The following is a 142,534-nucleotide window of genomic DNA, read 5'->3' on the forward strand; positions in this document are numbered from 1 at the left end:
CCTGGCACCATATGTGTTAATTTCATACCCGTATCCACTATTTTTGTGGATTCCTCCTGGATGCATGCCTACAAAATGGCCCACGGTCACTACATTTTGCTTTAGAGGTCAATGCACCTGAATGCAGCACAATGAGAAAATGCAGGCAGAGGACATCAAGTGATGTGATTATTTTTGTATGAATCTTCACATTGTTCTTTTGAAAAGTCCTACTCATTCTGCCACAAGTCCTGTTATTGTTGTTTTACATGTCTAAGCTGCTGTGTCAGTGACACAAGAGCAAAATGGCTGACTAAAATGACTAGAGTAGCTTCTTCAAGTAACTGTGTATTGTTTTAAGGACATTGTCAGAGCACATGATGTACGTTATTATGTTGTAGTTAGTTTTTTTTTAGTGGTATTGAATATTCAGTCCACGATTTTCCATGCATAATAATAAGCAAATTATTTTCAGAGACCATGATTCAGTGTTTCTTCATACATATGTGGCTTAACTGAAGGTCTTGCACAAGAAATCTTGAAGCATTATGTGACATGTTTCTGTCTAGTTTAGATGAACTGATTACAATTTTGTATCACTTCTCTCTTACTGATACTGAATTAGTTGAATAAGTACACATGTTTTTTCCCCCCTTTAAAGGTTTGAATGGATACATTTGATAACGTATTTTGGAAGGTATAAATTCCTAGAGGTTATTACTTTAATATACAGTAGCTCTTTCAGTGTTTTACCTGCTCTCCTTTTTCCAAGAAGCCATTTCAAAGTGTTTTTGTGTTTTACATGCAGCACGAAGTTATGGCAGAAGACGAGGTAAAACCTGTGAATGTGCTTTTTTTTTCAATGTGCTCTTTAGAAAGTAGTGACGTCCGTTTGTCTGCTTAGTTGTTCAGTGTCACCAGTTGTGCTCCCTTGACTAACGTCCAGGTTTAAGCCCCTTCGTCCGTGGCTTTCCAGTTTGCCCGCCAAGATCCAGTAGCGCTAACCCTTTGCCTCTACACACTTGATCAGATATAGCCATTGTGGCTGCTTTTTGTGTGTATCACTTGACATTAATTTATTTACGTCTAATCAAGTTCCCTGCTCATTAATACTGCATTGTTGCTGTTCAACCTCACTGGTGGTGAACCAATATGTGTAATCCAGATAGTTTCCTCCACTAGGGCATTCGTCTCTGTTTCCAATGGAGGATGAGCGCTCCTTTGGCGAGGATGAGTCCGGTGACCAGGGGCTCCCCGGCCTCGGGTCGGCCCACTGTTTCCCCCATCTCAATGGTGAACGCGTGGAGCGGTATTCACGCAAAGTGTTTGTTGGAGGGCTGCCCCCGGACATAGATGAAGGTACAGACGGGTTATAGACAAATGTAGACAAATGTGTGGGGTGTTTCCAGGGGGGATAATTCTAATGGAAGGGGAAACACTGCTGTATATGAAACTGTAGTTTTGATTTTAGAGCAAAAATGCTGTTACTGATGGATTTGGGTTCTGTATTTCAGATGAAATTACTGCCAGTTTCCGCCGATTTGGTCACCTGTTTGTTGACTGGCCTCACAAGGCAGAGAGCAAGTCCTATTTCCCACCGAAAGGTGAGTCAAACCTGTCGAGCGTAATTTCTCTGACAGCGCGTCGACTCCACTCTCCAGAGTTTTTGTTCACACTCATTGTTCTGTTATCCAACCTTTCCAGGATATGCATTCCTGCTGTTTCAAGACGAGAGCTCTGTTCAGGCCCTGATTGACGCCTGCATTCAAGAGGATGGCAAGCTGTACCTTTGTGTCTCCAGTCCCACCATCAAAGACAAGCCTGTGAGTGTGTGTGAGACTCCGTTTAGCCGATACAGGCTTGTAATATCTTGTTGTCCAAATGTGAAAATGAAGTTCAGCTCAATTAATTTTGTTTGGCCGAATGGCAGCTTTTCTGTAGTAATCCGGTGTAACCTGTAGGTTTAGTGCGATTGCTCTTTTTCAGTTGAAAACTTTACTGAAAAAAAAACAACAACAATGTAAAGAACGAGTCTAGGGCTCATTTGCAGTGTTTCACCATCATTCCAGAGGCTCTGTGTCTCCATCTCAGGCTTCTGTCTCCACTACCGCCCTGCATTAGCAGTCAAACCAAAGAAATGTGTTAATCCCTATTAAATGAGCAGCAAGCTGCTTTTATTTTGTTTTCACAATCCAATATATGACCCGCGAGGACATTTTTTTTTTTTCTTGGATTTTGTAGGTCCAGATCCGGCCCTGGAACCTCAACGACAGCGACTTTGTAATGGACGGCTCTCAGCCGTTGGACCCCAGGAAAACTATCTTTGTAGGAGGGGTCCCTCGTCCCCTGCGTGCAGGTAAGCGTGGCCGACGAGCCCTTAAATGCGTTCCGTTCTAAGGTGTTGTATTGATCCCATTAATAACATTGTACATCGCTCTTCCAGTGGAGCTCGCGATGATCATGGACCGTTTGTATGGCGGCGTGTGTTACGCGGGGATCGACACCGATCCTGAACTCAAGTATCCAAAGGGGGCGGGGCGAGTAGCCTTCTCTAATCAGCAGAGCTACATTGCAGCCATTAGTGCCCGATTTGTTCAACTGCAGCACGGGGAGATTGATAAACGGGTGAGTCCCTCGGATGTTTGCAGCGTCCTTTTTTTTATCTTGGATGAAAAGTGGCTGTTCATAAAATATTCATTTAAACCCAGCTGCCATGAATGCATGCAACTTTTTCCTCGGGCCACCATTTTAACGGTCTTGCTGTCGTCCATTTTGCGCCTCTATCGCTCTCTCGCTCAGGTGGAAGTGAAGCCATATGTCTTAGACGACCAGCTGTGCGACGAGTGCCAGGGCACCCGCTGTGGGGGCAAGTTTGCCCCGTTCTTCTGCGCCAACGTGACCTGTCTGCAGTACTACTGCGAGTACTGCTGGGCGGCCATTCACTCCCGGGCCGGACGCGAGTTCCACAAGCCGCTGGTGAAGGAGGGAGGGGACCGACCGCGACACATCTCCTTCCGCTGGAACTGAGGCGAGAGGGAGACGATGCAGGGTTGGGGAGGGATGTAAACAAACTGGGTGGTAAGGGAGGGGGTACGGGCTATGATATGGAAAATAAATGCACTTTTCTTTTAAGTAAAAAAAAAACAAACAAACAACTTAATTTATTTTTTTATTTTAATTGGGCCTTCTAAAAGAAGTAAATGCTGAGAAGAGAGTGAAATCCCATTTATGTTTTGACTTTAATTGTGCATGAGCATATGGATGCATTAGATTTGGATTTAGATGTTTTCTGACTTGACTGTCCTTTCTTTTCGTGTTAGCTGGCAAAGCTGCTTACATTTGTTGTCAAGAGTAACATAAAATTTAAGTGAGGTTCATCATACCTAAATCAGTATACTAATAATGGAATTTGAGTTTAAGAAGGGTGCAATTTCTTACTTTTTGCTTGCAGGATTAGTGAACAACTGTACCATTTACCAAAGGTTGAGTGCAAATGGTCGGGTTGAACAGAGGAGGGACACCGTTTCAGACGGTTGGACGATAAGAGTTTTTCTAGAAGCTCGGTGAATTGCATCTGGCCACGTCACAAAACGAGAGAACAAAAAATCTCCCCTCAGTCTGGCACATGTGTTTCGATTGATGGCATGAGTTTTTAGATTTTGGTTTAATGAGTAAACACTGTAACCAGAAAGGGCAAACCAAAGATTGGCCTAAAACACACACACACATCATCAAAAGCGGATGTTGATCTGAGGGTTTTCAGGATAATGTTGTGTCCTCTCGTCACTTCGGCAGAGGAAAGGCTGGACTTGTCTGGAGTCACGGTTTTTGGGTGTCAGCTAATAAACACACAGCCCTCAGGGCTCAGGTATTGGCAGTAGTATTTGCTCACTTTATATTGTCAGGGATATTAGCACTGGAAGCTAACATGCTAATGTAGTACAAACAAATGGGAATGCACAGTCCAGTCTCCCTGAGCTGTCCTCATGGTGTACCACTGCACGCTCTACCATGACTGGAGCTTCTATCACAAGTGTTGTGGTTGGATATGGTAGTAGCTAGAACTTGCTGTCACAGAGATAAAGATATTATTTTATACATGGCCTGCTGATTTTTGTACAGTGTTTTATAGCTGATTATTTTGTCATGAACATATATACATTTATTATGCACTACTTTTCTAAATATTTTTTTCAATAGTCATTTTAGGCACATTTTTCACAGATGGGAGAACTCCTTTTGCAATACCTCATTTTTTTCACTTGGTGAAAAATAATTTTGTACCTTTGTTACTAAGAGATCTGCATTTATGGTAAATTTAATTTAAAAAAAGAAAACTAATGATATTAATATAATTTTCAATTAGCTTTTATATATTTAAGTGCTGGTAAATCTGAAAATTGTCTGGTGTGATTCAGTAGAGTAAAAAACAAAAAAGGCTATCATGAGCCAGTCATATATGGATTCTCCTCTGTCCTAACAAACATAATTACAGGACCCTAAGGCATGACAAGACCTTTCTAAACGGATTTTGATAGTCTTGAAAGTATATTATAATATTTTGCTCCTAGGTGAAGTCAATAAGATCATCAATAGGGTAAATGTTTTGGCTTTGGTCAACCGTGAAATCTTCCCTTCTGTCACCGGAGTGGATATCAGCTGTTTGAATATTTAGATCCTCTTTCTAGGACTGGCTGTAAGTTCTACTTATTCTTGGCATGCATAATGTAATACAGAAATAACATGGCTAGTGTTAATGCAGGACCTAATGTAATGCACTAGATCTCCTTTTTCCTTTTTAACTTTGTTTTCCTTATCTCTTTGAGATCACCTCTCTTGTAGCCTCTCTTTACATGATGGAGTCTGCCTTCCGTACACAGACGTGATGTTTATGCAATCTACACAGTGAAAACACTTTGGATGAGTTTTGTAATGTAGAGGACACTCTGTAGGACTTGGGTGAGGAGACTTGATCACTTGACCCCCCTTTGTGATGTGGCATGCTTTGGGACATAACCTGAATGTGATTTAATGTTGCAAGTTAACTTTGAGCCATTATGTGCAATACTTATTCTTTCCAGAAACAAGTCTCCGCAGTGTAAGTCATTTAATTCATCTAAACCATGCAGTCATTTACATACATACACACATTTGTTTGCTGTTGTTCATGCTGATGTCTGCAAGGAAAAAAAATAATTTATACCCAAATTTATTTTTAAACATTAGTTTTTTGCTTATTTACTTATTTTGCTACTACCATGCTACTGTGATTGAAACATTGTATATACTAGTTCAATAATGTATTTAGCATTTGCAATATTTTCAATTCAAATGTATTACTATCATTTTGATCAGATTTTTGTTATATTTTTTTTGGGTGATGTGTTAAACTCGTTGATGTGTCTAGTTTTTCTAATTGCTGTATTGTTCTCCACATTTTGAGATGAAAAGAATATTGAGTATGTCTGTTAATATTACTTGATTGCAGAATTTCAATAGTTTTTAATTGTATGCTGGGAAGGTTATATTTATTAACTTTTTTTTTTACTTGATATCATTTTGATTTTTATTAAGTCATTTCACATTTATACGCAAGTTCTAACTTTTATATTTTCTTCCTGATTAATTTACGCTACAATACAGACGTCGGTTTTTATAGTTGGTTTGTAGTATTGAAGTAAAACAAAGATCCAATGTCATATATTCATTTGCTGCCAACTGTTTGTAACTGTACGCATACATTTGAAGTATTTGTAATGTGAGTTGTTGAACAAATAAACAGCTGTGAGGAAGAATGATCTGCCCAATGTTGAATCGCACAAATTAAGGGTTTGCCCTTTTTCATTTTCGGGGTATTTATTCCCCCCCCCCCCCCCCAACCCTGAATTGTTTTTCATAGCATTTGGGAATGATGCTTTTGTTGTGGGTGAGCATATTTTTTGTATATCTGGTAGGTTACGTTGAATCAGGTCAGAGGTATTTATAGGCAGCCTTAGGCTTATTCAGGCCTTGGTGGGTGCTTTTAGCGCCCTAAACCGCCTGCCTTTTTCCCCATCAAACCCGATAGTCTCAATTGGAGGCATTGACAACCAAATGTCATGCAATTCTAATACCAACATAATTCCACATAACAATGGCCGAATTACAACAGGGGGGTCTTAAAGAAAAACAGCCCAGTAAAAAATTTGAATATTGAGTACATGAAAATGAATAAAATACTCTGATGCTACAATTATGAGGGAGTTGCTATACTCTTTGCTGAACTATTTTCTTTATAGTTACCTTTACAAATTTAACATACTCTACTTCCTGAATACATATAGCCGACACAACCGTATACAACTGTTCACACATTGACCATCTACTGTATATTAATGATACTTGCTAGATAAGGCATCAGTAACTATAATGGCACCACACTTGGAAACAATCTTGAGTATCTGCACTTTTCCTTCCACTGATAATATCACCGACATTTTACTGAACACATTGAATACTTCCGCTTACGTCACTGCCTCGTGGTGAAGGCCGCTGTGTCAAAGTACCCGGATTACCGCCACCTGCTGACCGACAGCGGAACAACCACAGTTTCGGACTGCAGCAAAGAAAACCTCTAAAGGTTTGGTCAAATTGAGATTAAAAAAAATGTCGCAGGTTTGGTCTCTGGATGTTTCCGGGTTTGTCTCCAGTAAACGAAATGAAGCACAACCAGGCCAATCATTAGACCGAAACAACCGGACTAACGTTAAGTCCCGGTACCACAGTGACAAGCGCGGGAACAAGCGGGCTAACGTCGAAGGTGGAAAAAATCCGTTCATTTTAAAGGTCAAGTTACAAAAATTCAACGGCACTTTGTCCGAGAAGGTGGAAAAAACACCGAGCAGATGTTTGGGGTATCGCGCCGCAAATCAAACCGAGACAACTGTGAGCAGACAAGGTGAGGGACGCTAACGTTAATGACGATGCTAGCTCGAATTACATTAGCTAGCTTGGTCCAGCTAGCCTGCAGTCTCCCAGAAACCTCCTTAATGGTTTTGTCTCTGTCAGGTTCTGCCACTGATTCTGACTCCGTCGGAGTCTTGTTTTCCCTAAGACCCACCATTACGGCAAGCAATAAGGATAAGGTAGGACTTCTAAGTGCTCAATGCAACTACAAAACATATACGTTACATGACGGAACTACACAATGTTGGCGTGTACTGTTTTTCCTTTCAGCTTTATGACCAAAAATGTAAAATATGTGAATAATTCCTTAATTTTCATTGCCCCCACTTTTACAATTGAAATGAGCAGTTTCCCGTTGAGCTTTTTCTGTGGAGATTATGCGTGCATATATAAATATGTGTATAGATGACAAATATCTCTCACTGTGTATTTTCAACCCTACTGAACATTGCAGCCTCTTTTGAGGTTAACATAAATCATGTGTGTCACAATCACTATAAATTTAACATCTTCTGCCGCAAACTAAAGACACACCTCTTTAGACTACACCTTGACTAAAAACACTTAACCAATCGTGGAACTTAAATTGTACTTAATGGCTCTTATCTATAATAAGTTGTAAATCGGCTTATTTGATGAAATTTCAATTTCTTGTTTCTTGCTCTTCTGAGTTTGTATCGTTATGGATGAAATGCATTTATTGTAAGTCGCTTAGGATAAAAGTGTCAGCTAAATGAGATGTAATGTAAATAGCAGTTACCTCCAAAACTGTCGTCTTCACTGGCTTTGAGGCATAAGTGCTTCATCAGATGTTGAATTATTGCGTTTGGTTAAATAACACACTACTATGTAAATGCTTCAATTGAGATCTAAATACTAGGCAATGCAAGTCAAAGTAATGTGTGGTCTATTAAACCCACAGTCCTTTATCACATTGCAAATATGTATGTCACAGCGGGAATACCACAGCCATAAATAACATTAATGACGGTTTCCTAGGATTTTAGTACGCTGCCAAGGCTTTGGGGGGGGGACACTTGGATAGAAGTGAGTGATTGTTAAATGTTAACAGTACATCCATGCACTTTTCAGGCTAGATATTTTATTCCTCCCCCGTTCTTTTCCCTGGAATTTGTCTCCTGGCCCAGCAGGCCAAGCTTGCGGTTCTTCGGACCATCTCCAGGATGCTGGAGGAGAACCAGCTTATCAGACAGAGACTGGCTACTGTCAGCCAGGCCAACCGAGGCTGCAATGACTGAGGGAAATGGGCCACGAGCACTGCGGCTCACATACCATCTGTAACCAATAGATATCATCATTGTTTCGCCACATCAAAGTTACTAGTAGATTCATTTAGTTCTGCGAGCATGTTAGAAACCATTGTTACAACAAGGCACCAAATAGCGTCCCTCTTCATTTATACATTTTTGCTTGTGTGTGTTTCATATATTTTATATATATGTTTGCCAAATAACTCTTTTACACAGCATGTTCAATAGTGTTTTATTAAAAGAATCCATAGTCACATCAGTGTGCTAAAGTTTGTATCCAAGAGTTCAGTTTCATAAAAAAAAAAACATTTCACAATGTCTGCAAATTAAGACTTTTCAGTTCAAATATAGCATAGTCACTGAAGCATTTACTGCCTTTGTAATGTCTGATCAGAGTTTTACTGATCCGTGTAATGTAATGGGCCTGTTTCATTGTGTACGCAAAATAATACACAATGCAATACATTGTGTTTTATATAGTTAAATAGTTGTTCCCCCGTGATAACTGTGGATGGTTACCATTAAAATCACATGGAGGGGTGGCGCTAACCATCTGACCAGTGAACGGTAGGGCCGACGGGGGGGTGGCGCTGACTGTAAGGCAAAGTCATCCGGCGGGCCGTCCACACTCTGGCGGCTCTCCACACTGCCGCGAGTTTGACATATGTGGACTAGATGTTGATGATATTGATCGCCAACCCCGTGGCGCACCATGTTACATGGATTACCATCATGGTATTTTAGATAGCACTAAATATCCACCAGAGGGCACCATCTCCTCTAAACCTGAGTGTTTGTTTTCAGCTATTGGCCACACAACCTCTCATATACTGTTAATCTTTAAACTCACTTATTTTTACAAAGGAATATCACAATCTAACTTTAAACCAACATCAGCCAACTAATACATTTCTGTACCTGTTAATGGTGCATCTTCCTTACAGTAAAATATCTCATTTGTCACAAAAAAAAAGTATGTTTTCAATGTTGTTGCGTATTGATGAGTGAAATAATATTTGTCAACCGTTTTGGTTCAGAGTTTCCAAACATTGTCCAAACGCTGCTCCATACTCAGCCGCGGTTCCCTTACATTTTTTAAGAGAAAACAATGCAGAAAATTTCCCAAAACTGTTATCTGAGAAAATCTTTGATTAATCATTTGAATAAAGTTAACTAGCATTTGTCTCTTTGTTCACCAAAGGTATCAGCCATCACTGTGTCACCAGAAACCTCTTTTATATCAGAACGTGCATTACTGAATCACCTTGAGAGCAACATCTGGCTGTGATTATTTTAACAGGAATATAATTGCTCTTAAACCATGGACAATTTACTTGGAATTGTTCTGCAGTTTCTTAATGTTTTGATTGATTAGCCTCATTGCCTCAGTGTTTAGAGGGGAGTTTATTTCACCCCTTTCTGCCCTAAACCCAACATGACACATTCATCACTAAAATACACTAAAATTCAGACCTGCATTGTGACTTCAAGTAAAATATTTGCTTTAAAATAACTCACAAGTCGTCATTTTTGTATGTTGTAGCCCTTAAGTGTTTATACGCTTATCCTATAGATAACTGACAGCTTTACTAAATATTCCAGAGAAATGCAAATATATTATACTAGTTAAAGAAATCTTTAAGATGCTTTTGTTCCATTGGCTTTCAGACAGGCCGTTTGTTTTGAGAGCAGTCAAAGTCAAACATCAGCAGTAGGGGACCAAAAAGACTGATGCGACTGCCTTCAAAAAATAAACAGGAAGTCAAAGAAACAGGTTCTTCCTCTTAGACCCGATTGGTAGGCTACTTGCAGACGTTGGTCAGATTCGCTCGTGTCTGTAAGTGTGTCATTATGTTGAAATGTGCATCCATTCATCATCAGCGTCATCATTATCAAGTCAAGTACAGCAGGTAGTGAGGGGATCGTTTTCCTGCTTGGATCCCCTGGTCAGACGCCCCTCTTGCTCTGCAGATGGGGCTCGTGTTTGTGTGGAGTGGCTTTACAGGCAGGAAGTGAAGGCTCTTCCAAGGGTAAAGCAAGTGGAGGAAGTGGTTTACTCTTATGTGGTTTATGTGCTTCGTTTTCGGTCACAGTGTTGTAGCTTGTTCTTCCCTGCATTGCTGACAACGTTCATTCATTTACAGTGGCATCGCATGATGTAATAAAGCCCATTGTTGTTGTCCAATGTCTCATTGTCTTATTGTCCAATGCTAGGCACCACCCGCCATGTTAAATTCCTTGGTTGTCAAACAGACTTAAAGTCAGAAATGAATATGATTCTTTAAAATGCTGGTGCTGTAGTAAGGGCTACATATTTGTACATAGAGGAGAAGGAGTTCAGTGGTGTGTCTGTAACTTCCTCTTGGTGTAAAATAAGCAGTGCTTAACAGTAAAGGGTCATACTTTCTAATTGTGGTTTCATATTTCACTTTTCTGTCAGTTGTAATCTCAATCTTATTATTTGTCTTTGTAATCTTAATATATACCAACTGTCTGTTATCTGGAGATGTATCTTCATGAAGTCACTGCCTTTCCCTGTGAGGGACATTTTGAATGATTTGAACTTTGTGAATATGGAAACCTATTTGCCTGTGCACTTCATTTAAATGTTATATTCTACATATTGAATGTTAATATTACCTGCACTGTTTTTATTTGTCTAATTGTCTACCCAGCATTTCCAAAATATATAATATTAATTTGACAATAAATCGTTCTGATTCTGATATGCAAATGACGTACTGCCATACAGTATCCTTAATATCTGTAATTTGTTGCAGTGAGACGGAATCCACTGATTATTAGTTTAAAGATCCATCATCTAACCAAAAGGTGGTGATGGCGCTGACTGAGAAGAGGCCTGCAGAAGCACTAATGACAAAACACATGTGCCTACTCTCAGGAGATAATTACCCCCTCAGACAGAAGCTGCTTTGTCTTTGTCGGTTGCATTAAGATAAATTAAAGCCCTACTGTCTTTTCCATTGATTAAAAAAAAATGAACTAACTAAAATGATAAAGAATTATAGAAGAGAATATATAAGCATATTCAATTCTTTGTCCTCTGTTTAATTGCATCAGCTCCTTCCCCCGTCCTGATATTGTCACCCGTTGTGCCTTAATTCCTTTTTCATGAGCCGTGTTTTTCGACTGGCTTTAGATGAAAAAATTTTCCAGTCTTGATGGGCCTGTGATGGCTGAAGTGGTCGCTTTGACTCAGCTCTCAAAATGTGCATCTGGAAGCCTCCCATTTTAAAAATTCCTTGGAAGGTTATAAGAACATATTTCCCCTGTAAAATACAAATAATTATTTTGAATTCAGCACATGGCTCCACACTTATAATTGTCGACACCCTGTTACTGTATGGAATAGATCAAGGCTTTCTAAATAAGTATTTTCCCTCTTATTTAGCCTTTCAGATGTTGTGCAGTTGCAATAGAGTGCTCTTGACCCCTTTCCTTCTCCCGTGGAGTGTTTATCCGTGTTTACACTTGCCATCACTCACTCAATGAAAGCTCTTCTCATCTTGTTTCCTTCCATCATGTTGGAGGTTTTTTAGTCAAACTGAAAGCGGTTTGTTACAGCGGGCGATTGGCAATCACACGTTGGCCGACGTAATTGACCTTGCGCGTGTTTACAGCAGAGCGGGCTCATGCTGTGTCCGCACTTTGCCTCACGTGGAGAGCAACAATGCAGAGGAGGCGCTGCTCGGGAGTGGAGCCCCCGATGCGCTCTGTAATCCCGCTGATTACAGAGCGCATCGCAACCCACGCTGCGGGGGCCCATCACAGAGCCGTGGGCAGCACGCTCCTCTCCGGCCACCTCACAGGTGGCCTTTTTCGATGTGTGGGCAATCTGTATATAACACCGAGTCGCGTGGGTGACGAGGGTGACGGCGGCGAGGACAGAAACTCGGGGGCGGCCTATAGGAGACGGCGTGCGATAAGCACTTGCGTTTTGCACCGGCTGCTGTGCATGTCTCCTTTGCCTCGCTCACCCCTAGCTTCCTGTGCAGAGACGGTTACCTTTCGGTTACCTTTCGGGTTTGTTAAGGACCTGCTCTTACCACTACTCTGCTGTTCTTTATGGCTAAAACGAATTCCATTCAGACGGTTTAGGTAATCGGTTGTGGGTCAGCGGCAGCACTCTTAACGCATGCTATGTGCACGTGTGACCTACATTCCATTATGGAGGGTCAATTATTAATTCATATTTATTTAAATAACACAAATGAAATAAGACCTTGAGATTTTTGTCCACACTGGGTACGCTTCATTTGACTAATAACCTGTCTGCTCTTCATCACAATTTTACAAACCGTGCCCTTTCTGACTTTTTTTTTTTTTTTTTAAACGCTGCCTTGTCTCATCACATCACTGAGTGGTTAGCTGGTGCTGTTTGTCTCATGACGTTTCCTAATACTCCAGAGCCCCACAGGTATGAGCTTCAAACAGGCCCGAGACGCTGCTGTCTCCTCCAACGAAGCAGAGACTGAGACTAATCGCAGCGGGCGCCACACACCTCAGGAAGGTAGCAATTTTCCATCATTAACGTTAAATCCCGCTTTAAAGAACCGGATTCCACAGACCTAATTACAAGGTGTTAATAATAACAATGTAATGACAGTCATTTTAAAGCCTCACCTAAACCATAATCCATTTCCCAACTGACTCTCACATTTAAGTGTACGGTTTCCCTCCAGTGCTGCTTGAAATTTGAGAAGCACCCTGATTCGTATTGATTACCATTGTGATCACTCCCACAATCTGCGTGTCGGGTCCTGCAGCTTTGTCAGCTTTTGTTAGGTGGGAAATACAGCTCTTCAGATGTCACACTGATGGGTTTTCTGACCCTACGGAGACACAGTCGATGAAGCAGTTCTCCTGTAGTTCCAATGAGTCTTTGCAATAAAAGTAACCGGTAAATCGGTGTCAGTTCCGACTAAATCCCATGTGAGCAACCCTCAAAAGAATCATCGTCTCCTTTACATAATTACGTGCTAGATGAGGCGGGTGTGCAGCTGACCTTTGGGGGCGTGGCGCCACAGGGATCCCGTCCAAGAGCGCCCCGTCCAATCACAAGTCAGACAACTCAAATTCCCGAGGAACCTCCCAAAGTTTCTTTCCCCCCCCCCCCCCCCCCCCTTGGTCAACTTTGTACCAACTTACTCCGGAACCCGTGAGAGAAAAGTCATGCGTTTTCTGGATTGGAATTAGACATCGACCCCGGGGCTTTGGAAAAAGAAAAAGGAAGCATGTCCTCCCCCGGAGACCCGAGAGACGAGGTATCAACGGACGAGGACGCGCGCGCGGCGCAGGTGCGCTGCCTGCCCTTCAGCGTGGACGCGCTCATGTCGGACACCAAGCCGAGCGGCTTGAACGGAGAACAGGCGCGCGGGCCGGACGGCTCCTCTCATCGATTAGTATCTATTATGAAATCAGAGCCATCGGAACCCCGGATGTCCGGCCCCGTTAAGATGTCTGCACCACCGAGTAAGTGACCCGGGCTAATGTTGGGATTTATTGACACAGATTTATTGGTAAATAAATAAAGGGAAAACTCACTACTTATATGGTATTTAAAATAAAGACATTTCGAAATATTTTCTCGCACTTTTGTTTCTTTTACAGTTGCACATAACGATTTGATATATAGGGTTAAAAATATTGAGTCTAAAAAGAAATAATGGCAAATAGTCATCACAATTAAAAGGTAATGAGGTGAAGATAGCTGTCTTAAGTTGATAATATTAATAACTGAAAAGGTTCGCTTTTCACTCTTCTGTGAAAAACGAGTCAATTCATTACCAAAGTAAGAAGACAACTTACTGAAGAAACGTATAATCTTCTCTGCCCCCTTTCAATTACTTAGATTTTAGAACAATGAAGTAGTAAATCGAACTAATCTCAACCTCACGTCTCGCCCATGTCCTCCAGGGCAGCTCAGCCCGGCGGCCTGCTCCTTGAGGAAGCACAAGACAAACCGCAAACCTCGCACTCCCTTCAGCACCACGCAGCTGCTGGCCCTGGAGAGGAAGTTTCACCAGAAGCAGTACCTGTCCATCGCCGAGCGGGCCGAGTTCTCCTCCTCCCTGTTGCTGTCCGAGACCCAAGTCAAGATCTGGTTCCAAAACCGGCGGGCTAAAGCCAAGAGGCTCCAGGAGGCTGAGGTGGAGAAACTCAAAATAGCGGCCGGCGTTGGGCCCAAAGCCGTGTTCCAACCCGGCTTCCCGTCGCTGGGTTTCCCCCTCGGTCTCAACCTGCATGCCGGATCGGCGGCGCTGTACGGACTGGGCTGCTCATACGGCCGCAGCCCCATTCTGCCGGCTGTGCATCTGGCCATGTGGGCCTCGCAGGGCGGCCACGGCCTGTTCCAGCCTGTGCACAGGCACGCCGACGCGTTCAAAGCAGAAGGACACGGGTACGCCGTGAAGTCGTCCAGCGTATCAGAGACTTCGTTAAGGACCGTAGGCGGACCCCAAGTTTTATGATCTCAAAAGGTCGGTCTTAATTAATATCCCTTTCACAATGCAGAATCTTGAAGATCCCTTTTTGGCTATTTGTCTCTGCTGATTCAGCTTGGATGAGGAAAAATGAATAGAACATATCAGGCCACACGTATGACTGTTGTCCTGAATAGCAGATTGCATTTGTCCTAGCTTTTTATTTGCCTTTCTCTTGTTGTATTCCCATGATGATTCCAGCATTGAGAGTCATCAAAATGAATCACTTGTTACCCTTGATAATGCAGGAATATTTTACATCATCCTCATTTTAGGTTTATAAGAGAGTGACCTTTTGGCCTGGGGAAGCACAGGCTTCTTTCAAAGTCAAAGCATTCCCAATGACATATTTATTCACTTAAATTAATATATATATATGTATTCAGATGAATATCTACATCATCATGTTATGTGTTTAACATCACATTAAACCTTTTAGTTAACCTTCTGTTTGGTCCTGTTGTTGATCTCCACAATGCAGTCGCGCAGTGACACACAACCGTTTGTGTGTCTCAGCTCTCCAGTTGAGTCCTTCTGGTTGCGACCTCCTGTGCACGCCACATCCGGTACCATCGTCTGGTTGTCATTAGCTATGTTTCGTGCACAAATTCCCGGAGCCGTTAAAAAAACCACCACATAGATTTCTCCAAGCTCAACCAGATTCATTTTTTGGAAGACCTTTGGCATTAGTGCTCCCCTAACATCGGCTGTCACTTCCCATCTTAAAATCTTACATTTTCCACTGTTGACATTTTGACTAAATAACTTATTAAGCCATGCCAGTGTTAACTGTTATATGTCAGGATGTGTTAGCCTTGTGGATTTTTAACTTGTAATCATAAAAGCTTTAGTTCCGTCCAGGAGAGAAAAATAATGCATGCTTTTTTTTCTACTCTAGTTCCTGCCTTTTAGATTCTGTTACGTTTCACTAATTCATAAAAGTATTTGTCTTGTGCATCATGTACGCGGACTACACAGTGATGAGTCCATTCGATAGCACTGGATCATTTGGCCTTTTCAACAGAGCACGAATTTTTAAAGAAAAATGTATATGGCTGTTCAATCGGGGTTGATGGTAAAACTCCTCAGTGCAAAATCTGTTCTTCCTGCATACAGAGCCAACCAGTGATGCAGATGGATGCAAGGGATAACAGGGGATTTTGAGAAGAACTCGGGCTCACTTTCTCAGTGTAACACCCACTTGGGAATTCTACTGCTTGAATGCACTGCACCTCCCGTGAACATTCATTGGAAAATTCAAATAAATGGTGGTTAATTCACCCTATAAACCCTTGGTGATAAGTTATTGAGCCAAATCTGTGCAAAAGATTTGCACAATGTTTGGAGAAAAGCAACTTAAACCAGGTATCAGCTGAGTGTTGAAGCAGTTTTGGTTTCTATTAGAAACGTCAAGTGGAGTCTCTGTTCATTCTAATCAAGGAATCTTTTTAAAGTAAAGAAGTCTTACACATGGACAAAGACCCATTAGTGAAACCGCCGACCTACTCAGTTTACTAATCTGCCCTCTACATGTTGTTATTCTGTATGGTCGTCTGCACTTCATACATATGAATAAGTCAGGCTCCACTGTATCTATTGGGTGGGCGGATGTTCCACTGGGTGGCCCGAGTGGGGAGGTGTTGCACACTCAAATGAATACGTATCCAGCAAAACGTCCTCTAAAGACGTCAAATTACGTCTGCAAAACTGAATGTATTCTGCAAATAGCACACCTCACGTTGTCTCAATTGCAAACATGTGTTTTCACGTTGCTCTTGGACACTGCAGAGGTGGAGGTTTATTTGCTGTGAAGTGTAATTTTAAACTGCATACTTTAAATGCACTTTGTCTCTCTTTGTGAAGTGTGCAGCAACATTGTGGCGGCCTGTCCCTGCAGTCCCTGCTTGTTTAATTGTCCTTGTCCCAAAATTCTGACGCCGACGCTGTGTAAGATTATATGTGGAGGCTTTGTGATAAACAGCACGGGGCGTTATATGGTCGCTCCCTCTGTAAACCTGGGAAAAGCTTGTTACCATTAGCACATATTTCACAGTCCATTTGCTTCCCTCCATTTTGAAATTAGGGCCGACATTAAGCTGATAGTGGAGTCTTTAATGGATTTGATTGCCCAATAACCCCCAAGACTCGAGTTTCAGATGTTTCCAGTGTGAAGCCTGTGTGGAGGAAATGATCACGGCCCAAAGTGGAGCCTGAGAAAGGAAAAGAGCAGTTGAGTCGTATGTGTAAAAAATGATTACAAAAATATGGGAAATTAACGGAAATGAACACCAAATAGACACGTACATTTGAAAATATGAATTTAGAAGACATTTGAAGAAGATAACTTGATTATAAGCCACAAGAGGAATAGTCAATGGGGGTCATGCGATAATTTTTTCATCAGAGAGGGTCTGAAAACTTAAGGATAAGTTCAGATTTTTTAACACTATCTTAAAACAATACTGTACGAATTCTGGTAATAATTCCTTTGTGCTTGCAAGGACAGTTTAAGAGATACTAAAATGACTAAAATGAACCTCATTTTTGATAGAAAGACACTGGATTTTGCCCTTTGTTTCTTTCACTCTAATTGTTGTAGGGGGCGATCTCCTCTGGCCTGGTATCGGGGGACAGGATCACCGGCAGCAAACTGTCAGAAGAAACTTAAATCTTTCCTTAAAAGGTTATTTTTTTTCTATCTATGTTACCGTTAAGAAATATTTTTCTTTTCAGTACCATTGCTTCTAACCTGAAGATCTTGCAGTTTCGTCTCGGGTCCACTAGGTGTCGCCGCTTCCCATCTGTTGCACCGGTTCCAAAAAGGCTTCGCAGTCCTGACCACTTTCACGCTGACAGCAGACTTATTCTTGGCATTTAAAAAGGTATCTCAGAACATGTGAGTCAACAACATATCATCCTAGATACAGAGTAACGTGTTATCTAACCTGCAACTAAACACGGGCTCTTAGATAATGTCTGTTTAATTCATCACGCGGGCCCTTGTGAATAAAAGATGAAACCCGTATGCGTTGTTGTTCGCTGCGATGCACGAGTGTGTGGATCTCTGGGTGTCAGACGTGCAGGGACTGAAACATTTTGGTCCTTACGTGTGCATCATTGCAAAGCGGCACCGGGTGCTCTGATAAGATTGGGATCAGAATGTTATCTGACACAGAGAGCACAGTGAAATAATCCTCTTTTCATTGTGATGAAAGCAGAAATTCACAGTAACACGCGGCCGGTTAATGACGTCTATCACGCCGACTTCCTCGTTTAAACATGGCTGCACACAATTTATGACCGAAAAATGTCAGGGGCATTGTGTTAACGGAAAAGGAAGAGCAGATTTGGGGTTTTCTCACTGCCCCTTTTCCTGCCCCTCCTGTCCCAGCCTGTTAGGCAAAACTGAGATTTCACCGTCTCGCTGCACGCAGGAGCAAGACTCAGATACGGTACGCGCTTCATCGCACAAGGGTGGCAGCACTGTGAGATATAACAGATAAAAGAGGGATGAGCAAGATTGGGGGATTTTGCTGTCTCTTTTTTTCCCCCCACAAGAGTAAAGAATTGACATTTGTGTTGTTCGAAGTGCTGTAATTATAGGACACGCTTTCATCCAGTCTTCAAAGGTAGGGAGCAGGTGTGCTTCCCTGAACAATCCCCGCTCTATAAGCCTTTTTTTTTCTTCATGTGTCTGTGTGTGTGTGTGTGTTGATTCTCAGTTTCTATCTCTCTAAGCACATCCCCCCCCCCCCCTTGTCTCCCTATATTTCACGTGGCTTAACAACACCGTACAATAATAAAGTTTGCCCATTCAAAACCATGATATAATTATGCACCCAGTCGACCCTCATGACTTTGCTATTAAGTCAATTTGTGTGCTGCGTGGACAAAAATGTCAAGAGAGCGCATTGCACGCACCGAGGACACAACAGTGAGGTGACAGACTCCTCACTGGGAGAAGAACTCAAACACGCATGCTCAGACGAACCGACAGAGGCCGACCTCGTCCTCAGAGCAATCCCACCTCCAGCAGTTTCTGTCTTTTGTCTCCTTCTTTCAACTGCGTTTTCAGGAGAGGATTCCCTCAGTCGGGTCGGCCCCAACGACGTGACCCATTTAAACATAAAGACACACCTTAAAAGCTTTGCCTCTGAGCTTTCTTTGGGGTTATGTTTTTTTTTCTTCTATTTGACGATCTGGGTCACCGTCGGCAACCAGGGGGAAGAAGTCATCACAGAAATGAGAACAACATACTCCAGGCTATTGTTCTTTTTTTTTTTTCATTATTTGAAATACTCCACAACGCCCTCTCACCTTCTGTGTGTTTCTGTCTCTTTCTGTAACTCTCAACCCCTGTGGATTTTTTTTTTTAAAACATCCCATGGTGTTATTGTAGGGAAACGGCTCTCACCCCTCACAAAGCAGCAGCAGCAGCAGCAGCATCGTGCGAGCCTGTCTGTCCCTGTCCAGTCCCGCTGCACATGTGAAGGCCTGAGCTGAACGCGTCGGTCCCCAACTGAGACCAAAGAGCACCGTCAAGTCACAAAGTCACCGTGCATACGGCACATACTATCCTCTTCCTGCCACAGATTTAACAAATAGATCAATGCCATGTTCTAAAGGGGACTCCTTTCCCGAGAGGACACGCCAATGTCATTAGCGTCTCGCAGTGACATCCTTACATTTCCCCCATGGGACGTTTGCGTCCCCTGTTTGAGCCTTTTTTTTTTCCAGAGGGCTGCCATCTGTAGCCCCCCACCACTCGCAGGTCTGTGCGTCGGCTCGGTCTCTTGAGATCACATGACTCATCAATCTCTCCCCACCCCCCGTGGCGTCTATTGTACCGAAGGAGATGCAGACCTCCAACACTTTCTGGTAACTTTATGACACACTTGTAGATATTCACTAAGATAAACCGAAGCAAGGATTCAGGCCGAGGTACGCAGTGTGGATTAAATTCCACAAATACACTAAACACTGAAATCCGAGCCATGGCAAACAGAGAGAGGAAGTGTCAACTCTCAGCAGAGCTCCGTATTTTTGTGTCTGGTGGCCCCTTTTTGTTTCTGATCTGCATCTAATGGCTACAGTCGCATATTTCACCACCCGTGTCATCTAAGTTACTCATTGAAGATGCACATCTTTTCGGTGGTGGATTAAAGAAGAATAAGAAATGGCTTCATCTGTGATGTTGTCATTTTAGTTGAAGTTAACACACTTAAGAATTCAGCAGATGAAATTAGAAGATGTGGGGCATAATTTGACCACAGCAAAACAGAACGAGAGGACTTTGTGCCCTGTGCCATGTATACACCTACATGTAGATATGCCCTACGGCAAGACCAAATTCAACATATTGTCACATAATAAGTTATTGATAAATGGATGGAGGACTAAGCGGGGAGCAAACCTCCAGAGGGGACGATTGGAGATGATTTCCATTTCCAAAAAAAAACATCTAACAAGGTCAACATTTTTGGTCTTAAGTAACAGCTCTCAATAGCAATGAAATCAGGATGACTTAAAACCACATTGCTTGTTAGCTGACTTTTCATCCAGTGCTTCCAAAAGCACTGGTAAATTAGACGTTTCTCACTGTACGGGATATTAATTTAGCCACAGCACATGGTTGAATGTGTGGATGCTGTTTTAGATATGCTTAGCATCACAGCTGCTGCTTTCTGGTAAAAGCTTTGCAAATTTGGGAATGTGAATAGAAGTGTGTTTGGCACAGAGAGAACCACACATGCTGGATTGGAATTGTCAAGGGAATGACCACAATTCCACGACCTCTGTGGACGTCACGGGGACAAGGGAAGATGGTTAGGAGAAGAGAGGATTTGGGAAAATAAAACCGCGGCGTTTAGGGAATCCCACTTTCACTAAGCTACGCAGTCATGATGCAACAGGAGCTCATGGTCGTTATTTCTGGTGAACAGCTGAACGATACGTCACTATTTAAATATCGTGCCGCAAGGAGTTGTGGGTCGGATTAAGCTCCTTTTCTTTCGTAATGGGTGGTCCGGTGGTTCCTGCGCTATCCGAGCTAGGGAAGCATTGAAGCTCCTTTCCTTAGAATTAGATCATTCGAACAGCTGTTATCACGATTTTTAACTGTATTCTGGATTACTGCAGAAATTAAGCTTTGGCAATAGAATGATCATGATACTTGGACGTTCATGATAATTGTTATAAATGAAGAAAACACTTTAAGATAAAGTGCAAATAGAAACGTATGCCTTGCCTCCGTAAAGCCAAAGAGCGACTATGGAGAGCTGACCTTTAGTAGCCCCATTTAGCAACCTGTAAGCGCATAAAATACAGTTTTGGTGTAGAACAAAGCGTTAAAATCTCTCTAACCTCGACCCACATTTCAGGCATCCAGCCAAGAGAAGTTTAAAGAGCTCAAAGACCTGTGTTCAAGCCCCCAAGCATCCACCTCGCTGTGGTGTCCTTGACACCCACATTGAATCCCTTTGGCCTCGGGGAGGCTGTTCTGCAACCGATCTGGACCTTTGACTTCTGCGTGGATGAGCAGCAGGGAAAATGTATTTTTGGTCCTTTGGGGCTGGCATTGCATTGCTAGATGCACGGTAAGCCCTAAAGTGGCTTGCAGCAGGTTGCACTGGTTGCAGCAGCCGTTGGTCAGGTGCTGAATTGAGAACAGATGGATGTGTGAGTGATGGTGGTTCAACCGTTTTTAATCCAAATCTAATGAATTAACAGTATGTCAAGTAGAGGCCCAAAAAACAGCTGTCACACGTCCTTTTTTGTTCCAGTTTATGAAGGTGAAGGTGGGGGAAAGTGTTCACATGATTGTAGGAGGACCCTCAATTAAACAGTTCTGTGGCAGAAACAGAGTGAATGTATTTCGATATTCTCTGGCTGCAGCTAAATAAATGAACCAAAATGATTTCTCCCACAGTCTCCCAGCTGTGTCCCCTGTATGTGTGTGTGTGTGTGTGTGTGCGCGCGCACGTTTGCGTCCGCTCGTGCTTGTGTGTGGTCCCATCTGAACTCTCCAGAGGGTAAAACAGTCTCCTGCTGTGTTCCTGTTTGACAAGTCCCTTCCTAAAATAGAACAGATTGTGTCTGCCGTCTGCTTCTCTGCTTGAAAATTGAAGAAGAAAAAACAAAAACCGGACCGACGCAGAGTCTCGGCTGCAATGCCGAACGTTTGAGGTGTTTCTGTTACTGAATCATTTAAGTGACGCTGAATTGTTCCGACTCTGCTCTCTTTCTCCGTTATTATTACTTAGTGTATATCATTTATTTCGTGCATCGATCATAAATTCCGTTTGCATCGATCTGAGGAACAAACCAGTCATTGAGCCTTCAGGAGTGAGTCTTTTCTGATAATCGTATCACTTGACTTTTAAAACATTGAAGCAGCTCACCCTGGCGTGCATCATTTTTGTGACACGCGTCTCTGTTCTCACATCCTCGCCAGGGACCTTGAGCCTGTTCTCCTCTGAAGGAAGGCTTACAGTTTGCTCTTCATTGTGACCCAGTGGGTCAGCCCTCTGAAATGTACGAACGTTTAATTTCCAAATTCCCCACATATTAGACAAGGATGCAATCTGGGGATTTGTGTTGCTTCCCTTAACCCATTAAGTCCTATGAAGCATAGCGGGATTTTTTGCCACGCGGCAGTTTTCATGTGTGGAGTTTGTAAAACTGCCAAAAATACTTAATAAATCCACCCAGCAAGTTTCTGAGGGAGCTCTGTTTATTTCATTCATATATATTTTTTGTATATCAAATCCCAAACCAAATGCTAAACAATGACTGTGGAATCAATTTAAGACTCTAATGAGTCATGAAGCCGTAGACGTTTCCGAGCTAAAGAAAGCAGAATTCTAACATCATCTCTATTTCTCTACATATCCATTGTACGTGTCTCATAGTTGCTGGACATCATTGTAAGGTGTAATCTTCCAGCATGGCATCTGAGTAATGGTATTAATGGTAATTGTACAACGTTAAGCCCTAATAAACGGCTAAATACTGGACCTGGCCCTCATTCACACCGATTTTCACGTCTTTCTGAAACGTGTCTCCTTCAAGGAAAGATTGGACCGTAACTGCTCCAAAGCTCTCTGTGTCTTCCTGAACTCTCTGAAGTCTTTCTATGTCGCTGCCCTCCCCTCCCTCCCGCTCCTCCCGTCTCTCTGCTGGGGATGTTTGTGCAGCTTGTCATCGCGCCATCACTCGAGTGGGATCTCTGCCTCTGAGTGGTCTTCCGTACTACCCTCACGCTCTGTTAATCCCCTCTTCAGATGCACAGAGAAGAACCGGAAAAAAATGGGCCTGGCTAAAATGTTCTACTGGGAGTAGCCATCAGGGTTTTTTTCTGCTCCATCAAGACACATTCCAAACATTGATATACTTTCTCATTACAAAACATAATTGATATACCACCCGTCACACAACGCTTGAGCGGGAAAAATAGCCCGAATCTTGCCTTATGTTTGTATACTTTTACTGTTTATTTAATATGCAACACACATTTTGACTTTACAGTCACATGGCCACTTGGTAAACCACCTCATGTGGGCATTCCAAAGAGTAATACATGACTACCAGTGTCTTCGGCCCTCCAATCACGCCTTGTGTTTCCAAAGCAGCCTTCGGATGCAATTCTCCTTCAAGAATGAAGGTTATTTTAGAAGGTGTGGAAACCCACTATAACATCTAACAAGTGGGAGTGCTGCATTCTTACACCTGGTGTATGTCTGTGGCTCTAATCCTGTCACAGTCAGCACTTTTTACTACCACACCTGGGCCAAAAAGACCTTCACCTTGTGGATCTTAGGCACAGGCGCAGGAGACAATATCTCACTGTTTCCGTGCATATAGTTGTCAAAAAATCTCTGTTGTTCTGTCCTGTCCTGCTGCCGATGTTGTCCCCTCGAAGTGATTAGACACATCTGCTCCACGCCACTAGCTAGCTGATTAGCATTTGCATCGTCACGATTGTTACCCATGGGGCATCAGACCAGCAGGGGCCTTGGCCCGGGCATCATTGATAGCATGATCACCACTCAGAGCCGTCAGCGCCAGACAGAACCTCTCTCCGGCTAGTCTTTTCCGAGCGTGGATGGAGTGGACATCACCCCAGTTGAAAAAAGCTATTCATCAGCCAGCCACACCTGCACCTGGATTATTATTTAACGTATAATTGGACCGCCTTTCTCTGACATGGTTAAGTACGGATATAGTGCTTCGGGGATGTTGTCTACCCGAAAGACAGACCAATAAATACATTTTAAATAAAAAACAGATGAACAACGTAGTTGGATGAGGGATTTCATGACACACACCTTGTTCTTCTCATAAGGAAGCCTGTTGCAGCATTGTTTCTTGCTCTTACTCGCTCTCACTTCCTGGTTGACATTAAGGGAAAACTGTCAGAAGGTCGGGCTGGAGTAGGATGCAGGGAGGACTCAAACGCAGGGTTTCCAATGATAAAGTGCTCTTTATTGCCAAAACGAAGACAAGACGTGCTCCAACGATGAGTGACGTTAGACAATGACGCGACAAGGGACAACAGGCACACAGGGCTTAAATACACAAGGGAGGTGCAGGTGATTGGACACAGGTGGAAACACTCAGGCAATCACAGGACAAGGCAGGAAGTGAAGTTAACCCAAGACCACAAGGAACATGAAACTTCAAACTAAAACAGGAAGAGAGACCAAACCGTGACAGGAAAACCTTGATCAAGTAAGTGAAGCGACGCGATGGATGCAGATGCATTCATAAGGGTGATTTGACGCGATAAAAATGGTGTGTGTAACGTGATCTGTTCACAGTCAACACCCCGTTAACCCCTATTAGCGACCGCAGAGCTCTCCATCACGTCATGAAACCACCAAATACATTTTGACGAACTGTGTTCTACCGTTCGGTTTAATAGTTTCAGACACTTGCAGGGGAGGTTCATTTTTCCTTTAATCTACAAAGCATCTGTACATTCAAATTCATATATGTATTCACTTGTGGAAAAAGTGCTTAAGTCAGGGCTTCCTCGTTTGTTGTGCCCCCTCCGTCTGTCCTGTGTAATAAATCGTTCCCTCCGCTCTCTCTCTCTCTCTCTCTCACTGACGAGCCCTGTGTGATTCTCCCTCTCCCCTCGTTCCCTCGCTCCTTTCCCAGGGGTGGGGTCAAGGGCCCTGTCCTCTCCACTGGGAGCCGGTTGGAGTGACGAATGGCAACACAGCACTGCCATCGGGCCACAGCACAAACGGTAAACAGAGAGGGGGGGGGGGGGGGTGGAGGCGAAGACAGCCGGGGAGAAGGGGGGTGGGGGGGGGGGGGAGATAAGAAAGAGAAATGAAGAGTGGGAGGAAACCAGGAGGAGGAACGGACAGACAGACTGAACAGACAGGGGACAAACCGAGTATTTGCGGAGTGGATACAGCGTCGGCAACAACCTCACTCGTAAATGATGCTTATCCTGGTGTCATGTGAGGTATTAAAAATGCATTAAGCTCTGGCCGCAATTATGACAGCTATTGCCCGTGGTGAATAATGCATGTTTAATGTAGAGCAATACAGATTATTTCAAACTGTCTATTTGCATTTTAATTTCATGAGATCTCAACCCGAAGACCAGAGGGTGGCAAGGAATTAATCACCCACATTAAAAATCCACTTTCACGTGGCCCGGTGTTGATGTAAGCAGACGCCATGTGCCCACAGGGGATCCTGATCCACAGTGGGTATTGTGATATTTACCAAGCACCCTTTGAGTTTCCTGGTTCAGTAGCTGCTTGCTTACGTAAAGAGTCCGTCACTTTCTTTTGCCCTTTCCTTTCCTTTCTTTCTCTCTCCCTGTCTCAGTAAATCATTCCCACGGGGCCCGTCATTAGCATCATCTGAAGTTGTCACGTCTGGCGTCTCTCCTCCGATGTGCCGATCAGGGAAAAGGACGCCATCGCTTGGAGGCTCTCGCAGGCTCTAAGTGCGGCCAAATGAATGCCGAAGCACACAAAACTGTGTGGTTTTTTTGCAGAGTGCGGTCGACATTGCAGGGACTCTGGGCCGGCCGGGGCGCTGCATGGGGCAGGTGATGGTAGCGCTGAGCCACGCAAACAAACACGCACGAGCGCACACACACACGCACACAACCGCACACCCTGTCGCCACCTCAGCCATCACTCTGAATGATGTCAGTCCAATTAATTGCTGCTTCCTTCCCGTGGCATGCTCGAGGAGATTTTGCAGAGGCAAGGACAGTCCCAGAGAAAGTGAGCTTCAAAGGACAACTCTGTGCTTATTTGTGCGAGACGGAGACGGAGCAATCCCCACAGTGTTTTTGTAAGATTTCTAATGAGCAAAAAAAGTCAATTTGATTAAACAAATCGGTCCTCTGAATCTTTTGAGACTTGCCGTTTAATGAGAGTGCTTCAGTGTAATCACTTTGAAGTGTTTATGTGCCAAGCCGTAGAAATGAATCTGATTAAGAGTTTTATGGTTATTGAAGACAGGGGACGTCTGCTGAGATATTCATCAGGTTCTGTCAACTAAAAGTTAACTCTAAATCCACTTGGATTTTCATTTAACTGATCTGTTGCGAGGAGGCAGATCGCGATGGGAATATTTTAATGGACCTTGGAAATAATCCTGTATTGTTGCTGCTCTGCCCTCCTCCTGCCATTTCAACCCCCTCCATCTCACTCCCATTGAATCATTTAATTAGGGTGTCAAAGTTTACAATCACCTCTCCTCGCGTCAGCTGTGACACAAAATGCACAGTTGAAAGGTGTTTTGAATGTTAAAAACAACGTAAGTGCAACGAATGAATTGAACAAAGCCCAAATGGGAAATAACGAGGTGTTCCTGGCTATTCATGACGCCAAACTGGGTTACGAACGTCGGGGGGGGGGGGGGGTAATTTGTGATGTGAGACACAGCTGATTCTGGTGAGTTTTACCCTTTAGACTCTGGTGTTAGATGTGCTTCGGGGGGTTTGATCCGTGGAGGTCAAAGCTGTGCAGCTCGGCACACAAACACCACACGGTCTACTTCACAGACCTGGACATGTATTACGCTGTGCTTTGAGATGTTTCCACTGAAACAGACAATACACCAAGGTTTCCTCTGATGGTTTATTCTGCAACCGCTGTAACAAAACAACATGTCTTTGCTCGACAACTGCATGTTCTAAAATGATATTACTAACCGATGAAGCAAGTGAGCGCAAGAATAAATAGAGTTTACTGAATTAAAAACGGTTGGTGATCATTGCACCACCACATTGACCCGAATACTGGTGAATCCACTGGCCTGGCGCTGGTCTAAGCTGAACATATTTAACACTATAATTATTTAATCGTTTGCTTTATTTGAAATGAAAGCGAATGAAATGAAGAGCAGACTATTGGGAATATTTAAATACATATTTGTGGAAAAAATGAAAATGAAGTGGAGGTTTTGATGATGTTTTAGGGCAGCGCAGAAGGCCTTCGGGGCCTGGCGGGCTGTCCCACCAAATTCATTTCAGATATTAAAAATGAAGCTGGGAACAGTGCCAAAATGTATATTTCCACATTTAACAGGAAGTTTTTCTAACCGGTGTCACACCCCGTGTTTCTCTTTCTCCCTCTCTCTCTCTCTCTCCCTCTCTCTCTCTTTTAATTTTATTTTTTTACTGCCGTTGATGAAGCCACAAACCCCGCTGTCTGCCCACCACGACCCCCCCCCGCCCCCCTTGGGGTCCAGTTTGTGAACCACTAACTTATCCATTACTCAGGGTGGAAGCTTTCTTTTACATCGCTGAAATACGTGAATCCACTCCAAACCGGAGGCGTCGTCGACTGTAAGTAATACATTGAGAAAACATTTTACATGTGCTCATGTTAGATTAGCACATGTCTGTTAGTGCCTTCAACAATCTGGCCTACCGGTGGGCAGACTTGTAACTTCTGTTTCATGAGGAAATCAGTGTTGCCAGAAGTCAGTTTTACTTTAGGGAGAACCGTGTTATCACAGCGGATTGGAACGACAGACTAAACCACAAAAAAATTAAAAAAAACAGATCATCCTTTAATAATTTAACTCAACAAACTAATTCAAACAGATTCATGGTTATTCAGTCAATTACAATTCTTTATCAGCTCCTAAAATAAGCACAAAAGTCAAAGACACCACAAGACAAGCAAAACGTTAAAGCAAAATGAGACACTCATCGATAAAACGCTTTCAAGCAGTGAAACACATAACTTATGAGGTTTCTGTTGCGTCCATTTGGTTTAAAGTTATAATGGTTTGACGTTGTGATGAGATATCAATTGTGAACCACTATCAGCAATGACCCGCTATTCACCAAGCTGCATCTTTCACGTCTGTGTACATTCACCTCCGACAAAAATTCAGTTGGGTGTCCACTTTTCCGAATGTTTCTTTAAAATCACAACACGAATGGGCTACTTATGCTCATCGCTGAAAGAGGGTTTGATTTGTAAACATAACGTCATTTCTTTGTGCTGTCATGTAGGTTTCTGCAGAGTCCAGGCTGCGTGCTGCATTTGAACCGAATTTGGAAGAGCGTGTTTTGACACTGCTTTGTGTTGGGTCTCCGTTTGTGTGTGTGTGTGAGATGGTATTCAAGGGAGCGCTGTCTCACAGCATTAGGGTATGTGCTGCCCATTCATGTGATTATCTGTCCCGGGGGGGGGCGCGTCAGCACCGCCGCGCTCTCCCTGGCACAACAGTGCACACGTCTTAATCTCAATCCCTAAATCCCTTCTCCTCTTTTTCGGGAGCGTCTTCTTCTGCATGAAGACAGCGACCTCGTCCGCGGTGTGCACGGCCCCCGGGGGGACACACTTCGCCTGATGCAAACGGGGGGCCGGGGGGGGGGGGGGGGGGGGGGGTACGTGTTGGGTCACCGTATCCGTCAGTCCGCACGGAGGGACGGCGTCCTCGCGCGGAGTCGGTCGGACCGGCCTCCAACCGGAGCGCTGGGACTCGGCGTCGAAGGATGAGTCAGTGCTGCGAGAGAGTCATTAGTCACTTCTTGTTTAGACTCACTGTCTCCATGTTGTGGCCTCCCGGATACAGTCTGTGGCAGCCCAGCAGGACGGAGAAGGCCTTGCGGAAATCTGCATTGAAGGCGTAGATGATGGGGTTGAGGGAGGAGTTGGCCCAGCCGAACCACACGAACACGTCAAACGTGGTGGCGCTGACGCAGGGGAAGGCCTCCCCTCCGCTTGACTGCTCGCAGAAGGGCACCATGCAGTTCAGGATGAAGAAAGGGAGCCAGCAGCACACAAACACCCCCATGATCACCGACAGCGTCTTCAGCACCTTGGTCTCCCTCTTGAACGTCACTTTGAAAGAGCTCTCGGACTCTGCGATGCTGGAGCCGCCGCCCATGCTGTCGTGGCGGTTCTTGGCGCTTTCGGCCGCCCGCTCCAGGGCCGAGATCCGTCGGATTTGTCGGTGGGCGATGCGGTATATCTGGGTGTAGGTGGCCACCATGATGGCCACGGGGATGTAAAAGCTTATGAGAGAGGTGGAGATTGCGTACGTCCTGTTCAGGCTGGAGTCACAGTTCTCTGGGCTGCGGTAAGATGTGGCGTTGACAGCCGAAGAGCCCGAGGACCCGGTGGGAGACGGGGAAGTGTTTGCCTGGGCCTTGTGCCAGTTGAGCTGCACCGGGATGAAGGAAATTAGCACGGACAGCGTCCACGCCACACTGATCATCACATAGGCCACTTTAGGTGTCATCTTCCTCTCATAGCGAAAGGGGCTGGAGATGGCCCAGTAGCGGTCCAAGCTTATCACACAGAGGTTCAAAATGGACGCCGTGGAGCACATAATGTCAAAAGCCACCCAGGTGTCACAGAAGGAGCCGAACGGCCAGAACCCGGCGATTTCTGTCGCCGCCTTCCACGGCATCACCAAGATGGCAACCAGGAGGTCTGACACGGCCAGTGAGATCACAAAAAAGTTAGTCACTTTGGAGCGCAGGTGCCGAAACTTGGTGACGGCGGCACAAACCAGCGTGTTTCCCAGCAGGGTGGTGAGGATGAGCAGCGAGAGGAAACAGCCAGTCAGGACGCGGCTCGACGGGGCCTCGTCCAAAAACCCCGTGTCGGTGACAGTTGTAAGGTTTATGATATCCATCCCTGGACATGTGCGGGTAGGGCAGAGTTGATTTAAGTCATGCTGAAGACATTATATCCACATGGGCAGAATCTGTGGGGCTCGTTGTGCTTCAGCCTCGGAAACTATCTCCATGATTATGTCTTCTGAGGAATACTTGAGGTGCGAGGTGTTTGAGGGAAACCCTCTCTGGGCAGGACATCTCTTCCCCCCCCTCCCCCCCCTCCCCGGACTTTTTGAATTAGATTAGACATGGTTTGAGCTGCAGAGGAAGTGGTAACTCCATTCCTCAGTGTAATGACCTGAGTTCTTCTGTCTGCCCAGTTTGTTCCCAAATGCTGTAATGTTAGGCATCCTATGTCTGCCTAATGACGTCATCTGCGGTCCTGTGGATCAAAGGCATTAATTATCCAGCATAGGATACATCTGTACTGATTTAGACTATTGTGATTATCTAATGTAAATACAAGTTTGTTATATTGTAAAATGCAACACTTTATTTCTTCATTTCTTTATTACTTTATTTCTTTATTATTTCTTGCTAATGTAAGTTCTGATTGCAAGCACATGACTGGCATATGGCCGATTATGCGTCGCCACTGGGATCCTAATGTATCAATTTCAAAAGGGAAGAATAAGGATATTTTTTTCCCATGAGCGAATGTTGTTATTAAGTGATACTTTTCTACGGGAATACATACGAAAACACATATTTTCATCTCCGTCATTTTAGACTACTCACCTCTTCACACTGTCGCTGGACTTCATAATAAACGTCCCATCGCTTCGATAAGAACTTCGCAGCGTAAAGTCAATCCAAGCGGTACCCAATCCCCATGTCCGACAAAACAAACTAGAGAACAGCCCCAGTATGTCCTCGATGGGTTCCACATCGCTGACAATAGATAACACACTGACACCAGTCAAAATCAACCTCTCGCTGCGTCCTCGTGCCGCCTCCGCCGCGTCTGACCAAATCCCGGAGACTGTGCGCTCCGACTGGACCCGGCGCGCTGACGTTGTCCCATTCAGGAGAAAGTGCAAAAGTAGTGATGGGAGCTGGCGGTTGTGGCCCTTCGGCAACCAGATGCAGGCAAACTATACCCTCGATGTGCAGCACCCGAGAGCAGTCAACACATGTCTTGTCTTTTTGATATGCGCAGGGATTCCTCTCAATTTTCCCCGGTGAAATCTGCACAGTGGGTTATGGTTTGGAATTAAATCAAGATACGTCGTTATAAAACAGACTCGGGACTAAGGTCAAACACGCGTGGGCGGTGGGGTGCTGAGGCCACCTAATGGAGGAAGAGAATACTGTGCCTGTGTTTTAAACCGGAGGGACATAAACCCCTCATGTGAAGGATTTTAATTCTCTGCTGGTTTATAATCACTGAAAGGGGATTATTTATAAAAAAAACAGATTCATGATCGGATAAGAGATTGGATCAGAAACTCGTATTCTTCATCGACCCGCTTGCGTTTTCATCTGAAGACCAATGTCACCTTCAGCCGCAGTCATCATCATTCGTCTCTGCTCTGACCGATGAATCGTGCGCGGCTTGTAAAAATATACAAGCAATTTTCGTCAGCATGCCCACAGTTGTTTCCTGCAGTTCAGGCCGCTGGCTTGCACGCAGAGCATCATGGGACGCAGAAACAGCCGTGACATGCCAGCTGTCACCTTACGTTGATGTAAGTAGTTCTGACAGGAGGGGAAAGAAACAGCTATTTACCCTTTCCCTTCCCAAGCATCCACACTAGATTTTTCACCCTTTGCATATCTCTCTATGTTATGTTGCTGCTACCTTACCGAGAGGTGAGGACAAACCACGGGCGGGTCGGATATATTTCACTTGGCAAAGGGGAAGCCCGGCCACACAGCGTATGCAGTGTCGACTTCCAACAAACTTTCCTTCACAACAGCCTTTTATTCGCATCCTCCGCACATACACAACAACAGGGTGGAACATGGGGGGGGGGGGCGGGGGCTTCCTCTCTTCTAGAGGGCTGCAGAGTTGTATTGATATCTGACATTCCAATGCAATTATTTTTTTTCTCTTATTTATAGACAAAACAATGCAGAAAAGTTAACGACAATACATTAAAATATTTGAAACCTCTCAAACGACAGTAAGGAGTGCAGCGGTGGATTTCTGCTGAGTGAGCCTTTCAACACTACCGTGACCATGTGGGAAATCTATTTCATCGCCAAAAGTTAGATGAAGGCGATTAGTACCTGTCTTGCCCAATTCCATTGAGTGTGGAGCTTCTGTTGTCTTTGCTTTGGAGAGCACAACTCCAGCAGAAGGAAAGCATCTGGCCTCGCTCCGTCCAAAGCCCACACACCAACAACAAGCACAACAACAATCAGTACAAAAAACCCCAGCACAACAACAACAACAACAACAACAACAACAATTTGTATTTTTCAGTTGATATCAGCAATTCTTTTGAATAACCATGTTACTAGTTGGTAGGTGGATTTTGTCGCATTTGGAGAAAGAAAAGGCGTTCCCTCTGTTTGCAGTCTGGCTGCTGGCTGTAGCCTTGTATCAAACGTGTCACCATTGTGTGTTCAGTGTTTACATTCTTTTATGAAAAGGTGGCATGTCCTTCCCTTCTGCAAGACGTGTTTGCTCCAAAGACATCAGTAGAACAGTCTACAGTTCAAAGGTCAGAGGTGACGGGAAAAACTGAGCACCGTGGCGAGTCTGCTTCAGAGCGTCTTTCTCCACTTGCGTTGAGGGGTGCAGAAGGTTTAAACTTGCCTTTGTGTTCCTTGTGCTGCACATTGTTTGTAATTGGGTGTGTTCAAAACATTTGTTTTTAGTGATTGATGTCATCGTCTGATTGGTTCATATTTATAGATATTTATTATATATATTTATTTATAGATGTGAGAGCAGATAAAGGGAACCTCGACTGCTGATGCTTTTCACAAAGGCCGTCAATCATCACTTGCTTCACCGCAACTTGTTAAACTGCCAATACAGCTTTAGGATCTCCAGGGAAGTTATTTTAGTCATGACAAAACTCCTGAGTAATTCTTTAACCAACCACCCCGAAGACACACAAGAGCAATGAGTAAGACAAAACCACACTGTTAAAAAAATGTAATGGTAAAATATGTTATAACATAGTCTCGTGCAAGAAGAGTGATTGTTGTCTGTATTGAAGTAATGTGAGAAGAAAGGGGAGATTCAAAAGGTTTTTTTTGCAGCTGTGTAAAGGAAGAACTCTGTTACTCCCATCTCAACTTTGGTTCTTATCTCAACTTTGGTTCTTATCTCAACTTGGTTTGCAATATTTCACACCTGCCACTGAGGATGACCTTCACATGTGTGTTTGAGAACTCAGCATTTTCACTGCTCGGAGACGGCATCTCCACAGAGCATCGTAATACGTGCGTGTGTATTTGACCTCCTGCTTGCAAGCGATAAATGGACTTTTTGCAACTTTGATCATTCATCAAGACTCTGTTTTATTAGACGAACCTAGAAACAAATCATTCTCTTCAACCCTCCCTCCACTGTGAGAGTGCATATGTATCAGTCATGTGTATCCCTGCAGGGTTAAATAAGTCCATGTGTGTGTTTTTGTGTGCTGGCATCCAACATGTTAAGTTGCACTGCTCACCAGATGAGTGGATTTGACACAAAACACAGATATTCACTATTACCCGTGTAGCATTGGACCCTTTAAACATGTCAGTGAATGATTTACACAAAGCGTCAACACATTTTTGAAGTAGTTTATTCATTTTACTGAAATATTTCTACTGAAACAATGTTTTTCACATAGTGAATATTATTTTGTTCCATCCAATTGACTGATTACATCACGGGAATGTCTCAAGGAATCAGGGGTTTCCTTTCAATAAATACTGAAATAAATACAGAAATATGTTAAGATAAATATAATTAAATTAAATTAAATAGTTAAAAAAACTCAATTGGAAATCGTATACAAATATGTATCTAATTCATTTAAAATAGCTAATCAGAAATAACTGAAACAGCCCTGCATAAAACTATCAAAAAAGCCTTCATTTCTTCTTTAGGTTGTTTAGTCTCTGGAAGAAGTAGACATATGATTGAAAAGGCTTCAACCCGCTTCGACGACGCTTCGTTTTGCATCCAGCGTAATCCTGGAAGAGAACAGTTTAAGGATTATATTCTAACTACTGATGCTGCAGTGACACAAGTACACAAGAAGAACTCAGAGTCCGGCTTACCTGTTCATGTGTGACTACAAGCTTCAGATTTTCCTCAAGTTCTTTGAGAATGTGCTGGCTGTCTTTGTTTACCGTCACATTGACAAGAACCTCCTTCAGGTTGGTGACAAAGTGACTCACACAGGAAGACTGCATTGAAGAAGAAGGTACATCTTAGGTTATCGCTTCATGTGCCACCGTGAACGTGTGAGTTCAACATCACAAGAAAAGAGCCAACGTGACAAAAAAAAATGCAAAACTTACTAGATTTGCCGTTTTGCTCGGATTTGGCAAGATCATTGACGCTGGCTGTGAAGACAGAAAATGAATTGAATGAATCATAAAGCATTGAATATGTAGTGTGTCAAGTTATGGCACTCATTAAGGAACGTGAATCCACTGAGCTGCATGTGCGATAGTATCAATGCGTTATACTCACTACTGTGACTTTGGTAGAACGGGAGAGGTTGTTGAGCGCTTCTAGTCTCGTTATAATCTCCGAATAGAGGGCCGTGTTGGACGTGGAGCCGCCGCAGAGATGCAGCAGGACAACAAGGGCGAGCACACACTTCATCATAATGCAGTGTGGTTTCGTTCTGGTTGTCTTCTTAAACGGCTTCTTTGTTCTGTTCAAGCGTTAGTAGTGAAGTGATTACTATCAGCTTTCTTTCTTTTTATACACTCGGGTCAGAGAGGAAAAGGAAGTGTCATGCACTACACCATCCTGGAATTTTTTTTTTTTTTCTTATATTGTATGACAAGTTTCCTTATTTCTGAATTGAAGAATTTCCATTTTTAGATTTAGCATTTAGAAATGCAAACTATAAAATCTCGACTTAAGAAACCACTCCTTAAGTAGAAGAAAACGATTGTCACCTCCGTTACAACTGAGTGGCAAACATGTATGTATGTGGGCATGTGGTTCATCTGCATTATTGGTTGACATTTGAAACCTTTCACACCGCTTGCTTGTCGACGTTATGCAAAAGCTAGGTGTGCAAGTCCAAATAGTACCTCAGATTTGGTGTTATACAGAAATGAAATCTTTATATTGAAATACCATGAAAAGATTGAAACCTCTGGCTGCAGATGACGTGTGAGGATCTGAAATGACAGAATAGTTACATGCAGCTTACATGAAAACAAACTAAGATGTGTTCAAATGTGTGTGACAGTATCATGTTTTAAATTTTTTCTTTTCACACTGAAACAATCTGCATCATCATCTCGACAGTATCACTGTAGTTTCTGTGGTGCAGAAATGATGAGGTCAATCTATAAATATGAAGTGATAGGGTGCCCTTTTTTTTTGTTGGACTTCCCTTGTTCACAGATCCGGTTGCCATTAAGTGTTACGTCCCCTGTTCTGTGTGTTCTGTTTTGTGTGTGTGTTCATACAGGTGGTGCTGATCATCCATGATCTCCATTCACCTTGGCTTCACTCCCGCTCGTTACCCGGTTCAGCTGTTTCCTCTCATCTCCAATCCCATCATGCCCTTCTGTCAGTGTATGTACCCCTGTGTTGGCTTCACCCGGGGAGGGGGGGGGTGGGTGTGTCACTCTGGTTGTGTGTATGTGAGTGCTGGTGTATGGTGGGGTAGTAAATGGTTCTGGTGATTTGATGTACTGTCAATTGTTTTTTCTTTGTTCCTGTTATTCCAGGGGGGTGAGGAGTAGTTTAGCCCTGCTCCGGAGGTTACATACCTGCACGTGGGGTTACTCTCCTGTCCAACAACACTAGCTACACCTGGCTGGGCCACCTACGTTAAGTTTGGGTAGGGCGCCTTGCTAGTGTGCCAGTTAGTGATTTTCGTTGGGAGACGTAAGGGGGTGGGAGGCACTTTGTTTCTTTTCTTTGCTTTGGTACCGCCGGCCCTCCTCATTTCCCCTGTTCACAGGAGTTAAATAAAAGCCCGCTTCACCCCAACTTCAGGTGATGTCATTTCTTGCACCTACGACTCCAAACCCTTTTACTGGCCACAGGACGTCCTCTGGCAGTGGCGCGAATCCCACTCCCCTCCCGGAGAGACAGAACGTAACATCAAGTGACCTAATTAGTGACTAAAGGAACTTTTTTGGATTTCTCTCATATTTCCCATAATTGTAACAATAGAAAACTTAAGGATAACCTCCACACGGAAAGCAGTGAACTGATCCCAAGGGATTCATTCTCACGACTACAACTGAGAAAAATGTACTCTGTTCATGTCTGCGTTTCTTTGTGCTATCAAGGGCAAAATGTACCATGCTCTTAGAACCCTTCTGCTTTTTTTTTTTTCTTCCCACCCCCCCCCCCCCCATAATCGCCTTCAGACCTCAGTTTCTGTAGTGAAAGGAACTTTCATGAGATTCGCTCTCCCGCTCCATCCCCACGTACATTGGTTTCAGCCAGTTTGTCGATGGTGCTTTCTTTGTCATCTTATTGATATTCATTTAGGATTCAGTGGGAAAAGGAGGCTGTGGGGGGATATATATTTATATATATATCACAGCTGATATTTTTGTTGATGCTGGAACAACCAAATCCACACCAAAAGACCAACGTAATGGGAAGCCGACCTCCTGTTGCTCTCCCAACTGTGCACCCACAGAGGAATAACCTTCATAAAAGTGGAAACGCCTGTGTAATTTTCTGATTTGTGATGCTGTCTCTGCGGCTGCGGCTTCGTGACTCACGCCGTGTCTAACGTAGGAACGCTGTCGCTACGTTTTTTGCAGCTGCCATCGCGGAAGTTAGTTGTGATCCTCTTTATCTTTTACACCATCAGTGGACAGAGAATCCGATGAGTGTACAAGTGTCGATTTGAGGTGCATTGAGGGGAAGATCAGTTCAGTTCCGTGCACAAGAGGGGAATCTTAGAGGTCAAAAAGTGCCAAAAAAAAAAGGTGAGCAGATCTTGAGCTGTCAGAGGTCACACCTCCGACCGACACCAATTCTAACAAGTTTTTTGCTACTAAAATGTGTCCATGTGAATACATTCAGAGGGTAGCTAGTCGGAATGACACGTAGGCCCCTTGGGCACCGATATCTCAGAGATCTGCTGACCGCTGAGGGGACGAGCACCAACGCTCGCACCGTGCTTCCTGACTGCGTCGGGCACAAACGGATCAATGGTGTGTGCTACGTTGCGGGGGGACTTTTTACTCATGTGGGAAACAGCCAACAGAATGTTACCTTTTGCAGTGATGCATGAAGTGTTAGCTCCTGGAAAGATGAACGTGTGTCTGTAAAAAGCAACATAAGTGGGTGAACCTGAGACTGCTGACTGCGAGAGGGAAACATTCTGGTCAACTCATGGCAGATGGCGTGCTGATAAGAGTTGAATTGTGCATTTCCCTCGAGGCAACACTTAGCCTTTAGCTTTGCATATTCAATTCTCAACTCAAGTGAAGATCTTAACGATAGACGTATCAAGGGTAGGAACTCTGTAAGAGTGACTGGTAAGATATGAATCTAGTGAGATTTCACAGATTACATGTCTGCTGCTTCTAAGCCTCCAAAATGCCAGAGAGTACTTTTTGGACTTTTGCTTTAGTACTTTTTCTCGATAATGCTACCACAAGTTAATTTTTTAGGGATCAGAAAGGAGTGAAATTAGTTTATATTACATAAGTGCTAATATACAAAGAGGGGACCTTTTCGAGGGTTTAAGGAAGGAAGTCTCATGTTTGTTTCGTCACTAAGTGTCTTGAATGCGACTAAACCTGTACGCTGGAAGCTTCTGTGTTTATTTTTTCTGTTGTTTTAAATCACGAAAGTCAGGGTAGCATAAATCAAAGCTACTCGATGAGGGCTTCAAATTGAACTGGTCTGTAAAATGGGAAAAAGGAAAAAGACAAAAATAGAATATTGGTAGAAAATGGTTTTGATGAAACGCTCAGGTGACCAATTAAACAGTAATAATTGGCAATAACAACTAATGCAAGTCAGACATATGTTCGGTTTCCCTTGAATTTGTCACTAACATTGAAGTAGAACCGAGTCATTCAATTTAAACAAAAATAAACTGAAGTTATTTCATTTCAGATCTTGTGTAATAACACAACATTGAAAAATGCAGCTAAGAAAATATAATACATACAGTATGAGCATAAAATGTTATATAGTTCCCAAGTTATTAAATACTGGATAGTGCTGTTTAAAAAAATTAGAGTTTGACTGTAAAAGCTTTTTTAAACACTTGTTTAAATGAATCTGTGTGATAAACCAGTCACTTCTTTCATTTATCATTACCACCACCCCCCCTTTTTAAAAGCCAATCAGAAATATTCCCATCAATCAACTCAGCTGCACACAGACACTGAGCAGGGATCCATTCGCTCTGACCCCACAATTTTTTTTTTAACATCTTACAGCAGAAAACAGAATCTTATTTCCGCCCTATGGGCTCTGTTAAAATTGACATACTTTACAAACAAGGCAAATTTACTCCTTTGCTTTGCAATAATTGCATCCTTTTTTTCAGCCCTTTTCCTTAAGTGCTTTTAGTGTGACCGTCAATCCTCCAGCATCACAGAGCTGAAACTCCTCCTCCACTCCTTCTTCACATGGCTGCTGGCGAGCATCAGTGGGAACTAGGGCGGCTTTGTCCTCGTATTCTTCGACCACATCGGCTTCCTCAAAGTCATCTGAATATTCCACTTGCTCTGAGACATCGGAAGTCTCTGAAAACACTACAAGAGAGAAATGAGGGCTCAAAGCTTTGACTGTGGAACTCCTGGTTAAAAACCTAAAACAGCTTATTAACGGCCTATGTTTCTCAATAGTGAGCTGTAGAGTTTGGGTCACCAACTAGTTATGATTTGGTAAAAAAGTCACAATTACTTTCTAGGTAGAACAGTAGTCTTTTGTCAATCTTGACCTGAAATGACCTTTTGAGAAATTTGTCACTTTTTGACTAAATGATAAAACTGTGCAATGTTCCTTATGGATGGATGTCCTAGTCATCAATAACAATATAACAGGCCATATAATAAAATATTATATAATATTATATCTATTATAATCTGCCCTTTTTTCTCAGAATTTGTCATTTTGCTGAAAGTTCTTCTATAATGGTAGTTTAATGGAAGGGCCGTGCATTTCTACGTTACCGATCGGCTCAGCAGAGCTGCTCCTCGTTGGCGAGCCCAGGCTCTCACTGCGCTCCTCCAGAGAGGAAAGACTTTCCTCTGCATCAAAGTCCTCAGTACAGGAGTGGTTTTGTCTCGCAACGCACAAGCAATCATTTTCGTCCTTCGCATCCCCGGGTCCGGCCTCCGCGCCGCGCTCTTTTTCTCCCCGCTGGTGAGACGGGCCGAGAACATCTGGCTCCAGCGTGGTGTCCGGCTTTGTTTCTTTTCTATTTATGTCACAGCTTTTCGAATGAACACAGTCAGTAACTGCGTGTCTGATGGACTTGCGGTGGTCTTGCACGTAGGCGGTGTTTAGTACCCAGGCAGCAGTGGGCCTGTTTTCTGGGTCGAGGCTGAGCATTCTCCTTACCAAAGAGGATATGTTGTCTGAATAGCAGGTCGGAACAGGATCGTACTTCCCTTTGGTGATCTTGTAAAACAGACTCAGGAGGTTTGTGGCGGTAAACGGAGCTCCGAGAGCACAGATCTCGTACAGCAGACACCCGAGGGCCCAGATGTCCGACTTGGAGCTGTACGGGACATCCTGGCACAGCTCAGGACTGAGGTAGCTGGGTGTCCCGACACACGTGGAGGACATGTCCGCCGTGTCGGCCATCACTCTGGATATCCCAAAGTCCCCCAACTTCACCGTACCTTGCTTTGTTAGTAACACATTTGATGTTTTGATGTCCCTGTGTAGTATTTTAGCCCCGTGTATGTAATTCAAAGCCACAGCGACCTGTGCAAACCATCCCATCACAGTATCCTCGGGGAAAAACTCCAACGCTTTCCTCCCCTTCACTTTGTCATCTAAGGTCCCCCCATCGCAGTAGCTCATCACAATGTAAATGAATCCGTCGGTGTTGGCCAAGGCTTCGTGGCATTTCACTACGTTCGGGTGCTGTAACCCACTGAGGATCTCGGCCTCCTGGAGAATGGCGCGTTGTGTTTTCGCCGTCCTCGAGTCCTCAACTTTGATCCTTTTCACGGCGCGCAGGCTCCTGGCCTCGACGTGCCTCATCAGGAACACGTCCGCGGTTCCTCCCCGGCCCAAACACAACACCTGCTCGTACTTCTCCATGCGTCCGTCTCGGAACCGACGAGCGAACGGGGCTCGGGGTGACAAAAAAACGGCGTCGCGGTGGGGAAGCGCTTCAGCCGCTGTCAAAAAACATGTCCCCGAGCGTCTGTGTTCAGTCGCGTTACCATGGTAACTGCGCGCGCCGACGGTGGAGGGAATCAACAAGTTTAGTACTTCTTTGCGTATTTCTTATTGCAAAAACTATTTTATTTGTATTAACCTTCCTTGCTGTTCAGAGGGACTACATTAGATCAATAGTCTTTAATTTACAGGTACACTTGCAGCCCTTTTTTGTGCCTGTCAGGGCTTGATTCATTATTTATTAAGACGTTCCTGTTTAGTATTAACTCAATAAATGATACCGTTTTGATGACATGACGCAATTTTGAGGAGGTTTGTTAATAATAATAGTCCGCGATAGACCTTCGACTGACCTTGACAATACTGAATTAAAGATGATATACCGGCCCATTTTCCTGCTTTTTCCTAGTTGTAACACAATTACATTCAGGCACATTTAATGTAGACCTACTATTGTATTTACCTTTGTTGGCATGTCATTTGACACGGCACATTAAGTTAATTTCGCTAGATGGCGGTATAGATGACAAATACCTGTAGTCTACCAATACACGTTTAAGAAGAAGAAGAAACACGAACTCAGTGCGCATGTCATGAGCGCATGGTGTTGCGGTATTTTGCTACAATCCCTTCATTTCATTTAATGTTAATCTAAAATGCCACCAAAGGGAAAAGGTGGCAAGGGTGGTAAAGGTTAGTGGTCCATTGTAACTGCTCTGTTGTTACGTACGTGTTACGTTCGCTCAAAGGCATTTACATCAATCTAGCTCGGTAGCAAACAAACTTCCTTGTGACAATGTAACGTTAGCTAACTTGTCTCACTGGCTTTGATCTTGTGGTTTGTCATTGTTTTCACGGCTGCTGTGTTGTCACGTTGTGCGAGGAGCAGCTTCCGGAAGTGCAGACGCTGAGAAAAAAGAGAAAGCGCCAAAGGGAGGCACCGCTGTGAAGGTAACGTTGATGACGCCACCTTCTTCGTACCCACAAGTCATTTTTCGATAGAAAGGAAATTATTTTCAGAATGAGGTGTTTTAGTCTGGAACAAATATTGTTCTTGCGGGGGCAGCACCGATGAGAATGAACAAAAAAAACATGTACACGTAGTTGTGTTCTAAATAGACAATAACGTCATGACCTGTGGAATCATTTAATGTCAAGGAAGGGGGGGGAGGGGGGGGGGACGCTACGGTTTACGGCTTATTTATTTTTAGCGTGAGAAAATGGATGTGTGGCGCGGAAGGGCGTGACTAAAGACCGAAATGAGTGACACTTGAATAGGTATCTTTTTTTAAATAGATCTAATTATATCTTGCTTGTATCTGATTTTACTTTATCTTTTTTTTGTTTTGTTTTTTTGTCCTTATACCAATTCACCAAGTCTGAACTCCTCAATGTGTGACATTATGTGGCACTAAAGGGTTTCTGATTCTGATATGTCAGAGATGTAGTTAGTTCTGTGAAGAAAATCAAAAGATTGTGTTTGTATGTCTCAACTATTACTGAGGGGGAAAAAAGCATCATGGCTGCGAAGACGCAACTGTGTGTCACAAAGAAGAGTGAGCGCTAGGGCCAGCAAAGTATTTGGGGATTTGGGAGCATTGTCTATGTCATATGCTGTGTTCATGATCTAGTACTGTTTTAGTAGTTTCTTTCCAACCCCTGTTTTTTTTCTCGATTGACATCCATCTGTGCCGTCTGTATTTTCCTGCAGGTCCGGCACATCCTCTGTGAAAAACATGGAAAGTGCATGGAAGCAATGGAGAAGCTGAAGGCTGGAGTCCGCTTTAGTGAAGTCGCTTCACAGTACAGTGAGGACAAAGCCAGACAAGGAGTAAGAACTTTCACCCATAATTGTTTGTGCAGTTTTGTTCTTTTTTTTTTTTTTTTAACATGACATCTTTTTAATAGCTTGATTCAACAGCATTGACTGTAAATTTAAACCGAGAGGAGCGTATACATGCTAATATGATAAGCAGGTCTAAACGTTCATGGGTGATTGCTTTGCTCACTGTTTTCAAAATCCAGCTTTGCCTTTATTGTTCAGCTTCACTATTAAAGCAATAAGGTACGAGAGGCTGTACTTTATCGTCCAATAATGTAACCGTTTGAGGGTGTAATTAGGCCTGACGTGCAGCGGAGGGCTGGCAAACCTCGAAAAGTTACATTATTGAAAATAAATGACTGCCTAAAGTACCTTATTGCTTTTAGAACACAGTACTAGTGAAATTATAAATGGTAAGTAAATAGCGGCCTTTCAGCACAAAATAGTTGTAGCCACGTTTTGTATCACATTTCAACATTTCATCAGGAAAAATAGTCCCTGTACGTGCATGTAAACAGCATTGGGTCCCACACCATCTCATTCATTCATGTATGTCATGTATGATGTATGTCTACATCATGTTTGTTCTGATCATGATAGGGGGATCTGGGGTGGATGACGCGAGGATCGATGGTTGGACCTTTCCAAGAGGCAGCGTTTGCCCTCGCTGTCAGTACCATGGATAAACCAGTCTACACCGACCCTCCTGTCAAGACAAAGTTTGGCTACCACATCATTATGGTGGAAGGAAAAAAGTGACATAGGATGTCTCAATATTTTCAAATATAGACATACAAGTTACACTGTGCTATATTGTGAAAGTGTTCTTTTCCTGATCTTACTGTTTTGATACAAGTTTTGCTTTTTAATTTACAGAATATTGAAGAATAGAACAATTAAATGATCTTTGTGTGTCAGCTTTGTCTTTGTCAAATGTACACACCGTACTAACAATTCAACCTGAAGGAATCCTCTTTAAAGCAAAACCTTTACATTTTAATGATTCATTGGATATAATTTTCTGTCTGATAAGGAAATCTAACCACAAGCAACCAAATAAATGTATTTTTACTCAAGTAGTACAAATTGATTAGGGTTTGTGTCTTTGTGTGAGAGGAAGTGATAGATATAGATATGATAGGAGTGTAAGCTCCACTCTTAAAAACCTATGCTTACAAGTATTGCAGAAAGGCAGTGTGTGTCCTTTAAGCAATATGATGTTTTTGGACAAAACAGAATCCATGTGAACATGAATTACATTATTTTTTTTGTATATAACTTAATGCCATCGTTTAGTGCTAACTGGAAGAGTAGAACCATTTATTATTGAGATAAAAACGAAATTTTGTTGTACAATGACAATAAAAACCTCTTATTTTCTTCACCAAATAAAAAAAAAAAGTAACAACTAACTGAGCACGGCAGCTGTAAACTAATGATCATTTTCAATATCATTTACTCTGCTGTTTAAGTAAACAGCAAATCGAGGGCAAGGAGATTCTATCATCCTGCATGTTTGATGAACATTTCATTTTGCGCAAATATGTCCTTCCCCAAACTGCGTCAGTGTTGCGTTTATATCCCGGGTCACAGCTTCTGATCAACGACGATCCAAGCTAGCAATACAAAGACGTAGGTTTGTCATCAGTGTCGCGGGGCCGTGCTTTCAACAGCCCACTGACGTCATCCGGCGCGCTAGGTGGCAGTGGAGCGCGCGCGTTGCGAGAACGCAGCCGGCATCAGGAAAAGACAGTTGACGTTGCTACGCCTCGCTAGATGATTGGCGAGGTAAGATGGCGGCGCCAGAGGAGCCAGAATTATCTCAGGCGCAGACAGAAAAGCTCCTTCAATTTCAGGTAGACAGCCTAAATTCCACAATAACATTCGTCCATTTGATCCCCCATATGGTAATACACAAGTGTTGGTGCCGAGTCACCGTAAATAGGGGGAACCGTCCGTGTTTGGATGCTTTTTGCACAGTCAACTTACCCCACAGCCCACTAGTGTTAGCCGTCAACTTGAGCCACAGCTAACGCTAGCAAAGCTAGCTGGTATTAGCTAAGCTAGCTAACAAGTTATGCGACTTGAATGGCCACGGGTGTACCTAAACTCATTACTGTTCATTTTATTATGTTCAAAGACATACCAAATCCAACTTTGATATTAACGAACATCGCTCGTGCTGCTTTCTTAACTGTAATCTATAGGACGTTACGTCAACTTAGCTAACGGTGACGCTCCATGTCCACTGACGCTCCCAACTTAGTTAACGTAAAGACTGGCCGAGTACACATTAGCACAGCAGTAATGATCGAGCGGTTAATTTAGTTCGATCAACTGTTTTTAGCCATGCTAAATGCAACGTTTGGTTTCATAACGGTGCGAGTAATGCGATGGTCCCACGCATTCAAACTGTAAATGTAGCCTACTCCAACTATGACATGTTTGTTTATCTCTTAATGTTAATTTGTGTCTAATGTGTGTGCGTGTATACAAACACAAATGGTAACAGAAAGATTCACTCGAGGCTTTCAGACTGACTTTCGTTTAATGTCTAACAGGACCTAACTGGTTTGGAATCAATGGACCAATGTCGTCGAACATTAGAACAGCATAATTGGAACATAGAGGTAAGTCATATGCTGAAATACACTTGTTGTTTTGGGTGATACTAATGTATGCAATATCTATCTCAGTATATTGAGTAAACTAAATGTTCATGTTATCACAAAAATTTGTCTGCCATGCCAACGTTATGCTTGAGACAAATAATCGAGATGTGCTTTAGTTCAATAGATTCAACAACGTAATTGTATTGAATAATGCTACTTTGTATAACAGACCAGACAGTTGCATCCTTTGACAATTTAAAAAAAGGCAAAAGTCTTGATTGTTATTTTGTGCTACAGTGTTAAATGAACCTACACTGCACGTTCATTACCACAACTATACTGTGTCGACTTTTCATTCACTGTCCCTTGACCACAGACATGCCATTATGATACTCTTATGACATGAATATAACTGTCAACACCCTGCAACTCCAACAACTCATTTTTGGCATACATGTATATTGGGAAATATAGATTTGGTTGGCTTAGTGCTGATCATACGATAAATGAGTCAAAAATGCTGTCATCTATTCATTGTAACAGCAAAGTGTAACATAATCGCTCACTTCATCAACTGGTCTTGCGTCGCCATGCAGTCAGTCATTCAACGACATCCTTTTGCGTTTTCAGGGCCTTAGCTTAGCTGCAAAATTTTGCCAGGTTTGTCCACAGATACAACTGCGATTGTGACGGAGAGTGTTATCGTTGAGTGATGCAAACACTGTCACAGTTGTACAGAAGAAATTTACGAACACAACATCAAACTATTGATGTAAACAGTGTTGTTTCATATCTCTCATTAATTTGAAAATGTATCAATGCTCCGCCTAATAAAACCCTGCTCTATTGACGTCTCAATCATATGCAGACTTGTTGACTCTAATATGATGGACTGATCTGTTTCAGGCTGCAGTACAGGACCGACTTAATGAGCAGGAAGGAGTTCCCAGTGTGTTTAACCCTCCACCATCCAGACCATTACAGGTTAATACAGCAGACCATAGGGTATATAGTTACATCGTCTCAAGGCCACAGCCCAGGGTAAGTTTGCAGCTTCTTTTAAAGTTTGTGTTTTAAGATAAAATGTCTTCAAAGATGTTTATTGTTTTCACCACTAGAATATCATACTGGTTTTCTCTCCAAATATTCAATAAAACTATTGTCAATACTTGACACCTCAGGAATTTAGCTTGACAGTATGCTTCTTTAAACATCATAGGAATATTTATTTATTGTTTTATTTTTTTCAGTGATAATGTTATTGTTATATTTTTTGGGATTTCTGGAATTTTTTTGCCTATTTTCTAATGTCTAATTGACTGGGTTATTTCTTTCAGGGGTTAATAGGATGGAGTTACTACTTGATAATGCTACCTTTCAGATTTACATATTACACACTTCTGGACATTTTCAGGTATTTTAAGCACACAAAGACATTTGAGCTGCAGAATAGAGGAAGGTTACTGGTCACCATAATGTTGTCAATCTTTTCTCCAAGGTTTGCCCTGCGTTTCGTGAGGCCAGATCCTCGTGGCCGTGTGACAGACCCGGTCGGTGATGTTGTTTCCTTCATTCATAGTTTTGAGGAGAAGTATGGTCAGTCTCACCCTGTATTTTACCAGGGAACATACAGCCAGGTGAGTTCATTGAGGATATACCCAATTACAAACATTTGTTTTGCTCTGAATCATTGTAGTTGTCAAACAAGGTGACATTTTTGTGTTTCCTTTTTTCCATCCTATAACATCTAGGCACTGAATGATGCCAAACGGGAGCTCCGCTACTTATTAGTGTACCTTCATGGTGAGGATCATCAAGACACTGACCAGTTTTGCCGGTATGACAGTTACTTCCTTATCTACGGCGATTGAGTTTCAGCTAGGGCTGCACGGTATACCATCAGTATACCGGTATATGATTTCCAAACTGAATGAATTTCTCATGTAGGGTTTATACCGGTGTTACGCCGTAACAACTGACGTCGCTCTTTGGCAGGCAGCAGAATTTATTTTTACACCTCATCGCAACGGGGCCGGAGTTAGAACTTTATACCGACAATGAATAACCCACAACAAACACTCTTTAACAGGGTAAAACAACACAACACAACAGCTTGTGACACATAAACAATTTGTAACACTAATAATGTTACACTGCCGAACTGGATGAAATGGATTTTTGGTCATACCGTGCAGCCCGAGTGTCAGCCGTAATAACCTGTCGCACAGCGCCTCTCAGCGCTCGTTGTTGCCATTGTATTTCTGTGCATTTTGCTTCTGTTTGTTTTAACTCATGAGCATCCTGTGCTCTTTGCTACTTGCTTTAAAGAAACAAACGTTTGTCCGATCTTTATTCCTCCACGTGCACAAGAAAATGTTTTTCCTTATATAAATGGTAATTTTGTGCTTTTAATTTGTCCCTTTCCCAGCTCCACCTTATGTACAGAAGAGGTCGTAACTTTCCTCAACACACAAATGCTCTTTTGGGCATGCTCAACCAGCAAGCCTGAGGGCTACAGAGGTATTCCAATTGATTGTTTTTTGTGTCAGCTTTTCCCTCACACACACATGGGCACACTTCATGTATGCCTTCTGTATGAAGGAGATAGAACACAAACTAAAACTGGAACATTAGAATATCCTTGACCTAAGATGATTGTCCTTTTTATGTATTCATAGCATGCTAGCTACCACAATGACTAAATGGGATATGGTTTAAAGAGTTGACCATCTAATGAGATGAATCCTATGTATCGAAGCATTGAGATTTGATGTGTGTTTGAATATTTGGGTGTGTTTCAGTGTCCCAAGCATTGCGGGAGAATACCTATCCATTCCTGGCCATGATCATGCTGAAGGACCGCAAGATGACAGTGGTGGGCAGGCTTGAGGGTCTTATTCAGCCAGAGGACTTCATCAATCAGCTCACCTTCATCATGGACGCCAACCAAACACATCTGATGTCAGAGCGCATGGAACGGTACTTGAATTGAACATACTCTCAAAGTTCCCCCGAAATGAGACAACTCTTGGTTGTATGCCTCAGCCAACCAGTCAAGTTGATCATTTTTTATCGTATTACTGCGTGATGATGTCATCATTTCCATATTCATTCTTGAGTTCTGGACAAAAATCCTGTTCTATGTGGTCACAGTAATATTTCACCACAATGTAATTAGTTCAAATGGATGCTTGTGTCAAATTGAGAGGAATTGTGGCATTAAAGTAGTGGTGGGCGGTTTCATCACTGTCACCAGATCCCTAGATGAGTCAGCCCGTAAATCTTTTGTACAGTGCGGGTCTAACGGTGCCTTATCGGCACATCTTCAAACTCTTTCTTCCCAATGGGTTGAAAGGTAAAATGTCCAGGTTTTTTCAAAGATGCAAATGGTCCCATACCGTACCCTCTTACCCACTCATTCAGTAGGACTCAATGCTCCCATCTGCCTAACAAAGGAGACTAGAGCTTAAACAAAACATTTGTATGCAAAATGCTATTGCTGTGAGGTTGGAACAAAGTTTATTTCATGTCGTTTCTTCGATTTCGTTCTCTTCAATTTGTTTTTCTTGAGTCCAACCCAGGGGGATCCCCGCCAGTACTTCAGAAAGGTTTCAGTTTTAAAGGACGGAACATCTTTTGTTCCAGGGAGGAGAGGAGCCAGACCCAAGTGCTAAGGCAGCAGCAGGATGAGGCCTATTTGGCCTCCCTCCGCGCCGACCAGGAGAAGGACCGAAAGAAACGGGAAGAGGAGGAGCAGCTGAGGCAGGAGGAGGAGAAGGTCCGACAGACTGCTCTGGCTGAGGAGCGAAGACTACGAGTGAGTTTTACCATAAATACTTATCTAGACACCGTATGTAACATGAGTGATCCATTGGTAGAAATGCAACATAATATGAAGTATTTCTTCTTTAAGGTCTGAAAATAAGAATGAGGTTTTACTACATTTTCCTTGTTCTTTCTGATTTCTGTATTTTTTCCTAATTTTCTTTTTTTACAATCTATTTTTTTGTGTAACATATTCAAAACAGTTTTTGTAGCATAATAACGTAGATTATTTAAACAAGTCATAATTCAATCCACACTAGCTCCAAGCAGCTTATAATATATTATTTAGAATACAAAAGTCCAGATATAGTTTTACCAGAGGAACTTTTTAAGTATGCATATGTATTTCTATACATGTTCTCTATAGATTTAACAAAATATAAGGGTAAAATGTACACTCCCTTTGCAAAAGTGTGGTGAAAACAGGTCCATAGTTCTATAGAAAGCTAAGTGGTAGTTAAAACTTTTTAAAAAGGAAAGGCATGAAAATTACATTTTAATTGACCTAGACCAGGTGGGTTAATGGGCTTGAAATAACCCCATTAATTCATCAGGAAAAATGTGATGTTAGGATATATTATTGTATGGATGTGACATTTCGCACCGGCTCATTGCAATCTGCTACCTCACTGCTAGATGGTGTATGCATAAAGTTCTTAGTTTATTGTTTCATGTTGGCAATTTTCTTTTTGACTCAAGACACTTGAAGAGGAGAAGGAGAGGAAGTCAGAATGTCTTCCCCCAGAGCCACCTGCAGATGATCCTGAAAGTGTCAAAATAGTGTTTAAGCTGCCCAATGATACAAGAGTAGAGCGACGGTTCCTCTTTGGGCAGTCTCTGACGGTGAGTAACACTGTCAAGACCCCCCCCCCCCCCCCTCCCCCCCAGCACACCCGGTTGACCCATATTGATTATCTTATACCGTGGTCTTCAGGAGATTTGACAATGATAAGCAGAGCTTGCTCAAATGGCTCCTGCAGCCCTTTCTTTCCCCTTTATTCAAAGCTCCACTTGTGAACACATTTAATTTTTTCTTTCAGCATCTGTTATGGCTCTCACATGACGCACAATAAAATATTACATGATTAAAAACCATTTATTCTGTATACACCATGTGGTTATTTGCCAGTTCACTTGACTTTTTTTCTTCTTTCTTTCACAGGTGATATACGACTTCCTCTTCTCTTTGAAAGAAAGCCCGGAGAAGTTTCAGATCATTACAAACTTCCCTCGTCGAGTGTTGCCCTGCCTTCCGACTGAAGAGCAACCCAACCCTCCCACACTGAAAGAGGCGGGACTCAGTCGCTCTGAGGTCCTTTTTGTTCAGGACCTTACAGACGATTAATAGATGACATGCCTCCTGTAAAATGCAAATCAGTTTTCTCCAATGCCCAAACCCCAGTTTTTTTCTTATTAAATGGCCATTATGCACAAGTCATCATTGAGATAACATCCTAACCTGGAAAAATATATACCCCCCCCTCTACATCCACTCCTTGTTTGGTTGTGTCTACAGGGTTCCCAGTAGCCTGAAAAGTCTTGAATTTTATCAAAAAAGTCCTTCCTTGAACTAATCTTTGTATTTGTGGGCACAAAGACATTGTTTCCCCTGCACTAGCTATCAAGTAGTTCCTGTCATTTCTCACCAGTAACTTTTGCAGCATAAATCATCTACTGAAATTTACTGGAACATTAGCATAGCTTTATGCAAAACTAGACCCATATCCCAATGACTTACCGTTAAAGCGACTGCTGAGGGCAGGTTTTATTAAGACCCACTGACACTCTGAGGATGCAGCATGGAAAAGTATGGATTTCAATGATAGTGTGAATGCTATTTTCATGTCAATGACTCGATCCTTGAGCCATGTGTCCAAAATTGATTGAATCTTTTGCCCCCCCTTTGCATGTTTCCCCTCGAATGATTATCAAGCACAGTGCTGGTGTGGAGTGGTGAGCATTGCTACGATAGTGAATCTATGTGGCGTGGAAAACAAATGTCCTACTTTAAGGAGTAGGTTGTTGGATTTGGACTAAAAGTAAATATGGGAACCCTGTTTTAAATGAGCCATGACCTGTACATAAGTTAGATATTTAAAATCCCCAAATTGACCTTACATTTTTTTTATGTTTTTTGTCTCATGAAATGACCAAATGCAGGTTGTTTACTATGTGAAGCAGACTGCCTCAAGCTATTGAAGTAAAAAAAGAAAAAAAAAATACAATACTTAACGGGCCACAGTTTTCCATGTGGCTTCCTCTAATAAAGTACAAGTCTGCCCATAGTGTGCCTGTGGTTTCTCATAGATGCCTGTTTTGCCTGTAACATCTAAATGGGCTCATAAGATGTACTTTTCCAACTATAAATTAAAGAATTTAAAAAAAGTGAGTTTATTGAGAATGAAAAACACTTCTAGAGACTAAATCTCACATGTAATGAGTAATCACTTTAGAAAGTGTGTGTTTTAGACCATGTTTAATTGTATTTTATACACAAACGCTTTTATCTCTGCCACACAATATAGGAATATTGGAGAGCCCTAATATATACACATAAATGTACATACGTATGTACAAGGCCGTTGATGCTCCGGAAGGGAATGGAGTAACCCGGCGGTGCAAAAAAAAGAGGTATTGTAGCTATAATATGTAAAAGAATTAATTGGGAAAAAACATCTGTGTTTATACTTAGTCACATGTCACAAATTTCATTAAACTTGTAAAAAATAGTGAATAGTAACTTATACTCATGGCAAACTATACTGAATCAGATTTTCATATGCCATTATATTTGATTATATGTGGGGTTAACATTTGAATATCTTTCCCCATTTTTCACATGTGTGTCAAATGCGTTCGAAGAGACTCTTGTAATATTGGTATACATTATACATTTATTAGTGAACAACCCTTTCAAATCAGCCACAATTAAGAAGAAATGATTGCACTACTTGGCAAAGCATAACTAGCAACTTTCTTTTAAAAAAAGTACAAATCTTAAAAATTTCAAACAGTATACAGATGTATATATAATACACAAACTAGTTATGTTAAATGCTACAAACAATATGATTCCAATGGAATGAAAATTATAACATTAATAAGAACTATTTCCTGTATATAATATATATATTAGTTGCCCCCCCCCCCCCCCAACCCAATACAAACATGGAAAAAAATGAGGTAACTGTAAATGTGCAAGTACCAAAGCAAAACATCTGCCAAACACAGAACACATGCCCCTGGCTCTAATGGCGGGTGGGTAGTCGGGTGTTCAGGCGAGGACCCCTAGAGCCCAGGGAGTAAAAACAGTAAACCACTATCCCACCACAGCACAAGTCAATGGTAAACAAGAAACGGCATCTATGGAGCAATCCATCACAAATCCTAAATACATTTTAGCTGCTTATTGGAAAACATGTTTGCACCACACAAGCTGTGAGATTATTTAATAACTCTTAACAGAAGGACTACAAGACTCTATTCTCAGTTGTCAATAAAAGTTATTTCTTTACCTAGGCCTTAAGGGAAGGTTCTCTTTTAATTTGTCTGGGTAGCTGGATATTGTCAATTAAATGTTAATTTCAAAACAAGAGTGCTAATATCAACATCAATTAAGGTATCTATATGTGAACAATACATTTTAAGGTACACTGAGAGCAAGGGCCTGATAGGCAGGTACAGTACTACACTGAAATAAGAATGACAAGGCTTCTCTTTTTCTAAAATCCCTTAAACTATATTGATTTTCATTGACTGACAGGTTTAGGGTATTAGTATAACATGCTTTAAGAATACACGGGATTCATGACAAACTATTGCATTCACGCAAGTGAGTTTTCATACCTAAAAGCAGAACATCTAGCACCGGTTCACTATGGCTTTCGATTAACTACAGTAGTTTCAGAGCATGTCATTTTCAGTCGTTAGGGCAATAACAGTAACACAACATATGTAGGAACTCTGGAATCAAGACCATTTTCTACCCCTATATAAAAGGAAGTTAGCGCAATAAAATCTTGTAGTCATTCGGGTCTAATACAAATGTGTGCAGTACAATGCATGGCAGTTATCAGCTGAGCGTTAAGATCCAAACCTCCAGAACCCAAATGGAGCTAAAAATCAGTTGGGATCTGGTTGACAAGCATGCATGTTGTGCACCGTTAAATAGGTCTCCACCAGAATTTGAGATGTCCTTCACTATAACAAACTTGTTTAACTTTTTTTTATGACATGCAGAACACCTCTGAAGTAGATTTAGGAGTGAATTATGTAGGATAGTGCACACCGCGGCACGTTTACAAAACGGACCACAACCGCTGTGTCGAACATATGGTTTGGGTGAAAGAACAAAAGTACACACTTGTAATGAGTTGCGGTGTATATTGCCTCTTTTCAGTGAATATTAATAACATATTTACTGATCTTATTCTTGCATGCCTATCTTTAAATGATGTAATATCTACTATTTCTGACAAAACTGAATGTTATAATTGATTACATTAAATTATTTGTGGTCTGAGGAAAACAACCACTCTAAAATCGGATATACCCTTTCATGGCAACCTTTCCATTTTTAATTAAATGGACTGTCCTCCTTTATTTTTATATATTGAGAGGCCCTGAGTGATTTTTTTTTTTTTTAAACTTACAATATATGCCAGCAAAAAGATATATACACATAGGTTAATTCTCAAAGCTGTGGGTCTAACTCATTAAATGGCTTCTTTTTTTCTCTTGAAGGTGGCACACACACACACACACACACATCAAAGACTCACATTCAGGAAAGAAAAGTAAAGAAAAGGCAAGGTCCCTTTACACCTAAAAGCAAAAGGTTACGACTGCCTGTTAGTGCTTAGTGGGGCAGTTGAGAGATAGGAGTGGATTCAAAGCGAAAGTCTTTTTGTCTACGAAAATGCATCCTGTCTTTTTTTTTTCTCCTTTTTTTTTTGTTTTCTTTGAGCGAACACAAAACAGAAGTTGCAAACAGTGTTTCTACTACTGAACGCTTCCGCTCCGTGTCATTTGAACCCTGTCGTCGTCGCGTCGCGGAGAGACACCGGCGACCTCTACGAGGGTTCTCAACATTCTTCTGTCTTCTGACGGTTTCTAAAAGCATTCACACTGAAGCGACGCTGTACAGTTGCTCTTTTACAAACGCCATCGCCGTGGCCTCAGACAATGACCTGACCAAGTTTAGAAGAAATTAGAACGCATACATTACACAAACATGTTAGCGCTCCAACGCTTTCCTTCAATTCATTTTCTCTAGAAGATAAAACAAATAAATAAATTCTTTAAACAGCATACTTTTAAAAGAAGTGGAAATAACTATTAATAGGTTTGTGCTTGTCAAGGTCATACAATCTTGAACAGTAGGCTATATCTGTATATTGGATTTGGCTCACAAACAATGAAATAAAAATTCCAGTCTTCCTTAAAGGGGAAGAAGGTTCATTTAAAACTTGCCACTCACTGCACATATTGCTTCCTGCACAGACCTCCAGAGCTTTATGGCCTCAGCACAGCATTCAGACTAAAGTTCTCCTCCTTAAAAGCAGTTGGAACCACAAGCTAGTCTTCCTCTGTGGTGCTTTCTCAAAATCAGCAAACTGTTATTTTAGTATGCTTGTTTTGTCTCCTCTTTTTCCTAAATTTGACCATTTTGGTGGCAATGCTTGATTCAAATATTGCTTGTCTGAATTAACAGTTCATGCAAATCCAAGCATGCTGCCCTGTATCCAGTGGTTACACAATGCATTGGCTTTTTCAACAGGACACACACACACACAAACACACACACACACTTGCCAGGGGAACAATGCTGACGTGGAGGGTTGATGTAGCACTTGTGCAGTAATGCGGGATGACCTCAAAACGATGCAGTCCATTAATCCATGACTGCTTTTAAACAGATCGGTGCTCCAGAGAGGATCATTGAGGGTAGAAGAAACCACACAGTTGCATGTCCCATCACTTGCAGGCCATAAAGATCAGGCTTAACAGAATCTGCATTTAACCACAGAAAAATCACACTTTCACAATAGAATTTGCAAAACTATAAGGGGTAAAACTGTAGAAATGATCAATACATTATTGCAGAGTACATCATTAGCAAGTCACTTTGCCCAATATCTACACAAACATGCATCTATGATGGTCAGGCATTGCCTCCAAACTCAGATAGCCATGTTGGAGTATTCCTATTATTTTCTGCTAATTGCACAAGGTGTCCAGCCCATCATCATCATCATCATCCTCCGACTCACCGCTTCCAATGCAGGATTCCGCTTTTCATCACCTCCAAAACCAATTCCACTAAATTAAAATGAAACCCTGTAAACAAAAGCAGCAAATAATGCATTGTAGGGGACATCTTTGGAATCTGCAACGAGAGGGCAGAGAAGGAACTGGCCGGGCGATCCCAGAACTCTGGCTATAGGCTGCGATAGGCAGTGGGTTTCATGAGACTCGGACAACGAAGCACAGAAGAGGTACAACAGGCTCCAGAAGACCATCCTGGGTTGCTCATTGCTTTGGAAGGGGCAGGAGTGGTAGGTTGGTAAGCTAGATTTTACTGGTGGACGCAGGTTAGGTGGCAGGTGTCCCCAGTTTCGGGAGAGAGACTCTGGCGTGTGCGGCGGTCCTGTTCGGCGCTCAGAGACTCACTCCACCTCCCGGTTCACCTCCGAGGCATCAGCTCGGCAGATAGGACAAGTGCGATTGGTCTGGAAGCAAAGCAGAAACATCGAGCATAAGTATATCACAGCAAAACAGAATGGTCATACAAAACTATGAGAGGACTAGGAAATGGGTTCAATAGCGAAACTGGCATGAGCTTACCTTTAACCATTTATCCACACACTTTGCGTGGAACTCGTGGTTACACGGTAATACCCGGAGTAGCTGCCTACACTCAAAGTCACTAAAGCACACAACACACCTGAGGAAAAGAAAGGGTTGAGTTAACAGGAAATAAATGCATCTATAGTAAATGAATAGTAGCAGTAGTTTATGTAGTCAAAAGGTGAGGGAAAGGCTTACAGCGTTTGTTCAGATAGATGGTTCTCAGAGTTGAATCTGTAGGACGGAAGTTGTTCTATATCGGCTTTCGTGAGTCCACGTGGTTTAGCTTCACCCAGCCGCTCCGCCAGATTGAGTAATGCCTACACACACACACACACACACACACACACACACACACACACAGACAGACAGACAGACAGACAGACAGAGAGACAGTGTGTGCGTGAGACAGGGAAAGAGGGACAGGGACATGGGGGGGGGTTGCTAATGTTTTGAGCCGGCCCGTCTACTACCCCCCTCCCTGAAGTTGTAACCCTAGGGGGAAACACTGAAGCCATCTTTTAATGACTTTTCTGCCACTAAAACTAGACCAAAAAGTCAGGATTAAAAAAAAAAAAAGATAACGATGTCTAAAACGTGACTTAAACTAAGTAGGAATTTTGTCTAAATAAATGGAGGCCAGAATGAATGCTACACTAACCTCATAGTTCTCCATCTCCACATCATCCACATCCAGGTCTAGACTGATGGCTGGGCCCACTGATGTTGGAGGCATAGGAAGCATTGAGCTGAGCAAAGAGAGAAACACGATCACTGCAACTTTGCTGTGAAGCAGCTTATGTTCCACAAACGTCAGAAGTGAAGACATAAATGCCAGAATTTACATTATCAATATAAATAAAGCGCAGTAGAATCGTTGATTGCAGAGTACCCGAAAACTGCTATACTTGACAGGGTGATTGGTACTGCAGGTACTTACAGGAAGTAAGGAAGGAAGCCTGGGTAGTAAGATGGAGGAGGAGGAGGAGGAGGGGGGGGTAATGGTTGCTGCAGCCGGTATCTCTGTCCACTCACTCGCCGGGGCAGCATGTGGGGATATGGCTGAGGAGTGACACAGAGAGATTAAACATGTCAATTTCATTCTGACATTTGATAGCATGTTATCAGGATGGAACAAAATGGAGTTACGTAGATTTTTTATCAAAGAGTTTTCTTGAACTGCCAGAAACAAATACCGGATATTATTATTACAGTACACTGTCATACTTGAAGTATACTTTAGACAAGTTTCCTCATATGTTGGATCTATTGGATGCTGTACTTTGTATATTCTTATCCTGTGATTGGTCTGTCCATTTTGATCTTTAAGCAAGAAGTCGTAAACCTTTCACAGAGGGATTTATACCTGTCATAAAAAGAATGGCGTAAATAAAAACATAACCAATGGCTGCAATGCCATACAGCAATTTGTGAGATTAGTCAATAGACCTTTGGACATCTATATAAGTTTAGAAACTCTTGTCTCAGCAACCACTACTTTTTGACCAGGAGTTTCTGCAGGGTGGAGATTTAAATCAAAGACATTTTTTTTTTAAATGTCTGAGGCCGTCTTACCACGCCAAAGGGAAGCTCCTGATGCAGAGGCTCTTGAGGAAGATACTGTAGGGGCAGAGAAGGAGGCAGCGCTGGTGGGTGATGAGAGGGAGGGTAGGAAAAAGTACCCAATGGGTGCTGGTCCCCCCTTAGGTCAACTTCATTGTCTACCCTCTGTAGAGGCTGAGAGGAGAAAATGGTTGCGGAACACATATAAGTAAATCAACGAATCACTGAATACATTCAGCATCCACCGTGCTGTGTTTTCATTACTGAGCATGCTGTGGACCACTCACCATGCGTGGGTGCTGAGACTGTAAAGGGATGAATTGGCTCAACGGAGTAAGGTGCTGTGGCTGGTGGGGGGGTACGGATGGGGTAGGGTGCAATACAAAATGTTCGCTGGAGATCAGGGGTGGAAAGGCTTGATAAGACACTGGCATATGCTGCATGGTACATGCCTGTATGAGCTGCAAAGAGAAGGAAAAAACACAAGAGCAAAGAGACATTTGAAAAAGAAGTTTTTGATTATCTTGATTACACTGTGAAAAAGTATCTAGTAGAAGCATCTACCTAACCAAGCAAATGTTTTCCTAACACGAGCAGTAAGGCAATTATGATGAAAGCATGTTGTGAGTGTATAGTGAACAGAAGAAATGCATTTGATGAAACTGCAGCACTAACAGTATATTCTGTTGGTTTCTAATACTTGTGCTTACATCAAGACGAAAGCACAAATCCTGCACAGTGACCGCAGCATACATTTGTTAGTCATGAACAGTGACAGGATGTATGGCTGGTATGGTGTGCTACATGGATGCCACTGACAATGGGGCTCTTCCTTTTCAAACTCACAGGAGGAGGAAGGCAGCAGAGCAGAGAGAGCTGTCCGCTGAACATTACCGAGCATGCTGGGAGCTGCTGAGTGTTGCACCCCGGAAGGGGCTGCCCGGTGTGGATGGGAAAGCCGTGGGTCGTCACCGTTGTAACAGTGTAAGATATTGGAACGGATCCCTGGTGCATCTTTCAAGAAAAGAAATGTAGGGGGAGGGGATGGGGGGGGGGGGGTGACTCACAATCCGCCCAACACAAAAGTGTGTCTGCAAAAAAATGACTCATTGTATACAATTACACAACGTCTTGCATGTTTCATGGAAAGATTCCGGAGAAATGCAAAATGTTTAGTCAGGAAAAACAAATCACCTACCTGGTCGTGTAGATCCACCATGATGGGGCTCTGCTGGGGGAGGTGAGCCGCAGGGTGAAGCATGCGTGATGGTGTGCTGGTGCGACTGTAGTGTCTGGACTCATCTAAAGAAAGCTGTTGGTGGTGTTGTGAGAAAAGCAGATGATGGAAGTTCTCATCCTGGACCAGCGAAGTGTGCAGTAAAGGCCTGTCTCGTCTCCCCCACTGGCGTCTCACTGGTGGGCTGTAAATATTGACAGACAGGTCAATACATTGCATATTTAAAATCAAACATGTGGCGAATCTCTCATACTATTGGAGTAACAAAACACCAATGTAAACTAATTAATGTGCCTTGGGGTCCATTAGAAGGTAGAACTGTTTGACGAACAACGACCATCTGAGTCGTAGACAAAGTTGCTTCCTATGGCTGTCCTGGGTTTGAATGTGCGTGGGAATGTTTATTGTGAACTATTGTGTATTATTGCCCCGGATACCAGTGTGTAAATGTGTGCACCAACAGGTGGACGCTGCCTTGTGCGGTAAAATACTCAGTCAGTAAGACCTTTTGCAGTGCAGTTAATTTACAATTGATAAACACCATGTGGCAATGTTTTCTTTCGTCTGGAATACTAAATAACTTTTGAGAAATGTAACCAAGTCATGCTTTTGAATTTTGGGTTAATGTTGACATAGATTTTTAGTGCTTGAAAATCTCTTATTTCAAACAAATTTACGTTTTGCTGGGAAGAGGCTGCTAAACATGTCACCATACAGTATTCTGTAAACATAATTCCAAATCAAAATTATAAATATGAACAAGCGTTTTTTTTGTCCGTTGGTAGGCAACATGGGTCTCACAAAAGACTTCCATTCCAATGAAAATAAATGAAAAGCGTCATTAATAAGAAAAAGGGTCACAATGAAAGACATAGTTTGTACCTTCTCCTGAACTGCACCGGGGCGTTGCAGGGCTCTCCAAGAAACCTCCTTGGGTTGAAGGGGGCTGTTGGTGGCAGCCTATTTACTGCGATTTCCCATGGTCGCATTGGTGACGTCGTGCAGACGAATCACACTCTGGGAACGGAAATTGTACAGTGGAGGCACTCGTATGTTGCCTGATGGTCTTAACCCTGCAAAAACAAAAGACAAAATCACATGCCTACTTCTTATATTACAGATCTAATTATTATCTTTCAACTGGGAGTACAAAAACTCCAACTGTCGCTAATATCACTGTTTACAATAAGCATTTACGGGCTATCAAGTGAAAAGTGTAAAGTGTGATTTTTACTCCCTATATTAAAAAAATGTCTTTCACGCACCGCACAGCCATATGGCATTAAATGTGCAAATAAAGTAGTGGTTCACAAAGACAGGTCATTTTGATGAGGAACACTCAAGGCATTTGGAACCCATGTTGGTGACAACCTCTCTAATTTTTAGATTAGGTTTCATCTCAAACCATCTGACTATAAATAAGCCGTGCCGCAAATCCCCTAAAATAGGAATGTAAAAATTAGGTATGGCTGAAATTTTTTCTGAGGCACAGGTTTTTCTTAAGGGAATTGTTTGTTTCCCTGCTACGGTTCTTCTATGTTATTGGAAAATTAAAATAATATAATAATAAGACTTAATTTTCCTAAAATAAAAGTAACTTTCTCCAATGTCCAAAAAACACATTTGAATTGCTACTATATATAAACATAAGTTACTTAAAAACGTGATCACATTTTTTAAGAATCCATGCCAGTGTTTGTTATACTGTAGGAAAAATAAAGTGCCTACCAAAAGTAATCAAGATATGGGCCTCTGAACACAAACTAATGTAAAAGCGGGTTAGTTGTACACATTCCAACGCTATTTTCTTAATTGTATGGTATTACAAAAAGACAACTCGTATTGAGTTTCAACAAAATGCTAAAATAAAGTGAAACTACAGTTCAGGCAGAGTAATTAACGCGAAACGTTCGGGGGGGGCAGAAAAAACAGGGTTCGCAATGACCTGCCTGAACGCATCACGGAGAGCCACGTGCTCACGAGACAAAGCAACAACAAAAGGACAAGCGGGACCCCTCGCTTAACATGCAAAACAGAAGACCCCCCTGTGCCGTTCATTAATATTAGAACTCTTAGCCCAGCACACATAACTGCGAAACATACCAACAGTATAATTGTGGCAAGAGTCGGTTCTTTACTGTCCAGTATAATTGGACGTCCCATGCTGAAGGAGGGCTAACCTTAGCCACGCTGTGCTAAGGCTTTGTCCCAGCACCCGCCAGCTTGCAGGTAACTGCCGATGGCAAGCTAACTTAGCCCGAATGCTAATACCAGTTTGGGACGTGCGCTCTGTTATCACTCCTATCGCGTAGAATACCAGAGAGAGACCAGCGTCACGTGGACGGGCTCCATGACAGGCTATAAGAGTTGGTCAAAAACAAACCACAGCTTACTTTTCTTTGCTAGTGTGCTCGCTGGGTGAAGGGAGAGACGGTAGAGGTTTTCCGACTCCGAAATGGCGTGTCCCATCAAGTTATCCTCGCAACTAACCGGCCACCATGACCTGACATGAACAACAGTTAGCTGACTGTTCGAATCGGCTGTTGTCCCCCGGGGAGATTCGGACAATGTCGAACGGAGCAGCTATTAGCTTGCTAACGCCTGTCAGCTAACTAAACACACGCTTGCCGCTGCCGCATAGGGGATCCGTTTTATCCGGAAAACAAAAAACTGGTTCATCCATTAAACGCAGCGTCCACCTGAGCAGAAACCCGCTTTAAACACGGGGAAAGAAAACGTTTGCTACACAACCACAGTAAACATTCCTTGGCGCGTGTGTGCTCCTTGAATGTATTGTTGTGATGAAACCACGCCTCCTGCTGGGACCGACCAATCGGAGCGTTGCAAACACAGACAGCCGTCGTCCAGACGGTCTGAGCTGCGCTGTGTCAAAACAGGCGTCAGTACAAAAAGCTCTCTGAGAGCTTTCAGAGTTTCACATTCGCCACCTATAGCACAGGCACATTTATAGTGCAATGTGAAACACGCCTAACAGTCACCAGGGGTTGTAAATTGACCATCATTTTGAGCTGCTTCTACTGATACTGTGTATTTTATTCAATTATATTTTGTTATAGATTAGAATATGAAGCAGTACCTTAGAAATGGAAGCTTCTCCGCAATATACATTAAAATGCGTATATTTGCATTAGAAATAATGATCCAGTAATATTTGACAAACATAACGGGGCCCATGCTGCACAATAAGTACTTTTATTTGTAGGTACATTGTGTTGCAATTAGTTCTCTACATTTGCTTTGACTTGTGGTGAATTATTTTTATAGTGAGCTACAAAATAAAAGGAAAAGTTGTTGAGGTCGAACTCTTTCCAAATACGGAATTGTAATATTTAACCATTTGACCATTACTGACCTGAGAAGTTTTTGGGGATTTCTCAATTTAAGCATCTCTCTTGTGGAAACCTGTCTCACTTCAAAAACAAAAACAGAAGTGATCAATTTAGCAATTTCGTCCAAAAGTAAGACATTTTAACTAATTACCTTTAGACCACTGAAAACATATAGACTACATTAAGTGTTTCACTTGCAGAAGCACTGCCTTTGAAAACTAAAAATGTTGCTCCAAAAATTGACTGTGGCTCACTGATTTGACTGTCACTGGACAGTGTCCCAGCCATCTATGTAATATTGTGAGAAACACCTTTCAACTTTGAGCTACTGCACAACATCTCTAATATATATATATATATATATCTTTATTAGGCCACCGAATGGTGCTGCAAAATACTGTATGCGTTGCCTCAGTTAAGGATTACCAAGCTTCATGAGGCTGCATAAGCTACCTTTCAGGCCCATTTTCTCCAGTAAGAGTTAATTAATAATACATCTGTCTGTTTTGAACCATCCAGTGCAAAAACACATGAATGCATCACAAAGTATACACCTAACAAAGAGCTGTCTAAAGATGCCAACAGTTGTAAGCAAAACGGACAAAATGTAAACATTACAACATCGCACTCGGTAGCGGCAAAACAAGGAGGGGCTGAAGCTCCAGCAGGATGAGCGTCCATCTAACCAGCCCCCGTAAACACGCCCTGGAAATCTCACAAATGCAAACCGAGACAAGGCGATACCGGGAGGACCAATGTAGTTACCTGATTAACAAAGTGCAAACATCCAATCACTGATATTTTCCTTGTAATGTTGACATCTCGTTCGGCTAAGTGCGGCATCCCACGGTCAGCTGTTCCCGTATGGAACATTCCGTGGATTTCACCACCGCTGTAACAAAAAAAGGTGTTCAATATTAGACTCGTGCTGTCAATGCGTTTCGTCTGGATGTTGTGCGGGTTTGTGGTTTCGTGGTCTAAGATACTATTTCCTTAATCGACACTTTGGGGTTTTGGAAATGTTAATGGAGTCAGACGGTTGCTTGGAGTTTCTGCGATTGCCTGAGTTACACCCCCCATTTCTGCCTATTTCATGAGCGGAGAGCACGCGCAACGGTGCCATTTTTACCGTAACGGACAGAAACAAGTCGCACCCGTTTGTCTCCAAACATCACGGTGGCTTAAGGCGTTGCTTGTATTCCGGGAGCGAAACGGAAGAAAATAATGATGAACAAATGGAATCCGGATCCTTTACTTTGGTAAAAGTAGTATCACCACAATGTAAAATAATGTTAAAAGATGGGTTAAAACATTGGACGGACTCAGGCTGCTTGAGGTGCAAGAAGAATGTTGTACCAATTTATGTTGTACCAATGTTTATTTGTATAGGTGCCTACGCCTACTATAAAATCTCTCCCTGATAGTTAGGGAACACAGATTATAACTCCAATAATTTATAATGCCATAGATCTTAAAGGAGTGCACTAAACTATCATCTAAATATTTACATTTGTGTGATCAGTCATTTATCAAATTTTGGCATCAACACTAAAGAAACACTTATATAATACTAATATATATTAGTATATATACGTATATATATATATATATATATATATATATATATATAGAGAGAGAGAGAGAGAGTCAGTGTGCATCATTCCTAATCTATAATATTTTATGATCTTACATGGAACGACAACACCCTGACTGCTTCTCGGATCAAAGTAATATATATTTGAATGTTTCTGTTTACTTAAATTGCTTTGGTCAGATGAACATCTATAACCTAATTACTGGTACAGGAGTGGCAGGGTTGTGCTGTAAATCATAAACCAAAGTCTAATTACTTTACAATGTGAATTAGATATCCGCAATATATATCATCAATACTGAGGTTAATGTTGCTTCTACGTGAATGATATCACTCCCCAGTCATGCTGCATACGTCATTGTATAAAGGGACATATTCTTTAACTAAGTGTATGATTTTCACACCGAACTTCTGACTTAGGACACACTACAAAAAAATTGTAAATTTGAAAGTTTTTATCTATTCCAACAGTATTGGTACAAACATTTCCCCTTAAAATTTGAAACAAAACAACTTTGAAAATCCTCACCTGACATTACCTCCAGGAGTCCTTGGTCTTTTTGATCCTAATATCTTAATAAATAAAGCATTTCCATCAGCATAAGCTGCACTTTGTGTTTAGTGCCACCTTCCAGCATGCTATCAGAATAAGTCAACATGGTGAGCAAAATGATCTGAATCTGTGTGTAAGCATTAAAAGTGTCACTCTGAGCATGTCGGCAAAGAACTATGCTTTCTAAGCCTCACAGAGCGGCCAGCATTGCTAAGTTGTTAAAACATGTAGATCCGTTCTAAAAAAGTAATTCGCTCTTTTTGAGCAGTTAGTATGGCAGATCAATATTTTACAATCAGTATCTAGGAGAACAGAAGTGTGTTTTCAGGACTCCATTTTACCTCGGTGGAAAGAGGGGGGGGGGGGGTGCAGTGTTTTTATTGAGGCAAAAGTCTGATAGTGAATAAATCCAGTGTGTAAGGAGAAGAACAGCCTTTAATTAGGGGGGAGGGGGCTTACTGGGCCGAACTCATTAGGGAGGTACATGGATCTCTGCTTTCTGAAAAAAAAAACATTGGTCCACTGATTGGTTCTGATGATTCACGGTGAAGAAAGGCTCCCTTGTTTCCGTAATGGAAAGCAAAGAGATCGCTGCCGTTGCCATGACAACGGAATCACCCATTCAAAAGAGGATCAGGGTTTGGATGACCCAGTATGGCTTGCCGCCGTGCGCTGCTGGTGACAAGGCTGACCATCCCATGATGGTGAGAGAAGTTTCTTCTGTCCCTCATTACCAAACCCGGCTTCAACCACCATTACGTCGTCAGAGCAAACAGCAGGGCGGTATTTCTGTTTAACATATTTCCATTTCACTTCAGAGCAATGCTTCCGGACCTTTTTCAAGAAACGTACACGAGAAGGTTTACTGCTGTGTTATTGGCTGTGCATTTTGTGCTGGTGTTAATCATTCATATTTACAACCGCCAGGCCATATCCACAAGGAGGAACAAGAGCCAAAGGTCTCATCTTGACATAAAGGAGAACCTCCTCTGGATGTCGGCTGGTAAGTCGGATTGCTGTATTTCAAAATGAGTTCAAAATCTTGTTAGTATTAAAAAAGGGGTGTTTTTAGTCAGCATATCTGTGTCAAAGGTTCTGCTCTATTCAATCTGACATAGCAAACTGTGTTGTCCTGTACTCTATAACTCTATTGTAAATTTGTAGCATTTACTCGATACAAATATAAATCTAACATTTGTCAGAAGTATAGAGACATCTAAACGATCAGCTTATTTTCATATGTATTACTGTTTGTTTATTACCTTAACATCCAAACTTAACTAAATATGCGGATCAATTCCGTCTAGGTCTTGAAAGTAGAATTAGTGGGAGTTGTGGCAAACCGTTTAGGTAAAAGTTAAGGTGACTAAAGGCTAATGTAAGATTAACTACTTCTTGTTGTTCTCTCTTAAAGATGTGACAATGTGGTTGTTTTGGGGTTTTGGGTTTTGATCCCTGGCGCTAGTTATTTTATAATTAACGGTTGTGTCATCGGACACTGCTCAGTAATGTCACAACAGGTGGTAAAAACACATGCTATAATACTGCTAATCTGGGTGCGGCCATATACAATATGCTGTTAAACTTCAACCTGTAAGTGAGGCACGGAAGGAATTAGATGTCTGAATTTCTGTAAGAATAATCTTTGTTTGGCTTTAGAACAATTGATTGATCTACTTATTGTTGTTAAGGTTACTTTATTGTTGTTATCATGTTATATGTACAAAATAGAAAAAATAAATACACATATCAATCTGAGAAGAAAGAAAGAAGCCTTTAGATTTGAGCAGTTGAAAGCTCAATGTAGGTTTGACGGTATCAAGGCCAGTCAAGATATTTAATATAGATATTTAATAATATAATTATTGTTGAATGGATTCAAAAACTATTAACAAGTATCACGTATAAACACAGTAAATCCATTAAACTAAATAGTTTGTTCAATTGTTTAACTGAATAATTGTATTAGTTCTTCTTGTCAGATTGCGTATTCTTTGTTTTCAGACATGGAAGGGATCAAAGGAACTATTTTAGTGTTGTGCCTTATCGGCTTAAGTAAAGGTGAGTATTGAGGTAATTGTAATGCAATTTTGCCACTATGTCTTCACTATGTGACATTTAACTTATTCCATATGTTTCCCACAGCCAATAACAGTCCTACAATCGACAGTAATGTTTATTCTGTGTGTGAAGACACTCCAATAGGTAAAGTATGTTTGATGTATTACACGTCAACATCTACTGCACACATAGATTTATGTTGTACCAATGTTTTTTTGTATAGGTGCCTACAGGTTTACTATAAAAGCAACAGACCCTGAAGGTGACCCATTGACGTATTCACTCACTAAGCCCAATGACGAATACTTTGAAGTTGAAAGTAACACCGGGAGAGTGTCGGTCCTTAGGAGTCTTGATAGAGAGGTACGCTGTGCTGGATTTGTGTTTAACACATATTTAACACATTTGTTTTTAGTCATTCATCAATTTCTTCTTATTTTCTTTATTCTAGGTGTCTGATGTAATGGCACTTGGAGTTGCTGTCTCTGATACTTCCAATGTAGTAAGTTTCAGTTATATTTAACATGAATTCATATTGGTTTGTGCATTATATCCACAATACACAATGCAATCTCTTTCAGCAAACAGCAATATTAACTATAATATTATTAGAGGCAAATGACAACCGACCCATATTCCAGTCTTCTACATATGACATTGAGACCCCAGAAGTAAGTCAAATAATATTCTTAAATCATATTAAACCCATTAGTTTATTGACTTTTTTCTGTCTTTGCTTTCATCCTCCTCCATTTTATCAGAACACCGCTGTAGGTACGACTCTTTTTAGGGCATTGGCCACCGATGCAGACACTTCAAGCGGTGCTGTTATTCAATACAGCATTGATGAAGTAAGCTTCTTTTGTACATCATCATGAATAGATTAATATCATATCTCTTGGTTTGTTGTTGTTCTGTAAACTTTAGTGAACTTTAACTTTTGTGATACTTTCCAGGTTACTCCAAATGCTGGATCTAGTCTTTTTAACATTGTATCCACGACTGGTGAAGTCACATTAGTGGGGCCTCTGAATTATACCTCATTGAGCACCTTCTATCGGCTGAAGATTAACGCAACTGTAAGTACTATGCCATAGTAAAGCTATAGTTAGGAAATTAGATGTCTGGATGTGGTGTCAGATTTCTTATTTAACTGTGGAAAGAAAACGTTGTGATTCCTGAAGGATACAGTTTTTTTTGGTATATTTACCTCAACCATGACATGAAAAATATTAGGAATGAGAAGGGGCTCTGTTCTTTTGTGAATGGAATTTTTCATTCACAATAAGAATGTGTATTTAGAAAAGAAAATTGTTTTTTTAAATAATATTTGTCATCTATAATTAGAATTTGACAACCTTGTTTCTTCTGCAACAGGATGGTGGAGGCCAATGTTATTATAATCAAACCAATTACTTCTCAAGCATCGCGTTTTCCTTCATTACGGTTGTGGATGTCCCAGACCTTGACCCGCGGTTCCTTGGTACTCCCTACGTAGGGAGTGTTAAAGAGAATTCTCCTGCGGTAAGTTTTATTTCATTGGAAAATGTGTCCTTTCTGTTGATGTTGATTTTTAAAAAGAGGAAGAAAGAGATGAAGATGAATTACAGCCAATATGCCATACAGCGCGTTCCATTCAGCTACTGCACTTTTTCACATTTCTTTGTGATGTATCTGATGCTTTTAATTCGGATGTGGCCGCGTCTTGTTGTGTTAGCCGAGGATTCACAAAGCTGCTGCATATCGCATTGTGACATTATAGAAATCTACAGCCGGTAAGCCCGCTTTGGGTTGTGTGGAAATATGAAGATCCTTTTTTGTGACTTTGCCAGGACACGTCTGTTTTTCAAGTGACCGCCCTGGACCAGGACACAGGAATCAGTGATAAAATCATCTACAGCATTGAAGGTGAGCGCGATCGACTCAGCGACAACAGTTTCTTAATATGATCACGGGATTAAGCAATGTTTTGGTTTCCTCCACATTATTTGGCAGATTCCACAGCTGAGGGCCTGTTTAAAATCTCAGCAAATGATGGCGTCATATCTGTACTGTCACATATTGACAGAGAAGCGATAGGTGACACTGTTACCCTGGCTGTAAAGGTACAGTTGCTTTTTTGAGTAATAGATACATTTCCTTTTTTACTTTGTATCTGTCTTGTCTTGCATGTACATTTCCACAGCAACATCTAATTGATAGATGGGCTTGTGAGGGATAATTGATGGAACAAACTAAATTTTAGACACGCATGTAAAGGTACATGGGCACAGGAAATCAGAATAATAAGTAGGCGGGATCTTTATCGTTGAACAAAATGAATATTAACTCATCTTATGTCAGAACCAGGCTTCTCTCAATAACCGACCGTTCAAAGGAACATGTCTGCTGCAATCTGTCAAATATAACAGAAAATAAAATTAAAAAATACAATTTAACTCATGAGAACTACGTTTTATTAAGAAAATCAATTTTTGCAAATGTTGAGAATGTGACGTTTGTCCCTCTTCTTCTATTTTAGGCGACTGAGTCCAAACCGAACATCCACGGGGTCCAAGCCACCGCCACCACAACAGTACTGATCAACATCCAAGACGTCAATGACAACGGGCCGAAGTTTTACAAATGTGTGGATGAGCACAAGTGTGTGGAAGAGAGTCACTTCACAGGAGAGGTGGATGAGCACTGGTTGGGCTCCATTTTCATCAACATGACTGTCAAAGATCTGGATAAAGTGAGAGAAAAAAACACCAAAAAAACAGGAAAATGTTCAACTAAGAACTACATTGATGAGTGAATTAAGGAATATTCTTTAATGACTTTTCACAGTTTACTTCGACTTCTTTAACCCTGGAGGGAGAAGACAAAGCTGTGTTTTCTGTACAACCAACATCTACAACATCAGCCAGCATCGTTCAGCTTCAGGTCAAGGAGCCCCAAAAACTAGATTTTGAAGACAAACAGCAAATGGTTCTGCAAGTGAGAACTTTTTTCATCTTTTGGTTATTGTATTTGTGATTTTTTTAAAGCACTTCATCCATCTGAGCTGATTTCTATCCTTGTGTTATGGTGCAGATCATTGCTACAGATACAGACGAATCCACCTTCCAGTCGACGGCAACAGTTACTATTACTATCAAGGACACCAATGACAACAGCCCTGAGTTCCCACAGGAACTCTATAAGTTAAACATTGCTGAGAACTCTCCTGTTGGGACAGAATTGAAGACAATTACTGTAAGTCCCGTACAGTCTCTGATGGCATGTAGGAAACACATAGCACTTGATGAGCAAACCAATGTGTTTTCTTCTCCCCAGGCCGACGACCCTGACACAATGGATCAAGGCAATTTGACCTACAGACTTCTTCCAGACAGCATGTATGGCAAACCCGTTATTCTGCTAATCTAAACGCAGCCCGTGTGCACACGTTGCCGTCGAGCGAACTAACCAACAAGAGCTGCCTCTACCTGTGTTTCAGACTGCCGTATTTTGACGTGCAACCTCGCACGGGCAGAGTTTACGTGAAAAACTCAACTCTGCTGGACCGTGAGGTCAGATCTCTGTATTCAGCCACCCTGCAGGCTAGTGACACGGACAACAAGCCCGGCAGCACAGTGCTGGAGATCACTGTGACTGACATCAACGACAATGCCCCGATCTTCAACAGAGACAACTACCGGGAGTTTGTTAAAGAGGGTGAAACCCTTGAACTTAAGATTGAGGTAACTGTGAGACAATAACACAAGAGTCTTCATGGCCAACTCCTTTTGGTGCTATATTTAACCAGATTAATGTTTGTAATTCTCCATGTTGCAAAATAGCTATAAACTGCAATCCCAGAGATTCTGGTCCCCAAAATGTCCTATTTCCATTCAAGAGACCCCTCAAAAAAGCACTCAACCAAATTTAGCACTTTACACTTCCCACCAACTTCAAACCCATGTTGAATAATTCACCCAAAAGGAAATAAAAGAATAATATATATGCAGAACCAAATATGTTTTCCAAATATTCTTCCTTGTTAGAACCTGGGGCCTACATTACCCACAACGCAACTAAACGGTTTTGGTGGAAAACAAAATTGTGTTTGTTAGAAGCAGCTAATGTTTTTTTTATTTTTTTATTTCTAGACTATTTCTATTTCCAGACCTAGACCTTTTTTCTTACTTGAAAACACCTATCAAAAGAGTGACAGTAGATTTGTCAAATTGACGCAGATCCCTTTTATGCTATAACATATGAAATCTTTAAATATAGCTGTTTTAGCTTTAAACGTGGATGTCCAAACAGTCACATACAGGTGATCAAATGTCTTTGCAATGAAGTGTACTTTTGATATTTAAAAAATGTCGTTTTTTAAAACCATTTATTCTACTGTTACTCAATTGGACAGGCAACCGATGCAGATGACTCCGAGACCAAAAACAGCCAAATCGTGTATAGCATTGATCCAAGCCAATACAGTGTCAACTTCACCATCGACCCTGACACCGGCGTGTTGAGAAATACCGGTGAGCTTGATCGTGAGGCGGTGGACCCGAAAGTGAACGGTATGATTGAGCTCAACGTAACTGCTACGGACAAGGGCGTACCGTCCTTATCCACCACGGTGCCCGTTACCATCATCGTGGAGGTAAGTCTTCAACACTGTGTAGCACAGTATCAGGAATTTGTGGTTCCCGAAGCTGCCACGCCTGGCCGAGAAGATAACCGTCTTTTCTCTTGATGCGTCCCAGGATGCCAATGATAACACACCACAATTCAAAGCCACCACTTACAAATTCTCTGTCAAAGAAGGTGAAAAAGGTCAGTATTGAACTCAAAGGCATATTTCAGTTTTCAAAATGTCACGCCTGGTTTCTAATTGTATTTCCTTTCCAATCAGGTGCCTTTGTGGGTTCTGTTCAGGCTGAAGATTTGGACCAGACCGCAGAGTTTAACCGCATTTCTTTCAGCATTATAGAAGGGAGCTTCGGCAGCTTCATCATCCGCACCTTTGCAGAGCAGCGGGGTTACAGGGGAAACATCACTGTGGACCCAGACATTGAGCTGGACTACGAGAGCACTCGCAAGCAATTTCAACTGCAGGTGGAGGCGATGGATCTGGAACAGAAGAAAGCCACGGTGACGGTGAGGGTGGACGTGTTGGACGTGAACGACGAGAGGCCCGAGTTCAAGCCGACACCCCCCGTGACGGTGAAGGAGAACTTCACCATTAGCGGGCCCGTCGGGAGCTTCACAGGACAGGACAAAGACGGCAACCACTCGCTGGTTTACGAGTTGGAATCCATCGAATGCAGATGCAACGGAGTTCTGGAGCCCTGCAGCTGGTTTATCCTGGATCCAACGGGGGAAGTCAGAGTCAACCCGGAGCACACGGTGGATTATGAAGAATGTGACCAGGTGCTGATAGACGCCCAGGTGGTGGACGAGTACACAGAGAAGGGAGAGAACAACAGTGCAACAGCAGGTGAGCAGCGGGTCGCTGTACGGATAATAACGCAGCATCGACAACAATGTGAATACAGACCTGCACGCACACACGCCATGCCACCGAACTTCATTTTTTCTTTTGAAATATTTTAGGACAAATGGTGATCAACATTGAAGACATCAACGACAATGCTCCGGAATTCATTTTCTCCAAATCTGTATTTGGTGAGTATATATATATATTTGAGATTCTATGGCTGTAATTTTATTTAAGTTGAGTATCAATTTGTTTGGCTTTTGACCCCTTAAACTTATCTTTGAGCTTTGGTGCTCAACAAAAAGTCACTAGTCACAGTAATTAGACAAATTCATTTAAACCAATACACTTCATTTAGAAAAAAAACACCTAGATTATGGGTAATGGTTGTCATTTGATGTATTTTGTCAACACAATCAAATTTAAAAAAGATTTTCTTCCTTTTAATTTTAGTGGTGGTGTCAGAAAGTGCGAGCAAGGGGACATCGGTGGCAGCCGTCACCGTGAGTAATGAAAAACAAACTACTGACAGGATCTGTGCTTGTCAATGAGCTATATGTGAGATGACGTCTCGACTCTCTCTGGCTCGTATCTCTTGCTCTCAGGCTACGGACCGAGACTCTGGAATAAATAGGCAAATTGACTTTAAAGTAACCGAGGTCCAATTTCGAAACGACAACAATCAAACAAGCACCATGAGGATTCTGTTTGAGGCCGTCACCACACAGCAAAAGGACGTATATGTTGGCATTATTCAGTGAGTACAAAGTTGTGCATCAGCATCATGATAATATATCTTCATGTGCTCTAAATGTTTGTGCGTTCGCAAAAGCGTTTGTGCTTACCACTGCACTCATTTTAAAGTATTAAGGGACCTCTTTGACGGGCCTGTGAATATTTCTTTTAAAGGAAAAACTACAAACAAGTGCTAAATAAAAAGAAAAAGACTAAAATCTATACTATATAGACACTATACAAAAAGTAAACAACACAATGCAAAGACCTATAAAGAGAAAAATAGTGACAACAGAGATGTATGCGTCAACAAATACAAAAATTACCACAAAGAGACACAAAATAACTTCATGGTTGGCTACAAAGACACATACAATGAGAGAGCTGAGCTTAAATCTGTCTGTGCTGGGGGGCCCATTGGGGGGGCGCGATGTCTCATCATGTCCTATACTGATTTTGTCCACTTTCCACAGAACAAGCGAGAAGCTTGATACTTCACTGAAAGGGAAGTATTTGGTAAAAGTGAGTGCAACTGACACCGGCGACCTCTCCACCAGCACCATACTGGAGGTGAGTGACTCCCGCCACGCGGCTCGATTCTGAGTCGGGAAAACACCAGACTGACAGGAGGACTTCAGCTTGAGTCCTTACTTCACTTCTGTTCATTTTGCAGATTTTCGCAGTTGATGAATCATTTCGAGTGGAACTCGCATTCACAAAATCCCAAACTGTCGTTGAAGCAAACCTCAATGAAATCACCAGGTACCTGCCACACACTGCGTTTCAGTCAAAACTAGATTCTAATGTCATAGAGTTGAAGGATTTGACAATGATTTATTTGGTTGACACTCACATCTCTCATGCATTTTCTCTGATCTCTGAATTTCTAGAGCGCTCACTGCTGCAACGAAGGCTTCTGTTGAAATTGCTTCCATCCGTTCTGACACTGCGGAAGTATCCAGGCAAGCTCTGGTCATCTCTGAACCCAAGTAGTCCGAATGCATGTACAGTTGTCCACTGGGTGGTGCCAGTGTCCCTGTAAACAACTACCACAAGACAAATCATTTGCAGAAGATTACTGTTGATATTTGCAATGAAAGGATTTTGATTTTAAAACAGCTGAAATGGTTCATTCAGGATCATTATTTCTAGTGTATAAGTGAGTTGTGTTTTTCTCTCAGAGTTTCAGGTAACACTATCATAGTGGCATACTTTGTCTACGCCAACGGAACTGCTCTCAGCTTTAATGAAGTGGAAAAGATGATCTCTGAACCTCCACACTCGCTTGCACTTATAGAGCTTGGCCTTGCGGACATTGTGAGTATCAGTAGCTTCAGAGTAGAAGAAGGACTTCCACGTGTGAACTTAATTAAACAAATGCAATCGTAAACGACTTAACATCAAGCAAAACATATTGAGCCTCATCATTTCGAGTTTGAAGATATGAATAATATCTCCAATTGTAATAATTATTACGTTAATAAACTAAATAAATAAAAAAAATGTTTTTCTAAAATGTACAAAATAATAAAAATCCAAATTTCATGACAGAGGAGTTTATTGCAGGATAGATAGATGTCAACTAGTAGTCGTTGTTAGTTTTAGTTTCGTTTAGTTTGTTTAGGTGTGTGTATTTTTGCTCTTCTTACTTAAATTCAATATATAAATTAACATTTTCTTTTACCTATATGAATGAACTAGATGTGTCCAAACCTCATAGTTGCCCGGACTCAAGATTTCTTACTTGTGCTTCAGGGGAAGGCTCCTGTTATCGAACAAGTCACCGACCCGGTCAGGTACATCCTGCTCGGGATATTGGCCGGTCTCATCGTCGTGCTGGCCGTCCTCATCACTTCACTCATGTGCACTCGCAGAAAGTAAGAAAAGGGATTCGGAATACGTTTAGGAACAGGATTGGAAGGCGCTATTATCTGTTTACTCAGAAGCATTGATCAACTCCCTCCTTGCTCCTTACACTCCTCACTTTACCTTCCAGCTACAAGAGGAAGCTGAAGGCCGCTAAAGCCATGAACTCTGCAGCCACGGTGACCTCTGACAACCAGAAAAGTGGTCCCGTGGTGCCTGGTACCAACAAGTACACCACGGAGGGGTGAGGAGACAACGGCGTCAACAAGACGCATGAACGAATGCGCCACTTGAAGCGTGACACGGGTTTGTCTTCCTATGTGTGTCCTTTACAAATCAACAGGGCCAATCCTGTTCTCAACCGCATCATCGACGGGGCCATGATCTTGGACATGGACGAGGAGAGCTCCGATGTGGACAAAGTCAGGTAAGGAAAGGCTCTGCGCCATCTGTTGAGGTTGTGGCTCTCGGTGACACACACGGCCTCACACCCTCACACTCTGTAGCCACGCTGGTTGCCACACTGGAAAATGTTTCCATCAGAACATTTTGTCCCAGCGCGCTCATGGCGACATGTTGTGATGGAGGACTTACTTTCCAATGTCGGTGTATAACATTTGATCTGCATCAGAAATTTTAACACAGATTTAATGGGGGAGTTTTGTATATGGGCATGACTTTATCTATCTATGTTTTTTATTTACGCGCAACAGCCTCAACTCCCTTGATTCCAGCGGTTATATGACCAACACTGATAAAGATAAACCCATGGTGAGTTTGAATTTCAAAGTCCATCTTCATTTGTAATCATTATAATACTATATAACATCAACAACTGCCTGCTCCTCATTAGAACATTATCCAGGAGGAGGAGGAGGAGGAGGACAGCATTGAACCTCTGGGTGCAGCTCTCGCCCAGCGGGGCCAAAAGAAAAGCTCTGGTGATCACATTGGTTTCAGTAACCCTATCTTCAGCACCACAGACCTGTGATGGGTATAATCGCGTTGCTTCTCTGTAATCTGTTAAACAAATTGATGGTGTTGGACAAATACTTTTATTCTTCTTTTGTGACCAATTGGAAAGAGTTATTGATGTTACGCACAAGCTCGTGGCAACAAGGGATGAATTTGCTTTGTCAAAACATTTAAATCAAGGACTAACAATATGGAAAACAAAAATTCCGCCTGTTTCCAGACATTAGGCTAAAGTTTTCTGATAGATGTGACTTCACTTTTAATGCAACTACAAACAAACAACAAACCGTCTCTTTCGCAAATAAGCACATTTCCACAAACGTCGAGCTCTTCTTTCAAAAGTCACCTCACATAATTGTAGCTAGACAAAAAAAATAGGACAGAAGCAAAAGTAAAGCAAACAAGAGAGTTGTTTGTTGCACATGTAAATCACTTTATTTTTTCTTAGCATTTTAAGCAGCAGCTTAACGATTGTTGACTTGCTTTGAAATAAACTGTAATAATACATGTTAACTCACACTGTGTAACTTTAGTTGCTGCTGATGCTACCAGAAAGACATTCCAAAAAGAGTGAAATATAACTTAATGTAAACGAAATTTTTATGACGGCATGTCTGCCAAAAGACTTGTTTATATGTTGCTTTGAGTTAATTGCTTTGAGTTTGAGATTCTCATGCTGAAATAAAACCTCATGCAATGTGACATAAAATTCCTAAGAGCAGTGGGGAGAAATAATTATTGACTGTTTACTGACATCTAAATGAATGTAACGTAATCAGATTGAATGTAATGCAATCTAAATAAAATACATTTTGCAAAATTTAGATTTGATCCCACTTTTTATGAATTTAATTTATAAACACCAACATCACTGACACTGTAACAGCCTCTAAATTAAAGCAAATAAAAACTAATTCATCACATAATTGACAACAAAATCACTAATTATGGCATTACTATACACAGTCACTAATGACCAAAATACCCTCATATCACCTGTTGATTGTGCTTCTCGTGTCATTTGAACAATTTTATACTTTTCACAATACAGTTAAAATCTAAATTGTGCCGAATCCAAAAGCAGAATATAACACATACAAAAGCCTGCACTAATGGTAGGAGGTCCTCACACAAACACAGCAAAACAAGATTAAGCTCTAATTTAACTTCAGTACCCAAGCAACAGAATTACCCCCAGGTTGCAAAGACTGACCACAAGTTCATGAATTACAATCAAAAACTGTCACTATCATCTCTCACACTCAAAGCTGTGTTTAAAGCCTGTGAGCACCCAAGAGCAAGGATTGTCATGGCTTCATATGGCCTGAGGTGCATTTCAAAAAACAGCTAAAATGACTCAGTGGACAGTCGAGTGGTCTGATTGAAAAATGTGAAAAATGAAGCCAAGTAGTTGATGCCTCTCCTTCATTTCAAAAGCACGGAACTTCACGCTTCGCTTCTGTGCTCTTTCGTCTCGTGCGAGGAGCTGATCTGCTCCTCGCACGTTCACAACACTGTACTGCTGAAGGAAATCAGCAAATCACGGTCACCTACAGTATATCATGTGATATATATATATATATATCTTTGTATTATGGCACAGGGTTTTCTTCCCCTCCAAAAACGGGATACTTGCGTCACTCAGCACTGTGAGCTCTGGAGCAACAATGTGGCTGCTGCATGTTCTCCATCAGCTGACGGAAAGGATTTCTTCTGCGTCGGCTCACCTCTCCATCGCGATCCCCCCTTTTCCCTGGACGGCCCTTGGCCGAACCAGAACCAGAACCAGATCCAGATCCAGATCCAGACCCAGAACCGCCCTGAATGGACTCTGGAGAGAGGGGCACGGCTGAGGGGTTGAGTGGAGGAGGGGGAGGCATTGAGGGCTTCTGCTTCTTCACCTGCTTCTCCAGGTGTTTCTGGATGGCTGAGCCCAGCACAGCCACTTCCACCACCGCCCCGTACACCTCCCAAGTCATCCCCTTTTCATCCCACCTCACCTCCTGCACTGGCTCCTCCCCTTTCTCCGTACAGTTCATTGGCTCAGGCGAGTCCTCTTCAGCTGCTTCCTCCTCTTTCTCTTTAGTTACTTTCTCCTCGTCTTTGTTCTCCACCACCTGCTCCTTTCGGCCTTCATCCTCCTCCACTATCTTCTCCTCTGTTCTGGCATCCTTCCTGACCTCAGGAAAAGTGATGATGGTGGGCGTTCTCGGGGTCATTGGAGCTGTAGCAACAGACCGAAACTCCACTTGCGGACCCACCTGCGGCTCGGTATCTTTAGTCTTGATATCTACACCTGCGCATTTTCCCAAAGAGCTGGGGAAGTAGAAGGCTTGGTCGCCCTCGGGAGGGGTCATGGGGCTGGTAGCTGCAGACTGACAGTGCACCACTTCCAGGCTCACCTGCGTGCGGATGTTGTGGCAGCCGAAGGGGGCCGGAGATTCGGGGACATTCGGCTTGGGCACTTCTCCCAACTCAACTCTGTTTTCGTTCACTTTGGAATTCACGTCGGTTTTTGCTTCGGTGCCGGTGGAAACAGAAGATCCTTCCGTTTTGCTGCGTAGAGGGTTTGAGATTGAGAGCTCCGTTACATCTGGGGCAGCAGTTTCTGTGGAGATGTTCTCCTTTCCATCCCCTCTCTTTGCATCACCGTTGTTCTCCCTTTGTTCCTCAAATTCATCTATTTTGACCGTCTCTGTCTCAGGGGTATGACAATATGACTCAGCCTTGTCTTCCTCTTCCTCTTCATAGTTGCCATAGTGGGTTACCAGGATTGTAATGTCCTGATCCATGCTCCCCATCCTCTGTTGCTTACACTGCTGATTGCCATCCTCCAGAGTTATTTGTGAAACCGGTAGCCTCCCTGGAGATGCATTTGAGCCGAAGCACTCGCTGTGCTCCTTTGATGTGGTACATTTCAAAGTTCCAGTCATCTCTGACTTAGACTCTTCTTGACTTTTTGTCTTCTCTTGTTGGCCGCACTCCCGTTGCACATTGCTCTTTTTCACCTCACCCTGCTTCTGCACCCTCTCTCTCCCGGCAAGCTCTGGGAAAGCCGTGGTCGAGGGCGTCTTTGGCGTCATGGGAGATGTGGCCACAGAACAGAACTCCACCTGCCGACCCACCTGTAGCTCTGCGTCGTTGGTGTCGGCTCCCGCAGCTCCGGACTTCCCAAAAGAGCTGGGGAAGAAGAAGGAATGGCCCCCCTCAGGAGGCGTCATGGGGCTGGTGGCTGCAGAGCGACACTGGACCACCTCCAGGCTGACTTGTGTGCGCATGTGGTGTTGGCCGAAAGGAGCTGGGGAAAGTGGGTCTGAGGGCCCCGGGGTTTCTGGCACAGGCATCAATATATTCTCAATTTCTCCCCCAATTTTTCTGTCTTGACCTACGCTTTCATTCATTGTTGTTTCTCCGTCTCCGTCACTCAGGAACTCAATAGAGGCTGGCGCGCTGTCGTGTACTGCCGTTGTTTTATCATCTCCGGGCTGCCGGGTCTGTGGGACGGCTTTACCACAACACCCTCCTGAAAGTGCTTGATCTTTGGATTTCCCACCCTGCTCCCTCTCTTGGGCGTTATTGGCATTCATGTGACGTTTTGGCTGAGGAGCTGTTGACTCTTGATTCGTGTTTATCTGCGGTCCGTCAGGCTCAGCGGTGCCATGTGAGCCTTCTGGACGCTCTCCATCATCTGTCTTATCACATGGCTTGTTGTCCTCTCTTACACCTCTCATCTCATCCTTCAGGCTTCCCATTTTGCACCTGCACTAAAGTTGTCAAAGTACCTGCAGGACACAACAGAGCACTGAAACACGGCGCAAATTGTAACCAGTAACTATAAAAACAGGAGTGAAGCATCAAATATTCTGATATAGGATATCAGGAATGCAAATGCTGACATCATGCTATGATTTGATAGACATTATTCACATCCCCATGTTGTATTATAGGACACTGTAATATTGGGGATATTCACTATTAGTAAACACCTGATTGATTGCATTTGAAATGAAATCCTTTTATTTTTTTGCATCTTACTGTTAGATTGTATATCTGATTTTTCTCCACTAATAACGTAGCCACACAGTTCATATTCAGGTGCTGTTTGGATCCACACTGCAACAAAAGCTAAATCCAAAGCACTTGTCAAATTTAAACCACAAAAATAAACAGGATAATACAGATCACGGGTAACAGACATACCTCAGCAATCCAAGTCAGAATGAAGCCTCTCCATTACTCATTTGGGTCAAATGTTGCAAAACGTGTCCGTTGATCGAGAGCCACATCCGTCTGCAGACCTCCCCCGATGGTTGATAGTGATAGCAGTGGATACAGGTTTGTCTCTAGAAGAATCCGTGTTCGGCAATCCTCTCTCTTTAAGCTGTGGCTGTGTCTATTGAAAAGACTCACATTTCCCAGTTTCCCTGGAAACCACAATCGGGTTCTGGCAGCGAGTGGTAATGTAATGACAAAATCTCTTTTCTGCTCTCTAATCATCAGTAAATCATAGTAATTAGCCACAGGTTTTCATAACAACACAACGGCAAACCGTGTGTAGGGTGATGAACCTGGAAATTAGTCAACTCTCTATTTTGGAAGGCAAAAATAATAAAAGGAGATAAAGGAGCCAGGGCACTACAGATGATTGGTGTGAGGACTTCTAGAGGGAGGGTGAAGTATGTAAAAGAGAAAAGAAAAGCGTGCTCTTCTTAATTGTGGATTGTTACTTTAGGTAAGATGGCAATCTGTGTGACCAAAGGGTTCATTTGTTTGACCACTCTCATTGTTAAGATGCTTCATCGTAATAAAAAAAGGAGGCTGAAAAGATCAAAATGGCATTTCCTATAAACCAAAACCAATTCACCTTTGTGGAGGCAGTCGGGCTTAATAGAGGACCTGAGAGCAATTCAAACTCTGGTCGTTTTGCAGAGAATTCTCGGACATATTGGAAAATGTGAGTGTTGTGCTGCAGCAGTGAAAGCACATGAAAGACAGCGGGGGATATCAGCTGAAGGAGCTCGGGGGAAGAAGAGCTGCCCTCCCACACAAGCACTCTCTGTAAACCACAGCGTCTTTCCTTCTCATTCGACCCTTCAACCTCGCCACTTTCTTACATTCAGTTCTCCAGAGCATCAATCATTTTCTTTGCCTCGACTAACTGTTTCGAGCTGCGTACGTACACATTTTTCGCTTTTTATGACTCTCCTCTTTTTTTTTCCCCCCCGGAACACTATGTACTGACAGAAGTAGTCTCGACACCAACAAAGGTCTCCACCAATCGCTTGCCGCCACAGATTGCTGTTGCCTAGCGACCACGTAGTGTGATGCAGGGAGGTGTGCTGCTGAGCGCCAAGGTAGACGGCGCTGATCATATTCTCATCAGGAGCCATCAGCCTACCAAAGGCCATCTTTTCAGCATCGTGTTGGTAATAATAAACACGGGGATTTGTCAGTGAAACAAACAGATGCAGCACTAACAGTGTCATCTGCACTGAGTGCGGCAGGGCATCACACTTTAAAAACCTGACAAACATGCTGGTATCGTTTTTTATTTCCCGAAATAGTAACATTTAATGAAATCAATAATAAAGCAAGTAATATAAATGAGAAAAGGTGAGAGGAAAATAAGCGATAAATACAGTTAAAAAAAGATTTCTTTAGGAATGTTCACTGGTCTAAAATGGATGACGATACAAGTTGGTTCCGATGTTTCTGATGAAACTATTCATTATTTTAGGGATCATTTGCGCTCCAACTTCTGTCCAAACTCTTTGATGGTGTCCGTGGCTTTGTCCGCAGCATTTCCTATAGCGTCCTGAGTCTGTCTGCCAGCCTCTTGGGCAGCTTCAAAGATTCACACCGTAGCAGAGGAGAAAGATTCAGGAAGTTAAGCAACAAAACCTCAATGAATTTGAATTGATAAACTTCCGTTTTCCATCTTTCATTCAAACTTGTATTTATTTATTTATCAAAAGCTTGTATTACATCAATTGTCTTAATCATTCTGTTCCTGCAAGGTTGTGGAGAATGAGTTCATTTGTAATATCTATAGTACACAGTGTCTTGATATCAGGATTTGGCTTTCATCAAAAATTGAACATTTGATGTGACATTTTTAGTATCTTTAGTAATCTACGCACAGACAAAGCAGTGGGAATATTACCTATGTTTGCTGTTTCTTTGGAGGACTCTGCCACCTGCTGCACAGCTTCTTGAGCTGCCTGCACTGGAAAACACGACATGACGGGAACAAACTGTGACCGACCAGCTTTCACAATTTTAAACTTGTATCATCCAGGTTGTTAAATAAACCCAACTTTGACCATCTCAGTTGTTTAAAAAACTATACCTAACATTTGTAAATGGACTCTTTTACCTTATCAAGTTGTTATTTTCAATCAAGAAAGACAATAAAAGCGTGCGTCGTATCGTACCTGCAGTGTCCGTGACTCCCTTGGTGGCCGAGTGGCTCGAGCCTTTCAGGCTCTCAAAGGACTTCTTGAAAGAGGACATGGCGTCTGTCTTCGTCCCCGCAGCGTTCACACTTCAGTCTGACACGAAGGTCGCAGGGAGAGGCTGTTTATACCCTCTGTTTGAGGCAGACACCAGCGAGCACGCCCGTTCCAGGTGGATTAAGCCAAACAAAACCCGGCCAAAGAGGCCCGATCCGACTGGCATCCCGACTATGGCAGCAGACTCTCTCGGTGCCAGAAGCCCGCTCAGCAGAATTTACACATCCTGTAATCGAACCACCAGACAAGCGTGAGCAGAAAAGGGAAAGCGTGTGAGGGGGTTATTAAATAGATAGACCACCAAGCAAAATAAAAAAATTGGTTAAAAGAGGTTTAGAATTGAGAGTTGAATGTCAAAAGTGATTTTAAACATGATCAAACAACACTATCGGAGGGTTTCTGTTTTTTGTCTTTATTTACAGAGGAATGTATGTCTGGCTTAACACATGAACCTTTATATTGACAAGTCCTGCAATCGAAAGCACATATTAATATGACAACCATTATGATTTCAAGACATTGTATTGACTCGTTAAAATCTTCAGTACACACAAACACACGCACACAAATATGTATACTCTGTCAATTTCAGAGATTACAGATTTACTGGAATGATTTCACGAGCAAATATAAAGATACAATGTAAAAAACTCTTACTTCAAAAATGTTCAAAGGAAGGCAAAACAAAAAAGAAAGAACCCACAAACAGGCTTTGTCGACACTTAGGAGGATATTATTGTTTCCATATCTGCTTGCAACCGGACATATTTATTTTTTCAACTCCCAATGTCTCATTGGAAGATGACGAACATCTATTGCACATTTCTAAATACAGATACACACAAGTACAAAGTCACCGGCCCTGGCTCTGGTCTCATTTCATTGGGAGGGAGTCAAGGAAATGAGACAGAGAGGACCAATCCTATGTCTCAATAATTACCTACACCCAACACATTACATTAATAACATGACATTTACAATATATAATAATAAAAGATTTGTCTTAAAGGAAGAACATTTTTTCAGAGGGAATGCTTGTCTTTTTTGTTGACCTTTTTTGCAACGGGAGTATTTTAGTGATAGTTTCAGCATTTGTCCTTTTTATTATTAGAAATATTATTGTGCTGCTGGTTTGTTGGTAGCTTTGGCTGGTGCTTTTATGCTTCTGGCTCGTAGTCCTGGCTCCCCTGGGAAAAGAGGAAGAGATTTTTAAGACACAGGCGGGTCAAATCTTTGGTTAAGGGTTCAAAAGTGTTGATATATATGTGCAACTTGTGATTGGAGTCTGCTGCAAACAGCTGCTCTCTTTCTCTTTCCACCCTGCAGAGGGCAGCAAAAGCCTAAACAAGCTTTAAGGATGAGTCGTGAGCCCATAGCGAGGTCCTTTTAACCCTGCACATGCCTCCTTCACACACAGTCATAAAACATACACGACACCCTCTGGGAATAAGAAATAGTCTTCGCAAATCTAATGTGTTCCAGATACTGGATTCTAATAGAAAATTCTGCCTAAGAGGTCTTGGTGCACTCTGTAGCACTCGAGCTCCATATTCACAGCACTGCAGGGAGACCCTGGCATTACCCACAATGCATAGAGCGTCATCACCACACCCATTGAGAGAGAGCTCACATATCGCTGGTGTAGCAAAGGATGGGGGAGGGGAAGCGATGCTGAGGAAAGGAGCAGGAGAGGGAGATGGAGGAGGACGTGGATGATACAAGCGACTGCCTTTGAAAAATTAATTTTCCTTTTCATTTCAGGGAATCTCAGTTTTATACCTTAAACCGATGAAGGCAATAATGCACAAACAAATAAAATAGAGAATACAACTAAATATATCTAGAATAGATTGAACATTATTGTCAAAATGAAATCCACCTCCAAATGAAGCTTTATTCTGAATGTTTTTAATATTTTAATATTTTTCTAACTAAAAACAATCCTTTTACATCCTAGTGGTCTTTTCCACATGACGCACTGCACATTGTGCGGCATCTTGATTGACTCTTAGCTATCTAAATTCTTTTTTCAAAGCAATATGTTCTGCAGAGTTTATCTCGCTTCTGACAGCCAAATTCCCAAAATAACCATCGGTGTCACACACCTATCCTTTCCCCACACATGCGCACACACACACACACACACACACACACACACACACACACACACACACACACACACACACACACACACACACACACACACACACACACACACACACACACACTCCCAGTGCTCAATGTAGGTAGGTGGTTCTATATTCGCTGTATTCACCATAACAATCTTACTTTAACACAAAGACATGCCATTTGTAATTGTAAGGCAGAAGACACATGTATGCACTTTGTGGGGTGTAGGCTGATTACCTGCTGGGACTCATCATATGTCTCCCCTTCTGCCTGAAGCATTGCATCTCCCTGGCCCTCCATGGCCTCCTGCCCGTACTCCTCAGGCTGGAGGGACAGAAAGACGGAGGAAATGAGGATGTAGGAAAAAATCTACGTTAAACATAGCAACTAAACATATTGGAAGTTACTACGTCTGTACTAAATCAATATTACATTTTAGTCACATAACGTAGCATTGGGTTTACCATAGATACGGACAAGGAGATGCACGGGAAGCTGGATTAACAAACATTTTGAGCTGAATATCATCGGCAGAGACCCTCGAAGAAACCCGCCGGATAAACCAATGATACCAAAACTAGTTCAAACCAGCTGGTGTACGGTAGACAGAAAAGTCCTGGCCAGTGTTGCTTTTTTCCTAATGCCAGCAGCTAGCACATGTGTGTATCTAGCAAGAAAGATGCTAGTTTTAGTTTAGACTGATATGTGTTTTTTGCTCTTGATTTAAGATTAACTTGAATTGTCTGTGTTATAACAAAGGAACATGTTACCGAAAGCCATGATGTAGCTCAACGAGGTGATAACTTATTCATTACTATACAACAATGGAAGCAAGGAGGAGTGAGACATTGGATGATAAGACAAGTTTGTTAGTTATTTTTTGTTTAAAGTAACAAATCTTTTCCTAGCTTATCTTTTTATGAAGTGAATGAATCCTGACACGGTAAAACTCTCCTTCTGAGAGCTTTCTGATGCAAACAGCGCTCCACCTTGGATGCACCTCCTACTTTGAGGCCTTAAAACAAAGATAGTGGGTCAACGCACATTTATTTTTAAACCCAGTACTAATCAAGTCAATTAGGTCGTAGAAGAACCGGCCATAATCCAGCTGGTGTTACTGCTGTAAGTCCACCGACATGAATAGGCCTTAAATGCTGCAGAATGGAAAACCACAATAAAACCACACCTAATCAGATCACTGACTGTGTGAAGTGCAAAATATAGTTACAGAGAGGATATACAGGCAACAAGTACAGTTTGAATCTCTTTTCAGGGTGCTGAATGATCCGTGTGCTGAATGATCGTTTTTATCATTCAGCGAGTGCCCCGTGAGAGCCTATTAGAGAAGGCTGTCAGATTTACTAGATTAGTGAGTCAGTGGAAGGAGTCCAGCTCTGAGGGATGAGGGCTTTGGACAGCACGAGGACCTCACGGACACACTCATAGTGAAATACAAAATGTCAACGTGCTCATAGCGCACGACCGGAAAAGTTTAAAAAGCAAAAAAGGCATCATTGAAATGCGTATTTTTCAATTTTCACACGTTGATATTTTCAAGTCAAGCCAGCTCCGTGTGCAGAGCAGACTGTGTGGTAACCATCAAGCTTCCTCCAATAAAAGAAGTGTAAAACAAGTGCACTGCTTACTATTATAATTGTATCAAAGCTGTCATCATCCAGCTTGTCACCCCTCTACATTTTACAGTGGGAAAGTTGAGGAAATCACAAAAATGTAAAGTAAAATATTTTGTTTTCCAGGGGTTTAAACCATTGGAAATGTGATATAAGAGGTATAAAAAAGCAGGGTGAAAAAATAATACAAAACTGAACATAAAAACCCCTCTGATATTACACAATTAAGGCATCCTGACTTCCCGTAGGTGTACGTGAACACTGCCATACGGTGTCAGATAAGAGCGACAGGGTGTTACACCTCTCTACATGTGTGCTACCAGGGAGCTGATGGCGTGACCGTGTACATACATTCATGTCTGCAGGGAATTCGTCCTTTTTCCCCAGGCCAGTGGCAGCAACAATGTTCCCGACGGCTCCATGGGTCTTCTCCGCCACTGCAGAGAGCCAAAAACACCATGAACACACACACGCACACACACACACGTGATCTGAACAGATTCATTGTTTTACAATTGACTATCGTACATAATGTCCACTTACACTTCAAAATTAACAAAACACAGTAACAAAACTGGGTCACTAATGAAGTTTGCATTTGACTATCGAAGGGAAAACTCACCTGAGCCCACGCCGTCTTTGGCCTTGTTACCTGGATTAAAAAAAAATGTTTTACTTGTTACAACACGTTACTTGTTACTGTTATATTACTTAACATTTTGTGTTTGTAGAACTTTAAACTCTCCCAATACTACCTACTTAATCACTACTGCCATGTACTCACAGTTTTAGGCTGCATTGTGATTTCTTGCATCATTTCTGCAGTACCTCAGTCCACCTTGATCTAGCATGAATCATGACACACTAATGCTAAGCCCGACATAATAAACAAGCAGGATTACATTCAAAGACAGCACTGCAGCGTCCTGTTCACTGCTCACGTGTGAAAAGTAACTGGCATCCTTCTCCTTGATCTCTCAATAGCAAACAATCATTTTTTACACAACTGATGCAAAATCAGTCATTTTTTTTATTTGCAGCTCTAAAAGAAATAATAGAGCAATCGTGGCTGTTTGCTACTTTTATTGTGAGGAGTTTTTCAACCAATCAGTTCTCGGACCTTGGGCAGAACTCCATCTATTCGTACTCCATCAAGCTGTTGGGCAATCAAACCGAGCCCACTGGTTCGGATCACTCAAGCATTGTCCTCCTATCTACAGTGCAGTAGTCACATGCCTTGTTCGTCCCTGAGAGCCTTTAAAAAACCCGCTGGGGAGAGATTAAATGAAGTCGAGTCTAAGTAAAACCGATCTAAGTTGGGGCTTTAAGGATCTGCTCTACCACACCGTATATACCGTAATAGAATGGAATAAAATCTATTTCAAGCTCATTAAGGGTTGAAAATGAAATTTCAAATAACAAAATATTTCTAATTGGCAATAAGTCATTAACATCAAATAAATGTAATAATAATTGTTTGCAGTAGCTATGGTTCAGAAAATGGTAGTATGAGATATACTGAGACTGTCTAGTAGGGTGCACACTGTTAATGCTCTATGAACGAGGCTGTCATTTAGGACATTAAATGGTATCTAGTACAACGGGTGTTTGCTTCTTTCTGCCTCTCGTTGCCTCACTCGCGCTGTGTGCACAGCTCAGCTGGGTCTACTCTCTGCAGCAGCTGTCAAAAGGTGGGCCTTAGGCCTATCAGATCACTCTCACCCCTCCTCCAAGAAGGGCCTCCAAGCGAATCATACGCAGCTTTCTAGGGCACCGTTCTGCTCCACAAGCAGCATGCAGGAGCACAGCGATGCCACACGACATGGACACGATGCTATCGCTATTTGTCCACCGTTGGCAAAAGGCCCGATGAGACACAGCATGGAGAAGGCTCAAAATGAGCGTGCATGTTGACCTGTTTGCTTCTGCCCGATGCATGACAGGGACAAGGTGATGAATATGAACAGGTGCTATCTAAATGCACACACGACAAGACAACTGGAATACATGGAATACAACGTCACTGAATCAATGGTACGGGCCTGTAGAGCAACCAGCAGGCGTGTCGCTGGGAATTTGGGTTTGTCAGTATAGACATACAGCTTGTGAAATATAAGACACTCATCACTTAATTATGTGGTGAATAACTAGAATGTTACACAGAGAAAAGTCAATAATGATCATGAGAATGTTCTGCTTTTCTGGATCTCATGTGACTGTAGTTGGTCTTGGGACTCCGGACTGTGGGTCTCATGCAGTTGTGATGAGCTCTTTACACCGTTTTCTGACATTTTATAGACCAAGGCATTTATTAAATAATAAAGAACATACTACTGAGAGGAATGGCTAATGAGAAGTATAGTTAGTTAGACATAAAAATAAATATATACAGCTCAAACTTGGTTCTGAACAATATGATTGCTATAATTTGTGTTAATATTTGAATTAATTGAGCTTGTTATTCATAATTTACACAATATAACTGGCTAGCAGTGCCTATCGTGATATTTAAATTAAATTTCATGATAATTATATGACACCAATAAAGAATTGCCTTAGATGGATGACCAGAGATTTAAGAGGGAAATTATGCATAGCACCACCGTCACAAGTAAAGGGTGAAGCTGCAATGTGACGAATGGGAAACTGTTTCATTATGAACACAAGATGATCAAAGCTATTGAGACGACCATTGAATAAAGTATAAGTAAAATGGATTGAGCCCAAAAACCTTTGAACCCATGCAACAGTAGCAGTGATCTTTGCAAATGGATTTACTTGTGTCCATTACAAATTAAACTGCACCGTAAAGGATCAAAGGTCCACGAAGGAGCTCTAGGAGCTTTACAATGTGCTGCCCCCACCAACCTGCGACCCCCACCTGGATTCCCATCTTCTGCCTGTAGCTCAGTCAAGTCCGGCAAAAGGGCACAAGGAGACTTAGAGCCGTGAAAATATTTTTAAGTGCATCCTTTTCTAAAAACATGTTAATACTGGATGTTTTGACGATACATAGAGTTAAATGATTATTTAATACATGGCATCAGCCAGCATAAATGAATCCAAGCTATTGATTAATGTCGAGGCAGATTTAGTTTTAATTGTATTATACTTTAAACTTTTAACTTCTCACTCAGTTAGATTCCACCCCACATTGAGTCCTATAAATAGGAAATAAACATGAAGGTGTAATATTGTCACTGTATCATGATAGTGGTGCACATCGAGGTTAGAGAATCAGGAATACACACAGCCAGCTGGTTGCTTACATGTTTGAGGGAAGCTAAATGAAGCTATTAATTGTACAAACGAAGGGTTTTTAAATAATTTTACCATTTCTTTCAGGATTATGCATCAATATTCTCTCTCCTGATCTGTTGCAGCTCATACATTCTATATCATTGGCCGTGGGCCAGTGGTTGCATGTCAAATAACCTGAAAACAGATGTGCGATCATCTTACCTACAAACATAACTCCTTCTTTAGTCTTTTCAGCTGCAACCGCGACCCCCTCCTTGGTCTTCTCTGCTGCCACAGCCATCCCCTCTTTGGCTTTAGACAAACCCTTCATAAACACATCCATCTTGGCCGAGTAACTGTGAAGAGATGGACCATACCTGCTGTTAGTCACCTGCTGGCAACTGCTGGCCCTTTATACACATCTCTTTTATATGCACGTGTGACATTGTTATAATAATAACACTTTAATTTCTACCTCTATGAATATGAGTCAATTATACGACCAAAATGAACTGTAAAAGAAGGCAGCACCGCCTCCTGTGGTACATCCTGACAGCTGCACTCCAGCCATCAGGCAGTAGTAAAAAAAAAAAAAACACTCTGTTCACTCATGCATTCAACCATCCATTGCACATCCTCGTCAAAGCATGAAATATTCAAAGGCTAAAAGATTTCAATGAAAGGGTTGACAGGGGAGGCGCTCATTAATTATTGCTCTCGGTGGCAGAGCGATGCAGCTGCGGCTGAGGAAAAGAACAGTCTGGCCCTTTTAGTTAAGGCACTGTACTTCAAACTGTAACTTACTGAAAGGAAATGCATTGCAGGGCCTACAACACGTTTCTGGGGGAAGGGAAGCACGACCTACTCGTGCACATCCTCACGCGTTACACATACGACTTGGGTGCAATCTGAGCTTGTACGAACACAAGCAGGGAAGCTTTTAAATAAAACAGACAACAGCTCGGATTTTGTCATTGCATTTCACACCGATCCAGATGGGTGTTGCAGGTTAAACCTTTAATTAGCACATGCAGGTATACATTTACGGTGCCGACCGATTTCTCACGTCTGCATCCGTGCCTCCCGGAATTTTCATCGTTACGTTATTTTCGCAGCTCAAATTGATACGAATATTCCACAAAAATCGGATTATTAAATATACACCGCAATGTTGAATAATTAGGGCACGGTAACATTTTAAAAATCAACGCATGCAAGGTCCCCCGGTGGTGGTGACCTCTAAACGTCTAAAAACTGTAACAATAACGTAAGAATGCATGAAAAGAAAAAGAGTCGTTACCTTTTTACGAATAGCCGTCGACTTGTCCCCGTATGATTCACTCGCACACTATCGTCTGAATGGGATTTCCAAGTGATCACTAGGTGGGCCTTCCGCGGGCTGATCTCCACCAACAGGGACGGCCCCCTTCACGGCGCGGCTCAGAATATAATGCCCCCCCCCCGCCTTCGCCCCCCTCTCCCCACAATGGTTCCCTCCACTACGGATCACGCCGAGATCTTAACTTGCAGAGCAATGAAAATGACTTTAACGGATCTGCACCCTCTCACGATGGATTAAATGTCCTTTAGCTGGATTGTCACTCATTTTTCAACATTCGATAGTGATCATAACGAAATAGATTTTTTTAATTTAGACTACTTGACCTACATTTAATTGTTTCTTGTGGATCCCCCCATACTACAACTGTCAGCATTTGCACTGCGTTTCATTAAGAAATGCAACCCCCGTCTTATATAAGTGAGGTGTCATATATTTTTCTGCATCCTTATCTTTAACTCCTTTAATTAACACAACAATTATTGATTATCGTTGGGTAGAAAACGTATAAAATGTATTATCCCAGTACCGCATAGAACGGGAGGGCGATCGGAAGGGAGATACCATTGTGAAAAGAAATGGGGCAGGGGTGTGTTTGTTGAAATATGTACGAATATATATATATATATATATATATATATATATATATATATATATATATATATATATATATATATATATATATATATATATATATATATATATATATATAAATGTTTATTCCTTATTTATTTGCCTTGTACAGGGGAGTAATAGTTGATCTGTCATTCGTCTTTTTTAAAATTTGGTCTGTTATTTGTGTTTCATAGCAATGAAAAAGATTGATACCAGAAGGGGGGTTTAAGCGTTGTAGCCTACATTTTCCACAAATTACGTCATCAGCGGACTCATTTCTGACAATGAGAACACCAGGCTATGGCGGTTTCTAGTGGAGTAAACTAAAACCGGAGAACACTAATAATGAACAGATTCATGAAGCCGACTTGTCGCGGACCTACAGTGCGCCTGACTTTATGACGTAGATCGTAGATGACGCGGGAGTAGCGAGCGAGTATTAATGAAATCCCCCTTCTTCCCTCCAACTCGTCCTTCAATTTGAGGAAACCCCAGATTACTGACTCCCTTTGAAAATGTCCTGTTTCATATGGTCTCATGGCCATTCTGTGCCATGTCCTGCGAGGACGTAACTAGTGAAATATGACGACCATTCTATCCTTCAAAGTGCAGTTCATACACACATGTATTCATTTTACCGTGTGAGATCACGTTTACTGTTAAGACGTGCTTCCACGTGCTTCAGTGCATTTGTACAGCAACATACAGTGGTCATTACTGTATTATTCATTCTACCAGTCATTACATTGTGTGATTTGTGAGCTGAATCGTGTGTTTGTTTTGGGCAGTAAGAATAAAGCTTCATCCTCCACTGAGTCCCATCGGGTACTGTCCAGGGTCCTGAACTGGAGTCTGTCTCTATCCGTAGTGCTGACACACATCCTTGTGGGGCAGGATGACAATCACACAGGTTTATCAATATTTCCATCAAAACCATTTTAACATGCAGATGGCAGAGATGTCTTTACATGCTGTTTTCCACACCTAGGGAGCGTAGATCAATTCAATACCATGGTTTCCTCACCCACTGTTGTGAAACTCTCTTGTGAGCATAACATACCAAACATGTTGCATCTCCAGCGCCCTTTACTGAATTTGCATATGAAGTCAAATGATAAAGCTTTTCATGATCATACCCTTAAGCTTGAAATTTCACTTTCTTGTTTCTTCATCTTCTTTGTATCCTTATGGTTGAAATGCACTTACTGTAAGTCGCTTTGGATAAAAGCGTCAGCTAAATGACATGTAATGTAACAGAGTCACCAATTATTTGGTTTGTTAACACGCAGTATTCCTCCATCTTAGCATCTGGTGTTAGCCGTTAGCGGGAAAAAAGTGCTGTCCCAATCATAGGCACAGTCTGGCTAAACTAAAGTGTGTCTCTGTACATAATACTGGTTGAGCCAAAATGACTTGGGCTGTCAATGATTTAAAATAAATTAATTCATTAATCGCACATTGTGAAATTCATTAATTCAGATTAGTGGCGATTTAATTTCTAATTGTTAATGTTATTTTAAACATAAAACTACATTTGATCATCTTGGAGGCAGAATTCCACCTGGTGGAACCTGTTGAACATGGCGACTTCTTCTGCTGTCCTCGTGCACTTTGCTCTCAACTCACCATAATTAAACGGCTGTGTTTGAAGCGCCAACCTCTCTCTCCAGACAAACGTACGTTAACCACGCACGTTAACCTATGTTAATTCTACGGGTTAACTGTGATTAACCCAGATGTCTTTTACAGCTGAGATGCAGGATAAGAGTTCTGCATCTTGGTTTCCTCACTAAGGGAACTTGTTGGCTGCGTCCGCCCTCTTGTGGTCTGTTGGTGTGAATTGCATGCCAAATATTTTTTCCATCTTTAGTGAAAAATATTTTAAGCAGCCAAAACAAAATCATCTCATAAGAGACAACAACTAAATCATGTAAGTCATGTAAATAACCCAATGCAGGAAGAGTTCCCGGAAAAAAATCAATTGGGGGAAGCTTTTAGTGGTTTTCCATATGTTTTGCTTACTATTTGTCACGGTTACTGATACCGGAGCACGGGAGAACCCAAATGCACGACGCGTACACAATGGACAAGACAGGAGGGTTTTAATCAAGGTTCAGGCAGGGTCAAAACCGGGAGATCCGTCAGGAGGCAAACAAGTCCAGAGGGGCAGGCAGGTAATCCGTGGACAGGGACAGGCAGGGTCAGAATCAGGAGGGCACACAGACAGGCAGACAAATCCAAAACGGGGCAGGCAGGTAAATCGGGGTCGAGGAACAGACGAGGTCGGGATCGAGAAAAACAGGATGGCTTCGGGAAACGCTGGAAAACTTGGTAGAACACACAAGACAATCTGGCAGTGAGCAACAGAATGTGACTGGCTTAAATAGTGAGTGACTGACGAGGGAAGGCACCACAGGTGAGGGTGAGGAGAACCAGGTGCATGAAATCAGGTGACGAGGTGGGAGGATCTGAAATGACAGGAGAGTTAGTGAACATGCAGTGGAGATGAATAGACTATGATGTGAACACCCAGTGAAGATGAAAAATAAACTATGATGTGGACGTATGTGTGACACTATTGACACAAACCTATACTTTGATTTACACTCACCGGCCACTTTATTAGGTACACCTGTACAACTGCTCGTTAACACTTAATTTCTAAGCAGCCAATCACATGGCGGCAACTCAGTGCATTTAGGCATGTAGACATTGTCAAGACAATCTCCTGCAGTTCGAACCGAGCATCAGTATGGGGAAGAAAGGTGATTTGAGTGACTTTGAACGTGGCATGATTGTTGGTGCCAGAAGGGCTGGTCTGAGTATTTCAGAAACTGCTAATCTACTGGGATTTTCACGCACAACCATCTCTAGGGTTTACAGAGAATGGTCCGAAAAAGAAAAAACATCCAGTGAGCGGCAGTTCTGTGGGCGGAAATGCCTTGTTGATGCCAGAGGTCAGAGGAGAATGGCCAGACTGGTTCGAGCTGATAGAAGGGCAACAGTGACTCAAATAACCACCCGTTACAACCAAGGTGGGCATAAGAGCATCTCTGAACGCACAGTACGTCGAACTTTGAGGCAGATGGGCTACAGCAGCAGAAGACCACACCGGGTGCCACTCCTTTCAGCTAAGAACAGGAAACTGAGGCTACAATTTGCACAAGCTCATCGAAATTGGACAATAGAAGATTGGAAAAACGTTGCCTGGTCTGATGAGTCTCGATTTCTGCTGCGACATTCGGATGGTAGGGTCAGAATTTGGCATCTACAACATGAAAGCATGGATCCATCCTGCCTTCAGGCTGGTGGTGGTGGTGTCATGGTGTGGGGAATATTTTCTTGGCACTCTTTGGGCCCCTTGGTACCAATTGAGCATCGTTGCAACGCCACAGCCTACCTGAGTATTGTTGCTGACCATGTCCATCCCTTTATGACCACAATGTACCCAACTTCTGATGGCTACTTTCAGCAGGATAATGCGCCATGTCATAAAGCTGGAATCATCTCAGACTGGTTTCTTGAACATGACAATGAGTTCGCTGTACTCAAATGGCCTCCACAATCACCAGATCTCAATCCAATAGAGCATCTTTGGGATGTGGTGGAACGGGAGATTCGCATCATGGATGTGCAGCCGACAAATCTGCGGCAACTGTGTGATGCCATCATGTCAATATGGACCAAACTCCCTGAGGAATGCTTCCAGCACCTTGTTGAATCTATGCCACGAAGAATTGAGGCAGTTCTGAAGGCAAAAGGGGGTCCAACCCGTTACTAGCATGGGGTACCTAATAAAGTGGCCGGTGAGTGTATATTTGTACAGTTCAGGGGAATCCCTTGAAAATGTACTATAGAAGCTCTCGTGTAAGTCCAGAGCTATTTAAGGTATTTCAAGTATTCCAAAGTTTCAACATGTTAAAATCATGAGTTTTAGATCTTATTTAACACAGAAACTAATAAGAATTCAAATTAAGATGGACGGGTCCTTGCTACTCGTTGCACGTTGGGGCACTGGACTGATGGTTAGAAATGCGGTCGAGGACGCCTGCGGTGTTCGCAAGTCAGTGGTGTTAGTTCATGTTTCCACCAGGCTTGGATTATAATATGGATGTATAGAGGGAAAGGATGTCATGAGAATTGAGATATATGGAGCAGTTTAGATTAAGTATGTCTCGAGTTAAAACCACTCTCTTTTCTTCTTTGCCACTATTTAAGTTTTCATTTAGTCTATCATGAACATCGTCAAATGTGACATTCTTTCTGAGTAGATTGTGATGTCTTTAATAGAGCAGCAACCGAGAGGCCAATGTAACTCTGGATGAGCGGCATAAGAAATACAGTTTGGAGTTTAACACCAGTCATGTGGGAGACACTGCAAACATGTGGAAGAAGCTGCTATGGTCAGATGTGACCAAAATGGACCCTGAACCCAAAACTGCCCATCATCTTGAGAACCCCATTGAGCACATGATCCCAACATGGAATTTTTGAGGTGCTGGCACCATTTCACTTTTTGAATTGGACCTATTCAATGAAAGAGATAAATATAACTAGAAAATGTCGCTTCCTGTTACCAGTGGGTGGCTCCGCGGCCGTAAATAGTTACACAGTAATTCCATTTCAGGTAGAGAGTACACATCCCCAGGGTGTGACTTGGTAATAACCAGAACATTCTGATGTACCAGTCCAAAATTAAAGCCTCTCAAAATACCATACATGAGCCAATTTCCCAGACTACGTTTTCTCATTTTCAGATTAGATTTAAAAGCAAACAATCAATACTTTCATTACCATTTCACTTCAGGTTGATAGTAGAAATCCCCAAGCTGACATTCATGATTAACCAGGACATTCTGATGTTCCATCCCAAAATAAAAGCCTCTCAAAATACCATACATGACCCAACTTCCTTCGCCCTACTGCGCCCTACGCACATAGTTTAATATTTCTTCCGGCAAAATTCAACTTTTAGAGCCCAAGGTCTCAAGAGCACACTGAGTGGATTTGAAAAGAATCGGGTTTAATCCCTCGGAGGAGTTCGGTCTTTTACAACTGTAAGAAATTACAGTTACAACTGTAAGTCGCCTGCTCAGCTTCCGTTTTATTCCTTTTTTTTGGAGAAGAAGCACTCAGCGGTCCACATCAGATGACTGTACAGGTTAGTGGCAGCGTATGTGAAGTAAACTGCGCCAGCTCCAAAGAACGAGCAGCAGGCCAAAAATAAAAAGGTGATTCACCGTGCGTTATATTCCACGGGAATGAAATGAAATGTTCCCCGTGTGCTATTTCCAAAATTGCTGGCACAGTCGAATTCCTCAGCCTCAGTCGGCAGTGGTCCCTTCGGCCTGCGGTGAACCCGCCTTTATCCTTCATGGCGTCTTTCCACCCCCGAGGCTCCTGCACAATACTCTTCCTTTTTCACAGCGAGCATTATGTAATTCCAATCAATCTGAGTTATTAAATCTTGACACAGGTCAGGCCGCGCCACAGCTGAAATTTACAGCTGTTTAGATTGCAAGTTGCTTTCCCCCGTGCCACGTGCACACACACACACACACACACACACACACACACACACACACACACACACACACACACACACACACACACACACACACACACACACTGCTTCTGCCTTCTGGGGCTGAGTGAAAATAAGCCCCGCCTGTGAGGGACTTTAGATATAACTTTTACTCCCTCTTAAATGCTTTCATGAGTGATTGGGTACATTAACCGTATCAGAATGCATTGCCATATTTTAGTTTGCCATAAACTGTATGAAAAACAGAAGGGAGGAGGCGCTTGTAACAGGTCTTTGAGTAGAAAAGCAAAGTAAGGAAGCCCTAAACACCTCTAGATGGCAGCAGATACTGTTCATTTTCTCCGAAAGGTGCGATTACCCTTCCCAGCAGTAACCGGGGTACACATCGCAACCAGACATGCGTCCATCCATTCGGTTTCATGAGTGAAATATTTACTTGTCTATGACACACATCTGTTGGTTGAGTGTAGCTGTTATTAGATGCTGCTGTCGTCCACTCGAGCCCTGCCAGCTTCCCAGTTTCTCCATGAGTGTGTGCCACCAGCAGGTTCAGCATTGACGTCCAAAAATAGAACCTTCAAGATGTATTTCTACTGCACATGTGGTAGCGTAGCCTCCCGGTGGCTGTTGTAATGTGCCCTGTTTACGGCTTCAGAAGGATTTGTTCTCTATTTGTTTACAGCAGCCGTCTGTATTTGTCACACAGAATGTCGCCGTGACCTCCTCGTGTCTCTTAAGAATACATGCCCTTAATAATGAGTGATTATTTATGTAATACTTGTGAACACATTTGTGTAGCTTTACCCAGTGAGTACATTATACACATTATACACACCGTGGGCAAGTCTATAGTCTGCTGATCGAACCATCCTTTGGGTATAATAGCGGATGCACTGAAATTAAAGGCATTATGTAAATTGTACATACAAAGTGCCCCAAGCAAGTCTCCATCTTCTTTATGCATGCAGGCTTAATTCAATTAATCTGTGTGAGAGCACTTTCCCCAACGATTGAACTAGATATACAGCACCTAAAGTTACGCCAAGCTATACAGATTAACAATGTGACGTACTGGAAGCAATATAACAATTATGTCATAGCAATTTGTTAAACTGTCTCAAGGCCGAGCGCATGAGCAGAAGGATAACTTATGGAGATTGTAGGGCCGCATGTGTGTGTATTTGTTCCTTACAGGAAACGCGTCCCCATTTCTCTTTTATTCGTCAATTTCTGGCAGTTACATAAACCAATCCCAGCTGGCTGGTTGCCTGCACAATTGCCTGCTATTAATGTTGATGCATAATTGCATTACATAATGTGTTGTGCTGTCTTTTAGAGGAGTCAAACAGCTGTGGCTGTTGGCTGTCTCTGCTGTGCAGAGAGTCAAGTATTCTCCTCCAGCAGTCCAGACAAGCGCCTAATAGTAGAGGGGAGCCGTCACAGGTCATGGTCAATGTTAAGCCATATCAATGGGGCCTTTGTAACAGCTGCACCACTTCGTTACATTTTGTCAATGAGCTGAAATATTTTGAATCCAGTGAGATTTGATTCATTCGTATTATTTTATCAGACTGCCGCCTATTTAAAACCAGCCGTCACACAATGCTATCAGTGACTGTAAGAGAAATCGATCTCTGTTGTAGGGATAAATAGAGATAGATAGAGAGAGTGTGTGTGTGTGGGGGGGGGGGGGGGGTAGGACAGTGAACCAGCAGATGGTAGTGCAGCATCGCAGAGGAGCATCTCACAGAGCAGGACGAAAAATGGTGCAGAAGACAAGCTGTCTGGAAATGAACGCTGCAGATTCCGAGGTACGAACCTCGATGGGATAAAGGGGTAATATCTTACCCACACCATCATTGTGCACGGCAGCAAATTAAAAGAAAAAAAAAAGAAGGATCCTGAATGACAGCAGTATAATTTTCAACAACCCCCATATGGTGTACTCAGGGGGACGATTAAAAGTGGAGCGCCTGGATAGCAGGGGTACAATGAATGTATGTGCGGATGTCTGCAGTTTTGAATCCAGTCACTTACGGAAATTAATCCAGGATTGAGTGCGATCATAAGATTCAAACTGATGATTAAACACTTGATACGGCAAGAACACAGACAACCAGCTGGGTTAACAGAAAGCAAACAAGGAAAGGAGCAGATATCAAATGAGTTTACATGTGATATGTCAGAAAGGCTTTACAAGGACCTTGTTTGGATCGCAAATAGCTCATTTCACAGGGGGATTTGTAATTTGATGTCATCAGACGTTGCTTTGTTGGCTGATACCACAAGAAGTTTATGTCACATATAAAACTCTACCTGTTAACAAAGCTGAAATATTTAGCTGTTTCATTTTCAGCCCTTTGAAATTTGCCACGCAGTAGGTGCATGTTAAAAGTAGGATCAAACCGGCTGATTCACACAGGTTTCCATATTTGTCAACAGAAAGCCATATATTGTTTTTTTTTGCTGTAGGCCATTTGGGAAATATGTGTCTTTGAGCTCTATATTGGACGGGCCCGGGTAGATTCACACTCTAAAAAGTGCTTGGAGAGGTGGTGGTAAAGGAAGCTGGCAACACTGTAGCAAAAGCCCCAAACCGGATCGGGACAGCAAGTGGCCAATTATAACAATGGAGCATTTTCTGTTCCCATCAAAGAAAAAGAGGAAGGCAGGATGTTGTGCCCTGGTAATGCAATGCAATCGATGAATGAAGAGAGGAGTATTTAAGGTGAAACACGTTGCACAAAATATGTTGTGACAAAAAAAAAAACCCTCAGCGCTCAAAACATCAGCCTCAAGTTCTGAGCCGTATCCTTTGAAGTCCTGCAAAATGGCTCTCATCAGATGAGAGCTCCGCAGACTGAGACATCCAGCTTATAAAAACGCTGTGATTGGAAACCTGGTGAGCTAATGAGTTTGCACTTCTATCTTCTCAATTTGTGAAGGCTTTTGTGCCGAGGCCTTTGAGGCTTTTCTGTGCCAAGTCTTGTAATAGTGTTCTCATTGTTCGCCTGAGAATCTGACACTTTTCAATGTAACTTAGGGGGAATCCATCTCTAAACTTCACATGGGAAAGACAAAGAGGCCGGGTGAATTATGGATATTGCTGCATTGAAATTAAGTTAACAAAGAAATGGCATCAAAAAAAAAAAAAAAAAGAATCCTGTCATAAAAGGCTCCGAAGGATTTTTTCTTTACAACTGCATCTGCCGCAGCAACGCAGCGTAACAACTCATAGGCAGACCTTGAAACCTAATGAAAGCAAATCAAGCCATATTTCTCCATTGACCTCTCCTTTTGTCGGCCGGAGAGTCTGACCTCCAGCATTCTTTTCCGTAATAATCATCTGTAACTAATAGCTATTTGCTCCTGAATGATATGTATATTATTCTCACTGGTGGCTTGTGTGATATTCATCTCTCTCTATTTCTAGTCTAGCAGCGAGCAGAGAGGATTTTATTACACACTGGAGTTGTTCAAATTATCGGGAGGGCAGCGACCGCAGTGCTTGTTTGAGCTAAAGATGCAGACTGTTAAGATCGGCCTGGAGCAAATCCAGAGGGCTGGTAGAGTCTTCAGGCATGTCCAATCCTATCCATTCAACCATTAAGGCCCCAGAGTGGACCAGGGGAAACATTACAGCCCTCAGATCAACTCTGAAGCAAAGACACCAGGGTCTCTTTTCTCCTTTAAACTCAGTGCTTCCTTTAACCCCTCCTCTGAAAAAAAAATGCAATAATTCTCACACATGACAAGACGGCACAGAACAGTCTCCATATCCTTGTCACTATTTCCAACTGCTGTACACTGAGGTATTTTAATCATAGTCACTCGGCATGCAATAATCCGCTGTCCTGGGAGGAATAAACATGCAGCAGAGAACAGAAAACGCACAGTATCTCATTATGCACGTTATTCCTGGACAGCTGTTTGCAATTTCTATAGGTCAAACTACTTAAGGAGAAGAATTTAATGAGATAGCAAAGAGGACGTCAAAACAAATGGCTCCCGTATGAAAGTGAGAATTCCTCGATACAGTCGGTACAGTAAAGCGCACACACCTATCTCTCTATAATGTGCAGACACACGCAAAGACGCACACAGTATTTCTATGAGGCTCAAGGTTGTCGCGCTTATTAAATATATCAACTTAACCACTGATGTCATTGATCAAAAAGCCTATTCCAGTTCTATTATTGTGTTAGAGGGTAAAACAATTGCCAAATGACTTTGTGAGGTGCACTCACTTGGTAAACAGATCTGAGATGCATTAAAGCCTTGGAGATTATCAAGCCTCAGTCCAACAATTTGTGGAGATTGCTCTAAACACCTTGCTGGTGCCCTTCCTCGTCCAGTTGAAAGTCAATGGGAAACGTGGCAGGGAGCCCGCCAGTGCCACAAGAGCCCCCCCCCCCCCCCCTGCACTTCAATCACGGCGCACCCCATTGGCTCGCTCCTTCCGTGTCCGGGCCTTGTTCAACCATATGTCGCTATCAATACCTCGGACCCAGTTTTATAGTCCAGATGTACTTTTGGGCTTTTATAGCACCAACGACACTGCTGGACACACTTAATCAGGGCATCTTTGCTCCTTGATGGACATGGAACTCCATCCGGCCCTTATTATCTCCGTGCTGTGCCTTGTGGTTGACTGTAGCTGAGCTCTCTGACCTCTGAGTGAGGAATGCGAGTGTTTTTCATGTGCTTAATCACAACGCGCAGCGCCTACTGCATTGATAGCATCGATCAAAGGAGGATCAATGCAGTCTCGAGGATGTTCGAGTACAACGGACCTTAAAAGGTTTGGGAAAGGCTTGAACATTGAATGCAGTCAGTTTAAGATCTCGATGCAGCTTAATTAAATGGGGTTGGGTAAGGGATGAGTTACTGGAGGTAATTAGCAAAAGCGAATGTTCATCTAAATAATGTAAATTCAGCCAGGAGCTCATTAAGAGCACATAAACAATATTGCCTTCAGATTTTTGAAAACATATTCTTAAAGAACAGTGTCGATTTGCCACTAAAGGTTCCTAAATCTGATGTGTTTTCCGCTTAGTTGTTTAATGTTGTGCCGACACTCAGGATATTTGAAGATATCTGAGCCCAATCCCAGAAGGATCAACACTCGAAGCATAATGTAGTAATCTCCATAAAACCTTATTCAAATCAGCTTGGAAAAAAAAAAGGATTGTCTTTTTGCCTCATGTGAAAAACTCAGCAATAATTGAAAAATAACTCAAAAACAAAACGTATCTCTCTGTATCAAGATAATGTTTTCAATCAGGTTCTTGTAGAGAGCTTTTATGGTGTGCGACATCACAAAGTGTTTCTTAAGATGTTACTATTTTTAATTTGGACTCTTCTGAAGGGGAAAAAGCCTCCGCATGGATAGAGATAAAAACATTTGCTCCCAATGAATAAATAATGACAGGAAACGAGGTGCTTGCATTCATTTGCAAAGAAAAAAAATTCACACATTTTCCGTCTGAGTTTATAGCCAAGGATTTTGGGGGATCATTTACCTCATGGCGGGGTGTTACGATATGCAGCTAAATATAGCTGCAAATTTTAAAAATGCAGTGTACTTGACAGTAAATGAAATGGAAGAAATTCTACAACCTTTTTATTTAAAAAAAGGTAGAATCCAAATGCAAACTGGGAGGAATAGCTGAGTGTGTTTTGAACTGATGAATAAATATCTGCTTTTCAGTCTTCATCTGTGCATCTTACCCATTCAAATATATGCCTTGTTTACATAAGCCAGATATTCTTTCCTCCAAAAACAAAGCTTTACACGAAAGCGTTACTCAAATCACTGGTACGCTGCAGCAGAGCTGATGGAGACAGTACTCCTTCATCTGCAGAGGACCACTGAGCGTCTGCAGGCTAATTGTCTCTTTCATTTCCCAGTGTGTGGCAAACCGTATAGCAGAGCTTCACGATGCAAGAACTGGAAAAAGCTGCTGTCTTTTCCCGGTGGGGGGAAAAAAAAGCTAACCCAGACGTGTGCCAGTGTCTGGTCGGCCATTTATCTTTAGAGGACAGGCCAGTTGTAAATCTGACTATAAAGATATTCAATTAGATATGGCGCTAAACAGCTCAACAGAATAATAATGAATATATCGCCTTGGGGTTGTGTCTTAGACGCCCCCCCACCACCCCCTCAATGTGCCTGTGCAGAAACAGGCAGGCTGAGTTCATTTACCTATGATAATACGTTATCTCACGCTGTACTAGCTTTGTTCCTGTTCCTTCGGTCTCTGAGGAATAGCCCTCTTCGCAGAAGAAGAAAACCTGATAATGTGGTAAACATTTTAACTGACTATCTGATTCTTGGCAGGGATTTGAGCGAGCGGAGTAAATAATAAGAGCAATGATCTGTCCCAAATGGAAAATTATTTGTGACTGTGAGGTATTACATCACTTAACGGTAGGACTGAGGGGGGAAAAAAAGATGAATTAGCACCTCCAGAGAAAAGAAACAGATCCAAGATTTCAAGGGTAGCAAAATCTCAGCCAATATATTTTCTCTTACATTAGACTGGTGCCCTGCTGCAAAAGAGTACTCTTTCCATTTAGAGATATACAATATGGCTGATGACTAAATGCAAGTCTTGGTCACACGCGCAAATATTTTCCACGTTTATTAACGTTTATTAACTATGGCGCCATCAAACGACTTTAACTAGAGTAAGGCTTGTATTCTACAGCTATCAAAAGTGTATGGCTGCATTTCACATCAGAAACTACAGGAAGGCGGATTCTTTCTTTTATGTACAAAGGGAAAAAATAATGTGGTGCATGTCAACTTTTCAAAGGGGGGCGGGGGGGGGACTTCTGTGAACTCAGCACATTTCAAACTCGTAGAATACAATTGAACTAAACAACTCGTGGTTGGAGCCGAAGGTCTTAATCGGCATGTGATTGCCTTTCATTAGTCACCGTAGGAATGCTCGACGCTTTCTAATGCCAGTTGCTGTGTGCAAACGCATGGATCCAACAGATGGCAACATTGTTCCTTTGGAACAAGTCACTTGGATATCTGCCAGTGAGGTACGGGCGCATCCACAAAAAAAAAAAACCCCTCCAAAATAAAAACAGCCATCAAATACAAGTGTGGGCGATGACGATGTGACTAATTGTTGCCATGGTGATCTGCTCTTTGAGATAACGTCCTGATGGTAAGGGAGCGAGCCGGATGGAGAGCGGAGGAGAACAAATGAGAATGGAAAGGGGAGGAGAGCAAACGAGTGAAAGAAAAGAACCATTTTTTGAAGGAGGAGAAAGGAAAGATATAATGTAAGGTCAATTTAATGTCCCCCCCCCCCCCCAGTCATTTCAGCCATGTAAATACCTTGTGACTCATTTATTGAAGAAGTGGCCTTCACCCTGCGAGAGTGTCACTTGTCATTCTACAATTACTGCTGCTCAAAATGGATTGAAGCATTTCCCATTACGGCTCCATAACAACATGGTAACAGGGGAGTAATAGTTTCATAGTTAAGAGGTGAAAAATGAAGTAACGCCACGAAATGAATGACCAGGCGACATTTGGGTTTGTGGCTAATTTACGTTACCCGAAAGGCTGCCGTAGTTCTCCGACATGCTTGTGAAACTGTGTTAATATGAACCAAAGACTGCTTTTTTCTTCTCGAGTAGTCTTACCATGATAATGAGGGCCTCTGAGCAGAACCATTGTGTTTTAACCATTGGCTCAGGTTGACGCAGTCAGAGCGGTGAGCGTGGCAGAAACCGCGCTGGTTGCCGTCTGGGACCCGACAGGCATCATGTCGGCAGATCTTCCACACTGAAGCGTTGAGTACGTCTGGCAACAACATAACCTATGTTGTGTCTCATGTTTGACTAAATGCATGTCTAATGGGGACATGAATGGCATACAGACCTGGTAATAACGAGGTTATAGAGGTTACGGTTCGTATAATATAATGGGCCATTCGTGTAATACCTTAAAAATGACATACCTCCGACGTGAATAAAAGGGAAAAGAATGTGGTACCTGGCTGTTGCAGAACTACAATAAGCGATTGGACAGCTTTGCTCTCTCACTGATCACATGTTTCGAGGAGGGCCTGTCAGTTTGTAACTCTTATTTTACACGTGAATTGTGACACGAATTAGTTTTGAAAAGCGAGAGAAGTTCTTACACCCAGGTTTAATTACGCTCCGATCCCTCTAGCACCGTTCTTCTAAAAGTGAAAAAAGGACGTGCTCACGGGTTTCTATCTGGGAGAAAAAGACGCTGCAGCTGCCGAGATTGCACTTCTCTCTTCGACAACCTGCAGGATCCTTTCATCATCAGCCTTTCACTGTGACCGAGGCAGCGCGTCTGGCGCGTCTGTGTTGTTTTCTCAAGCAGCGTTACCCCCCCGCAGCAAGTGCAGAGACAGTGTCCGCCGTTATGACGTCGTTCCAGTGACAGAAGCAGACCCGTTGCATCAGCCCTTTGTTTTTGCTCCACAGGACAAGGAACGCAAGACGGGGAAAGTGAGGCGAAAGAACAGAACAGACTCTTCTTTTCAACAGCGTGCATACAGTTTTTGGCGTGATCAAGGTCAGCTCCTTAATAACGCAGACCACCGCCTGGGTGGGATATTTCCCCCCTCCCTCCCCCGGCTTACCATGCCGTACTGTTGCGTAATAGCAACATGTGAGCCGGCTTGTCACAGTACCGCCTGTCATGTGACAACCTGCCACCTGGCAATAGTTCCCCACTGGGGCTGAGTGATAAGAGGGGAGCTGCAGATAAGATGCCGTCTATTGTGCAGGGGGGCCAGGGGCCGGGGGGCCAGGGGCAGTGCCATTTACAAGGAGGGGAACCGATCACGCTCAGAAGAAGTGCAAGGGAACTGCCTTCGTGGGGAATTTTGATGCCCCTCGTCGGGAAAAAAAACAACTTTATAGCAAAGGCCTTGCAAATAGCAGCCGCCACTATAGGTGACTTATCATTACTCACTCTTGCACGACTGCACTGTGCGTGACAATGACGCAGGAATGTGGATTTGTCTTCGCTCGCTCACAGGCTGGTTGCTAAACGACACTGAGGTGACGAGTCCTGATGATTCTGACATGATGCATGTTGTCTTTCACAGAGCAACATTAGTCGGTAGTACATGTCCAGTTGCTCCTACTACTCATCCTCGTGCCTGCCACTGTGAAACTAGCAAAAAAAAAAAAAAAAAGGCGACCCCATTCCCTTTTTCCTCTTCACGTTTCTTGCTCAATTCCTTCAAAAAGCCTCTAGTCAATTTTCTAATGCTGCAAAATAGTGGCAAATGTGTTTTTTTTTTTTTCTCTCCGGCCACATCGTAGAAGGAGAGCAGGCCTTTTTGTCATGTATGCATCCCTGGGTGTCCCCTCTGCTGTTTACAGGACAATTTGTTTCTGCTACAGACACTCAGCAGGGGTGTGTTAACTTAGTGGGGCCTCTGTGGGCGCACACACACCAGGCTAGGTTTGGTTGGTGTGTATGTGTGTACTTATACGCACTTCTTTGTGTGCTTTGCGTAAGCTCAGACTAGACGGTTGTGAGGAACTCCAAGTAATAGCAATCAGCTAAGGCTTCATTAAAATGTAAATTCTACCCGAGCCTCTTGTGAGTCTTTACAGTGCTTCCAAAATAACCGAGCGGAGGCCTTCTGGGGACTTAACGTATGATCTAATCTGTGTGTCTTTTTTGAAACTTCCCCCGCTTCTTTATGCAAGCAGGACCAGAGCGCCACATCTGATTTGGGGGAGGCAGAGCGCTTAGAAGCGATGCCTGGCCAGCTTTCAAACCGTCTCTGCTTTCCTGGTTTGTTTGCTTTTCAAGAGCAGCACAAAGCTAATTAGACAGCTGGTGTTGAGCCAATTTATGTCCCTCAGTCTGTTGTTTACCCACTTTTTGCATAATTCAGACGTGATTGTTGACACGACTGATGCCGCTACATGGTCACAAGTGGCCATTTGCTAATTTTCCTGGGTGGAACCTGAGTGGCAGGAAGCAGGGCTTTTTTTTTTGCTTTCGGCAGGCACATCTTTTGATTGTGTGTCGCTGCGTCCTAAGCACTCATCAAGTTGCTATTAAAAGCGATACACAATTAGCGGCAAGCCAAGGAGATAACGCTCCCATTCCCATTCAAAGGCGTGGTCAAACCAAATGTTGGAAGGAATCTCTGGAACTTTTGATAAGGCCGACAGTCAAACAACACACAGGCAGATTCTGCATGTCCTCGCCGTGTCTGCGTGGCGTCTCTGCGGGTGCCACGGCTTCCTCCCACAGTCCAAAGGCATGCTCTGGGGGTTAGGTTGATTGGTGACTCCACACTGCCCCTACGTGTGTGGATGTGAGTGTGAATGGTTGTTTATCTCTGCGTTGGACTGGGGACCCAAACAGGGTGCATCCCGGCTTTAAAGATGGCTGACTGACTGATATGAAATACTTCTGGAACTAAGGTCAATAAAACAAGTTCTCACACCAGCCACATAATCTCACACATTGTCAAAACATAAAAGAACAATAATACATCCACAAGGAGAGGGTAACAATATCATTTGGCTTATATTGACCATTGCAATTCTATTCTGCTCCATTTTCAAAAATTATACTTTATTTTATCTTCACTGATTCAGAATTTAAGCTTCTCTAAATATTTTGGTGTAAAACATGAAAAACTGTCTTTGTTAAATATTAAACTAAACACACTTAGACTGATTAAAAAGTTTAGTTGCGATACTTATTAAAAGGAAGAATAATTCATTTGACATTTTCATATTGGAAGCAAGAGGAGTATTCACTATGGTAAAGTGTTCACTTGCTTGTTTCAGATGTATAATGTATAATCATTTATAATTGTAGTATTGTGAAAACCAAACATGGGTTCAGACATTTTTCCTCCACTTGAACTGCAAAGTAGGTCTTTCTCAAAAATGACACAGCGATTAATTTGACACGTTTGAGTGATTTGACCCGTTGTCCCCAAACTCTCATTAAGAGAAATCAAATCAAGACAGTGACATGTTACATCCATCGATCCATCTTGGGTATCTGCTGGAGCCTTTCAGAGTCCCAGTCTATCACAAGGCTAACGCACACACACACACACACACACACACACACTCTCACGTTCACACCCACAGCAGGAAATGAAGAGTCTCCAATTCACAAGACCTGCATGTTATTGGACTGTTAAAGGAAAAAAGAGCAATAGGACGAAACCACGCCATCAAAGAGCAGAATACGCAAACTCCACTCAGAGAGGCCCCAGCTGGTCGGGTTCCTGCTGGGAGAACAAATCGCTGAGTCATACTCATTGGAACAACAGGCTAGCGCAGCCAGTTGCGCTGCATTGCATAACATGCTGCATGAATACACACAGCGTGAGAATGCGTGATGTATTTATTTTATCCAGCAGGATTTTGTGTAGATAGTCTGCTGTCGGTCGGGCATGATGCTGGACCAAGTGAACCAGTTATGTCTATGTTAGTTGTTTGTTAGTTGCTTGACTTCTCCAAACCCAAAATCCCACCACCTTCACCTTACCGTCCTCAACACCGTCCTTGTTTAGAAATTTCGTTTCCATAAATTCAATTGTGCTAAAAAAAAAAGGATATTTGTCAGGACATCATATTTTTTCTTACGTGTCAGATTTAAGATTAAAGAGAGAAAACAATTGAGGAAAAATATTTGAAGATAGAAGAATAACTACTGCTCTTTAGACCAAAGGATAAAAGTTGGCATATCGAGCTGTGGAAAAGCATCAGACAATGGAGTAATTGGTTTCTAGGGGACACGTGGGAGGGTGTCAACTGAAAGGTTACAAAAGGCCATCAGACGGTGCAGCTTCCCACACCAATGGCCATTTTTAATGGTCATCACCTCCCATTCACGTTGATCCTTTCATCAGCACAGGTACAGGTAGCTAGACAGAAACGAATAGCTATAAATACTTTTCATCTGCAAACTTAATTTTATGTAGCATGAAAGAAAGATCAAAAGCAACCAGGAATAAAAGTTCAGTGGAGAGGGGGGGGGGTTCAGAGACCGGCCAGGAAAGGAAAAAGCAATAACCCAAAAGTAATAAGGGACGCACTGCCCTGAAAGTAGACATCTGCTGAATTGTTTGCCTAAGCCTTTTTGGTAGTTTTGTCCATATTTTCAACTTATGTATCTCACCATTGGACTAAAATAGAGCAGAGCTGCGTTTGGACTGCAAGCACTTTGTTTAAATGTGACTCTTTTATTTCCTCCGCCGAGGCGAAGTCAGACTGTGACCCTGTGCTTCTGTCAGTCAACCCCTCAGCCCTGAGGGGAACAGCCTGTCTTTATCACGGAGGCCTTCCATCCACTGCTGTCCTTTTGTTTCAGACTCTATTCATAGATCATGAAAAGGGAGACGTCTTTTCTCTCTCCCTATTTAATCCTATTTTTGTCCTTGTGCAGCTTGATTAAGTCGCCACGTGCAAGGCTGTATCCTCTGGTAACCTCATCCTTGCAGGGTAATAATTATGAGAGTTGATGTATGTCACATTCCCCTTACGCACACAAACACACACACACACACACGCCCATTTACACCACCGTGAGAAGGCTACAGGTAAGGCATGCTCGTCTTTTCTCGTCAACAAACCAAAGCAATCAGTGATCACTGATTCATCAAAGTGAAGCAAAACTGGGCGTTATGTGGTTCGTGTAAAAGCATCTTAAACATGTCCCCGTGTGTATACTTGCACACTAGCGTTGTATCTGTGTGTGTGCGTGTGCCTTGTTGCCGTGTACAGTATCGGCTCCCTGAGTACTTAGCCAGAGGAGCTGTCTACTGTTTGAATAAGGGCAGTCAGTCACCGGCACTAAAGAGAACATTCATCAGGCGCTTTCCCAGCTTACACCTGTTTCTGCGGGCTGAGACGGACGAGCTTTTCCAAGTGTTCCTGCGAGTTGGGGGGGGGGGGGGGGGGGGGGTCTCGCACACACATTTCCCTCCAACTGCTTTTTGCGTGTATCCTCCCCCCCCCTCCCCCCCCACCCGCAATGTACACCATTCACAGGCAAATGAAGCTAAATTGCCTCGCTGTGACAAAGGGTCGAGGCGGTTGCTGCCAAATCACAGGTTTACCTGCACCGCGGGGTCGGTGGTGCTTTGCAAACAGCATCACAGCGCCGGTTGATTCATCACTTGACTTCACAGCGTCGGGGTGGGGGGGGGGGGGGCTGACCTCACACACAGCTTCGGGTGTTTGATACAGTCGTTGCCGGTAATGGTCGGTATAGAGGCCCCCCTGCTCTTCCTTGTTAAACTGTCGGATTCTAGCGCTGCATAATCTGCAGATGTAATGACAGATGTGTTCTAGACATGTCAAAGGGCTGAATGCGACGCACAGCGACCCTGTGGTCGTACCTTAGAGCAGCATCACACATAATTACCGAACTGTGTGGAATTGGGCATTTGTAGCTTCACATATCACATCCCTCTCTTTGCTGAAGTGTGTGTGCTTTTTTGGTGCTCCCTTCAGTGTGCATTTCCTTATGTGGACAGGATATGGGAATTATTAGTGTGATCCATCGATGCGTCACTCCTTCATATTTCCTTTCCTGCCACCTCGGGGTTTGATATTACGCTCTTATCTTCTGTGCACCGATGGTGTCTGCTGTAGTCCAGGGAGGGTAAGAAAAGAAGAAGCTTTTCTGGCACTTTTAGCTTTATCGATTTCCTTTAATATTGTATTTGCAGTTAATAGGAAGAACGTGGGCTTTAATATTTCCTACACTGTGTAACATCTGGTCTGAGGTTGCTAAGTAACACGTGGCATGGCAGTGTCTGATGTGTGTGCTCTTGGTAAATGGCTTTGATCCTCAGCACACTGACTCTCCACACAGCTGCCTTTCTCCTGGTAGTTTTGGCACCTCATCACACTATGGAGAATAAAACGAAACGAAAGTGAACTGGAATACCTGTCTTGTTTGGCAAAGTAGAAACGGGAAGCTGTCCAGAAAAGTTTAAGGCCTGAAACTATTCCCATCAGCAGCACCACAGGATGAGGCAGACGGTCCCTCGGGTCACAAGTCACGTGAAAAAAGAGAGAGCAGATCTCTGAAAGTGTGTATGATGTTATGCACTCATCGAGGATGAAACTAATGGAGACAATGTTTGATACAATAGACAACAAAGGTTGGTATACTAATGAGGGTATTGTTGAACTCGAATGACATGTGGGATCAGCAGCAGAAGGCTTCTTGGGGGGGGAAAATATTTTATAACCAACTCCTCTGATGGTGAAACTTCTACTATTTGTTGCTTAAGAAGACAACTCATAGCATTTGTTTTTAAGCTGATGAGTAAAGTTTAACCGCAACACCATTTTGGCTTTTAATGCGTTATTTATGAACATTATTGCAAGTACAAACATTCAAATCAGCATATTGAAGATCCCGTCTCCCTTACCACTATTGTAAATAATGCCAGGTGAATATGCAAGATACATTTTATGTAAAATAATAAATGTATCGTCTACGTCTAAGGAGAGAAAACTAGTCACTTTTGGCTGGTGACAAATACAAATCGAAAGACAAAGAAAGCACAGAAACTACATAAAAAAGAAAAACAATGAAGTGTTAGATTAGATGTTTCTGTGTTTCAGTGGCCACTGCTGTCTTGGCTTACTCCAAAGGAATAGACACACAATTGCAATTGTGTGTCTAAAACAATTGCACAAAGCCAAGCCAGTTGTGTAAATGTAGTTTCAGGTGGGCAATAAAATAGTACGAAAAGAATCACATTCAATTTGCGCTGAGCCAAGTCCAAAAAGGCAGAGATGGAGACAGACATGGTGCGCGAGACGGGCCCTGCACATGAGCGCATTCAAGGTTGTGTGAGGTTATTACAGGTTTGATTATTGAGTTCCACAGGGCAATTGGCTCAAATGAGGGCTGACAGCTTTGCAGGGCACCAAACAGCTGGAGAGCTCCTCATCCAGCAGCCGCATTAAGACCGTTTCACTCCCAGGTGCATCAGCTGCTATGATCTGTGATTAAGGCATAGCTAATGAAGAGTTGCTGAGAGTAATTCGGTGCCACTGCATCAGCAGACGCTTTCAAGATGCTGGACTGTGTCTTCATCGCTTTACAAAAAATAATTGTGACACTGACTGGATTTAAGGCGTAAATCCAGCACGGAACACATTATTTACAAGCTACTTACACGGTGATCGTCCTCAAAAAGACTAAGTGCATCACCATGAGCTCCTCTGTCACAGCCATTTTAATACGTGTCAATTTACGTCAATACGGCGCTAAACACGTGTCATTCCCACTTATTTACCGATTCATATCTGTAACCTAGCAACAAATCAACAGCTGGCAGCTAGGCAACGAACTAACCAGTATCATTGCTTTGTACTGCTGAGAGAAAACACCACGTCTTGTGTAATAGTGCTTAGTTGTTGACTTGAACTAGAGAGCCATAATGAAATGATTTTTTTGGAATTCTTGTTTCTAGTGGGGAGGGATTTGGCTGAATTCCAGGGTCATCAATTTTTGAGTGTTACACTTTCCGCAAAACCATGTCAAAGCCTGGTGGAAACAAATTGACATAATGTCTCCTGGGTGCAATATGCATGAGCATCCACTCATCGCGGCAAAATAAAATTTGGCCTGATGTTGTGCACAACGTGGGTGTCGGGGCCCCTGAGCAACTTGTAATTGCATTTCATGATGGTTATTTCTTCCTCCTTACCCTTTTTTCTTAGATAAGGGAGCGCTGCGTCGGAAAGGAACGATAAGGTTTCCCCCAGGTTCAAATTATTTGTGCGGCATTTGTCTGAAACTTGCATTTTGACTTTGACGTGAGCAAAAACACACACACTAATGTGTTAGCTGGTAGGAAGAGGCTCCACAACACACTCTGACAGTAGCAGTAGGTCTCATTTATCATTTTGTTGTCACGAGATGTCTCATCAGAATGTCACATGTTGTGCTGCTGGTAAACAAGGACGAATGATGAATTACACAATTCAATTGGTTGGTTAAACAATTTGCAGTACTACTCTTGTGTAGCCTGTGGAGAACTGTTTTTCCCCCCTGTTTTGAGGCCTGCTTGTGGTCCAAGGTTTTGTGGACAAACGCATCATTGTGGTTGGACAAGAAGCCGAGATGCATCTCAAGGCGGCTTCCGTTGTGATATTCATTGTCATCTGAGAACACACAGCGGCCCCTCGTTTTAGATCCAAAGCATTTGTTTTCAGGCAACAGGGAAAGGTACTTGAGCGTGGTGGAGGAATCAAAAGTTGCCTTGGTCTGTCTTTGATATTTTGTTTTTTTCCATCGGACCTTCGGTTCAGTCCACGGACGGTCGCGTTCCTAACAAAGCGCCGCGCATTTTGTGACTCACAGCATCCAGCGGCATGGCGTTTGAATTATCAATCAGCCTTACTTTAACTGAAAGCAGGGATATTTTGTCCATGTTCTGCACTGGGTGAAACCGTACATTACACCAGGCAGAGGCATTCATCTTCTTTCATGGCATATCCTCGCTTGTTTGATGCCACTCCTTAAACAGACAGATTGCTTTCAACCTTCCTAATGCTGCCATCTATTCAGCTTCAGGAATATGTGTGGTGGTGCTGAAGCAAAAATGAGTGATCATTGTGAACCTGTTTAAAAACAGGATGTCAAACCTCAATGCAATGACCTGCCACACAGCAGAGACACAACTGGAGTGACAACATGTGAAATAGAATTTTACTGTGATGACTCATCCTTATTTTTTTTTCGTTCAATTTTGAATCCTCACAATGTGTGACGCGGCTATCTTGTGCACATTGTCAGCCACCCTTTCACTAGCAGCTGTCATTGTTGCCCCCTGGTCACCAGGGTTGTCACTGCTGTCGTTTTCAAGGAAAGTCTTGACTGTTTTGCCCCAACAAATCAGACTTATTTAAATGAAGGTGAAAACCATGTGAATTGTAGCCTCAAATACTCTCAGACTACTACCGTTTAAGGCAAATGCATGACTCTAGTATTCCTCAACAATGTTATCTCTGCATACGCATGTGAAATCACATTAATTTCACCCTTGAGGGTAGTGCTCGATGAAATGCAAGATGTAAAGTACTACGTAGGAGTTGACATTATACACTGGATGCTCTAATTTAAGATTGATGATGAGATAAAGCACATTTGTTTCTTGACCAACACCATTTGCCTTCCACATCCATTACCATCTCCCACGCATGAGCACATGTTGAAGTGATATATCGAAGTCCCACCAGTCCATTAAATATCCATTGGTAATTTCCGGAGTTTTACCGATAGTGAGCCTATTACATATTTGGTCCACTCTGCTGCTGCACGGCACGGAAATCTATTTGGTGGGAGATACGAGGTGCAGGAGCCAATGTGAGGACTGCCCTTGACACTTCTGTACATGATTTAATGTATTTGTCCAACAGTTGACCAAGAGCTAGGCTTCAGAAACTGAATTCACTGAAGATGAATCGTATATTGTGTCATTATACAAAGAGATACCTGCAAAAAACCCATCTGGAACATCAAAAGTTTCAATAACCCGATGCATCTCTGCAGGAGATCCTCACCTGAAACAAACTGTTTTGCATTTGTTTGCCGGGCCTCTGGAATTCATTTTTTCTTTATTCGCAATTCTAATAATGATGCAAGTGTAGTTATTTAAGGTAGTGTTCGGCACAATGTTAGGGTATACTCAGACTGTTCATGGGGCATTTCCCCAGGATCAAATAGCCTGACATCCCAAATACTGTTTAAGCTGCTGTAGAAACAGACTACACACTCCTCAGCAAGGGGACACTCGCAGAAAAGATTTTCGTAATCTGTTGTCAGTGTCATGATTTGCATTTCAAAGGATTTTATTTTTATTTTGTATCCAGCAGTAAAGGCCAGTGTTTAGCTTCTCTGAAATCCCATCATAGATGAACTCAGTAAGCATCGCATGACATCGAGGGCTGTACTGGGAAGGGAAAACATATGACAAACCAGCACATGGTGTGTTTTGAATACTAATCAACGAATGGTAAAGTAAACAGAAGGCATTCTATTGATTTAACTTGTGGAGAGGAGAATCTATTCTGTTTAGCTGCAGACTATACCAAGGTCTGAAGTACTTAAGATACTCTAAAGTGTGAGATTAATAGGATACTTGGTACAGAGCAAACTCAACTAATAATCTTTAGTCACATGGGACAATGAATGCAAAGGGCCAAAAACGACCTCATGGATCCATCTCTTCTGTTTCACGGGGTTACTTTAACAAAATGCATTTAAATTTACATTACTGCGTGATTAAGATATTCCTCTTTTACTGCAACCACATAAATTCATCTGGTGTTTTTTTTTTTTCCAGTATGAGGTTGCACAACACAAGCTTCCTAAATCCACTGTGAATTTAGCGTTGCAGATTCAGTCCGATTGAGGGCACATCCATAAGACTGAAAGTGAGTGTGAGTCAAGGGTAGGCCCAGACCTTTTGAAGTGCTTAATTATTTCATGTAACATGCTTACTCGCAGAGTTTACGTCTGCACTCTGTCGAGTCCTGAGGGATTGCGAAAGGCCAACTGTTGTTGTTATTTCTCTCTGGAAAGTGGGCTATGTAAATAAGCTTGCTTTCCCCTCTGGTCGGTTCATCTGGTGTAACGCCGACTGCGCCGAGGATGAGAAGTAAATACCCTGACAAATCCTGGCAGTGCAACAAAGAGAAAGAAGGAGGTTAATGAGAGCCTTTTCACATTCGCATGCCAGCATCTAATGACTGGTAAAGTGAAATGCAGTTATCATCAATGGCATCTTTCAATAAAAGTCATCAAAATAATTCCAAGATGCTCTTTAACTGTGAGAGTGAATGTGAGCGTTGCCAGGATATCAGCCCCCGTCACAGGGAAAGCTGTGGTAATAATCTGCTCAATCCAAAAGGAGAAAGGCTGTTTCTAAAAGGGCTTTCCCTGAGCTCGATTTACAAAACAAGTAAACAGCTTATCGAGTCAATAACTAGGCACATATATCCATTCCTGTTTGCTTATTTTGCATATCTGTCACACTTAAATGGTTCGAATCATCAAATACATTTGAATAAGAGACATATAACCCAGGTCAATTGAAAATGCAGTTTTTAAATGATGATTTTATTTATGAAGGAAAAAAAGCTATCCAAACCTACTTGGCCCCATGTAAAAAAGTAATTGCCCTGCAACCCTATTAACTGGTTGTGACCCCCTGGGCGGCAAATACATGCAAAAAAAAGCGGTTGCCATAATGCTATGAGTCTTTCACGTGGCTTTGGAGGAATTTTCTTCCCTTCTCTGCAGAATTGTTTTTTGGATGGTTGCTATGGTTCCCGATTGAGTTTCTGTAGCTTCCTAAACGGCGATTCAAGTGTAAAATATGTCAAATATGATCTGAGCGATGCATGCAGCCAAGATCTGGGCACTTCAAGTTCAAAAGGGCGCTCGACAGATCCCAGGAGGGAGCGATAACACTGAACTGCCGTGGACCATTGTGTACCTTTCATCTGGGATGTGCCCATGGCGACTATCCATCATTACCAATGGAGTAAACACTGATAGCTGCAGAATAAACTCTGATGGTACAGTAGGATAAGACCAATTTGAACAATATGAACTTGCTGAGTATATCAATAAAAGTGTGGACAAATTAAAGCACTGTGGAATTGAAGAGAAAAAAAGGTCAGTGCTTCAGTATTCAGGCTGCTTGAAACTGTAATCAAAAAGTATAGATAACCTGAAGAAAATTACATCTTGGAATTATGAATCATAACTAACTCATCTGAGACTTTTTGATACAAATGGTGCATCCTATATTCCTTGCCCAGGTTGGATTGTTAATCTGTAGATCTTCCTCATCTCGTAGAAATCCCTGTCATGAATGTTTATTTGTAAGAGCTGTCCAGCTGTAGTTATTAGTCAATGCTGCGCTGATGGCTGACTGAAGGAATGACTCTCTAGAGCGTGTTAGATCTTATGAAAGGTCTTTATTGGAATACGTCATCATCAATGACAGCTTGATAATGTCCTGCTGACAGGTTTCATAAGAGTTAACAACTTTGTAAAATGGCCGCCAGATGAATCCAACTTCATGAACTATGGCAAGACATACAGCAGGAACTCAGAGTAACAGCAGCTCTGGCTTATCTGTAAAAGTGGAAATTGTGCAGACTTCAACACAAATTGGAGCAACGGGGGGGTGAGGAGGTAAACAGAATTGTGTGTGTGTGTGTGTGTGTGTGTGTGTGTGTGTGTGCACTGGACGGGGCAGCAGACCAGGCTACCTTTAGGGAGGCGACATCTCTGCAGCACAAACGAGAGAGACGGGAGCTGCCCTGACATCTGCAACTCCTCTGGAGTCCGACATTTCTTTGGACAGGCCAGGTTAAAGCTCTCTCGTCAAAAAGCATCGCATCCTGATGCAAGAGTCTTGTCAGCTGAATTGGGACGGGACTCAGCTGTCACAGCGAGAGCAGGCTGAGGACTGCACCGAGGTGACTGTGGTCAAAGTAGATGAGCGTGACTCGTCCGACATTTCTCTACAAAGGGTGCTTGGCACTCTGTGCAAATCCCGACATCGTACCTTTCCCCCCAGAGAACGCCAAATGCGACGTTTAGTGCTTCAGAATCGGAGAAAACCGTCAAAGCACTGCTGCAGGTGTGTCTTTCCCCACGTGGATGCCGGGGCAGTGAAAGGGGAGCGCAGCACTGATTTTCCAGGCTGACACACACCAGGCAGATGGAGAGGAGAGGTTGAAGAAACAACCTGAGCAAAAAGCTGCCTAAACTTACAAGAGGTGACTGCCTGGGCGAGTCATCCAAAGTGACACTGCTAGCGTGAGGCAAACAAACAGCAGAGCAGCTACAGAAGGTCAGCAACTGAAACCGAACCGAGTCTCTTACCGTCGAGCCACTGAATCCCAGATGAAATAAAACATGTGCTAGAAATGTTTCATCCAAGATGCAACCAACACCTAATTTACTTAATTTGCAATTAATCTGTCAGGTCTTCTTTATTAATCATTTGGTCATTAAAAATATTTTCCCTTTTCATAATAAAGTATCATTTACAGTTCAGCTGACCCAGTTATTTAAACTCCTTTTTATCTTTACCCCACATGTGCAGGCAGTGTGCACACGGCTGCACGCATGATGCTCCTGTGGGTTACAAGGCTTTCAATAAATGACCTGGATGATGAGGATGTTACGTCCTGCCTGAGAACAGGTTCTGCTTTAACTGAGCGATTTAGCGCTCGGTTGTTGTTAACTGTGCTTCTTGAAAGCTTAATACACATTCACGACAACCCTCTCGCTTTATATACTCCGCGGGCTGTGCATTGGAGAGAGAGTATCATTTTGACAGATGGAGGAGGAAAAAAAAATAAAAAGCAGAAGAACAACTTCCCTTGGGGACATCTAAAGGGATTTATTTCATTATTTATTTCTAAATAGAGAGAAATGCAATGAGCTGACACATCGAACATTATGATCACAAGTTGAAAGTGGAGTTAAGCTCTTTACGTCTGCCGCTCCGGTTCGAAGAAACACTTCTGGCGAACTCGTTCAGCCCATATTTTGATGCGACTGATCTGCATCAAACGAGCATTGTCTTCCTGGCTTCCTCGGATCTCACAATTGGCTTTAAGACGTGCATTTAATCACCAAACTTCACATGTTGCTTTTCCCTAGAATACCTATTTATTAGTCTGGAAACCTTGAATTGCAAAACAAAGAGTTGTATTTTAAGGCTTAGATGGAGGATGTCAATATGCAGTGGTTGGCTTATAACTAGTGCAGCATTTATCTCCTTGTTGAAAAAGTGAGAAGAGAAGCGCGACTGATGTTCATCCCCCCCCCCCCCCCCCCCCCTCCCTGCAGCCCTCAGGCTACGGGGGGGATGTCAAGCAGAGAATATAAAAGGAGCGGATAGTGGAGGAAATAAAGGAAGGGTCTTGAGACAGGATGTCAGGATGGAGACCTTTTGAAAAGTCAAGACAGTTACCTTCTGACTGGTTCACTTCATCTCCATTGGCATTGTTTATGTATGTGGCAGATGGGTAGCATGCATTTAACCGTGGACCTCACTGTAATAAGCCTGACTCAATTAGCCAGACAGGATGTTAGCAGACACTTTGCTGGATCCATCGCAGCAAATCACAATGGGCAGATGGGGCGATATGTTTCATTTTTGGTGACTGAGGCTCTAACCCATTATTGTTCCTTTTTTTTTGTGAGTGCCTGAGTGAATAATCAGCTTGATTTAATGAAACCAATCACCGAAGGCATAATGTTTTGGCTCACACGGTGGTAGGAAACTGAGTGTCTCCGTAGAACAAGGTGAGCTTCTCCGGTACACCAGGTGAATTCTTATTATTTTTTTGTGTTTTTTTACCCTCAAACATTGTTGCAGATAACATGAGAAATTTACCACGAATGCTACGAGCCTTAATTCTAATTAACTTGGCTCGTCACATTGCGCTTTCTTCACCTGTCGCCTCGTCTTCCGCTTTCAAGCCCTCGTTACTCTTGTTCACGGCTGCCATGTTTCCATTCCCATTGTCAACTTACCTGTATCCCGGGTGATAGATCTTTCTCTCACTCGCCGTCGTGTCTCTTCCTTATTTTAAATATTTCTCACGTCTCCACTTCATCTACATACCAGCCCCCTCTCCCCCCGCCTCCTCACACATTGCTCACTTCATATGGCCGTCGTTCTCTCCCCGCCAGTGATTCCACCCTGGCAGCCTTGGCCCTCTTAAATGCATCATTTCTTCCAAGAGATATCCTTCTCCACTGACCTCTGTGCTAAGCTGGCCTGCTGCCATCTCCACTCAATGGACTCATCAATTCATCTTGGTTCTTGGATGGCCTTGATTTTATTGTCTCACACAGCCCTCTGTCATCCTGTTCATCTCTCATCCTTAATGTCATCCTTTCAGATTTTAACATGTCTGCATTTTTGGAGCACGCAGCGTTTGATTACATTGGGCTGGAACGGCAGAGTCCAGGTGGGCTATTGTTGTCAAGTCCTTGACAGGGCCAACAGATGCGTAGGCATGGCATGAGTCAATCCTCGGATTGGAAAAAGAGCAGAACTTTGAAACTCAATTTATTTTTCTGCATGTTATTGCTGATGATTGATAGGACTTTGTAATGTTTTAATGCTTTACGTTAAACAACAATTCACGTTCGGCCGCAAAACTCGCTGGAGTCACGGAGATAACAATAGCATGGTTTATTTTTTATTTTTTTTATAAAGTTACAAACACTATTGATGGAATGCAATGTCCTGATCTGATAAGGGTCAATCAATCAATGGACCTTATTTTGTTTAACTGTGATGCAACGTTAAAGCAAGCTTATTTACATAACGATGCAACCAGCCTTCAAACTCCTACCTCACAACAGGAAGCAGCACGTGGAGCTGGGAAACACGTCTGTCATCCCATCAGCACCGCGTTCTTTCCCCTCTGCTCTTCTCCCCGCACGCCAACCGCTGCACCTCCAGTCACCAGTCCGCCCACAGGTTGGAATCTGACCATCTGGTCACATGGTGCAGCCGAAACAACTTAAAGCTCAACGCCCGGAGGAAGGTGGTGCATTTTCGGAAGATCGCTGCACCAACAGCCCCCCCATCACCGTGTGTGACTCCCCCTACACACTGCTGTGGAGTCCTTCCGTTTCCTGGGCTTCATCATCACAGCTCCATCCTCCAAGAAGGCTCAGCAGAGGATGTTCTTCCCGAGGCAGCAGAAGAAATTCAACCCGCCTCAGACGATGATGGTGCACTTCTACACGGCCGTCACGGGAGTCCATCCTCTTCCATCACCGCGCGGTATCGTGTCATCCGCTCTGCAGGGAGGACGACGGGCTGCAAGCTGCCGTCCCTCCAAGACTTGTTCGCTTCTAGGACCCTGAAGGAAGCAAGAAAGATTGTGGCCGACCCCTCTCGTCACGGACGAAAACGGTCTGTGTCCCTTTCCATCTGGCAGGAGGTTGAGGTCGATCAGGACCGAGACCTCACGCCACACAAAAAGTTTCTTCCCGGGTCTCACCACTGACTGGGTTCATACCGGTCCCTACCCCGCACATCCCTTCACACTCCATATGTGAATACACTTTCACATTTTCACACACACTCACAATACAGTTGTGTAGAGTATGGTTATCTGTTTGCCTGTGTGATTTATTTTTATTTTTTCTAGTTCATATTCTTCTATTTTATGCTGTATATTTAAATAGTAATTGAACACGTCATATTTTCCTGCAATGGTGGCCTGCTCTCTTATTTGTCTTGTTTGTCCATTGCTTCATTGTCTTATTGTCCAGTACTATGCACCCCCCGCCATGTCAAATTCCTTTGTACGTCTAACATAATTTCGCAATAAATGTTCCCGATTCCTGATTGTATCTGTTCTGAAAACCATACTACAATGTAATAAATTAGATTCGCAAATCCGTATTTGAAGACGCCGTCATGTCTCACAGTTCAAATTTGAATTCTTGGCTACGTAAATAGAAAACTTCCAGCCCCTTCTCTGTTCGTGCTGTACAAGTTAAGTGCACTCAGATGATGACTCTGCTCAATGCTGTTGTAATCATCTGACAAATAAAGATTTTCTCCAATAATAAATTATTTTTGAAATATTTACATTCCGCCATTTTTTGGATATAAAATAAATTTAACATAAAACAGCATTGCCAAACCCACAGTCAGTGCACTCTATGAGATTGTAAAAACATGGAGTCATTAGCGGTGCACTGGCAGTAAACATGCTAGTGGGGGTCACCAGAAGTAGTGCCAGCACTGCTACCCACAACAATTATTCAATTAGTACTCATGCAGTCTCCTCCTGCAGTACATGAGTACATGAGTACTGCAGGAGGAGACTTTTGTGAGATTTTTATAGAGAATCTTTCTGATCAACACTTTCACATTTTGCATAACACATTCCTGAATACTGTGTGTGATCGCTAGGTCCTTTCCCTCCTCTGTGTGTGTGTGTGTGTGTGTGTGGGGGGGTCATACGGAGAATGAATAAATGCATGAACGTTGAACTGCGGATCGATAAATTCTCAGGAAAGCTACCTACAGGACAACATGTGAGCTTCCTGCTATATATGACCATGCTAAATGTCAGTCATGCATCCCCAGCTCTCCGAAGGCCATTATGAGCATTTGCTCGGGACTATTTATAGAGAGCCTCAGCGTGTTTAGTCATAAAACACCTGAACCTTCAAGTCAGAACCCACTGAGTTGAGAAACAGAGACTTGTTATCATTGTACGTTGCAGGTACTGCAAGGACAATTTTAAAATGAGATGGGGAGAAAAATGTGAACTGTAAAAAGACAAACGTGTCCCCTGTAACCTCTACCTTCATGTCTCATCAGCCTTTCATCACACTCATCGCATGTCCCTCTTTCAAATATGCTTCTTTTTTTTTTCCACCCTGAAGGTCCTCCAGCTCCTGGCACTGCTCACTCCTTACGAGTCAAGACTGCAGCGCACACAGATGCGTGTGTTTGTGTTTCTGCCACCAACTTATCTCTTCGGTTTGGACCAGAGTGTCCATGTATTCAGCTTTTCCAACGAGCCGACGTGCCGAGCAGACTTCAAGAAACGGAGGGCACTTACTGCTCGTAGAGTCAATAGAGAGCCTCCTCTGCTTTCAGCCTGATTCAAATCGTGTTCGCTCATAAAAGGATTTGGAATGAGCACTTGGCATGGGCAACACCCGTTTTCTAGACTAGACATTTTTTGGTAAAAAAATAATGGGAATAACAAAACATGCGTATTATTAAAACAACCCAAAATGTGTTCTTCTGAGGGCTGCATGAGAAATCCATGAAAAGCCAAAACAAAATCACAAATTACTGCAGATGCATCGTAAGGGTTTCAAAATCACCCGGTTGCTGTTTTCTTTCCTGTCTTCAAAGGAAAAATGGCATTTAATTGCCATTGCAAATGTACATCTGTGAGGCTATGAATATAAATGAGACTACTGGGCCTCTTGTTCTCATGGTAACACAAGTAGGATGTGATGTGTTGATTGACCTTGAGGGTGTGGAGTTTCCTTTCCCACATAAATTTAGCGGCAAGGTAAGTCGCTGGGTGGGTTTCACAGCTTGTGACAGCAAAACTTCAAACGCTTGTGTTAACACATCTTCTCAGGCTGCATAGATACATATTTGAACAAAGTCCAAATACTTTATGTAATGAGAAAACAAGTCTGTCAGAAAAATAAATAGTATTCACCTCATTCACTGCACACATCTTATTAGGAAATGACTACAACCATTCAGGTGATCATTGTGTAATCTTTGAATTTACAAAAGCAATGAATTACAGTGATACGTTGATCCGAGTGCGTTTCTATGAAGGTACATCAGCAGGCCTGTAGGGGGCACTCCAGCACTTTCACCACCTTCTGTCACTCTCTTCCCTCCATCTCCATCACCGTTTCTCAGCTTTCCCTCCCCATTTTCCATCTTCCGTTTATTCTGTGACTCTATCACTGCTCACTCCTTCTCTTCCTCGTACTAATGTGCTCTCTCATCACTGTTTCTGGCTCTCGGGATCTTCCTCTCCCTCCAATATTCCACTTTTGGTGGACAACGATTTCCTCCCCTTTGCTCCCTCTTTCCCATCTGTCTCCCACTTTTTGTTAGAATTTTTTAATCAATACTCCTCTTCCTTCACAACCCATTGAAATAAAACCAACACATTAGAAACAAGGCATAAGTAGCTTTACCTTCGCTTTGTTGCACCTATTTCTCATTTCCTGCCTTTCTGTAACGGAGAAGGGCATAATTAGTATGACTATCCACACAAGAGCATAATCAGGTTTCCGGTTAAAAAAGAAAAAAAGGAAGTTTAATGACAGACACGCAGGGTTTCTTTTCTTCCTTCGTGCGATTCCACAGAAGGCGACGGTGAGGTTGACGTCAGCTCATTAGTCATTCCACAGATTCGTGCTCATTCAACATGTTTGATACTTGGGCAGCTCCAAAACGTTTAGGGAATACATTACGTTAAGCTGATATGTTCTGTTAAAGCAGAGCCACGTGATCCTTCCTCTCGGTGAATAAAACGATCTCTTTAGGTGGGGTGAAAAAGAAAAAAAAAGACAGAAATATTCAGTAATTTCTTCTTTTGTTTCAAATCGTTTGTAGATTCACAAACAATTGCCCAACCATTTAATCTTGTTGGAGCTTCAGGCTTAAAAGTGTCTTCTCAAGGAGACAGATATTTATCCAAAAGATGTCACCGTGCCAACTGTATTCATTCATGCCAGGAGTTGGAATCGAGTTGACAACATCTGCACTCCAGGGATTAAGTGGAAGAGCAGCAAAATGCTGGGATAGATTGGGCAACTCATATTCAATCTCTCTGCCTGTGGATAACTAGAGACACTCTGGAGCCTTAATGTTAGTGTCCTTTGAGACAACCAACCCTCAGTTACACCCACATCGCGCAATTTATTTAATTAAAACACATTTTTTTTCTTTGTCACAAATTATAATACAAAACAGACCATGTCAGGTGATCTTAATTAAAGATTAGCCCAAATATGTATTTCCTTTGTCAGGAAGTGACTGATGGCTGCTTTATGGGTGAATACCAGCGCGGGGGGCGGACCAAAGAAATGGTTGCATGAAGCAGCCAATTCTTAATGACTGAGTTACATCATGTCGCTTTTATAATTTTTTATTATTTCAAACCACTTCAAGAAGAATATCTTCATTTCTTCAATAAGTGGATGATTAATTATTATTGTTTGTTAATTGCCATCAAACACTGATTTGATGGACTACAAGAGGAAGGCAAGAGAAGTGTGTTACGACAAGTGAAGGTGCAGTGGTTTGTAGTACGGTGTCGGGTCACAGATCACTGCATGAGGGAGCTCCATCTACACTGAGTGTATTAAATGAGCGCCCGTCCCACAGCATCCTTCATGAATGCAAAATAACTACTTTGACGTGGCCTTTGTGGCAATATCCACACAGGTAGCTAACGCCATATCCATTTAGGGGTTCATTTAATCAAATGACTAATATGACGTATCCGCATGAGTTTGGTCATGAGAAACATTCCATATAAAGAGCCATTTCAAGCTATCCAATACAAGCTTTGATGCTAACGAGAACACCATTTACTATCTACTATTGCTCCGATGTGACTGCGGGTGATGTAGCGCTAGCTAACATGTTGGGCAAGCAGTACTCCAACAACATTTAAGATAGAAACTTGAATCGATATATAATTAACTTGTGAAAGTGTAATATTGAAGGATTCTCTTAGCTGGTAAAAAAATTGCCTTTCGCTGTATTTGTGTAAAACATTCCCTCTGAAAATCAACAGCCTACTGTGAAGTTGGCTTTGAGTAAATGCACGATGCCAATCATGTTGAGATGCAAGCAAATGTTGGCCTATAATTTAGTTAATATGCTGTTGGCATTGATTGCGTACATGTTGAGATGCAGGTGAATTTAGTTATTGTGCTGTTGGCAGTAAGTCAATGTACTTGCCCTGCCAGGGGGGGACCCATTGTCTCATAATCTCTGTATGTCCAAGACATCTGTCCCACCTGAGCAGGTGGTTTCACCGGCTGGACGAGGCGGAGTGAACTAAGTATTCAGCCCAACCCAAGCTGAGGCATACTTAAATAAACCAGTAAGCCTAAAGTGCGTTGTCATGCAGTTTATCTTTACATGTTAAGTGCTATTCAAAGCTAGAGCCCTCTACATTGATCCAATGGTGTTAAACGATTCAATTTAACCATAAGTGCTAAAACTAGAAATTGTGCAGCTTTATTTGTAATATTAATTATGTTTTGGTTATTTTGAAAGACTGACCCATCGATAGCTCATCCAATCATTTATCTTGGCAATTTGCATCCAAAGTTGATATGTTTGAATGATTGCATTTGTGAACAATTTGTGAAAATCAATCCGAACATTTCACACAGTTTCCGCACTCCGAAGACAGTTCTGTAATATCAACAGTTCACGTACCATTTATGAGGATAGTTTATTATATAGTTCATGTAATTAAAAAATAGGATAAGTAATTTGGAGACTTTACTCTTCTGTTAATGTAGTTAAACTGCCTTAGTTAATGAGATACACAAAAGAAAAGGAATATTCCTCATTTATAGTATTTAAATGATCATTAATCACGTGCAATGCTCCATTTGGAAAAGAATGAAGTAAATTGAGAGAGGGGCAATGCTCCACGGTGGTTAACATGGAAGAGTCCCAGAAAACGGATCAACTGGTGAAAGCGTCAGAGGTGGATAATGTCCGCCATGCAGAGAGGGATTATTTTGTCAAAGCATGGATCGCCTGCCAATACACAGTCAGATACCCACATGGTGTGGGGCTTAGACAAAAGCATTGAGACATTACTTTCAGGTTATCACTGTGCTCCATTCTGCGCTGAGGGGAGGGAGATGTTCAGTTTAAATTAGCGGACTAAACTAAATGCATTTGAAATAGGACATACTGTATATCTTTCCTTATGTTGTTCTTTCATAATTCTAAACTTTTCATCATGGAAAATCGTTTACAGGCTGCTTCAACAACCATAAGAGAGGATGCTTTCTTTTTTTCTCCCTCACCTAAATAGATGTTTAGTCAGAGCAAAATCAATACACTTAAATCAGCTTAATGTTTGCTTTAGCATCATATGAAACACTATATGCAATCAAAGTGCTCTGGGAACATGTGGGCAATTTATAAAGTTGCTGTTTGAAACCACGGTTCTATTCTAGGGAGTAATTAGAAATTCGTAAGATCTAGCCTGTACTTCACATATAGTGTTGCATGGAGCTACACGCGTATCTATGAATATATCAGGCACACGTTTGGAGAGGATAGGTGAGAGGCTGGAGGTACTCTCCGGCAGACACGTATAATCTCTTCTATAAATCTACAGCAGAGCCTCTCTCTTTCCGAGCAGCTTAAGCAGACTCCTGCTCGTGAGTAGGAGGCTCTTGAACCACAAACTGCTGCAAAGCAAACATCACATTTACCAAAATGTCCTTGTCTGTAGCACTCGCTACAATCATATGTAGTTATAAGTTGGAGTAGAAATTACTAAGGCGGCCAAGGTCAGCAGAACCTCCCATTAAATGAATGGCAGTTCTGGTAATATTAAAGCAGGGGCACCCCTGTTCCTGGGAGGGCATTTGTTAAACAACCCTCAAGGGGACTTTTGAAGCCTAATGGATCATATTTCCAGACACTGTGAGAATTGAATTATTGAGTCTTTAGCAGTTTGTTGGACTTTGAGTTCAACCACTTCCACACATTTTCCTTTAACCTTAACCAGTTGATTGGTGAATTGGATTTATTCTACAAATAAAAGAAAAAGCTTCACACAGAAAATGGCTAATTTCTCATAAAGTATTAATGATAAAAAATGCCAGTATGTTTGTTTTCATTATGGACATTTTTAAACAATAAGACCGAGGACAGGTCACTGACATCTCATACATTCAAACACACTCAATATAATACAAAACGGGTGGGATCCTGCCACAACACATGGGAGCAGTATATGAGAGATAAATGTTGCTATACCAACGGTTTTGAACCTACTTGCCAGCACGTTTTTTAAATCTGTAGAGTACCAAGCGGAGAGGAAAATCATTGAGGCTCCTCCTGGTGGTACAGCTATGTTCAACCTGTCAAAAATATTATAGTATAGTATAGTTATAGTATAGTAATAATAGAAAAGTAATAGCAAGAGATTTTGGTACATTCCCCGTACAATCATCAGTACCATGCACAAATTAATCTTGTCCATCCGCTCTTTTACACCAAACCAATTTACTCCCTCAGAATGAGAGGAATCCAGTTATTTTTCATCCATCACTGGTATCATAAGAGGAGCAAAGAAGAACAGGATTTTCCATTGGCAGCCCATAGCCTTTGATTTACTCCAGCGGTTTCCTTTTTGATAAAAACATTTTCATCTATTAGCGGCAGGACTCCTCCTCTCATATGCTTTGTTAAAATAAAATCAATTATCTGTGATTAAAACAATCCAGCAGCCGCCGGTCCCCGAAGCAGGAGGTGATTTATAATGATCTGTCAGCTACGTTGGAGAGGAGATGGCAGAACGCCATGCTTGTGCGGCGATGAATCTGGTGGAAGACCAGTGGCACAGGAAAAGCTACAGCTCGCACACACAGAGAAAGCTTCACATTTTTCTGTGTTGTAGCCCTAAAACCCTGCAAGAAAAATCAAAAGCTTCTAGTTCATCATACTTATTATGTATTTTCTCACCCCTCACTGTCAAATGACCCTCTTTGAGTTCACTTCATGTCTGCTGTTTTCCCTTTTCTCCCATAACTGGTTGACTAGCACCCACTCTCATCCTCATACCCCTTTCTCTTTACTAAAATTGCAGCAGCTACAATACGCTGTCTTTTTTTTTTTTTTATAGCATGCACTGGGACAAAAAAGCCTTCTGGGTAACATTGTTTGAATATGCGCAGCTCAAACAGACTCCCCAAACCAACAGAATTGTTTGCACAAATCTTACAGTCACTCCTTGTTATTGTCGGGTGCAGATAAGCTCTAAATAGCCAACATTCTGTGCCGATCCCTGCAGCATTGTGGATCGATGAGCCAAAAGTACATAAAGACAGTGCCAATGTCTCACAACAAATCAAAGCTTTGTGACTTCATGTCGACACAAGTTCATCCAAATAATTTTCGGAGCTCTCAGAAACTTTAAGAAGCAGGGTCGCTGTTATTTCTTTTTTTTTCGTCTGAAGCAAAACAAACCACTTTATTTGACGTACATCTGGTTAGACTGCAGTGATGCTGCGATACCATTAGCCGCTAATCATTCAAAACACCGAGTAAGTGCGGAACAAATCAAGGTCCGGAAATAAAAATCTAGGGTTGTTTGTTTTGTTGCCTGCAAAACAACACACCTGTGGTTATTTATGACATTAACTCAGAATCTTTGGGAGCCAAGCCGTACTAACAGGGATGCTGAGTGGAAGGCTTCTTCAAAGCCTAATTGAAAGAAATGCATTTTACCAGAGCTCTTAGCTGCCCCCCCTTTAAGTGGGAGGTCTGGGCTCTGAAGTCAGCAGGTAGGGTTTTTACACTTCTCATGGTTAGCTCGTTAGCTTAGCTGCGAGAGTTGGAGCTCTGAAAATCAAAATCAGGACCAGCCAAAGAGACCATAGTGGCAACGGCCTACACAATGTGTGTGTGTGTGTGTGTGTGTGTGTGTGTGTGTGTGTGTGTGCTCACACCATGGTCGTTGGCTTGGATACACATGCTGTGTTCCTCCTCAACGCCTAGCTGTGAGAGCATAAGGCTAAAGATGGCATTATTTACTAAAGTGAGTGAAAGTATATGGTCTTGCATTGAAGAATGTACTCCAAAACTGATCGAGCGATGACCCCCACCAGAACGTCATGTATCTGGCCGTGTGAATGCGTGAGTGTGTGTGTTCCTGCGTCGGCCTGTCTGTCCACAGTTGTTATTGCATACGACTGGAACCATGAGTGCACATTTATGTTGAAAGACCTCTCGTGTCTGCAGTGAAAACATATTTAACGACATCATTTATTGGCTGGTAGAGACCGTGTTCATGGTTTGGACAACTATTTCCATACGGAATACCGGGCAGAATATTGTTTTTTTGTTATATTTTGCCAGCATTGACAGAGATCATTCTGCAGTCAATGCAGACTCTATAAAGTTGTCTAAACATATTAAGGACTGCCTTCTTAATTAAATAAATTACTGTTTAAGGGAGATGACTTCCCTTATTTTACCCTTAGCATACAGAGTTTTGCTACAGAGCCCCTGATCTATTTCAAATATTAACTTTTGATGAATAGACGGCGACAAAACAAATAATCCACAAAAGTTATGCTTTTTAAATGGCCGGCTATAATGCAAATCCAGTGTCAACAACTTAATTTGATTTTTCAGCCACTGAGTGGAAACCATGTGAGAAGCAGATAAGCTTCGCAGACAATAACAGTGATGAGTATAATGATCTTTTTTCAATTATGGGATTAAAATAAATTTCAAAACAGACAGTGAACTGTGTGTTGACATCAATGTTAAAGAACAATAGGGTTGTGGAGGAGTTTAACAAGTTATGTTAATTTGGTCAGCTACTGGGAGTCTTGTAATTTTCCATCTTAACTTGATGTGTTATACAAGTTAACAAGGTGGGTCTCCTGTGTGTGGGTTTTGATGCACCTTGAGTTGATGAAACACGTGTTAAGCCTCGTCACATGTGCAGACATGGTGCACTTAATAGTCCTTGGACAAATTTTCATCCATAAAATTTCTAGACAGAAGCTGTCTGACCCGTGGTCTGCCCCGGACAATAACAAGGTCTCCCCTGCTGCCCAAGCTGAGCGCACACGGGCAGCCTTTGTGCTGTATTTCATTATCAAATTGGCTCCTCTCTCCCGTAATATTACATGCAGAGAATTTCTGTCCTCTCTGCTTGATCCCCGAATATATCACTGAATTTGGGATATCAGCCTGCCAGTTACGCTGTGCTAAGGTGTCCCTCTCATTTCCTGTCTTAATAATGCATAATGGGTGACCATGGCCAAGTGCCTACGATACAGTAAAGTAGGAAAAACTTTTAGGACGACGCCTTGTAGATGGTGACTCATTCCCGCTCAGTGTCCACGGATTCTCAGTCTCTTTTACCATCGGCAGACAAAAAAACACCACCGGGATCAGCAGTAGACCACGAGTGAGGGAAAAATTCACAGTTGCACGGTGTGTTTGTGTTGTCAGAACAAAAAACAAAAGTTTGATGTGATTTAGGGATAGAAAAATAAAAATAGCCAGTCCAGAAAAGAAGGAACATTGTGAGAAGGGAGCAGCTCATTAGCTGCAACTGCTTTGGCTGTTCAAAACAACGTGTCACTACACGCTTCAAAATGACATCCTGCTGAAATAAACAGACAACGTTTCTCTCCTGCTGTCTCTGTGCTAAAGTCAGAAGAAACACAAAGCTACACAGGCTGCATAATCTTCAAGACTTCAGTATCTCGCTGCTCTGAAAAATTGTCTTTTCTTTGCAAATAATGTAAGCACTTTATCTATATGTACAGCGTTTTATGGGCTCACGTAAGGAGCTTTAATTCCGCATATTTAAATGGGACTGAGGCGACTGTTATTTTATTCAAAACAAACAAGGAAATAAATAAATATCCCAGCATCATCGGACAAGTTCAAAGCATTGCTTTCTAACCTCAGCTCAGCGATGGAAGGAACATGAAAAGAGGCCCCAGGAGATGGTGGGTTTCACGTACCTGTGTGATTTATGGTCTACCACAACAAATCATCAAGTTTAACTTTAATTGTTTTCTTTGCGATGGGAGGTGGGGTAGTTAATACAGAGCATTGATTGATGGCACAGGGCACCGTGTTTGGCTTGGCACTATGTCTTTTGCAGTGCAGCTCAGGAATTGAACTAGTTGATAGAAGCAATTAATTGGAGTTTTTTTTTCTGATTTAGGAAATATACAGACCAAAAACTATCCTGCAAATTGTGCTGTTGCTGTGTGGGTAAGTGGTCCACCAGTCTATCATTGTTATTGTTTTGAGGGGGAAATATATATTTCTTAAAAAGAGAAAATGTCAGACATTGTTCTCCTTTATTTCGTAATTAACATGGGTTCATATAAATGTGTTGTTCATAATAATGTGTTTATATAAATTAGTATTTGATTCTAAAACTTTATACAAGCGGGTGACAATTAAATAAAGTTTCTTTGGATTGCTAAGTAATTGAGACAGCCATTTAATTAAATGCTTTACTGTTGATGTCTCTTGGAATACTCGCTGTTAACCATTAATCAGCAACGCACACCTAATTTACAAGGAAAACGGTGCAGGGATGCGAGAGGAAATGCTCACACCGATACATTAAATCACTAATTAGTAAAACTTGCACCAGCAGCACCATGATATATTGTGATTAAATTAGATCACAGGTTAAAAAACAACTACAGCAGATCTGACAGCTGATCAGCTTTCCATCAATCACGGCACAGGGCTCTGAACAGTCTGTCACTGTGATAATTGTAGCCATGTGGTCTAAAGGTGCCTCTGAATGCTTCACAGAGTAACCTTGCAGCTCCTGCCAGTAACTCATGGGCAAGCCATGATAGGTCTATTTATTTTTTGCATTTGTTCCAGACGGCTGGCGACTGATGCAATAGACTGTAGATGATTTACTTCTGTTGATTATTGAATCATGCTGGAAGAGAAGGAGAAACAGCCTCGCCCAGTAAGCTACGTCTGACTTTAAATTAAGTTTGGAAAAAAAAAAAACATTTTTTCAGTCAATTCATAAAAATGACCTTCATTGTGAATTATAGTAATGAAATATGATGAGCATTGCTTGGGAGCGTTGAATCGACACCACATTGCACAGACGTGTTGGGAAAAGAATGATGATGGTTCTGTGAGTGAGGCTACACAGAATGTTCCTGTTGTTACAACGGCTACACAATACATACTGAACCTGCGAAGACAATAAATCAAACATAATTGATTGCAATACTGTCTGGGGGAGTTTTTGCAGACATTAGTCACATTTGCAAATAATTACAAGAACTGCTTGCGGACGCTTCGGATAGAGGGCAGGCTGAGAGGGACCACAAGTATTGTTAAGTTTGGTGCTGGAAAAGATGTATTTATGTACAATCAGATTCATTTCAAGTCTGCACACAACCGATTTAATCCATGCGATTATTGTGGCCGAGATTAATGCGACAATATATTTTGACGTAGTTACGTTCCTTACCTTGCGGTTTACTTCGATAGAAATGAAACGGCCGCTAGCTGCAGTCAGTTACATCGGAGAAAGCGAGACGGTGGCTCAAGATGGAGAGAGCTTTTTGCTTTGGAAGTGAAACAAACAGAGTTGCGACATACAGCGTAGAACTGTGCGAAGGAATTCCTCCACATGTCAAACAGAAGGGCGCTGAGTGGCAAACGAACCACTTAAAGCACAGCTATGCTAAGCTAGCTGCTAGGCTAGGCTAGCTGGAATAGCTATTTCACCTGGTCACATTCTGCCTTCAAGATGATGAAATGTGTGTAGTTTTGTGTTTAAAATAACATTAACAATTAAACACAGTGTCGGATATACACGTAAACACATCACAAGTGATTACTCATTACTTGTACGATTTAGTCTTTAGAGGAAAAACAAACATTCATTAAAAACTACCTTGTAACAACAACAACCATTTATTAATCACCATTACTGGAGAATTAACACTAAAACGTAGTAAAATATACTTTATATATAATTTGCATGATATTTACAAATGAATGAGGAGGTGGGTTCTCAAATGCAAAAAGTTATAAAAGAGAAAATCAAAAATCCTTGGCCTGGATTTGGCTCCAGACCCCCCTGGTTCTCCTTTGGGTTTCCCACATAAAAAAAAAAAAACCCTCTGCGGCAACGAGTCCTGGCAGCAGAGATATCAAGATCTGGAGGAAAATACATTTAAAGAACTGGATTACCAACAACAGTGCTTGGAGTCTAAAGTAAAAGGGTTTCTCTCCAACAATGTTTCTCTAGAGGACGAGCTGCACAAGCAGCAGGCCAACAACCACCACTTGGAAGCAGAATACAACGTGCTGAAGAACCAGGGTGATTCTCTGGCTGCTATACAAAAGAGCCGAGAGAAGACCCACCACGAGATGGTCGCTCGCAGTGACTTCACTTGTGCCTGATCTTAACGACCTGACAGATGGAGGATACCATCACCAAGGGAAATCAGATGACTTGAAAAAATAAACTGAGAACCCATTTTCCAGGGACGGTTTAATGAAACTGTCGGACTACGTTCACACGTTGTAACCATTGATTTGTCACACTGGCTGGGGTAGGTTTATGCGAAAATACTGAAATCCCTTCATCTTCATTTGTAGCCTTGCATTAGCCATAGAAGAAAATGGATGAGGTGAAAAAAAAATCGCGAATTGCCACCATAACGTGGTGGATGAGTTTGAGTGGCTCAGTGATCCTGTGATCGATGTTGTCTGTGCCACAAGCCCTTTGTAGGGTGGCCCAAGGACAACAGGTCTCAGGAGCGAGTCCAGACTAAGAACGATTCAAAAACCCTGATGTCTAGCGGCCCACAAAGTACCGTTACAGTCACCTGGCCCGGACCAGGAGGAAAAAAAGGACAATGACCCTATGCCCCCACCTACGGGAAAGTGAAACAAAACAAAACAATAATAAAATGGCTCATACAGCCTAATATCTATATTAAATTTATATATATAACATACAGAAATCTTATTGCCCAAGATCTAAGAATACAAAGCCGAATGCCGTTTTTCGGCAGTTCGAGGCAGAGGACCCCCCCCCCCCCCCAGCGAGCCATCTGCTTTTCTGCCTCCATCCTGCGTGGTGGGTATGGTAACCTAGGGCATTGAAAGCGAGATAAGACAAGCTCCCAACGATGACCCCCCTGAACCGCCTCCTCGTTCTAGCACGTCTGTGCTAACCAGTGGGGCCACTCCTCCAGAATCAGTTGCCACCGAGGGGTCAGGAGGACGGTCAGCTTCCTCAGGCAGCTGGAATCGTTAAGGTATGCGATTAATGTTGCCGGGATTTATGCGATGAAATAATTGTAACGCAGTTAACGCAATGTTGTTTACTTCCGGTCTTCCGTTGTGCCGGAAGTAAACAAAGTTGAGAGCAGGTAGAGTTCAGCATGTTACACTTGGTGCAATTCTGCCTTGTAAATGTGTGTAGTTTTGTGTTTAAAGCACAATTAAACAACAGTTTCTAAAATACACACTTAAAGAGATTACTTATTATGTGTTAGATTTAGAAACAACAAACTTTAAGATTAGTTAGTTAATTTTGAAAAATCTATTGATAACCCTTTCAAGGACTAATTTATAATACATCAACATTTACCTGAACCAGAAAACTGAAGGGACTTTTGGTCGTTTTAGTAAAAAAATGTATAATTAGCTGTTATATTAGTAATATTAGTAAAATTATATTACTATAAAAAAATGTTGCTTTGACCTTTATATTCCTGCCAATATACTGTACATTTCTAAAAGACATTTGAAAACAATATGCTACCTGTCAGTTTCATTAGGCTGATGGAGTCAACTTTAACTTTGAAAGAAATATTTAATGTGTAGTGGAGAGTTAGATTAGAAGATTCATATCACTCTCATTCCTGTAGAGCAGATACGTAACGAAACCCAGCTACCGGATAGCTAAGGAAAATCTAAAAAATATCAGCAAACAGCACCAATGCTCTAAAAAATATGCAAATCAATTCATACTCATCTTTCAAATGGTGTGAACAATGTGTTTTTATTTCCACTATATGACAAAGAAGTAATTACACATTAGGAAAGCAACAACACATTTCTGTGAACCATTGCTGATGGTCTCAGTATCGTGTCGTACCATTTCACACAATATGTATTATATTATAAGATTTTAATATACACATCTAATCAAAGAAAAAGACAGGCTCTGTTTACATTAAATGTAACAATTGGTAAATGTATTCAGATTTTTTGCTGCATCTGGTGCTCCAATAACAAAATTTGCACTAAAAAGACAAGGCCAACTCTGGAATAAGATAGCAGGTTCAATGTATGCGAATACGAACGCGTCTTTTCTCATCCATTTTTCAAACTATGCAGAATGTCTATTACCCATTGGCTCCACAACTTTAAGATGGTAAAAGTTGTGTCGGCTGTGAAAGCTTCTCTGTGAGGCTCACGAGGAGAGTTTGGATTTCTCCCACTGCATAATAAATAAGATTACGCAAAGTTTCGGACCCAAATGTGATAATAAAAAGCAGCTAAACCCAGGTTATGCAAGACATGAAATCCCACATAAATGATAAAAAGACAGAAAGAAGGTTACGTCAACCCACAGGGAGCCAAACTGTAAGATAAAGAGAAAGAGAATCTGTGAGAAAATATGTCTCCAAGAGAAAAGAGGCAGGTTTCGAGTAGCATCAGGGACATTATTAACCAAAGTCACAAAGGACCCCGTCCTTCTCCCACCTACAGTCCTGTTCCCTCATTTGTCACAGCTGTAAATGGTTTACAGCTTTCCATTACAAATGTTTTTTCTCAAGATGACAGCATGAACGCTTCAGAGCAGCATCTAAACTCAAATAAACAGTAAACAGTAAATGAGTGAGAATTTCAACGTGAAGTGGACTAACAAACAGTGGCCACATGTTCGCCGTCCCCCCAAAACACATTTTACAAATATGACCCAGAAATGGTTTCTTCTGTCTTTTCACGTAGCTTTTTGTCTTTTAGATATGTCCAAACACAACGCATGTGACCAAGTTAAAGGCGGATGTTGTATAAGCATTATTTTCTTGCAAAGGGATGCAAGGAAAAAAACAAAACTTCATTCTGTACCCTCCCAAGACAACTCCTCTGAAGTTGGCCGTTCTCGTTTCTCATCCCTTCTCTCGATTTCCTACCCTTTTTAGTCCCGACCTCGGCATATTCTTTTTTGCTCCAAGACTCACCAAAGCTCCCTTTGTGAGAGTTTAATGATGCATGCAAATGCAAATAGCCCTGTGGACATCTCTGAATATTGGTGCTGAACCCAGAGGGAATGAATAGTGAACAGCGCAACAGCGCACAGACTTTTCCTACTTCTAAAGAGAATCATTTTTAACCCCTATTCCCAGGTTCGGAAAAATACATACATAAGATGCGTCCTGCAGCAGAAACCAATTATCCCTCCCTCACCCGTTCCTCTGCACAGCAAACTCTTTTATTGATCTTGTGATAATTACCTCAGTCACATCATAAAGCACCTGGAACAGATTGGTGGCTCAAATTATCGATTAACCCTGGGCTACCCTTCGTCGTTCATTGTACTGCCGCCGCTATACATTACTTGATGAGATCTGCTTTTCCTTGCTTTCCGGTGCATTTTTCTTTGGCGCTGTGCGGGGATACATTGACAAAGAGGTTTAGTGTTGCACGCATGCTACCAAAGTCATTTGTCATCTCTTCTTAGTCTTTAGTTTATTCTGTGTCCTGCCACCTCCAAGCCAAGGTTAACCCACAGCCAGCTGGAGCCAGCTCCTCCACTCCAGCAACACAAAGACACTCATTTAATCTCTAACAGTTTTGGGTCTTAAAATGACCTATTATTTGTGGTTGTGACTTGGGGCCTAGCCTGGCAATCACCAGCTGTGTCTAATGCTTCATTACACAACCTCCGGAAGGCGTGCGAGTGAGTGACCCTGAAACCTCTGCCCACTGGCCACCAGTACGTCTCCGGCCACAGCCACGACGACCGCCTGACCTCAACTGAGGCCAACACATTTGGTCTGCAGTGTATAATGAGGGTGTAATTTAATCTCAGCTGTTTTCTGCTGTCCCAGTATTTAACAAAGCTTACTAGAAGGTGCATGTATTATTTTACAAACCTTGATTTTTATTATAGGTCACCGTGGCTGGTCGTAAGTCTCACTCTGCTCGTGACACACAGGAGATGACCTGCTTTTTTTCTGCTTTTCTGGATATTGAAAGAACAATGGCCTGTGGTATGTCCCCAGAAGGGATACATGACTGTAGTGTCTGTGAATTCAAATAGTTTTTCACACGCTCACATGCTAACTTGGTTAGCTTTCAGAACTTTTGACCTGCATGCTTATCAACTCAATTACAAATCTAAATAATTACATCATTAAACGACAGTTAAGTTGTCGTATATTCATTTACAACACCTCACCACTGTAGTACATTACAGGGAGCCACGATTGATTTGTAATTAAACTGTTGCATGTAGAGAAAATGTCAACAACAGAAACTATTCCCATGATATGTAAATAATGTATTTTTATGTGCATGGTGTGCAGTAGAAGCCACTGAACTAATTCCTGGTTGAACACAGTGATTGCTGTGATCTCTGTAGGGTAACACGATTATCTGATGAATAGTTTATAATAAATAGCTATTTATCTGTGTGTTAACCCTGACAAGTGCCCCTTAATTGGTAGACTGAAAGACACCACATGCATTTCACTGTGCGAGCATCATCCTCAATGCTTATTCAAAAACCGGAGTCACATTGAGAACTGTCGCATACTGTAGCATCCAACACAAAACTCCATGATTAGCTGCTAAGTTTATGCAACCTCTGTGGAAACCAGCACGGAAGTCTAATTGGAATGAAGAAAAACGTGTTCCTGTAAGACCATCAGCTCATTCACACTGTTTGTTCAGAAATAATGGATGATATTAACCAACTGACAAGCAATATCAGGCAACATGTACAAGCGTGTGTTGCTGATTAATCTATCATCCTCCATTCATCAAGTCTAATTCTATCTCCTCACATTCAATATTGCAATAGTTAATATCAGGGAGCGGGGATTACCGTGATCGGGGCGTCGCCTGCCGGAAAACAGTTTCTGAGGATGGAAAGCTCAGCTCAGCCATCTGCAGAGAACCGAACCGGCTCTGGGCAGGTGTTCAACGTGGCCAGGTGGAAAGCAGCTGACACAGATACTGCTCCTCTGTGCTATTTGTCACTGTAAATAACAATTGTTTCTTCAATATTGGAATTGGACAGGAGTGAGCACCCAGCCAGTCTCCCTCATTCTCCTCTGATATAGGCAATTAAAAAGAAAGGTCATTGGTGGAAACAGATGGCTAAAATGTGAGCTGAGTCTGGAGGCTGAAAGAGACAATTGGCATTTTACATGTAACTCCATTCAAGCAGTCCGGATACATGGGAGACAGACAGCGAACCGAAAAAAAAAAAAAGTTTTACTTACACCAGCAAGCGAAGAGTAATTTTGGTTTGAGCAATCAAATGTTAGTTGTTAATGTACTAATTTGCTCAGAGTATATTTCATAGCTTTTCATCTCTCTTTGAGACACTTACAAAAGGAGATGCATTGTCAAGATGTTGCTTCAAATTGTTGTTTTTTTTTCCCAGCCGCTCTTTTTCTTAATCACCCACCGTAGAGAGAACCAGTGTAGCCGACACGGTGAAAAAAAACAACACAACTATTAAACCAACCGAGGGTGCATCTGGGAGAAGAAAGGATGCGTTTTCTGTGCTGAAGGACTGGACAATTAAAGTAAGATAAAGTCTGCTAAAGAGCCTCCCAAGAGTCACATAGGAAGCTCGCGTAGGCAGTAAGGTGGGGAGGAACAGCAAACACAACGTTGTCGCACTCCCTGCGGAGCCCCGGCTGAAAGGAGGGGGGGGGAGGGGGGGGGACATGGATCTGCAAACACTACGCTGCCTCCGGCTTCTGTTATTTTCTTTCGCAACCCTTGTGAAATTCGGGCCGATGAGTTGGCTTTGCTGGTACATGTGTTTCGTTCGGTCTGACTGGCCACTGACGGTGGATAATGTTCATGCGTGTGGAGATATTTTAATCCAGTGTTTAAAGAACTTTGGAGAATAGCAGATCCAGTAGCTTGTTAAGGTCTGTTTAGCTCTGGGATTTGGAATTATATTTTCATCCCGACATCTGACCTCATTGTACATACAGGCGCACTGTGCAAATGCTTTTTGCTCCAGGGAGTCCGTGGGGAGGGGGCAGAGGACGTTTTTTTAGCCATCCTCTACTGTCCATGGTTATTAAGGTTCAATGGTCCTTTTGAAGTGAACAGAGAGCTCACAGTGTGTGTGCACACTGAGCTCATCATTTCACTTAATAACACTACTTGATGGATGTGAGATGGAAGTTGTGTTCGTACCTCAGCAGTGGAAACATTGTCTGTTAAGAACCCGGGAGGATTGTTTTACTGTAGACTTAAAAAGCAGTTATGAGGTGTCTTTGGGGGATTCTAACTTTTCCAGTTTATGGTGCATTTGACAACACTTAAGGGCAGTGCAAGGCAGGTTTTTAGTACTGGGTGCCACTTGGGTGTTTACACATTCAGCAGGATCACATCATGCTACTACAGGATGTGTGCGTGTGTGTGTGTGTGTCTGTTGACACTAATCTCTCTGAACAAGCCACAGCTTGCCATGAGCGAGACATTACATGCATCTCTTCACTCACCAAAACTGACTATGGCACACAATACAAACCAAGCAGCTAGACAAACTGTCCTGTCAAAAACCCTGCAGTGTGTCAAAGTCCAAAACAGCACAAATACTCAAACCCGCAGAGCGCGCTAAGCTGGTACCTGTGAATGTCAACATATGATGAATAGATGAGTGGCCAGCGCTGTCAAACACTAACAAGTTGGGGAGAAAAAAAAATCCTGCTCCTTCAAAGGATTCTTGCTTGGGAGAGATAAATAAGCATCTGCTTTGTTCTGTGAGTTACAGGAAATGCAACAACCGTGTAAATGAAGTCAGTGTTTTTTTTGGTGTGATGTTTTGTAAGTGTTTAAGTGACTTAACTGGGGATGGTGGATAATAGCTAGATCTACAGTGATGCTGTTACAAAGACATTTTAAGCTTATTATTCAGTGCAACCGTGTCCAACCATTACATGGTGGCATCTCTAAAAGGAGACCTTACAGTCAGACAAACACAAAGTACAACACACACTCAAAAACCAATACTGTGGCCTTTTCATGCACCTATTAATGTATTTGTGATAACTTAGCCCGTCTCAATAATGTATCAACTTATCTTAAGACGTATTTTTTCCGCTGTTAATATATCAGGGGTGGTCTTAAAATTACAATTATCCCCTTGCAATTATTTTTATTTTGGTTTAAACCTTTTTGAGACCTGCACAGTGGAAGCAAAGGATTTCAATACCATATCACATCAAAGTAACACGTTTCACTGAAATCACATCTATCAGTACAACCCACTGCCAACACATCATGTCCCAGCTTGGATTTACCCTGCATATAAAGAGCACGACAAGCGCCTCATTTGAAAAACGAAGGCAGAATATTTTGTCAGCAAAGCAGAGAGTCACTACATGTTGGGCACAAAGAGCAGAGAAACACAATAAAAAAAAACTGAACAACCAAATATTGTTCTTTTTTAGTTTTGAAAGAAATCTCCAAGGCCAGTGCATATCTGGGTTTAATTTATCCCACACCCAGAAACAAGGCTCCTATAGGACAATAATGTGGCTTTTTGTCTGCTGTATGTATGTGTAAGCGTCGGCTTCTGCAGTGAACGATCATTTTAAATACAGACAATTTACACGTGTTACTGACTTAACATACTTATGTAATTTCACATGTGACATCTTTGTATCACAAAATAGACTTCAGATATGATCTGACTGATGTCTGCTGCTAAAACCATGTTTTCCTCCTATTTAATAAATGAATAGTTACAAAACAGGCAGGCATTATCATTATCTTATATCAGAGGTCTTTAACGGAAAATTCTTTTATTTTTTTCAACTCATTTTTTTTCAACTCATTTTAAATGTCTTCACAATCAGAAATGTATTCATTGTCTTTAAATACACATTAACATGAATCCAACATATTGTAGCGAACGGATAAGTTGGTGGAGAAGACGTTATCTTTCAGTCGGCAATACACACATTCGGCTACAGGAGCTCATTCACAGCACCTTTCATGCAAATACGACAGCACAGGCACCAGCCAATCAGATTCAGCGTTCATTCTCACGTTAAAAAATCAAAGATGGTGGACCAAACTCCGTAGAATAGGGGGTCCATGCTCCATCTTGCCATCAGTTTTGGGGGACCTTGGCTTGAAAAACGTTGAAGACCCCTGTCTAATATCATCATTTTTTTGTGTAGCAGATGTTGTCAGGATGAGCAACAAGATGGAGAGCATACTATTTTTGGACCAGAGTGTAAATGTTGATTATTGCTTGGTTTGCACATGTGGGGAACAATCCTACGCAGCTTCCACTAGACATTAAATACCAACAACTCAATCCTCACTTGTCGCCTCTGCTCTGTGTGTGTGTGTGTGTGTGCAGGGGGAAACTTGGTTAAACACAAGAGCAAAGTTGTGCATAGCTGCAGAATGAATATATGGGAACTAATGCATTTTTAGAATTGACAACATTATGTATGAAGCGTCAAACTGTTTGATACAAGCCAGTGTGAGATGCAGTGTGATGTCACAGAGACCAATGATGCTGTGTTCACGGTGATGTCATTATGCGTACAGCCTGCTTTTGGGCTCGATACACTGGAAATATTTGACAGTGAATTTCTCCCATTTTTGTGGGACATTAAAATCTGATAGAAACATTTTTGTCAACGGAAATCCTGAATTGGATGGACAGCTCAAAATGTGTCACAAAATGTGTCTCCTTGTGACCAAAATGCTTCTTTTCAGATCTTTTTGGTGAATAAGTATGTAGCTTTAGGCCGACACACACCAACACTGATCTGCTACGAGCTGCCAAATCATCAGACTGTCTATAACATTAATTATTCTAAATTGTGGACAGCACATGTTTAATTCCCACAATCTCATTGTAATTGAGTGCCTTTGTCATTCCAAATAAATCTGAACTCTCTCCCGGTTACTGGTAACTGCCGGTTTCCTGTTTGAGCCAAATCAACGTGAATCTTGATTAAAGAGGATTGAAACACCAGGGTTCGGGGTATATAAAAACCTCACATCCTTTGGTAAAAATTTCGAAGCATTACTATTACAGTAATTTGGGAGAGTGGTTTTTGCCTCTGCCCTTTCAGACAGAAATGACCTTGCGAGCCCCTGTACCAGAGGACCAGCTGCAATCCATGATTCATTTAACACCTTCTGGGCCAAGAAGCCCTCCAAGCACATGAACTGTTGATTAAACTCTTTGTGGGAGAATTCATATTTAAAGCATACGCCACATGAAAATGAATGATAACCAGCCAGGCAGCAGAACACAGCACACACAGGAGCAACGATGGGCAATTTATGAGAGATTTACTCCAAATTTACAATTTATTCTGTAATCATCACAATGTTTCCTCCATACAGAGCATAATGTAATGCACATTTGTGAGTGGGTGGAATTATAAGTCATAAGAGTAGGCTACTCACAAAATGATATAAATGTCATTACAGTGCATTCAAGCAGGAAATCTAGCACAGGGAACAAGAGATTAGCCGCTGGGTGGGAACGCTCCACATGTGCCCATAACGGGCCGACGGAGTCAGTGAGTGGATGAATGAGCAAAACTCCAGTGAAGTTTTGGGGCGGCTCTGGGTCTAGTGTGGAATTTTGCTAGGGCTCTGTCCATCTTTGAACTAGATCACAGTGACTTTCAAAGGAGACTTCAATGCCCTGTTTACCATCAGAGACTGAAGCCGAAAACAAACAGTGCACTGTGAATCAATTTAATTTAATTCATATTAATGCGCCCTTTGTTGTTGATGCCTGCCGTGGCCTCTCTGCCATCATACCTGCTCTGTGTGTTCTGAAAAAAGGTCTCCCATTCCACCCGCAGCTTGTACAGGAACATTGCACACATTGGACTCACCAGGGGGGCTCGTTGGTGGAAGCGATCCATCGTGTAGAGTTCAAGGGTTATACACACTAGGTGGGTTTTTCCACGGTCACTCTCTCAGATGTAACACCATCCATGCCCGCCATCCTCCCTTTTAGCCTCCACCTGCGTTTGCTCTTTGTGGTTGGTCCTGCACGGTCACTCATCATTAGTTGGAATGCTTCAAGCATTCCAAGTATTGATCTTCTTTTCTTTATTCTG

The 142,534-nt window shown here is 42.3% G+C and overlaps 10 protein-coding genes across 18 annotated transcripts in view; 5 read left to right on the forward strand and 5 right to left on the reverse strand.

The window, feature by feature from the left end:
- Nucleotides 1-5,140, forward strand: part of LOC119210697 (cytoplasmic polyadenylation element-binding protein 4-like) — a 9,350-nt gene extending 4,210 nt beyond the window's left edge. For 3 of the 4 annotated variants that reach the window (XM_037460959.2, XM_037460958.2, XM_062560784.1), the window contains 7 exons: nt 788-811; nt 1,162-1,338; nt 1,494-1,583; nt 1,684-1,802; nt 2,221-2,335; nt 2,423-2,604; nt 2,779-5,140. In XM_037460959.2, coding sequence (XP_037316856.2) covers nt 788-811; nt 1,162-1,338; nt 1,494-1,583; nt 1,684-1,802; nt 2,221-2,335; nt 2,423-2,604; nt 2,779-3,006 — 935 coding nt within the window. In that variant the 3' untranslated portion in view covers nt 3,007-5,140. The remainder of the gene's footprint in view (nt 1-787; nt 812-1,161; nt 1,339-1,493; nt 1,584-1,683; nt 1,803-2,220; nt 2,336-2,422; nt 2,605-2,778) is intronic. The other variant, XM_037460960.2, reaches the window with a different exon arrangement.
- An 8,183-nt stretch (nt 5,141-13,323) lies between these two features.
- Nucleotides 13,324-14,992, forward strand: LOC119210986 (homeobox protein MSX-2-like). Its single transcript, XM_037461538.2, has 2 exons — nt 13,324-13,688; nt 14,133-14,992. Exons 1-2 carry the CDS (start codon nt 13,451-13,453, stop codon nt 14,684-14,686), a joined length of 792 nt encoding a protein of 263 aa, XP_037317435.1. The 5' UTR covers nt 13,324-13,450; the 3' UTR covers nt 14,687-14,992.
- A 13,594-nt stretch (nt 14,993-28,586) lies between these two features.
- Nucleotides 28,587-30,962, reverse strand: drd1a (dopamine receptor D1a). Its single transcript, XM_037461385.2, has 2 exons — nt 30,558-30,962; nt 28,587-30,201 (listed from the first exon to the last, which is right to left on the reverse strand). Exon 2 carries the CDS (start codon nt 29,834-29,836, stop codon nt 28,718-28,720), a length of 1,119 nt encoding a protein of 372 aa, XP_037317282.2. The 5' UTR covers nt 29,837-30,201; nt 30,558-30,962; the 3' UTR covers nt 28,587-28,717.
- Nucleotides 30,963-37,611: 6,649 nt separating this feature from the next.
- Nucleotides 37,612-40,727, reverse strand: nek12 (NIMA-related kinase 12). Its single transcript, XM_037459713.2, has 2 exons — nt 39,123-40,727; nt 37,612-38,702 (listed from the first exon to the last, which is right to left on the reverse strand). Exons 1-2 carry the CDS (start codon nt 40,222-40,224, stop codon nt 38,491-38,493), a joined length of 1,314 nt encoding a protein of 437 aa, XP_037315610.2. The 5' UTR covers nt 40,225-40,727; the 3' UTR covers nt 37,612-38,490.
- Nucleotides 40,728-40,845: 118 nt separating this feature from the next.
- Nucleotides 40,846-43,217, forward strand: pin4 (protein (peptidylprolyl cis/trans isomerase) NIMA-interacting, 4 (parvulin)). The gene is made up of 4 exons (XM_037459714.2): nt 40,846-40,998; nt 41,195-41,256; nt 42,017-42,136; nt 42,728-43,217. The coding sequence occupies exons 1-4, from the start codon at nt 40,962-40,964 to the stop codon at nt 42,884-42,886; spliced, it is 378 nt and encodes a 125-aa protein (XP_037315611.1). The 5' UTR covers nt 40,846-40,961; the 3' UTR covers nt 42,887-43,217.
- A 661-nt stretch (nt 43,218-43,878) lies between these two features.
- faf2 (Fas associated factor family member 2) lies at nt 43,879-50,849 on the forward strand. Its single transcript, XM_037459707.2, has 11 exons — nt 43,879-43,983; nt 44,689-44,757; nt 45,646-45,780; nt 46,077-46,153; nt 46,238-46,376; nt 46,491-46,576; nt 47,168-47,259; nt 47,541-47,718; nt 48,385-48,556; nt 49,264-49,407; nt 49,727-50,849. Exons 1-11 carry the CDS (start codon nt 43,921-43,923, stop codon nt 49,907-49,909), a joined length of 1,338 nt encoding a protein of 445 aa, XP_037315604.1. The 5' UTR covers nt 43,879-43,920; the 3' UTR covers nt 49,910-50,849.
- Nucleotides 50,850-51,438: 589 nt separating this feature from the next.
- rnf44 (ring finger protein 44) lies at nt 51,439-62,685 on the reverse strand. 5 transcript variants are annotated; one of them, XR_005119620.2, is made up of 13 exons: nt 62,329-62,684; nt 61,587-61,644; nt 59,096-59,286; nt 58,175-58,397; nt 57,823-57,990; nt 57,264-57,437; nt 56,989-57,150; nt 56,354-56,475; nt 56,075-56,162; nt 55,612-55,733; nt 55,411-55,510; nt 54,837-55,295; nt 51,439-54,576 (listed from the first exon to the last, which is right to left on the reverse strand). XR_005119620.2 is itself a non-coding variant. In XM_037459708.2 (12 exons), exons 3-12 carry the CDS (start codon nt 59,200-59,202, stop codon nt 55,233-55,235), a joined length of 1,329 nt encoding a protein of 442 aa, XP_037315605.2. In that variant the 5' UTR covers nt 59,203-59,286; nt 61,587-61,644; nt 62,329-62,684; the 3' UTR covers nt 51,439-55,232. The 5 variants fall into 5 exon arrangements, 4 of the variants coding, with proteins under 4 accessions (XP_037315605.2, XP_037315608.2, XP_037315607.2 ...); XM_037459708.2 differs by having other exon boundaries at nt 51,439-55,295; XM_037459711.2 differs by having other exon boundaries at nt 51,439-55,295; nt 57,871-57,990; nt 62,329-62,683.
- A 1,560-nt stretch (nt 62,686-64,245) lies between these two features.
- cdhr2 (cadherin related family member 2) lies at nt 64,246-75,644 on the forward strand. Of its 2 annotated transcripts, none has more exons than XM_037460042.2 (32): nt 64,246-64,414; nt 64,638-64,713; nt 65,715-65,771; nt 65,856-65,915; nt 65,995-66,134; nt 66,223-66,273; nt 66,353-66,442; nt 66,533-66,622; nt 66,728-66,850; nt 67,149-67,295; nt 67,604-67,679; nt 67,767-67,876; nt 68,293-68,505; nt 68,601-68,750; nt 68,847-69,008; nt 69,090-69,151; nt 69,253-69,496; nt 70,168-70,407; nt 70,511-70,580; nt 70,660-71,244; nt 71,361-71,432; nt 71,698-71,747; nt 71,850-72,001; nt 72,453-72,549; nt 72,653-72,741; nt 72,870-72,941; nt 73,161-73,296; nt 73,735-73,856; nt 73,976-74,089; nt 74,189-74,272; nt 74,559-74,616; nt 74,699-75,644. In XM_037460042.2, exons 1-32 carry the CDS (start codon nt 64,283-64,285, stop codon nt 74,834-74,836), a joined length of 4,062 nt encoding a protein of 1,353 aa, XP_037315939.2. In that variant the 5' UTR covers nt 64,246-64,282; the 3' UTR covers nt 74,837-75,644. The 2 variants fall into 2 exon arrangements, with proteins under 2 accessions (XP_037315939.2, XP_037315940.2); XM_037460043.2 differs by having other exon boundaries at nt 64,392-64,493.
- A 2,685-nt stretch (nt 75,645-78,329) lies between these two features.
- LOC119210245 (uncharacterized) lies at nt 78,330-81,601 on the reverse strand. Its single transcript, XM_037460044.2, has 4 exons — nt 81,255-81,601; nt 80,984-81,046; nt 79,021-80,664; nt 78,330-78,602 (listed from the first exon to the last, which is right to left on the reverse strand). Exons 1-3 carry the CDS (start codon nt 81,331-81,333, stop codon nt 80,561-80,563), a joined length of 246 nt encoding a protein of 81 aa, XP_037315941.2. The 5' UTR covers nt 81,334-81,601; the 3' UTR covers nt 78,330-78,602; nt 79,021-80,560.
- Nucleotides 81,602-81,723: 122 nt separating this feature from the next.
- On the reverse strand, nt 81,724-89,760 carry sncb (synuclein, beta). Its single transcript, XM_037460045.2, has 6 exons — nt 89,634-89,760; nt 88,556-88,689; nt 85,716-85,745; nt 85,445-85,530; nt 83,700-83,786; nt 81,724-82,519 (listed from the first exon to the last, which is right to left on the reverse strand). The coding sequence occupies exons 2-6, from the start codon at nt 88,674-88,676 to the stop codon at nt 82,490-82,492; spliced, it is 354 nt and encodes a 117-aa protein (XP_037315942.1). The 5' UTR covers nt 88,677-88,689; nt 89,634-89,760; the 3' UTR covers nt 81,724-82,489.
- Nucleotides 89,761-142,534: the final 52,774 nt, after the last annotated feature.

The sequence above is a fragment of the Pungitius pungitius genome, chromosome 2, assembly GCF_949316345.1.
Source record: "Pungitius pungitius chromosome 2, fPunPun2.1, whole genome shotgun sequence".
Lineage (NCBI taxonomy): Eukaryota > Metazoa > Chordata > Actinopteri > Perciformes > Gasterosteidae > Pungitius > Pungitius pungitius.

Excerpts from the sequence above, each read along its gene's own strand:
- LOC119210986 (XM_037461538.2), top strand. The coding sequence starts at position 13,451 with ATGTCCTCCCCCGGAGACCCGAGAGACGAGGTATCAACGGACGAGGAC. Across the intron at positions 13,689-14,132 it reads TAAGATGTCTGCACCACCGA|GGCAGCTCAGCCCGGCGGCC; the intron begins GTAAGTGACCCG and ends CATGTCCTCCAG.
- drd1a (XM_037461385.2), bottom strand. The coding sequence starts at position 29,836 with ATGGATATCATAAACCTTACAACTGTCACCGACACGGGGTTTTTGGAC.
- nek12 (XM_037459713.2), bottom strand. The coding sequence starts at position 40,224 with ATGGAGAAGTACGAGCAGGTGTTGTGTTTGGGCCGGGGAGGAACCGCG. Across the intron at positions 38,703-39,122 it reads CAGCTCTGCTGAGCCGATCG|TGTTTTCAGAGACTTCCGAT; the intron begins GTAACGTAGAAA and ends TCTCTCTTGTAG.
- pin4 (XM_037459714.2), top strand. The coding sequence starts at position 40,962 with ATGCCACCAAAGGGAAAAGGTGGCAAGGGTGGTAAAG. Across the intron at positions 41,257-42,016 it reads AGGGAGGCACCGCTGTGAAG|GTCCGGCACATCCTCTGTGA; the intron begins GTAACGTTGATG and ends ATTTTCCTGCAG. Across the intron at positions 42,137-42,727 it reads AGGACAAAGCCAGACAAGGA|GGGGATCTGGGGTGGATGAC; the intron begins GTAAGAACTTTC and ends TGATCATGATAG.
- faf2 (XM_037459707.2), top strand. The coding sequence starts at position 43,921 with ATGGCGGCGCCAGAGGAGCCAGAATTATCTCAGGCGCAGACAGAAAAG. Across the intron at positions 46,154-46,237 it reads ACACTTCTGGACATTTTCAG|GTTTGCCCTGCGTTTCGTGA; the intron begins GTATTTTAAGCA and ends CTTTTCTCCAAG. Across the intron at positions 49,408-49,726 it reads TCTTTGGGCAGTCTCTGACG|GTGATATACGACTTCCTCTT; the intron begins GTGAGTAACACT and ends TTTCTTTCACAG.
- rnf44 (XM_037459710.2), bottom strand. The coding sequence starts at position 59,202 with ATGCGACCATGGGAAATCGCAGTAAATAGGCTGCCACCAACAGCCCCC. Across the intron at positions 58,398-59,095 it reads CCGGTGCAGTTCAGGAGAAG|CCCACCAGTGAGACGCCAGT; the intron begins GTACAAACTATG and ends CAATATTTACAG. Across the intron at positions 56,476-56,988 it reads AGGAGCTTCCCTTTGGCGTG|CCATATCCCCACATGCTGCC; the intron begins GTAAGACGGCCT and ends GTCACTCCTCAG.
- cdhr2 (XM_037460042.2), top strand. The coding sequence starts at position 64,283 with ATGGAAAGCAAAGAGATCGCTGCCGTTGCCATGACAACGGAATCACCC. Across the intron at positions 66,274-66,352 it reads TCTCTGATACTTCCAATGTA|CAAACAGCAATATTAACTAT; the intron begins GTAAGTTTCAGT and ends AATCTCTTTCAG. Across the intron at positions 66,851-67,148 it reads GGCTGAAGATTAACGCAACT|GATGGTGGAGGCCAATGTTA; the intron begins GTAAGTACTATG and ends CTTCTGCAACAG.
- LOC119210245 (XM_037460044.2), bottom strand. The coding sequence starts at position 81,333 with ATGTCCTCTTTCAAGAAGTCCTTTGAGAGCCTGAAAGGCTCGAGCCAC. Across the intron at positions 81,047-81,254 it reads GGGAGTCACGGACACTGCAG|TGCAGGCAGCTCAAGAAGCT; the intron begins GTACGATACGAC and ends CGTGTTTTCCAG. Across the intron at positions 80,665-80,983 it reads CAAAGAAACAGCAAACATAG|CTGCCCAAGAGGCTGGCAGA; the intron begins GTAATATTCCCA and ends GAATCTTTGAAG.
- sncb (XM_037460045.2), bottom strand. The coding sequence starts at position 88,676 with ATGGATGTGTTTATGAAGGGTTTGTCTAAAGCCAAAGAGGGGATGGCT. Across the intron at positions 85,531-85,715 it reads CAAAGACGGCGTGGGCTCAG|TGGCGGAGAAGACCCATGGA; the intron begins GTGAGTTTTCCC and ends GGCTCTCTGCAG. Across the intron at positions 83,787-85,444 it reads AATTCCCTGCAGACATGAAT|CCTGAGGAGTACGGGCAGGA; the intron begins GTATGTACACGG and ends CTGTCCCTCCAG.